Source organism: Loxodonta africana, chromosome 3 (assembly GCF_030014295.1).
Source record: "Loxodonta africana isolate mLoxAfr1 chromosome 3, mLoxAfr1.hap2, whole genome shotgun sequence".
In the NCBI taxonomy this organism is placed as follows: Eukaryota; Metazoa; Chordata; class Mammalia; order Proboscidea; family Elephantidae; genus Loxodonta; species Loxodonta africana.
In genome coordinates this window covers 164,688,780-164,832,415 of record NC_087344.1, presented here as the reverse complement: position 1 = coordinate 164,832,415, position 143,636 = coordinate 164,688,780, and the positions used below count along the sequence as shown (strand labels likewise).

General features: G+C 42.0%; 4 protein-coding genes and 1 pseudogene across 9 annotated transcripts; 2 read left to right on the top strand and 3 right to left on the bottom strand.

The window, feature by feature from the left end:
* Positions 1–6,930: 6,930 nt before the first annotated feature.
* Positions 6,931–21,709, bottom strand: WDR77 (WD repeat domain 77). The gene is made up of 10 exons (XM_003409407.4): positions 21,484–21,709; positions 21,048–21,233; positions 19,909–20,050; positions 19,359–19,408; positions 13,979–14,049; positions 13,763–13,817; positions 13,232–13,303; positions 12,327–12,435; positions 11,524–11,592; positions 6,931–10,674 (listed from the first exon to the last, which is right to left on the bottom strand). The coding sequence occupies exons 1-10, from the start codon at positions 21,596–21,598 to the stop codon at positions 10,515–10,517; spliced, it is 1,029 nt and encodes a 342-aa protein (XP_003409455.2). The 5' UTR covers positions 21,599–21,709; the 3' UTR covers positions 6,931–10,514.
* A 132-nt stretch (positions 21,710–21,841) lies between these two features.
* Positions 21,842–35,464, top strand: ATP5PB (ATP synthase peripheral stalk-membrane subunit b). Of its 2 annotated transcripts, XM_003409576.4 has the most exons (7): positions 21,843–21,972; positions 22,251–22,287; positions 25,117–25,262; positions 27,101–27,264; positions 27,812–27,937; positions 33,915–34,094; positions 35,215–35,464. In XM_003409576.4, exons 1-7 carry the CDS (start codon positions 21,933–21,935, stop codon positions 35,290–35,292), a joined length of 771 nt encoding a protein of 256 aa, XP_003409624.2. In that variant the 5' UTR covers positions 21,843–21,932; the 3' UTR covers positions 35,293–35,464. The 2 variants fall into 2 exon arrangements, with proteins under 2 accessions (XP_023403233.2, XP_003409624.2); XM_023547465.2 differs by lacking the exon at positions 27,812–27,937 and having other exon boundaries at positions 21,842–21,972.
* Positions 35,465–45,757: 10,293 nt separating this feature from the next.
* LOC100672322 (TATA-binding protein-associated factor 2N-like) lies at positions 45,758–53,217 on the bottom strand (annotated as a pseudogene).
* C3H1orf162 (chromosome 3 C1orf162 homolog) lies at positions 51,231–58,025 on the top strand. 2 transcript variants are annotated; one of them, XM_023547466.2, is made up of 7 exons: positions 51,231–51,390; positions 53,757–53,900; positions 54,045–54,092; positions 54,901–54,976; positions 55,629–55,726; positions 56,251–56,300; positions 56,540–58,025. In XM_023547466.2, exons 3-7 carry the CDS (start codon positions 54,056–54,058, stop codon positions 56,678–56,680), a joined length of 402 nt encoding a protein of 133 aa, XP_023403234.2. In that variant the 5' UTR covers positions 51,231–51,390; positions 53,757–53,900; positions 54,045–54,055; the 3' UTR covers positions 56,681–58,025. The 2 variants fall into 2 exon arrangements, with proteins under 2 accessions (XP_023403234.2, XP_010587871.2); XM_010589569.3 differs by having other exon boundaries at positions 51,232–51,390; positions 53,757–54,092.
* Positions 58,026–60,515: 2,490 nt separating this feature from the next.
* Positions 60,516–92,029, bottom strand: ADORA3 (adenosine A3 receptor). 4 transcript variants are annotated; one of them, XM_064282419.1, is made up of 8 exons: positions 89,450–92,029; positions 83,514–83,529; positions 69,977–69,989; positions 69,774–69,854; positions 67,899–68,246; positions 65,991–66,057; positions 65,175–65,275; positions 60,516–62,808 (listed from the first exon to the last, which is right to left on the bottom strand). In XM_064282419.1, exons 1-8 carry the CDS (start codon positions 89,797–89,799, stop codon positions 62,705–62,707), a joined length of 1,080 nt encoding a protein of 359 aa, XP_064138489.1. In that variant the 5' UTR covers positions 89,800–92,029; the 3' UTR covers positions 60,516–62,704. The 4 variants fall into 4 exon arrangements, 3 of the variants coding, with proteins under 3 accessions (XP_064138489.1, XP_023403236.1, XP_010587873.1); XM_023547468.2 differs by lacking the exons at positions 69,977–69,989; positions 83,514–83,529 and adding an exon at positions 64,579–64,640 and having other exon boundaries at positions 69,774–69,879; positions 89,450–89,561; XR_002785624.2 differs by lacking the exons at positions 60,516–62,808; positions 65,175–65,275; positions 65,991–66,057; positions 69,977–69,989; positions 83,514–83,529 and having other exon boundaries at positions 68,140–68,246; positions 69,774–69,879; positions 89,450–91,577.
* Between the last annotated feature and the right edge of the window lie 51,607 nt (positions 92,030–143,636).

The window sequence follows — 143,636 nt, the reverse complement described above, 5'->3', positions numbered from 1 at the left end:
TAACCCAGTCTTTTTTCAGGAGGGTATTGTTCATTTTCCAAGTATTTGATTTCCTTTCCCTAGTTTTTCTGTTATTGATTTCTAGTTTTATTGCCTTGTCGTCTGAGAAGATGCTTTGTAATATTTTGATGTTTTGGACTCTGGAAAGGTTTGTTTTATGACCTAATATGTGGTCTATTCTAGAGAATGTTCCATGTGTGCTAGAAAAAAAAGTATACTTTGCAGCAGTTGGGTGGAGAGTTCTGTATAAGTCAATGAGGTCAAGTTGGTTGATTGTTGTAAGTACGTCTTCCGTGTCTCTATTGAGCTTCTTACTGGGTGTCCTGTCCTCCGAAAGTGGTGTGTTGAAGTCTCCTACTATAATTGTGGAGGTGTCTATCTCACTTTTCAATTCTGTTAAAATTTGATTTATGTATCTTGCAGCCCTGTCATTGGGTGCATAAATATTTAATATGGTTATGTCTTCCTGATCAATTGTCCCTTTTATCATTATATAGTGTCCTTCTTTATCCTTTGTGGTGGATTTAAGTCTAAAGTCTATTTTGTCAGAAATTAATATTGCTACTCCTCTTCTTTTTTGCTTATTATTTGCTTGATATATTTTTTTCCATCCTTTGAGTTTTAGTTTGTTTGTGTCTCTAAGTCTAAGGTGTGTCTCTTGCAGGCAGCATATAGATGGATCATGTTTCTTTATCCAGTCCGTGACTCTCTGTCTCTTTAATGGTGCATTTAGTCCATTTACATTCAGTGTAATTATAGATAAATAAGTTTTTAGTGTTGTCATTTTGATGCCTTTTCATGTGTGTTGTTGGCAATTTCATTTTTCCACATACTTTTTTGTACTGAGACGTTTTTCTTAGTAAATTGTGAAATCCTCATTTTCATAGTGTTTGACTTTATGTTAGTTGAGTCGTTACGTTTTTCTTGAGTTATGGAGTTGTTATACCTTTTTGTGGTTACCTTATTATTTACCCCTATTTTTCTAAGTAAAAATCTAACTTGTATCATTCTATATCACCTTGTATCACTCTCCATCTGGCAGTTCAATGCCTCCTGTATTTAGTCCCTCTTTTTGATTATTGTGACCTTTTACCTATTGACTTCCATGATTCCCTGTTATGTGTATTGTTATTTTTTTTTTAATTAATCTTAATTTGTTTGTTTTTGTGATTTCCCTATTTGAGTTGATAGCAGGACATTCTGTTTTGTGACCTTGTATCGTGCTGGTGTCTGATACTATTGGTTTTCTGACCAAACAATATCCTTTAGTATTTCTTGTAGCTTTGGTTTGGTTTTTGCAAATTCTCTAAACTTGTGTTTGTCTGTAAATATCTTAATTTCACCTTCATATTTCAGAGAGAGTTTTGCTGGATATATGATCCTTGGCTGGCAGTTTTTCTCCTTCAGTGTTCTGTATATGTCGTCCCATTCCCTTCTTGCCTGCATGGTTTCTGCTGAGTAGTCAGAACATATTCTTATTGATTCTCCCTTGAAGGAAACCTTTCTTTTCTCCCTGGCTGCTTTTAAAATTTTCTCTTTATCTTTGGTTTTGGCAAGTTTGATGATAATATGTCTTGGTGTTTTTCTTTTTGGATCAATCTTAAATGGGGTTCGATGAGCATCTTGGATAGATATCCTTTCGTCTTTCATGATGTCAGGGAAGTTTTGTGTCAGGAGTTCTTCAACTATTTTCTCTGTGTTTTCTGTCCCCCCTCCCTGTTCTGGGACTCCAATCACCCGCAGGTTATCCTTCTTGATAGAGTCCCACGTGATTCTTAGGGTTTCTTCATTTTTTAAAATTCTTTTATCTGATTTTTTTTCAGCTATGTTGGTGTTGATTCCCTGGTCCTCCAGATGTCCCAGTCTGCATTCTAATTGCTTGAGTCTGCTCCTCTGACTTCCTATTGCATTGTCTAATTCTGTAATTTTATTGTTAATCTTTTGGATTTCTACATGCTGTCTCTCTATGGATTCTTGCAACTTATTAATTTTTCCACTATGTTCTTGAATAATCTTTTTGAGTTCTTCAACAGTTTTATCCGTGTGTTCCTTGGCTTTTTCTGCAGTTTGCCTTATTTCGTTTGTGATGTCTCGAAGCATTCTGTAAATTAGTTTTTTATATTCTGTATCTGATAATTCCAAGATTGTATCTTCATTTGGGAAAGATTTTGATTCTTTTGTTTGGGGGGTTGGAGAAGCTGTCATGGTCTGCTTCTTTATGTGGTTTGATATGGACTGCTGTCTCCGAGCCATCACTGGGAAACTAGTTTTTCCAGAAAATCCGCTAAAAAAAAAATGCAGTCAGATCCCTATCAGAGTTCTCCCTCTGGCTCAGGCTATTCCGATGTTAATGAAGCCGCCTGGGGAGGGTGGGGGAGGGATCAGAGAGATAGGAGAGTAGCACCTCAGAATATAGCCAGAGTTGCTTGTCTTGCTTGGAATGACTATTATATCTGAGGTTTCCACGGGGCGCGTCGCCTATGTGTGCTGTCTGTGTGGAGATTGCCCCCGGGGGGTCTGGCACCCTGGAGTCACGGTCAGATCCTCCACTGCCAGCCTGGGGCGGTGCACTCCCAACTCCAAAATCAGTCGCTGCCTCCCAGGGACTGCCCGTCCCGCCTATCGCTTCGTCGCGCCGCTCCCGCGAACCGGCTGGGCTCCCCCCCGGCGTCAGCTCAGGCCAGCGGAGCAGCTCCCCGCGCCTGCGCAGCGACCGCGCTTCCCGGCTGGGACGCCACTCTCCCCGCTCCAAGACCCGTCACTGTCTCCCGGGGCCTTCTCCCACGGGCGCCTGCGCGAACCGGCTGGGCCCCCCCCCGGGGTCAGTTCAGGTGGGTGGAGCTGCTCCCCGCGCTCGCGCCCCGCCAAAATCCCGGCGGGACGGCTCCCCGGCTGGGACGCTGCTCTCCCCGCTCCAAGACCAGTCACTGCCTCCCGGGGACTTCTCCCACCGGCTGCGTTGCCACGCCGCCCGCGCGAACCAGCTGGGCCCCCTCCCGGAATGAGTTTGGGGGCCAGGGCTAGGCCCCTTGTTTGTGCCATCTGCCGCCCTGGGCTCTGCCCCAAATCGGGCGCTGAAGGTCACCTGACTGGTACGCTGGTTCCAGGCTCTGAAAACAATCGCTGCCTCTCCGTATTTGTTCGTTCTCCGTCTCTAAATCTGTGTTTGTTGTTCAGGGTTCGTAGATTGTTATGTATGTGATCGATTCACTTGTTTTTCTGAGTCTTTGTTGCAAGAGGGATCCGCGGTAGCGTCCACCTAGTCCGCCATCTTGGCCCCACCCCAGCCGTTGCTTTTTACCTGTTTTATTTTTACATACCCACCCGGATACTTGGAAAATATCCTTCCCTGTTCACACAGAGTTAGAGACATTTACAAATGTCTTTTACTTGGGTCACTGAAGAAATCTCACAGCACTGCAAGCCCTCTTTTACTTCCCAAAACTCATCTAGATGAAGCCAAGATCACTCACAGGAAGTGCTGTTGTTGTAACAACATATATGACCAAATTTTTCATGGTATTCGTGCAGATGAATTGGAAAAGTATAACTTGAGCAAAATCAGTTGCTTGAATGGAAACCCTGGTGGCATAGTGGTTAAGTGCTAGGGCTGCTAACCTAAAGGGATGGCAGTTTGAATCTGCCAGGTGCTCCTTGGAAACTCTATGGGGCAGTTCTACTCTGTCCTATAGGGTTGCTATGAGTCAGAATCAACTCGACTACACTGGGTTTTTTGGTTTTATAGCTGTGTAGCAAATTACCCCAAAGCTTAGTCAGTTAAATAAACAATAAACATTTGTCACAATTTTTGAGGGTCAAGAATTTGGGAGCAGGTTGGCTGGGTAGTTCTGGTTTGGGAGTTCTCATTAGGGTCAGATGTTGGTCAGTTGGAGACCGCAATCATTTGATGACTGAACTGGGTCTGGATGATCTGCTTCCAAAATGTCTCATTCATGTGACTGGCAAGTTGTTTCCTCTCCACATGGCCACGGCACAATTGTTCTTGACCAGTCCTCAGAAAACGGCAGCAGACTTCCCCCAGACAGAGTGATCCAACAAAGCAAGAGGGAAACTGCAAACCTTTTATCACTAAAATCATTTAATTCATTTTCAAGATAGTTCTTCCACATATTTTTTGTTTATTGTAATTTAGGTGAAGGTTTACAGAACAAACTAGCTTCTCATTAAACAATCACTACACATATTTTGTGACATTGGTTACTAACCCCACGACACGTCAACAACACTCTCCCTTCTCAGCCCTGGGTTCCCCATTACCAACTTTCCTGTCCCCTCTCGCCTTCTAGTCCTTGCTCCTGGGCTGGTGTGCCCTTTTAGTCTTGTTTTGTTTTATGGGCCTGTCTAATCTTTGGCTGAAGGACAAACCCCAAGAATGACTTCATTACTGAGCTAAAAGGGTGTCTGGGGGGCATACTCTCCGGGTTTCTTCAGTCTCTTCAGGCCCGTAAATCTGGTCTTTTTTTGCAAGTTAGAATTTTGTTCTACATTTTTCTTCAGCTCTGTCCGGGACCCTCTATTGTGATCACAGGCAGAGCAGTCAGTGGTAGTAGCTGGGTACCATCTAGCTGTGCTGGACTGTCTGGTGAAGGCTGTGGTAGCTGTGGTCCATTAGTCCTTTGGACTAATCTTTCCCTTGTGTCTTTGGTTTTCTTCATTCTTCCTTGCTCCTGATGGGGTGAGACCAGTGGAGTATCTTAGATGGCTGCTCACCAGCTTTTAAGACCCCAGATGCTACTCATCAAAGTAGAATGTAGAACAGTTTCTTTATAAACTATGTTATGCCAATTGAGCTAGATCTTCCCTGAGATCATGGTCCCCATAGACCTCAGCCCAGTAGTTCAGGCCCTCAAGAAATACGGATGTGTCTGTGGAGCTTCCATGACCTTGCCTTGTACAAGTTGTGCTGGCTTCCCCACAGTTACCACTTACGTATCTTCTATTGAGTGTTTTTCCATCCCCACCCTTCCCTCCCTCATAACCATCAAGGATTTGTGTGTAAATCTTTTCGTGGGTTTTTATAGTAGTGGTCTCACACAATATTTGTCCTTTTGTGACTCACTTATTTCACTCAGCATAACGTCCTCCACATTCACTCATGTTGTGATGCTTCACAGATTCATCGTTTGCACAGTATTCCATTGTGTGTATGTACCGTAGTTTATCCATTCATCTGTGGATGGGCACCTAGGTTGTTTCCATCTTTTTGCTATCGTGAACGATGCTGCAATGAACATGCGTGTGCATGTCTACCTGTGTAAAGGTTCTTATTTCTCTAGGATATATTCCTATGAGTGGGATTGCTGGTTCATATGATGTTTCCATTTCTAGCTTTTTAAGGAAGTGCCATATCATTAACAAAATACCGCGAGATGGATGGTTTTAAACAACATAAATTTATTTTCACAGTTCTGGAGGCCAGAAGTCCAAATTCAGGGCATCGGCAGGAATATGTTCTCTCTCTCTCTCTCTCTCTCTGTGTGTGTGCACGTGCACTCTAGGGAAGATTCTTCCTTGTCTCTTTTAGTTTCTAGTAGCCGTTGGCATACCTTGGTTGCTGAAGATGTTGCCTCATCGTCACATCTTCCCCTGCATGTGACTGTTTCTGTCCTTTTTTAGTAAGACAACAGTCATATAAGATTAGAACCTACCATACTCCATTATGTCGTTAACTGATAACATCTACAAGAAAAACCCTATTACCCAAATAAGGTCACATTTACAGGTATAGGCATTAGGACTTCAACATATGGGAGCACAATCCATAAGTCTACCAGACAGAAACCTAGCCCACATCACTGTAGAAGGGATTTACTGCTTCTTTTTTTTAACCCAGTTCCCTGATCTAAGTCAGTTCAGAGACCTAAATCTCTCAATTGTGAGGAGGCCAGGTCCTGCAATGTGGCTATAAGTATACACTGCGAATTTTATCCAAACATTTCCCAGACAATGTGTGGGGTAGGGTGACAACACTGGAAATGCCTAAAATGTGCAAGGGCATTAGACTTCGGCTCTAAATTTACTCTGATGCTCAGAGACTTGAAACACCAATGTGGCCTACTGACCAGATTAGGGGCTTATGAAGACCAAGGGTGTCACCCCAAGAATATGTGTCAACTTGGTTAGGCCATCATTCCCAGTATTGTGTGGTTGTCCTCCATTTTGATTATAATTTTATGTTGAGGATTAAGGTGGGATTGTACCACCACCCTTACTCAGGTCACCTCCCTGATCCAGTGTAAAGGGAGTTCCCCTGGGGTGTGGCCTGCACCACCTTTTCTCTCTCAAGAGATAAAAGAGAAGCAGAGTTGGGAACCTCATACCATCAAGCAAGCAGCACCGGGAGCAGAGCAGATGCTTTGGGCATGCGGGTCCCTGCACCTCAGAAGCTCCTTGACCAGGGGAAGATTGACATGGACCTTCCTCCAAGGCTGACAGAGAAAAAAAGCCTTCCTCTGGAGCCAACGTCCTGAATTTGGCCTTATAACCCACTAGGCTGTGAGAAAATAAATTTCTCTTGGTTAAAGCCATCCACTTGTGGTATTTCTGTTATAGCAGCACTAGATGACTAAGACAAAGGGTAGATGCAGTCTTGACCCAAGTCCATTGAGCAGTAGAATCCAGTGTGGCCATGAACATATCAAACTATAGATCAAATAGATTATTGTTTGGGATAGCAGCTTGGACTTTGGATGTTGACCAGCCCCTTCTCCTTGGGCATGTTACTTAACTGCTCTAAATTTCCCACATTTACAAAATACAAGTACTTGGAAACCCCAGTGGCATACTGGTTAAGCGCTACAACTGCTAAGCAAAAGGTCGGCAGTTCAAATCCACCAGGCGCTCCTTAGAAACTCTATGGGGCAGTTCTACTCTGTCCTATAGAGTCGCTCTGAGTCGGACTTGACAGCAATGTTTTTTGTTTTTTTTTTTAATTTCTAAGTAAATCATGAATTAAATGAGAGAGAAAGCATATAAAGAGCTTGCTGTTGTTAGGTGCCGTCAAGTCAGTTCTGACTCATGGTAACCCTGTAGGTGCTGCCGAGTCAGTTCTCACTCATGGTAACCCTTGTGTACAACAGAACGAAACACTACCCAGTCCTGTGCCATCCGCACAATCATTGCTATGTTTGAGTCCATTGTTGCAGCCACTGTGTCAATCCATCTTGTTGAGGGTCTTCCTCTTTTGCTGATCCTCTGCTTTGCCAAGCATGGTGTCCTTCTTCAGGGACAGGTCCCTCCTGATAACATGTCCAAAGTTAAGTGAGATGGAATCTCACTATCCTCACTTCTAAGGAGCATTCTGGCTGTACTTCTTCCAAGACAGATTTGTTTGTTCTGGCAGTCCGTGGTATATTCAATATTCTTCACTAACACCTTAATTCAAATGCATCAATTCTTCTTTGGTCTTACATAGGCAGCTGAAGAAAATCTGGGGAAATTTTAATTAGCTCAAAATTGAGATTAGAGTTTGATTACCCTTTTTCCGAACAAAATCAATTTCCTGCAGAAGTGATTCCAACATGTGGTCAGTGTAACCCACAAACTGGCAATAAGAAACTCACTGATTGGAAGCAAATTCTCAGCTTCTCCCACAAATGCTGGCCCTGCTGAGGTGCCCTCCCATTTCCCAGAATGCACAGAATCTTTGTATCTTATAGAAAAACTAATGTGAGTATATTTTGGAAATCTGTTATTTGTACAATAACTTAATTATTTTTTCTTAGTTTGTATACAGAAAGTCGTGATGTCAAGTAGCTACATTTCGAGAAATACAAATACAAAAGATACACTACTCATTCTGTACAAATGCAACAAGAAGCTGTCTTTTAAAAATCAGAACCCTTTACTTTCAGGTCTAGATGTGGCAAAACAGTTCTGGAGCCCTCTGAAATGGGACCTGGTTCAAGAAGAAGAAAAAATAATACCAGGGACCCTCTCCCCACCTTTAGCCGTTTCTCACATGCTGTCCAGAGGAAACACAGCTGGAGCCCCAGAGCAGTTCAAGAGCTTGTGTGTGTGTACTATTGTAATGCGATTGTGAACCAGTAGCAATTCGTACCTATTAACAAAGAGCCAAGCCCTCACTGTCCTGGGGGATAGGAGATACCTGGGGAATCAGTGCACTGTCTGATGCACCTGAAACTGTACTTTAGGCCTTCTGTACTTTTTGAGTTTCCAAGCACTAGCCAAGAGATGAGCCTCCTAGGCCCTGGAGGACCAGAGATCAGGAGTGGAATGTAGTGGGTTAGGTTAAAGAACTTCAAAATAAGAACACTAAAAATAGGGAAATGCATTTACTCCAGCGTTTAAGACACTTGAACCAGTGACATTAAATGCAAAATAAATGTTTGTATGGTTTCAAACAAATAAAAATAAAACAAGCCCACGTCCACCTGTCATCAGTAAGTCCATTCCGTGCTAACGCTACTGGTTAACTACTCTCACTTGAGTCAAGGACCTAGTACACACCCCTTATGGATTACACTTCTGACTGAGGTCCCCGCCACAGCGATCTTGTTAACCGGAACACACACACATTCATCCCAAAGTGATGGTCATTCCTACCGTGACTGTGATGTTAGCACATATCCATCTGAATTCAAACTAACATTTTCTAGGGTAAAAGATAATGCAGTTCTTCAAAGTATATGCTTTTCTTCTGTCATCACTTCAACCAACCACCTGGACACATGAACACTTCCTTGTATTCTTATCTCTTACACACAGGTCCTCTCTCCACCACTCTTTAAGTCCACAGGGAAAAGAGCTATGCAAATTTAATTCCTACTCACCCCACCCCCTCCTTACTTTCTCTAATTGACCACAAAACTTAAGGTTTTACCTCTGAGCAAGGCTTTGCAGTTTGTTAAGGTTTGAACCCCTGCTGAGAATTTGCATTTATAACAAGTTCCCAGAGGATGCTAAGGCTCCTGGTTCGGGACCAATTCTGAGAACCACCAGCAGAGCAGTGATTCTCAACATTTATTATACATAAGAATCACTTGGGGATCTTGTTAAAATGTAGATTCTGATTCAGGATATCTGGGGGCAGAAATGCAAATTTCAGCAGGGGTTCAAACAGGAACAAACCAGTTCAAAGCCCTGGATTCTACTTACCCATCCTGTTCCCTTACAAGTAGTTAGTTAAAAACAGTGGAAAACTATTTCCACCCCACCCCTGGTAGATCCTATGACTACAAATTCCCCTGCTTTTACTCCAAGGTAATGGTGAGAACAAAGAGTTTATGCCTGGCAACAGTGTGGCATGGAAGCTTAGATACATTTTCCCCAAATTCCTTCAAATTGCCTGTTTCATAATGTGATTTTAGCTTAAATAAATCTACAAAACTGAAAAATACATAATTGATTGCATTTCATTTCAATGCAATTAGTAATCAATCCATGAATTCTAAATGGTTACTTCAAGTGCAACTAGCCACTTGGGGGTAGTGGTCGGGGGAGAAGAATTTAAAAATGGGCTATAAATTAATACTCTGGTGACCCACATAAATCTAATTGCAGAGAGAACACACATGCTTCAAAAAAGAAAAGGCCAACAAAGCCTAAACTTTTTATTTGATCAACCAGTATTTCTGATTCTCTCCCTGATATCGGATGTCAAAGCCTTCAGAGTCCACAAATTCAGTATTCAAACTTCCTGATCCACATAGAAAGAGGCCCAGAGGTGGGAGTTCTGGACTCATGCTGGTTTTTTTTTGCAGCAAAGAGGGCAGAGATTTCTCTGCAATTGTCAGTTTTCAATCTTATTGAAATGCCCTTAACCTCTCCATCACCCCCACACTTTTTTCTACAGCATCTCACCTATGACAGAAAAACACTTATCGCTCGTATATGCAACTCCATTGATTCCACAGGCACCAGCCATACTTTTTGTTCAGCCAAAAAGTGGATTTCCAGTTCTGTTTGATGGCAAGGAGATGTGCGCAACTGTGACAACAACGTCCTGGCTCGACCTCAGGTGAGCTGGGCTGGTTTTACTGAATGGAAGTATTTCCCATGGTACAGGGGAATTAAACTCTATAAAAATAAATGAGCTCCTGCCTCATGAGTAATATAAGAGCTGCTTCCAAGAATCCAGGGATGCCCACATCCCATATACTACTCAGATGTGGCCAATTCCTCAGGCACAGCTACGTGGGAAGAATAACTCTTCTGTCAACTTTTTTTTGGGGGGGGTATACTTGGGGAAGATGTGGGATGGGTTTATTTTTACCCACTACCCATAAAAATAATTATACATCTACACACACACTCAGACACACAAACATATCCATTTTCAAGAAAGTTCTTCCTTCCTATGACTATAGGACCCCAGAATCCAGCCTCCCCAGACTGAGAGACGATGCCTGTTAACTGCACAGATCTAGTGATCAATACACTGTGTGAGGCTCTATGTTGTCTCACAAGCTGAGGGGGCAGGCACAAAGGGAGTGGATAATCATACAGGATTTGCTTTTGGTCTTAAATCCAACCTACTCGGCAACACTGTTAGGCCCAGGGGCTGGGACAAGTTCTAAGGGCACAGTGTGGTGGATGACTTGATGATCCCAGCCCACCGTAGTCAGGAGGGAGTAATTGAGTAGGGACCAAGTAGCATCTCTCACAAAGTCTCTGTGGGCTCGGCTTCTAAACCTAGAAAAGAAACAGAAGTTTGGACATGGTATAAACAAGAGGAAAAAGCAGATCTGGAGAAGAAAGCAAACCCAACACATCTGGGGTATATTTTTTAGGGTGTTTTATACACATTTCACTGGATGTATGGCCTCATCATCAGGATAACAGTGTAGTTATCCACAGTAGACTACATCAATTTTCCAATCCAGCCCTCTATTTTCAGAGATGAAGAAATGGTGGCTATAGTGAGGTTACTGATATATGGGCCAGGATCAGGAAGCAAATTGTGGTAAAGATGGGAGTATAATTCAGGTCACCTGCCCAGTGCCTTTTACCCTACCCAAACTCATCGCTGTTGAGTCAATTCTGACTCCTAGTGACCCTACAGGACAGAGTAGAGCTACCTCATAGGGTTTCCGAAGCTATAATTCTTTATGGAAACAGACTACTTCATCTTTCTCCCATGCAGTGGCTGGTGGGTTCAAACAGCCCACCTTTCAGTTAACAGCTGAGCACTTAACCACTGTACCATCAAGGCTCCTTTTTACCCTACAGTAGGTTGTATTTCACATATGTGGTTTTTTACGTGAACAGGGTAGACTGACCCCTTCTAGGAGAGAGGTGGAATGCCAGACTCAGACTCACTGCCCACATTCCTCCTCTAACAAGGATATAGCTGGTTGTGCGCCAGCCCCAGGAACAGGGGATGGTTAACAGTCCGTGTTGCTTCCATCACCCAGTCCCCTCACATGCAGATGGAAAATCCTCCCTCCAAGAGAAAGCACTTCACCGGAGGGAAGCAGGACCCAGCCCCCTGCTGTCGGCCCCTCCCTGATTCCTGATCACAGGATTCCACTTCGCACTTACACCTCGGAAAGGCCCGAGTCCAGCACAGCCAGCGAGCAGTCTTCACTGATAGAGGCCAGGAAGGGAACACTAGGAGAGGGAGAAGAGGGTTGTGAAAGCTAAAGCCCATGGATCTAAAGACAAAACCCAGACTGGGCTTCCCCGCTCCTCAGGGCCCACTAGAAACTGATCCAGAGCAGAAGGTGGCCTCATCACCACTCTGGATTAAGGTCTGGTTACCACTGAAGTCCACATTATACGTTGCAAGGAAAGATGGGGAAATGGAGCAAAGTCAAGGCTGAAGATCACCTTTAGCAGTAACCCAGAAACACCTGAGGGAAATAAGGCTTTTCCAACCACACAGTCCTAAAAACCTACAATATTAATCATTTTGGGCATTGAGCAGAAATGAAACCATATCTTAGCCATGTTCAGAGAGAGACTTCACAACCCCAAAATGACTAGGGGTCACAGGTACCTCTGATATTCTAAAACCTCAGCTAGAGTAGCATATGCTTTAAACCAGTTGCCACCAAGTTGGAATCGACTCATTCCAATCGACTCATAGCAACCCCATGTGTATCGGAGTAGAACTGTGCTCCATAGGGTTTTCAATGGCTGATTTTTCTGAAGTAGGTCACCAGGTCTTTCTTCCAAGAGAGTAAACCTGAACCTCCAACCTTTCAGTTAGCAACTGAGTGTGTTAACTATTTGCACCTGTCTGTGTTAAGGGCCTGCCTAATCAGCTGATGCTTAGCCAACATAAGCACCCCCCTTGCTCTTCCATTCATAGCCAGCAGGCCCCTGGTGACAAAGAACAGTACCTGTGTGGGGAGAACACCAGCCCAGTGACACACTGGGTATGCACAGCTGAGCTGAGGGCATAACTTGCGCTCTTGGTGTCCACAAGGGAGACAGTCCCATTCTCATCACCTATAGAGAAGACAGCAAGCACAACACAGTGGTTAAGAGCATGGGGTTTGGAGTCAGCCAAACCTGGATTTGAATCCTGGTTCCTCAAGCCTGGACCAGCTAATCACTCTGAGCTTCTGCTTCCTTTTCCGTAAAGTAGGAATAACTAGCTATTGGGTGGTTGTGAGGATTAAAGGATGAGATAGTTATTATTTTAACCACAAACTACATCACTACCTTCACAGCCTCATCACCATGATAGCACTGCAAGTATCCACAGAAAATACTCATTGCTGTATTCAAGAAGATATAGTGATCTACAGTAAAACCTGGGAAAGTCAGAACCTGTGTAAGGTGGAAACTGTCAGGGAAGGAAAAGTCAAATAGTTTCCACTAACAGAGGGCAATAGAAAAGTGATAAGACTGCACCCTGTCAAAGGCAGAAAACTTGCGAGACCTGGAAAAACAAGGCAGTCCCATTGAGTTCTGGTTCTCACAGGTTTCACTGTATTTGCTTTGTGGCTCACTGACTTCTAGCCATGCACGGAATACAGGAGTCCGTGTGAGCAATCAGGAAAGCAAATCAGCCAGAAAAAAAAAAATCATTATGCCCTTCAAAGCTAAACTAAAACGACTTTCGGATCATCCCTACCTCCTCACCCCTCCATTAACATAACTCATCAAGTGCCCAAGTGTGCTGGTAACTCTAGCAACCAGATCCCTGTGCACTACGGATACACATACATATATATATAGCTCTTTCTCTCTCATCCTCCCCTTTCCCAAAGTCAATACGGACTCTGACGTGCAGTCTTACCAAAGACGAAGGCTTCACTTTGCTGCGGATGCCAAGCCAGTGAGGTAGGAAGGTAGCCAGAGGCATTGCAGCCTGTAAGTGAGAAAAACAAGGGTCTGGGACAAGACTCATGGAGTCCAGAAAAAGAAGTTTCTCCAATGAACTCACGCTAAATCCTGGGAACACCTTTATTTAATTTCCCAAATCTTAGTAGGGCCATCATGGACTCATCCTTGAGCTTCATAGCCTACATTTACCCGTTAGCCTCCTGTTCTTTCTGGATATATGAGTCACAGGCAAGTTTCAAGCACAACCATGAAGACGATAACTCTGGCCCCTCTGCCCACCCATTTAATGAAGAAATCACCCACCCAACCAGGCCTTCCTCTTAGTACCCGTTGCACAAAATGGAGTTAGCAGAGCCTCAGTAAGAAAAGAGATTATGTCACTATGTCACAGTGACTGGGCATCTGACAACTTGGCCTCTGACTCTGGCCAAAGAAAGCTAAAGATTCCTAGCACCATCCTCCTATTACTGGCTCTCAGACTTACCCATCTGTGATGCTGGCTTGGGACAGCGAGTATCCCAGAGTAAAATCCTACTGTCCTAGAAGAATAAACAGGGGAAAAAAGAGGGGGTGGGTTTCACAACCCAAAAAAGCAGATGCTACCCAGGAGGTCTTCACGAGACACTCAAGTACTCTTTGGCCTTCAGAGAGCTTGGGTGTGGTTAAGGAGTGGGAAAGGAAGGGGAAGAAGCTGTCTCACCTCACTACACGACAGAAACATGGAGTCCTTGTGGGGAGAGGCAGCAACACAGGTGACCTGCCCAGAGTGAGCTGTAACGGAGAGAGAAAGAAAAACATAACAGAGAAGAGGCTGGGGACATTATAAAAAGGAGAGTCCAGATACCATTAAGCGGCAGGAGGAAAGGTGTGAGAAATAGGCCTGGCTTCATTGTTCAATTTAACAAATTTCTTAAAATTATTAACACAAAACCTAAAGGTTGATGGTTAAGAGTTGTAACACCTAAAAACACTTGGAGAATAAAGGTGATGAAGAAGCAATTAGGGGCTGAGTAATAGTGAAAAAGCTTATATTTAGCCCTCCTGATAGAGAGGCTAAATAATTCTAGAATAGCATTCTTCACACTGGAGTACACATACCTCTAGGCAGTATACAAAAACATTCCAGGTGGTTCCTGGATGCTAAAAGTTTTAAAGAAATTCCTCCAATGTTCTCTTTCCTTAAATTGGATTGAGAAAGTGTTTGCTATCTGCCAGTTCTTTTTTCCTACCTCTCCTTTCACAATCACCCTTCTCCCACTTGATAGAAGGAACTTAGACCTCTCACCTACCCTATAACTATCTATGGTGCCATACTCAGAGGTATAAAAACCTAAGGGTTCCAAACCAAGGGACTAAAAGGGATTGTCCCCAGGAGCCAAAGAGCAAAACTGAGAATTTCTGGATAAGAAACACGGACAGGGATGGACCTTATTTCACGCACAACACCAACAAAAGTGAGGCTGTCTGACTTAACCTATCTCTGTCTAATAATGAGAATTTAAAACTATGATAGATGGTTGTCAGAAGGACACATCCAACAAGTTTATCTGAATGTAAAAATGAAGTCAGAATTTTCCAACAGAAAGTTAAGTTCAACTTGGCCATCTGGTTTAACAATGAGTACTGGTTTTTGCCAGCTAGGTTACTTAGTAGATATTCTGCATAAATTAAATGGCTTTAATCTGCAAAGCCAAGGTTTTGATACAAATATGCTTAAGACAAGTACACAACAAATAACTGTCAGAAATTACCTCCTTTGAAAACCTTTTAGGTATCAATTTTAACATGTGTGGGGGGTACAATTATTCACAATTCTTTTAATACAAAAAGTTTGGAGGGTTACTGTTATATGTTAATCACTGGCTGGGGAAACCACTTTCTCTCAAGGAATTTAACCAGGCTTTCCAAGGTAGTCTGAAAGGGGCTCTGCTCTGAGGCAGAAGGATGGGATTCAACCACCCTCCACTGTTCTCTTCTAGCCCTAGAATCCATGGAAAGCCAACATGATGAAAAACCAGGAAAGTAATTGATTGCTATTGAAAAAAAGCATGAGGGAATATAAAAAATGAACACATGGTTCTTCTGTCCTCAAGGGATTCAGAATTCAGTGGTGAGAATAGGATATAACATGGCAAAATAGTACAACCACTGTGGAAAATGGTATGGTGCTTCCTTAAAAAGTTAAAAATAGAGATATCATATGATCCAGCAACCCCACTACTAAGTATATATCCTAGAGAAACAAGAGCTGTGATATGAATAGATATATACACACCCATATTCACTGACTTATTATTCACAATAGCAAAAGATGGAAACAACCTAAGTGCCCATCAACAGATGAATGGATAAACAAACTATGGTACATACACACAATGGAGTACTACACAATGTTAAAGAACAATGATGAATCTTTGAAACACCTCAAATAGAAGAACCTGGAAGACATTATGCTGAGTGAAATAAGTTAATCACAGAAGGACGAATATTGTATAAGACCACTATCACAAAAAGTTAAGAAAAAGTTTACACACAGAAACACTCTTTGATGGTTACCAGGGAGCGGAGGGGGAGGGAGGTAAAATTACTAACTAGATAGTAGACACATATTAACTTGGATGAAAAGAAAGGTGATACACAGTAAGGGGGAGGTCAGCACAACATCATCAAGGCAAAGGAAGACACTGGGAGGTACATAAGAGGCAACAAAGGTAAATATCACTACACACACAATCCTGCAATAATAGTAATAACAAATGATGATTTATGAGTGGGCACATAGGTAGATATGTAAGCTGAAAGGGTGTGGGATGGCATATGGGAGTAGATCCAAAAACATATCTAGGTTTGGCAGAGAATATCTCTACATACATATTTGTATGGGCTGCCAATATATCCATGTATATAGTAGAGCACACAGGGGGCACAGTCATGAAAACTTCTTAGCCATAACCAAACACCTTGAGACTGAGTCACTGAGTTGAGGGCTTAGGATCATAGTCTCAGGGGACATCCACGTCAACTGGCATAAATAACACAGTCCATAAAGACAATGTTCCCCATCCTACGTTGTTCAGTAGCAACTGGGGTCTTAAAAACTTACGAGTGGCCATCTAAGATACAACTATTGGTCTCATCCCATCTAGAGCAAAGAGTGAAGAAGATCAAAGACCCAAGGAAACAATCAGTCCAAAGGACTAATAAACATGAACCATAGCCTCCACCAACCCGAGACCAGAAGAACTAGATGACGCCCAGCTACCACTACAGAATGCTGTGATTAGATCACAATAGAAGGTACTAGACAGAGTGGGAGAAAAATGTAGAACAAAATTCAGATTCACAAAAAAGACCAGAATGACTGGTCTGATAGAGACTAGTAGAACGCCTGAGCCTATGGCCCTTAGACATCCTTCAAACCTGAAACTGAACCCACTCTTGGACATCACCTTTCAGCCAAACAACAGACAGGCCTATAAAGTGAACAATAACACCCATGAAAAACCCTCAGAACAATCACCCACACCAGACCAAGAGGGCAGCACTTGCCCAAAAACAAAGCTCAGAAGGCAGGAGAGACAGGAAAGATGGGAGAATGGAAACGGGGAACCCAGGGAGCAAGTAGGTAGAGTGCTGTCACATTGACGGGTATTATGGTTTGAATTGTGTCCCCCCAAAAATGTGTGTCAACTTGGCTACACCATGATTCCCAGTATTGTGTGGCTATCTACTATTTTGTGATCTGATGTGATTATCCTATGTGTTGTGAATACTAACCTCTATGATGTTAACAGGTCAAGATTAGAGATAGTTACGTTAATAAAGCAGGACTCAATCTACAGGATTAGGTCGTATCTTGAGTCAATCTCTTTTGAGATATAAAAGAAAGACGGGAGCAGACAGGAAATGGAATCTCCTACCACCAAGAAAGCAGAGCCAGGAGCAGAACATGTCCTTTGCCTTTGGTGTCCTTGTGCTGAGAAACTCCTAGACCTAGGTAAAGATTGATGACAAGGACCTCCCCCTGGAGCCAACAGAGAAAGTAAGGCTTCCCCTGGAGCTGGCACCCTGAATTCAGACTTCTAGCCCCACCATCCACTTGTGATATTTTAGTGCTAGATAATTAAGACAAGGGGATTACAACTAATGTCATGAAACAAAATGCATGTAAATTGTTGAATGGGAAACCAATTTACTCTGTAAACTTTCACCCAAACCACAAAAAAAAAAGTTTTTAAAAAAACCTGACACAAAGAACTAAAGAAAAAGGTGTTAGAAAACAGGTAGCAATAACCAGGAAAGCACAGGACATGTCTAAGAAGTAAAAGGCAAGTACGGTAGGCTTCAGGTATCAGCATTTTAACATTATTGTTTGACTATTTCCAAGTGGGAGCCCTAGTGGCACAGTGGTTAAGAGCCTGGTGGCTAACCAAAAGATCAGCAGTTCAAATCTACCAGCTGCTCCTTGGAAACCTTATGGGGCAGTTCTACTCTGTCTTGTAGGGTTGCTGTGAGTCAGAATCAACTTGACAGCAATGGGTTTGTTTTGGGTTATTTGCAAGTGACCTGAAAGTCCAAGACATGTATCAGTTTGTGATGTTGCTTTGTTACAAATCTGAATCATGCACTTTGGCAGTGAAAGGCACATAGCCATTGAATAAATCTCAGCGCTCACCAGCATCTAAATCTCTGAGTGAAAGATGTACTATACATTATAAGAACCATTTGGCTGAAAAAATGGCTCCCAAAATAAAGCCAACTGCCAGTGCTGTTAACGAAAGTGAGGACAAAAAGGAATATTAGAAGAAAATGATGACTCTTAACAGAAAGGTGGATCAATAAGCAATATCATGACAAATGCAGAAAAGACTGAAGTTGTCAAGGATCTCCTTTTACATGGACCACAATCAACACCCACGAAAGCAGCAGTCAAGAAATCAAACAACAGATTGCTCTGGGCAAATCTGCTGCAAAAGACCTTTTAAAAGTGTTAAAAAGCAAAGAAGTCACCTTGAAGACGAAGGTACGCCTGACCCAAGCCATGGTGTTTTCAATTGCCTCAAAAAATGAGTAAGGAAGACCAAAGAAAAACTGATGCCTTTGAATTATGGTGTTGGCAAAGAATACTGAATATACCACAGACTGCCGAAAGAACTAACAAATCTGTCTTGGAGGAAGTACAGCCAGAATGCTCCTTAGAAGAAAAGATGGCAAGACTACATCTCCCATACTTTGGACATGTTATCAGGAGGGATCAGTCCCCAGAGAAGGACATCATGTTTGGTAAAGTAGAGGGTCAGCGAAAAAGAGGAAGACCCTCAAAGAGATGGACTGACACAGTGGCTACAACAATGGGCTCGTGCATTAACAATGATTGTAAGAATGGCACAGGACCAGGCAGTGTTTCGTTCTGTTGTACATACAGTCACTATGAGTCAGGACCACCTCAACAGCATCTAACAACAACAACAACAGAAAAGCAGAATTTTTTATGGAAGTGATATTCCAAAGCTTGAGATTTGCAAGTTTCAGGGTTTATCTCTTGAGAATGTCAAGAATTTACTGTGATTAGGTTTAGCTAGCGCAGGGTACTTGAAGGAGAACTGACAGTAAAAGGGCTTGAATACCATGATGAGAAAGTGGGATTTTAATCTACAGGTCACAAAAAAATAATGAAAGACCAAAAGAGCAAAAGATCATAGATGGAGAGATGAGTGCCACTGCCCATGCACAGTAAAGCCTGCAAGTGAATGAAGGCATAAGAGACAGGAAGGTGGCGAACCAAATGAAAAAGAACTTGGTAACCAACTGATAGTGTGGGAATAGGAAGAGCAGAAGAGAATGGGAAGCTTGAGCCTGTGTGGCTAAGAAGGTGGTGAGGCCAGCGACAGAAACAGAGAAATTAAGAAAAGGGCAATGGATAGATATTGGGGCCTGAATTTAGTTTTGGAGGAAAATTATCAAGCAGGAGAATATGGAACTGCTGCCCTTGACATCCAAGCCAAGTTCAGAAAGCCCAAACAGGAGAATCAAAGTAAAATGGTTAAGGCCAGTACTGAAAGGGAAGTACACTCACTCACCTCGGTATGAGTTCAGTACCGTCTGCTGAACAAGGTCCCAAACCTTGATGCTAAGAAGCGAAAGGAAACAGACATTTAATCTTGACTCGGACTATCAACATAAAAACATCTGTTCGAACAAGTACTTTCGCTTACCAAAATGTCCCATTTTTCTGTCTTTATTTGCTGGACTTCTGCTATGGTCTATTACAATGGACAGCAAAATTTCGAAGGACATACATGTCATAATCGATCACCCCGAAGCAAAACCCACTGCTATCAAGTCAATTCCGACTCACAGTAACCCTGAAGGACAGGGCAGAACTGCCTCATACAGTGTTCAAGGCTATAAATCTTTATGGGAGCAGACTGCCACATCTTTCTCCTGTGGAGTCGGCTGGTGGGTTCGAATTGCTGACTTTTTGGTTAGCAGCTGAGCACTTTAACCACTGTACCCCCAGGGAATCTGTCACCAGGCTCTTATAACGACCCCGAAGCAATACTTAACGAGGTTATAAGACAGCAAGGACACACAAAACAGGCCTACAGAGAGGAGTGATGAGGGACCCACCAGAAGTCTTTACTACCGCTGACAGCTTGTGTGCCAGAGCTCAGGACGCTGACTGTAGACACAATGTCATCATGCTCATACTTGCAGAACTTGCTGACAATGAGTGTCTCATTCTCATCCAGCTCCCACAATTCAACAGCACCTGGTTGGGGATGGAGGGTGAGGAAAACATGGACTTGGATTATACCACGAGAGTACTTCACTTCTAGAACTCATGTAGTCTACTGTTACCAAACTGAGTACATTATTCCTATAAAAGCAAAGCCTATATAATTAGAGGGTTTAGTTAACTCCCAAGCTGCCTGGCTTTATGCTGGCATTACTGTTTTCCTAATAACAATTTAGGCAACTGGGTGGAGAAAGCCTCTAGAAAAAGTCAGGGCAAGATGGAAGGGTTCGTAAAATCCATTATTCTGCTTCCAGTGAGAAGATGTTGGAAAATCAGCTTCCAGGAGACAGGGATAAGTCTCCACAATTGTGCAGTACACAGTCTGGTGAGGTTAATCATGTGGATTTCCAACTATATAGACACTAATAAACATTTGCTGACGTATCTGTGTAAATGTCTTCCAGACTTTTAATAAATATTTGTTGAATAACTGAATGTCTTGCATAGTGGCTGGCTAAATACAGAAAATCCCAAAACGTTGTCTTGAATACTCAATGTTCAAATTCAACTGTAAGAGGTTCATTCTTTAATGCCCCACTTTTATCCTTCCATGAGATGCCTGACAACTCCCAAATTCGTCTTTTTTTTTTTTAATGCCAAAACCTTCATTGCTGAGCCTGACATTCAAAACAAATAAAGCAAAATGAAGACATTTAAGACAAAAACATCGAAAGTGACAGCACAGATTGGCTTCGACATCATCCTTAAAATCAGGGAACATTACCCTGTTGAGCAGGGTTTACAAGAAGAAAAATTATGACAATCCATTTCTTAAACATGTTATAGATTGTGGTAGGAAACCCCACCAGGTAATTCAGAAGCTTGTGAAAGATATTTCCCCCCCACAACAAAGTCTGCGTTTGGAGTCAACACCCTCAGGCTCCTCCAAGCACTGAATATAGGATGCCCAGTCCAAGCTGTACCCCGAGCGTCCAGTCCAGCCCGTAGGAATGAGGCGAAAGTGACTCACCCGAATCGGAAGCCACGAGGATACCTTTGTCCCCGACCCAAGTGAGGTCAGCCACTCCAGCCTCCGTCTGGACTCCGGCGGAGCAGAAGCCTTCGTTGGGGGCGGAACAAGGGTCCTTGAAAAGCCAGAGGGAGCCAGCCCAGCAGCGGCCACTCAGGCTGGAGGCCCCGAGCAGGAGTGCCCCATCTGTGGGAGGTACAAGCTGTCAGCGCGCCAGGGATGGAAGGACTCGTCTCCACGGCGACCACGCCGAGCAGCAAGCGCGGGCTGGGTCCGGAGCAAGAACGCGAGGCGGGGTTGGGAACTAAGCTCGGAAATGCGAGAAAGGGATCAGGATGGCAAGCGGGGCGGGGATGGACAGTGAGGGTCAGTCCTGAAGAGGGGGGGTGTCCTGGGCCGGGATGAGAGAGCTCCCAGGCCCGGAATCTCAGCTCACCGGACCGGTACCGCGCAGCCTCCAACTGCCGCTCCATACAGGCGGGCGCATTAGCGGGGAGGTTCCACTCGCGGGCCGCCGAGGGCACCAACGGAGGTGGGGTTTCCTTCCGCATCTCCAAGGTCCCAACTCCAATCTAGACCCAAACCCGACGCCGACCGGAGATTCAGCAGCCCTGCGGTCCCACGTGGTGCACTTCCAGGCCTCCGCCCCTTTCCCGAGGCTACAGCGACTCTACTTCTCGCGAGAATGGCTTCCTCTCTCAAGCTGCCGCCCTCCGGTAACAGGTTCTCGCGAGAAGAAACAGAGTCCAGCCAAAAGTTGAGGGAAAAGAGGGGGCGAGGTTCTCTTCTCGCGATACTTGCAAGCGGCCATCTTGCTACTCTGCTGGCAGACTCTCCCGTTGGGGTCACAGGGACGCTAAGAGTGCAGCAGGTCCCTTTCTTACCATGTTGTCCCGGGTGGTACTTTCTGCCGCCGCCACAGCGGGTGAGGGTTGTAAACGCTGGTCCAGGCCATCAGGGTGATTTGAAAGAGGCGGGTATAGTGGTCACGGGTGAGGGAGGTGGAGGAAAAAGGGGGTGAAGAAAGATTCAGCGAGACTCGGTTCTAAATGAGGAGTGATCAGTGGTGCTCAGGAGGGAATTCGGGATCTGAGGGGACGAGAAGGAGGGTGCAGGGCCGTAATGATCGGACCTCGCGGGGGCGGAGGACGGGGAAGCCTGATCCACCTTGACTTTGCTGATCTGCCCCTTGTGTATCTGCAGCCTCCTCTCTGAAGAACGCAGCCTTCATAGGTCCAGGGTAAGTATGAGAAGTGTAATGCTCCCCTTCGTCCTTGTTTTATCACCTGGTTTCACTTCCCGGTTTCCCTCTCTTGGCCTTAGACCAGAAATTACCCTTCAGGTAACTCTTGGGACGCTTAAAGGCTCATTCAAACATTTTTGTTCTTGTAAGTGCCAGGAACGTTTTATCCTCTCATGGCAAATATCTTAAAGAGGATAAGTGATGTGTTCTAACTAAACCAGAAACCGTGATTTTGGTGTCTTTTAAGCCCCGCCCCCTCCCTTGTGACCTTCAGCTAGACTTAGCTGCTGCTGCCTGAATCAGGGTTACCAGATTACAGACCCAAGAACAAGTTTTATTAAGTAAATAGAACAGTGAAACATGCAGCTTTCAGTCTTTCTCCCTTATTCTTTTTACTGCCAGATTTTAAGATTCACAAAAATCGTCCGTTAAGTAAATATTTAGCTTGCCACCCACATACAAAGGATAGAAAAATAAGGCTAAGTACCGCACACACATTCTAGGAGGGGAGGCAGCTATTAACTAGTGGTTTAGAGTGAGGGCTCAAGGCTTGAAGAGCAGGGTGCACCTAGCTTCCTTTACCACTTACCAGCTGCTGAGCAGCACGTTTACTATCTGCAAAATGGAGATAGTGCATTATGGGCTTGTGAGAATTAAGAAACTTCAGACCTGTGAAACTGTTAAGAACAGTGCCTGGTGCATAATGTTTTTAGTAAATGTTAGCTGATACTGTTAATATTATTTCATAAAACATGTCAATTTTCTCTGGGATTTCTACTTTGACTTCCAAACTTAGTCCTAGAACCACCATCCTGTGGCTTGAAAGAGTGCCTTTAATCTGTCTGCAATTTTGTGTATGACATGAAATGAGGCTTTAATTGATTGCTTCCAATTTCACAGCTTACCAGAGAAAAGACTCCATACAGACATGTAAACAATTGTAGTAACACTGTAATATATTAACTATATATTCAAAATATAAGGAAATCTCCCTGATTTCCCTCTTTCACACTGCATATCTAATCCATTATCAGAGCTCTTCCTGAAGATTATATTTTGACTGTTACCACTTCCAAAGACCATTTCTGTTATAGTAAAAACCACTATCATCTTTCACCTAGACTATTTCAGGAAATCCCAGTGGCATAATGATTAAGTCCTACAATGACTAACCAGAAGGTTGGCAGTTCGAATCTACCAGGCACTCCTTGGAATCTCAATGGGGCAGTTCTGCTCTGTCCTATAGGGTCCGCTGTGAGTCGGAATTGACTTGACAGCAGTGAGTTGTTAGACTATTTCAGTAGTCTCTTAACTAGGCTGCTTTTGACTCTATTCTTCCCCCCCCCCCCCCATTATGGCCAGTTCTCACAGTTAAAAAAATAAAAAAGTTGCCGTCAAGTCGATTCTGACTCATGGTGACCCCGTGTGTGCAGAGTAGAACGCCATTCCATAAGGTTTTCAAGACTGACCTTTCAGAATCAGCTCATTAGTCCTGTCTTTGAGGTGCTTCTGGGTGGGTCCAAACCACTAGCCTTTAAATTAGTAGCTGAGAGCACTTAACTTTGTGAGCCACCCAGGGAATAGCTGGAGGGATTATGTCACTCCCCCACCTAAAACCCTCTAGAGCTCCCCTACCACTTAAAATCCAAACTAGTTAGCATAACCCAGAAGGCCCAACATGAATTGACCTCTATTCTTCCTCTTTGATGTTATCTCCTTCCATTCTCTTTTTTAGTTCATTCTTTAGCTCTACTGACCTTTTTGCTGTTCCTCTGAAAACTGTCAAGGAAACTAAGCTTGATCGCAGATACGAAAAAGACGAGGGGATTTTATTTGATCAGAAGCTTGATAAGAGACACCAGTATGCTGTAACTGCTAAAAATGCAAGCTTAGGCTGCTTTAATACAAAAATAGTTCACGAATCACTGCTGATAATACTACAGTAGCTCAAGCTCAGTACTGGCAATGGCAAGCTCTCAATGTTCGTAGGATGAAGAAATTGGTCAAGCTACATTTATTATGTTCAGTGCTATGTATCCATTCTTGTAAACAAAACCTGAGAGCTCCTTCTCGAGGACAGTCAGAATTATCAGGGAACTGAGATATTTAACACAGATACCCTGAGCGTTATCATCTATGGAAAAGCAAAATTAGAACCTGTGGGTAGAAGTTCCAAGGGTGTACATAACAGCTCAATTTAAAGATGACTATAATTAGAGCTATCCAGTGCTGAAAAAGGCCTGTTTCACATAGTGGTTAGTACCCCAATATAGGAAATATTCAAAAAGGTCAAAGTTCTTGTTTTTAAGGCACTCACAACACAGAAGACATGTAATAGGTAACCGCTTACATAGGACTTTACCATATACCAAGCACTGTCCTAACAACCCTATAAGGTAATATCCTTTATTCCCATTTTATTTACTTTCTACAAGGTTATGAAAGCTTAAGTTACTTGCTCGATGTCAAGTGGCAGGTCTAGGATTTGAACCTAGATAGTCTGCACAGTCTGTGTTTTTGTATACTTCATTGTTAATAACAGACATATGGAGCGCTAGACAGATGAACTCTCAGGCTTATAGAAGGGTTTACAGTATTGGATAGAAGATTACATAAGGCTTTAAATGTCTGTAATTGAGTCATTTGGTCTTGTCACACAGCTAATTATCAGACCCTAATGTTTCTTTTCCTAGCCCCTTTCTTCGTTCCATTATAACAATTACTGGGATATTCCCTGTCTTCATCCGCATTTAGTGTTTCTTCTAATTGTTCAAACATTGTTTTCTTCAAGGAAAGGCTTTAAACTTTTGTAATTGCTACCTACAGGGTGATACAGGCAACAAGGATCTTTCACACAGGGCAGCCAAGTCTTGCCCCGGTACCACCTCTTCCTGAATATGGAGGAAAAGTTCGCTTTGGGCTGATCCCTGAGGAATTCTTCCAGTTGCTTTATCCTAAAACCGGTGTCACAGGTGAGCATTTGTCCAGTCTTTGATAGCATGTTTGGATGGTATGGTCTGTATTCACCTAGGTTTTTAGTAGTCTCTTAACTCTTCCACGTAGTCCACAAAATATCAAGTCAGTGGTTTTTAAAAGGAAATTGTGGAGACGGTTCAATATGACCCTTGATTAGACTGTTCTAACTTGAACTAAATTTGGTTGGGATTTTAACTTAATTTTATAGCATTGTTTCCATTTGTTGAGGAATGGCATGGTCAAATTTAGTGAATGCCTACTATGTGCCAGGCACTGTTTTAGGCAGTGGGAATACAGTCTAAACTAAGTTAAGTGCCTGCCTTCATGGAACATACATTCTACTGTAGGATATAGAAAGTAAAGAAATGAGTAACTGTATAGTATACTGGCAGGTAATAGGAAAAGCTATGGATAAAAATAAAGTCAGATAAGACAGTAGAGACTATTTGTATACTTAAACATGAAAACAGAAATTGTACAATTTTTATCAGTTTTTCCCTCCTAATAGGTGTTTTTTTTCTTTTTTTTTCTTCTGATAACTTACAGTTTTATAATGCTATACGCTTTCATTTATGTTATTTAATCCTGTAACAGCCCTTTGAAGACATTTTTATTACCCAAAAAAACTAGAGAAGAATTTGCAGAGACATATTATCTCTTTGGTGGCTGAGCTGAACTTGAGCCCAGGTCCTCTGACTAAGTTTAGAGTTCTTCCTGCTACACATGTTGCCTTGTTATAGCCAAATATTGATATGACCATGGACCATTGGAAACCAATGGTTTTTTTTTTTTTTTTTTTAACTCTGATATGACCTACAGTAGCATTTCCCTAACTGAAATTGCAAGGAACATTAGTGTTTTCAGATCTCTGTAGGTGGTTAAAAAAAAAGTTACATATGATCGGCCCTTCTTGCAAATTCATGTTTAAAATTTAGATATTTATGGGAACTCTGTACTAACTGCACAATTTTTTCTGTAAACCTAAAATACTGATTTAGTTTTTACATTAAAGGCACTTTAAAAAGAACTGTTGAGACTTAATATGGGAAACTGGGTAAAATATATTTGAACCACTTTTATTCTGTTGATATATACTGACATCTTTGTTACAAGTCTTCTTCAGAAACACAGTAAAATACTGCCCTATAGGGCAGTTCTGTCCCCACCTAACATCTTGTGAGGCACAGAGGAAAATCCTAAAGGAATGTAAATCATGGTTTGTGTCTTTTCAGAACTCATGGCATGGTTAAAGAAAGCCATGTTTGAAACATTCTATTTAGGTGTTAGAAGTTGAGAATTCTGGCACTTTAACTTTTCCTTTTATGTACATACTACTTTGTAGTTTTTTTTTTTGTTTTTTTTTTTTGCTTATTTCCAGCATCAGGTTGTTATTAAATAAAAATAGACCAGGATGGATAAGATTTTATCTTGTACAATGTTCCCATTCAATAAATAGTATATTTTGCTGGGCATATGACTTAAGAAAGTAACCTGTCATCTTTGTGGAGTAGTTCCTGTTTGTTGGGCAGTTGTGCTATGCACTCTACTTATAGTAGTTCTCAATTTCATCAACCCCATTTTACAGATGAGAAACCGAGCTCAGAGATTATTTAATTGCTGTATTCCTAATAAGTTGCCGAGTCACAATGTTCATTTTCCCTGAGTCCAGACCCTTGTTCTTTCAACTCTGCCATACTGTTTAATTTAGTGTTTTGTTTTTGAATCTGATTATTTTAAATTGTTGCTTAACTTTGCCTTAACTAACCAAATGCAGCAACATCTGTTTTGTCCTTTTAGGCATAGCATATTCATTCAAAAAAGAACTTTTTTTTAGGACCCTACGTGCTTGGAACTGGGCTGATCTTGTATTTCCTGTCCAAAGAAATATATGTGATTACCTCAGAGACCGTCTCTGGCGCAGCACTAGCAGTGTTGGTCATCTATGCAGTTAAAAAATATGGTGCCGTTATTGGACAATTTGCCGATAAACTCAGTGAGGTAAGAACCATAAAGTCCTTTTGTCTTTTTTTCCTCCTGATTTTAGACTAGCAGAAACAGCAAGGCCTTCAAGTGTTATTTATGATATGAGTATTAGGGGAAAAGTATTTGACTATTAAAATTGTAAGGGTCGATGTTAGCTACTCATTTGAGGTAATTTTTTTTTAATCTACCAAACTTTCATCAGCCTTTCCATAGTTTTATCTATTCAAGAAGATATCACATAGCTAGAAGGGCTAGGCATCAGGCTGAAGCCCCACTAGAAACCTGGCGGGCAGTTCTTAACGGTCATTATTTGTATTTTTTTACCCAAGTCCTTAATTCCTTTTCGGCCTGGCTTGGTTGGTTTTAAATCCTGGCTTTTTTTTTTTTTTTTTTTTGTCTCCTGGGAGACTTTAAGGATTTGTGCATTTGTCCTTAAACGTGTGTATATTTCTTTGTGGGTGTTTTTATAAATGAGGGATAAAATTTTGAGGAAGTATAAAATGAATATGTTTTTATTACTCGATGCTTTTACTGATCTTTGTTGTAAATATCATAATTGCAGGAAAAAATTGCCAGGCTAGAAGAATTTAAGCAGTCTTGCATCAGATACGCCGAGGATGGGATTGATTTCGAGAAGGAAAAGCAGGCAGTGGTTCAGAAACGCCATTACCTTTTTGATGTGCAGAGGGTAGGTTTCAGAAGTTCCTGAGGAGAATGAATTACTCACTTATACATTTAAAACAGAAATGTAGATTCTCTTTTTAAGGGTTGGTTGAATAGACTGAGCATATGCTATTTAGAAAAGTTAAGATTTGGGTGAGGGCTTGCTATTTAGACATCTAAGAACTGCCAAATGGAAAAGTAATTATTAATCTAAAATTAGAAACAGTAGAAGTTACAGAAGAACACCTTTTAGATCCACACAAAGGAAAATAATAAGTTATAACCAATAACTTGTTGCCATCTAGTCGAATCCAACTCATAGCCGCGACCCTACAGGAGAGAGTAGAACTGCCCCACAGGGTTTCCAAGGAGCAGCTGGTGGATTCAGACTGCTGACGTTTTGGTTAGTAGCTGAGCTCCTAACCACTGTGCTACTAGAGGTCCTAATAAGTTATAGTTGATTTTAAAATGGTATACTCTAAGAAAGGCCATAGGTGAAATACAGCTTGCTATAAACAACAAACTCGGTTTAAGAAAACCTGATATCTTAGATTCCAGATTCACAAAGCAGACAAATTCAGATACTAATAGAGCTTTTCACTATGATCACAGCATAATTAGATTGTAAAATATTGAGTTTCAAAACAAAAGGAATATATTCAATTATCCTGTCATTATTTATTTTGAGACTGCTACTTTATATGCCTGATATTTAAAGTGAGATATCCTTATATTAGAATTATAGGAGCACCTATGAAAAGAGAAATGAGATACTAAGGGAGAGTAGGTATCTGAAATATTAAGAATCTGGGGCAGTATTTCTGTGTGGCCTCTGTACCACTTGCATCAGAATCAGCTTGGGTACAGTTTTTGGACCCATGCAAAGACCTTTGGAATCAGAACCTCTGATGGGGGCTATCCAAGGGCCTATGTTGTTTTAACAGGATGCTTAAAGGTTCTTAAGTGCATGCCTGTTTCAAATTTTCAGAATATTTAAAAATCTCTTTTATTACGTATTCATTTAGGTTACGGCGAGAGAATGATACATACACACACACACGTTCTGGCCTTTCTTTTTTTTTAACCAAATTGGAAGATGTAGCTTTCTCATAAACATCAAATAATAGTTGTTTAACTTTTTATTTATTTAAGAAATATTTTTTTAACGGGTATTTATTGAGCTTCCTCCAGTGTGTCCAACTGATCAATGCAGGGTCCTGGGAACATAGCAGAAACAGTCCCTACTACATTGGGCCTACTTTCTAGATAAGGAGAATGGAAAATAATTGAGCAGATGTATGTATCAGATGGTAATAAATGCTCTGTAGAACAGTAAGGTAGTGTTAAAAGAAAAGAGTTTGCCAAAGGAGGGAATTATTTTTATAGGGCAGTTAGAGTATTTGAGCAGAGACTGGAAAGAAGCGATAGAGCGAGCTATGTGGATTTCTGAGAAAAAGTGTTCCAGGCAGAGAGAACAGTTGTAAGGACTATAAACCTGAAAGCTTACCTGGTATAGTCAAGGAGAACAAGGCCAACATAGCTGACGTAGTCCGAGTGGGGGAAGAATAAAAGGAAGAGAGGTAGCAGGCTTCCCAGGATGCAGATCGTGTGAGGCCGTAGCTGGCTTTTGTAAGGACTTTGGCTCTGACTTGTACTGAGGGGGAAAGCCACGGGAGGCTTTTAAGCAGAGGAGTGAGATGATCTCTAGAAGGAGCATCCCGTTGAGATGAGCTTTCATTTTTGTAGGCGTCGCTTTGAGGCGACCATCTGTTAGCCAAGTAGAAGTGTTAAATAGGCCACCGGATAATAACTCTGGAGTTGATGGGGAGAATTCCAAGTTGGAGCTAGTAATTTTGGACTCATGAGCTTACAAGTGGCATGTAAAAGCCATGAGACTGGAACACCAGGTAAACAGGCAAAAGCTGGGACTATTTAAGTTTATGCTTGCCCTACTAGTGGTTGAGTAATAAAGGGCCTAAGAGTTCCCTATAGGATTTAGCAACATGGAGGTTGGGGCCATTTTAGTGGAGTGATTAGAGTAGGTTGAAGAGAAAATAAGAGGGAGGAAGTTGAAATCAGTATGTTGTTGTTGTTGTTGTTAGGTGCCGTTGAGTCAGTTCCAACTCATAGCGACCCTGTGCACAACAGAATGAAACACTGCCCCGTCCTCCCCATCCTTACAATCATGCTTGAGCTCATTGTTGCAGCCACTGTGTCTATTCACCTCATTGAGGGTCTTCCTCTTTCCCGCTGACCCTGTACTTTGCCAAGCATGATGTCCTTTTCCAGGGACTGATCCCTCCTGACAACACTTCCAAAGTATGTAAGATGCAGTCTCGCCATCCTTGCTTCTAAGGAGCAGTCTGGTTGTACTTCCTCCCAGACAGATTTGTTTGTTCTTTTGGCAGTCCATGTTATATTCAATATTCATTTCCCAGTTCTCACGTGCATATGATGGGATTGAGTGGGTGAGGCGTACCTTACTCTTCAAGGTGACATCTTTGCTTTTCAACACTTTAAAGGGGTCCTTTGCAGCAGATTTACACAATGCAATGCATCTTTTGATTTCTTGACTGCTGCTTCTATGGGTCCAAATAAAATGAAATCCTTGACAACTTCAGTCTTTTCTGTGTTTATCATGATGTTGCTCATTGGTATAGACAGCTCTGTCGAGGAGTTTTATTATAATTGTGAGCAGAGAAAGTAGCCAGTAGATAAGAAGAAGAGAATGTAGGAATCAAGAGATTTTTTTTTAAAAGATGGAAATTACAATGACATGGAACATCTGATAGAAGTTAGTAGAGAGAGAAAAAGATTATATAGCAAAGAGGAAAAAAAACTATTGGAGTGTTGTCCCTGAATAGACCATCAGGCCTGGAATCTAATGCACAGGTGGAGGAGTTGGCTTCAGGAGCATAGATGGTTCAGCCATAGTTACAGAAAGGCAAGATATATGGGTACGAATTCAGGTGGATTGGTTTATGTGGTGTTTCTTATTGCTTACTTTTTCTCAATGATATAGGAAGCAAGGTCATTCAGTGACAGTGAAGGTAGTCAAGAAGATCTTAGAGGTTTGAGGAGCAAGCATGAAATAATCATCTGGAAGAGCCAAAGAGTGAATGAACTAAAATGTATTGAGCAGTACTAAGGACCTACTTGAGGTTAATATCTCAAGCCATCATATTTAATGGGCAGACTTATAAGCATTGTCATTAAAGACAAGAACATAGTAATAGCCCTATCACCATCATTAATTCAATATTATTCTGGAAGTAGTAGCTAATGTAATTACAGAAGAGAAAAAAAAGTATAAACATTAGAAAAGAAAAGGTGAAGTTATCCTTGTTTACAGATTACCTAATTGTATACCCGGAAAATCTAAAACAATCAATGTAAGTCTTAACACAATAAGCAAATTCAATAAGGTGTCAAGGTACAAATATGTAATAAACAAAATCAGTAGATTCTGTGTACAAACAGTAGTATACAAACCGTATACTGTGTTAGTAGTATATAAATGGCAATCAGAAAATACACTAGAAGACGACGTACCATGTAAGAAAAGATGCCTAGGTATAAACTGAACTGGAGATGTACAGTCTCTGTGTTTTGAAAAATGTAAACTGCTCATGAGGTGCAAAGGTCTAAGAACCTTCTTCTTAAATTGGTAAAGTTGGTATTATAAAGATGTCAGTTCTCTGTATTTGTATCTGTAAATGTAACATGTTCATAGAAAAAATACTAATAGGAATTGGGTTGGGGGTCAGGTGGAATTTAGACAAACCCAAAGCCTGATGCCATTGAGTCAGTTCTGACTCACAGCGACCCTATAGGAAAGAGTAGAACTGCCCCATAGGGTTTCCAAGGAGCAGCTGGTGGATTGAAACTTCTGGCCTTTTGGTTAGCAGCCAAGCTCTTAACCACTGTGCCACCAGGGCCCTGACCAATTAAAAGGAACTTAAAATAGTATAATACAGCATATAAATAGAAGTCAAGTTGACAGAGCAAATGAAAGGGTCTAGAGATAGACCTAAATACATTTAAAAACAACAGTTGCTGTCAAGTCAATTATAACTCATGGCGACCTCATGTGTGTCAGAGTAGAACTATGCTCCATAGGATTTTCAGTGGCTGATTTTTCTGAGGCAGATCTCCAGGAGCCTCTGGGCAGACTCGAGCCTCTAACCTTTTGGTTAGCAACCAAGTGTATTAACCATCTGTACTGCAAAAGAATTTTATTTAGATAGATGGAATTTTCATCTTAGAGGGGGAAGGATGGATTATTTAATACATAGTACAGACAAATGAAGCCCTGGTGGTGCAGTGGTTAAGACCTCAGCTGTTACCCAGAAGGTCGGCTGTTCAAATCCACCAGCCACTCCTTGGAAACCCTATGGGGGAGTTCTGCTCTGTCCTATAGGGTTGCTGCAAGTCAGAATTGACTTGATAGCATCGGGGGTTTTATAGAGATAAATGACTAGATCTGTGGATATAAAATTGATTTCCTGACTTTCGCTTCATGTCAGTAAATTTAAGCTGAAGTAAAGAACTTTAAATAAAAAAATGAAACCATAAGAGAAAAACAGAACAATTAAAATTTTTAAATATTTTTAGAATTGGGAAAGCCTTCTAATAAAAACAAAATCCAGAATCTTTAAGAGGAAAGATTGTTAAATTGATCTCATGTAAATTTAAATTTTGTACATGTAAAAAATACCATAAACAGTTAAAAGACAGCCGACAAACTGGGAATAATTCACGCATTCCATGTGGCAAAAAGGGGTAGTTACCTTAATGTAAAAGATTTTACAAATCAGTAGGAGCAACTGGCATCCCAGTGGAAAAATAGGCAAAAAATACAGACAGTTCATAGAGAAAAAAGTAGCTACAGCTTTCTTTTAAATATGTAAATTTGCTCCTTAGATAATCGTGACAAAATTGATGCGATTGTTTTTTTCATGTATCAGATTAGCAAGGGTTTGGAGAAACAGGTATTCATGTTGCTCGTAGCAGAATAAATTGCACAACATCTCTGTGAAACTGAGGAGTGTTTGTTTATCACAACTTAAAATGTAATGCCCTCTTGATCTTTAAGAGCATGGGCTCTGTAGCCTGAGTGCCTGCATATTCAGATCCGGCTTCACAGTTTATTAGCTTGTAACCTTGGGCAATTTCCTTGACTTCTCTGCTTTAGTTCTCTTGTTATAAAATAGGTATGATAATAGTAACTACCCTGTGGTGGTGGTGTAAAATTGAATTGACATAGTACGAGGAGTTTAGAAATAGTAGATACTCAACATATGTTACCTAGTATTTGACTCAGCAGGTATTCACACACAAGTGCAAAGATACATACAATGATGTATCGCAGCATTGTTTGTATTTAAAATAAAGAGGAAGCAACCTAGTCTAGAGCTTGGTTAAATTTTGAAACATGAATACAGTGGAATCCAGTGTAACTTTAAAAGTGTAAGTGGATCTGTCTCTACTAATCAGAAATAAAAGTGATGGATATGTGTACATATGTATATATCTTATTCATTAAATATTTCTGGGAGGAAGGAAAAAATGCAGCAAGATGGTAATAATGTAGCCTGTAAGGGCCTAGGGGAAACTTACTGTTTACTGCATAAATTTTTACATACAGTTTTATCACATGCTGTTACAATTCTTTTTACCAGTACATGTGTTACCTATTCATACACACACATACCCATTGCCATCGAGTTGATTCCGACTCACAGCAACCCTACAGGACGGAGTAGAACTGCCCGATAGAGTTTCCGAGGAGCGCCTGGCGGGTTCGAACCGCAGGCCTCTTGGTTAGCAGCTGTAGCACTTAACCACTACGCCACCAGGGTTTCCTACCTATTCATAGCAAATGAAATAATTTTGTGTAAAATATGAGAGAGTGTGGAACGTTCTAACTGGCAGAATCCTCAGAGCAGAAGGGATCCTTCACGTATGCGAACAATATCTATCCTTTCTTAATTTTACACCAGAATAACATTGCTATGGCCTTTGAGGTTGCTTACCGGGAACGGCTGCACACAGTATACAGGGAGGTAAAGAATCGCCTGGACTATCACATCTCTGTGCAGAATATGATGCGTCGAAAGGAACAAGAGCACATGATAAACTGGTTGGAGAAGAAGGTGGTGCAGAGTATCTCTGCACAGCAGGTACGTGAAGCCTGTAACTTCTGTAGTTGTACTGATACTTCTCTGAAAAGCCTCTAGCAAAGAGGCTTTAGCGTAGAAACAGCAAGTGACCCTGCTGTCTGTTCATTTTCCTGGAACATGGTAAGCTAGCAGATGCCACACAACTACCATGGTGGCTTTCCTCCTTCCTCCAAGTTTGGTTACAAAGGTCCCCTCACGTCATAGGTCAGAAACAGTGGAAAGATCATTGAGAGCATTGGTTGTGGGAGACCTGTGTTCAAGTTCAATATTAGGGTAACATTAGTCAACGTATTTAATTTCTCTGTAAAACACAGAGACTGGACAAAGCTATTTCTAAGCTCATTCTGTTTCCTACTTCCATGATTTTCATTCCATTTCCTCTTCCCTCCCCACGTATATAGAATATTTAAATGTTTTTGATCATTTTTCCACATAATCATACCAAAACCAAACCCATTGTCATCAAGTCGATTCTGACTCACAGCGACCCTATAGGACAGAGTATAACTGCCCCATAGGGTTTTGAAGGGGTAGCTGGTGGATTCGAACTGCTAGCCTTTTGGTTAGCAGCTGAGCTCTTAACCACTGCGCCAGCAGGGCTCCCATAATCATACAGAACTGGAAAAACTGGATCTATTAAAGCTTGGTGTATTGTTTTTATTTACTTTTTAAAAATAAATCCTCTTTTACATAAAAAATAAACGTGCTTATTTGAGAAACTTGGAAAATAAAAGTATAGAGAAGAGGCTAAAATTTCTATTCTTTCTAACATTTCAGTCTTACTAGTGTTGGCTTGCTCTTTTTCAAGTAGCTACGAGCTGTGCAAGCCAACATCAGTGGTAAATGGTGCCAGAAATACCTGCCCTCAAACTATACAGATTTCACTTTTAAAAGTATGAGCCAGAGCATTTTAATTAATCCCCTGAATTGTTTAAAATAGATTGCATCTCTCCTGTATTAAATAAACAACTTTATTTCTAAATCTTCTAGTAGTTTATCATATTAAATCAGGACTTTATCTTGAGATTCGGTCCTGTAGGAAATACCCATTAGAATTATGGTGTCTATACCTTTCATGTTTTGGTAAGGTCTAACCAGCTTTCTCCTTCCTTGGTCATAGGAAAAGGAGACAATTGCCAAGTGCATTGAAGATCTAAAGCTGCTCGCAAAGAAGGCTCAGGCACAGCCAGTTATGTAAATATATCTGTCCCAATTGAGACAGCTAGAAACAGTCGACTAAATGGAAAATAGTCTATGTGACAAAATCGTTCTTTGTATGTTGCTGTCTACTGAAGTTACAGTTTATCTTAACTAAAAATGAAGTTTGAGTTTGATATACTGAGAGAATAAAACACAATCGTTGGCCAGTATGGTGTTCTTCATTATTCTTGCTCTGTATTTTGAGTTGTTCCATGATCACTTTGAATAAGCAAATTTGTTTTTAATGAAGTTTGGTGCCTGACTAAAGGTTATCAGATTATAGTTTAAATTTGTAATTGACTACTATCTGGCAATAAAGTGACAACTGAAACAAGGGTTTTCAGATTGCATAATTTTCTGAAATATTACTTCAGTTATATTTGTTACATGGGTAAAAAAGGCGTCATTGGATGCCTGGTTTAAGTGACCATTCAGTGGTGAGCTATCTGTGGCTGATAGGTTATGAGAATTTTAAGTTTTTTCTTTAAATAATTAAAATATATATCAAATCATATCATTGACTTAAAAATATTTTTAGTAGTATATCTATAGAAAATATGGACCCAATGTGTCATAAAGTCATTCTTAACTACCTAGCAGATAAATCAGAAAATTCCACCCTTCTGTAGGTTTGTCCTCACTTAATTTTTCCATACTTATATAAGGATTTACTTGTCCACAAATGAACAACTTTCACAAATTAAATATTTGAAAATATGTACCATATGGGGCTACTATTTTCATTGTACCAGTCAGGGCTTGATCAGAAAAGCAGAACCACTAAGATACGTATTTGTTTATGAAAGAGTTTCTAAAGGCATTTGTGGAAGCTGATTAAGCAGTCTCTGAAGGGCTGTTGTCTCTTTTTTTGATGGTAGAGCTTGAGGTCCACAGGGCAGACAGTTGAGAAGGGAAGGTGGATGTTAAGTGAGAGAAAGCAGGAATGGGCTAGAAGCCACGAGCACAGACTAAAACCCTATGTCATTTTTATTACCTCTGATAGTGTGGTTGTCTGGCATAAGCTGGGCCAATAATCACATATACCTGGTCCAGAAGTTAGAGAAGCTGAAAAAAGATCGAGGGAAATGTTGAGAGGTTGCAGGCCCTGCTGCTGCATCACATAAACAAGGTGAGCCAACAGGTCAGCAACAACAGGTCTGAACCACAGGTAGCTGCTGGCTTCTCATCTGCCCTTAAAATCTTACACAAGAATCTCTTCTGGCCCACCCTAACCAAAAGCATTCAGGGAAGAGAATTCTGGGAAAAGTAGTTTAGCCTAGCCAGTTTGACACATTATAAACCACCACAGTAACTATCAATAAACGTTGACCTGAATGAATAAAAAATTCCAATCCTAGGAAGTCAATGAAAACATCCGATGAAACTGAATGAGTAGAAAAGTGACAGGTCAGAAAAGAAATGTCTGAACTGGCAATTGAAAGAGTAAGTTAGCTAAGAGCATGAGATCTGAATCCAGGAAGACGGAGCAGTGTTTGTGATCGTAGAGAGGTTTATGTAGGAGATTGTGACTTACTAAAAGGCTTCTCAAGTTAAGGTAGAGTAAATGCCGTGCTTGTAAGTTGGATTTTGTTCTGAGGGCAGAGGGCAGCCACTGAAAGGTTTTAAGCAGAGAATTGATGATTAGATCTTTGTTTTAGAAAAATCACTGCAACAATACAGAGGATGGTTTGCAGAGAGGCAAGGCCAGTTAGGCTGTTCTATTATTCTAGCAAAGAGGCATAACAAAACCTGTTGCCATCCAGTTACTTCCAACTCAGTGACCTTATAGAGGCATTAACCCAGCAATTAAAGACACTGGCAGCGTAGATGGAAGGGAAGAAGTTGAGAAATATGAAAGGCTACATCAGTAGGACTTGTGTGGGGAGAATGGAAGAAGTGAAGGATCAAGTCGAGTCACAGCTTGCTTAAGAGTATGGAGGGGAAGATACTATCCACTATGATTTCAAGTGCAGAGAAAATATATGTTTCAGGATAAAGGGAATTTAATTGGGGTTATGTTGAATTTTAAGTACCTGACTGACATCCCACTGGAGGTGCACAATTAGATGGATTGGGTCTGGAGCTTTGAAGAGGCTTAGGAGACGCTAGTGTTGAGCCAGTCGGTAATTAAAGTTGTTGAAGTAGACATGACAGTCCCGCAGAGTGTACAGAATGAGAGAATAGGGCTAAGTGTAGAGTCATGGAAGAATATGACCTAAAACCTTTCAGTGTTTGAGGAAAGGCAGAGAGAGGATTCAGCAAAAGAGGAATGGCCAATCATTGGAGGAAAACCAGGAGAGAGTTAAAAAAAACACTGCCGTCGAGTCAATTCCGACTCATAGCAACTGTTTTAGTCACCTAGTGCTGCGATAACAGAAATACCACAGGTGGATGGCTTTAACAAAGAGAAATTTATTTTCTCACAGTCTAGTAGGTTACAAGTCCAAATTCAGGTTGTCGGCTCCAGGGGAAGGCTTTCTCTCTGTCGTCTCTGGAGGAAGGTCCTTGTCTTCAATCTTCCCCTGGAGAGGAGCTTCTCAGGCACAGGAACCCTATGTCCAAAGGACACCCAGTGCTCCTGGTGTTGCTTTCTTGGTGGTATGAGGTCCCCAACTCTCTGCTAGCTTCCCTTTCCTTTTATCTTGGAAACCCTGGTGGTGTAGTGGTTGAGTGCTATGCTAACCAAAAGGTCAGCAGTTTGAATCCACCAGATGCTCCTTGGAAACTGTGTGGGACAGTTCTACTATGTCCTGTAGGGTCGCTATGAGTTGGAATCGACTGACAGCAACAGGTTTGGTTTTGGTTGGTTCTTGAGAGAGAATAGGTGGTGTGGACCCCACCCCAGGGAAACTCCCTTTACACTGGATCAGGGAGGTGACCTGAGTAAGGGTGGTGTTACAATCCCACCCTAATCCTTTTAACGTAAAATCACACAATGGAGGACAACCACAGAACATTGGGAATCATGGCCTAGCCAAACTGATATACACGTTTTGGCGGGGGAACACAATTCAATCCATGACAGTGTCCATAGTAGTTTGGAAGTCTTTGATGGCCTTTGTTAGCGTAGTTTGGGTTGAATGGCAGGGACAGAAGATAGATTGCTGTAGGGTAAAGGATTGAAAGGCAAGTGAAGAAATAGACATTAAGTAGACTTGTTTCCAGGTTATTCACCCCAGTAAATGTGGAATGGTAACTAAAGGGAGGCAAAAGTTGGCACAGGCGAGAATTGTAAAATGAGAGAGACTCGGATGTATAATAGCTGTGAAGAAAACGCCGACAGAAGGAAGAAGAGGATGAAAAGATAACAGGGATGATGTAGCAAAATCCCTATGTGGGAGAATGATATTCAGAGAGCAGGTGGAGGAATTAGCCTTCAACAAAGGAAAACTTCCACTGAAACTGGAAAGGTAAGGATGGACCTTGAAACGATGAAGGTTTTCAGTAGGGGAACAGGAATTTCACTTAAAAATTATTTATACAAAGCATACCACGTGTTAAGACACTGCTAGGAACTAGGTGAGAAAGACAAAATGGTATCTGTCCACAGAGCTTACAGTCTAACAATTTAGACACTGAACAATATGTAATCCTGAGGGTGCTGTTGTGTGCCATTGAGTTGATTGCGAGTTATAGCGACCCTATAGGACAGTAGAATTGTCTCATAGGCTTTCCTAGGCTGAAATCTTTATGGGAGCAGATTGCCAGGTCTTTTCTCCAGCAGAGTGGCTGGTGGGTTTGAGCCTCTGACCTTGCGGTTAGCAACTGAGTGCTTAACCATTGTGCCACCAGGGCTCCTAGTAGGGTTCTAGGAGCACATATAATAAGGGAACTTTAATATAGGGGATCATGAAAAGTGTCTAGAACAAATTAAACTGATACCTGAAGGATAGGGCGATCAGCAGGCAGAGGGAGCAGCTCACGTACAGAGCCTTTGGAGGAAAGACAATGGCACCTTGAAAAACAACTCTAGTATGACTAGAAGAAGCCTTGGTGGTGCAACGGGTCAGCGCTTGGCTACTAACCAAAAGGTTGGCAGTTGAAACCCACCCAGTGGCTCTGCGGGAGAAAGACCTGGCAGACAGTCTGCTTACATAAAGACTGCAGCCAAAAAAACCCTGTGAAGAGACAGCTCTGTTCTGTCACATGGAGTCGCTATGAGTCAAAAATAGACTAAGTGGCACTTAACAACAACAGCAACAGTATGACCAGAGCATAGAAAGAGAAGGGGAGAGTGGCAGGAGATAACACTGGAGAAGTAGATGGTCCAGATTATGCAGGTTTATTCTCACTATGTTAAAGAATTTCATATTCTTTAAAAGAATGGGAAGCCAATTAAGATTTTAAGCAGAGCAAAGTATGAATAATGGGTTAGGACGGAGGTTGGCATTTTTTCTCTAAAGGGCTAGATTGTAATAGTTTAGATTTTATAGACCACATATAGTCTCTGTCTCATAAATTCTTCTGTGTTTGTTTTTACAGCTCTTTGATCCCTGAAAGACAGTAAGAATGGATGGGGAGACCAGTTAGAAGTTATTACAGTAGTTTAGGTAGAAGCTGATGGTGACTTGGGCAAGGATGGTGATAATAAGAAAAAGAAGTAGATTTGATAATACATTTTAGAATTTGAATTGACAAATTTGCTTCTTAGGTGAAGGGGGTATTCTATTGAGGGAAGTGTATAAGTCGCCTCCCAGGTATCTGACTTTGTGGTGATGCTGTTAAGTGAGATAGAGAATAGATTGGAGAAGCAGTTTTTAAGGAAGAAGGTACTGAGTTCAGTTTTACTGAATATGAATTGACAGATGTCCACGTGAAGACATGTAGGAAGTTAGGTTAAACCCTGATAAGAAGATATGACTAGAAATACAAATTAAGACATCAGTAGCATATGGATAGTAAGTTCGGTCCTGGGAGTGGAAGAAATAACCTAGGAAAGCAGCACAGCTCAGTACGGTGTCTCAGACAGGAGATGAAGGAGATCAAACAGGCAAGGGACACTGATGAGGAAAGGCCACACCATGCAGAAGAGAGACGGATTGTGGACATTGCTGATTGACCATCACGGATCAGGTGGTAACTCCAATTGCAACTGTTGTTCTACATGCTGCAATTCAAAATATTTGTCTTGCATGCAGCTGTTTTAGCAAATGCTTTTGCTGTACACAAAGCAGCAAAGGCCGTGGTTTCACCTGTCAGGTGCAGCACATCCCCTTCATTACCTCACTTCAGGTCTATATCACCTCTCTCCTTGGAAGCTCTATGGGGCAGTTCTTTTCTGTCCTACAGGGTCGCTATGAGTCACAATTGACTCGACGGCACTGGGTATCACCTTTCTAATTCTCTGTCATAATCCAATTTCCAGAAACCTTGATCATGTGGCCATCACCCAGGGCATCATTCTGGTCCACTACCTTAAAGATATCATAATGACTGGGCCTGATGAGAAGAAAGTAACAAATACTATATAGATGCCTTAGTAAGATCTAGGTATGACTATGAAAATTCAGAGGGCTGGCACTTCAGGGAAGTTTCCAGTAATCTGGAGCATGTGAAAGACAAGTTGCTTCACTTCACACCACCTACCTTAAGAAAGCATCCCAGTATTTAGTGGGCCTCTTAGATTTTGGAGGCAACATATACGCTATATTTGAATATGCCGATCTGACCCATTTACTGAATAACCAACCGATAAGGCTGCCAGCTTTCAGTAAATCCTAGAACAAGAATAAGATCTAAAACTAATTTAGACTACAGTGCAATCTGCTCTAACACCTGAACCTTATTAGCCAGCTGTATTGGGTTGAGTAAACTGGAACCCATGGCTATGGAGTTGATTCTGACTATAGTGGCCCTGTAGGACAGAGTAGAATTCCCCCTAGGGTTTCCAAGGCTGTAATCTTTACAGAAGCCAACTGCCACCTCTTTCTCCCATGAAGCAGCTGGTGGGTTTGAGCCACTGACCTTTCAGTTAGCAGCCACGTGCTTAACCACTGCACCACCAGGGTTTGTTGTTTGTTGCTGCCAAGTGGGTTCCAACTCAGCAACCCTATGTACAATAGAACAAAACCTGCCCAGTCCTGGGCCATCCTCACAATCAGTAAAATATTGCTGACGTTCTCCTTACTGGGTTCAATGGTGTCCCACAAAAATTCATGTCCCCCCAGAACCTGAGAATGCAATCTTATTTGGAAAAAGGATGTTTTCAGATCCTATTTAACCTCAGGGAAACCTGGTGGCGTAGCGATTAAGTGCTACAGCTGCTAACCAAGAGGTCGGCAGTTCAAATCCGCCAGGTGCTCCTTGGAAACTCTATGCGGCAGTTCTACTCTGTCCTATAGGGTTGCTATGAGTCGGAATTGACTCGATGGCAGTGGGTTTGGTTTTATTTGCTTTTATTTAACCTCAAGTTAAGGTGAGGTCATACTGGATTAAGGTGGAACCTAAATCTAACATGACTAATACCCTTATGTTTCTTGTTAGGTGTCATCGAGTCGGTTCTGACTCATAGCAACTCTATGTACCACAGAACGAAACACTGCTGAGTCCTGTGCCATGCTTACTGTCGTTGTTATGCTTGAGCCCATTGTTGCAGCCACTATGTCAATCCATCTCATTGAGGTCTTCCTCTTCTCCACTGACCCTGTACTTTACCAAGCATGATGTCCTCCAGGGACTGATTCCTCCTGACAGCATGTCCAAACTATGTAAGACAGATCTCGCCATCCTTGCCTCTGTGGAACATTCTGGTTGTACTTCTTCTAAGACAGATGTGTTCGTTCTTTTGGCAGGCCATGATATATTCAATATTCTTCACCAACACGACAATTTGAAGGTGTCAACTCTTCTTTGGTCTTCCTTATTCATTGTCAAGCTTTCGCATGAATATGATGCTATTGGAAATACTATGGCTTGGATCAGGATCACCTTAGTCTTAAAGGTGACATTTTTGCTTTTCAACACTTTAAAGAGGTCCTTTGCAGCAGATTTGCCCAAGTCGATGCATCTTTTGATTCCTTGACTGCTGTTTCCATGGGTTTTGATTGTGGATCCAGGTAACATGAAATCCTTGACAAATTTGATCTTTTCTCTTTATCATGATGTAGCTTATGGGTCCAGTTGTGAGGATTTTTGTTTTCTTTATGTTGAGCTGTAATCCATACTGAAGGCTGTGGTCTTTGATCTTCATTAATAAGTGCTTCAAGCCCTCTTCACTTTCAGCAAGCAAGGTTATGTCATCTGCATAATGCAGGTTGTTAATGAGTCTTTCTCCAATCCTGAGACCCCATTCTTCATACGGTCCAGCTTCTCGGATTATTTGCTCAGCATACAGATTGAATAGGTGTGGTGAAAGGATACTACCCTGATGCATACCTTTCCTGACTTTAAACCACTCAGTATCCCCTCGTTCTGTCTGAACAGCTGCCTCTTGATCTATGTACAGGTTCCTCATGAGCACAATTAAGTGTTCTGGATTCCCATTCTTTGCAGTGTTATCCATAGTTTGTTATGATCCACACAGTCAAATGCCTTTGCATAGTCAATGAAGCACAGGTAAACATCCTTCCGGCATTCTTTGCTTTCAGCCGGGATCCATCTGACATCAGCAATGATATCCCTGGTTCCACATCCTCATCTGAATCCAGCTTGAATTTCTGGCAGTTCCCCATTGATATAGTGCTGCAGCCGCTTTTGAATGATCTTCAGCAAAATTTTACTTGCGTGTGATATTAATGATACTGTTTAGTAATTTCCGCATTCATTTGGATCACCTTTCTTGGGAACAGGCATAAACATGGATCTCTTCCAGTCAGTTGGCCAGGTAGCTGTCTTCCAATTTTCTTGGCATAGATGAGTAAGCACTTCCAGCGCTGCATGAGTTTGTTGAAACATCTCAGTTGATATTCCATAAATTCCTGGAGTCTTGTTCTTCACCAATGCCTTCAGCACAGCTTGGACTTCCTCCCTCAGCACCATCAATTCCTACCTCTTGAAATGGTTGAATGTCAACTAATTATTTTTGGTATAACGACTCTGTGTATTCCTTCCATCTTCTTTTGATGCTTCCAGCATCGTTTAATATTTTCCCCATAGAATCCTCCACTATTGCAACTCAAGGCTTAAATTTTTTCTTCACTTCTTTCAGCTTGAGAAACGCTGAGCATGTTCTTCCCTTTTGGTTTTCTATCTCCACCTCTTTGCACATGTCGTTATAATACTTTACTTTGTCTTCTCGAGCCACCCTTTGAAATCTTCAGTTCTTTTACTTCGTCATTTCGTCCTTTTGCTTTAGCTGCTCGATGTTCAAGAGTAAGTTTCAGAGTCTCCTTTGACATCCATCTTGGTCTTTCCTTTCTTTCCTGTCTTTTCAATGACCTCTTGCTTTCTTCATGGATGATGTGCTTGATGTCATTCCACAACTTGTCTGGTCTTCGATCATTAGTGTTCAACGCGTCAGATCTATTCTTTAGATGGTCTCTAAATTCAGGTGGGATATACTCAAGGTTATATTTTGGCTCTCGTGGACTTGCTCTGATTTTCTTCAGTCTCAGCTTGAACGTGCATAGGAGCAATTGATGGTCTGTTCCACAGTCAGCCCCTGGCCTTGTTCTGACTGATGATGTTGAACTTTTCCATCGTCTCTTTTCACAGGTGTAGTCAATTTGATTCCTGTGTATTCCACCTGGCAAGGTTAGTCACCGTTTATTTTGGTAAAAAAAGGTATTTGCCATGAAGAAGTTGTTGGTGTTGCAAAATTCTATCATTTGATCTTCAGCATTATTTCTATCACCAAGGCTGTATTTTCCAACTATCGATCCTTCTTCGTTCCCAACTTTTGCATTCCAATCACCAGTAATTATCAATGCATCCTAATTGCAAGTTCTATCAAATTCAGACTGCAGAAGCTGATAAAAATCTTCAATTTCTTCATTTTTGGCCTTAGTGGTTCGTGCATAAATTTGCATGGTAGTTATATTAACTGGTCTTCCTTGTAGGCATATGAATATTATCCTATCACCGACAGCGTTGTACTTCAGGATAGATCTTGAAATGTTTTCTTTTTGACGATGAATGCAACACCATTCCTCTTCAAGTTGTCATTCCCGGCATAGTAAGACTATATGATTGTCCAGTTCAAAATGGCCAATACCAGTCCATTTCAGCTCACTAATGCCTAGGATATAGATGTTTGTGTGTTCCATTTTGTTTTTGATGGTTTCCAATTTTCCTAGGTTCATACTTCATACATTCCACCTTCCGATTATTAATGGATGTTTGCAGCTGTTTCTTCTCATTTTGAGTCATGCCACATCAGCAAATGAAGGTCCTGAAAGCTTTACCCCATCCACGTCATTAAGGTCGACTCTACTTTGAGGAGGCAGCTCTTCCGCAGTCGTCTTTTGAGTGCCTTCCAAACTGGGGGGCTCATCTTCCAGCACTATATCAGACAATGTTCTGCTGCTACTCATAAGGTTTTCACTGGCTAATGCTTTTCAGAAGTAGACTGCCGGGTCCTTCTTCCTAGTCTGTCTTAGTCTGGAAGTTCAGCTGAAACCTGTCCTCCATGGGTGACTCTGCTGGTATCTGAATGCCAGTGGTATAGCACCCAGCATCACAGCAACATGCAAGCCCCCACAGTATGACAAACTGGCAGACATGTGGGGGAATTCCGTTATAAGAAGAGGGAAATTTGGACACAGAGACACAGACATTGGGAAGAAGACCATGTGAAGGTGTTGCACAAGCCAAGCAATGCCAAGGATTGCTGGTAACCCCCAGAAACTAGGAAAGGGATATTGGACAGTTTCTTTCTCAGAACCTCCAGAAGGTACCAGGACTATTAACACCTTGCTTCTGAATTTCTAACCTTCAAAACTGTGAGAGAATAAAATTCTCTTGTTTTAAGCCACCCAGTTGGTGGTGATTTGTTAGGGACATAAATAACCAGCAAATCTAATGGTGCTCAAAGTGTCTGGGACTGATAGAGATGACATAAGGAGCCTCTAGCAAACCTTGATAGGAGAATCACAGCACAGAGCCCCAAGGATTTTAGAGCAATGCCATGACCTCTTCCGCAGATTCTCCTCTCAAAAAATAGCTCCTGGCTTCTTACTAACACCTGACCATTGAACTCAAAGTGACCATGCAATCTGAGCTACCCATCATGAATTGGGTGGGGTCTGATCTACAAAGCCATAAAGTGGGCGTACAGCAGCATCCGCTGTCAAGTGGAAGTGATATTATTTGTGAATGGGTTTAAGCAGTTTCTGACGGCAAATGTAAGTTGTATACATAAATGATTCAAATTCCTCTGGAGCCTATTTCTGCTGCATTGACACCACCCCCTCGGTCCATACCTGCGGCCACACAGAAGCGGCTTATAACTAGTTGGCTAAGGAACAAAACATTGAGATCTGATTTGCAGTTGATTCCACATGATATGTTGCTCCTACCTGGTGGTGGACTGTATTTCCGCTTAGCTAAGGACTTGCCCTCAAAATCAGTGAGGAAGTGAAATCTCTCAGTAATCTGACCTTGAGGCAAAAATCCTAAGAAAGCTAGTACCAAATTGAACCCAGCACAGATAAAAATGTATAATATATTATGACTAAGTGGAGATTATTCCAGGAAGGCAAGATTGATTTAACATTTGAGACCAATCAGTGTAATTCACTATATAAACAGAATAAAGAAGAAAAATCATACGATTGTCTCAGTAGATGTATTCATTTTAAAACTTACATGATAAAGCTCTTAGCAAACTAGGAAGTTTCTTAATTTAATAAAAATACAGCTGACATTATACTTAATGGTGAAATCTTGAAATACTGAAGTCAAATAAAGTTCATATAGGGTGCCCCATCATCTAGTCTCTTCCTTCCTCTCTACCTTCGTGAATTCCCCACTCCCACCTACTTAGTGCTGTTGTTGTGTACCAGTGCTATAGGACAGAGTAGAACGGCCCCATAGGGTTTCTTAAACTGTAATCTTTACAGAAACGGATCACCAGATCTTCTCTCCCTAGGAGCATAGGGGTGGGTTTGAGCTGCCAGCCTTTCGGTTAAGCAGCTGAGCTCTTAACCATTGTGCCACCAGGGCTCCTTCCCTTTTTGCTAAACCAACCCCTTGCTGTGGAATCAATAGCACAGAGTAAAACTGCCACATAGGGTTTCCAAGGAGCGGCTGGTGGATTCAAACTGCTGACCTTTTGATTAGCAGCCGAGCTCTTAACCATTGTGCCACCAGGGCTTCTCCCTTTGTGCTAGCCATGGTGAAATACTTGCAGTTCCTGCAATGTGCGAAGAATGACAAAGCATGCCTTTACTCATGCAGTCCCTCTGCCTTAAATACTCTTCCTCCTTCTGTCTGCCTAGAAAACTTGATTCATCTTTTAACACTCAACCCAGACATCATCTCCACTATGACACTTTTCTTGACACTCACTCTCACTCCTTATTGTGTAAACTGACCCCTTTTTCTTTTACGCCCCGTTCCATTCTATACAGGTGCCTGACATAGTGCTACAGCATTTCATTATACTATGTGTGTGCTTGGCCAGGCTGGAACATAGTTTTATAGATGAATGAAGATGCCTCTCTACAAGACTGCAAATCCCTAAAGTCAAGGACTGTGTCTTACTCACCATTGTCTGCCCGAAACTTAGCTGAGTGTTTAGGACATAGTAGTTGCTCAATAAATATCTGATTGACTAATTAATCCTGTCTCTGAGTCTCGAACTGCCTCTGTTTTCTTCTCTGGCTTTTCTTCCTCCTTCTCACCTTTGATGAAGACTTTATCAGGTTCTTTGACTCCCACTCTCATTGTCCCCCCACCCCGACACACACACAAAACAAGCAGCCTTTATTGCAGTATAACAAAACACTTTCCAATTCAGCAACATTTTACAATGCACTCAGCTTCAAGGGTTGGGAAGGAGAGCTTTAAAAGGGGAAATTTCAGTGGACATTTCTAAAAGCAAAAAACTGTCCCAGCCCTCCCACCCAAATAAACATCCAAATATCACTTAATTTTATTGCCCAAGAAGAGGCTGCAAGGAAAACAGCAGGCAAAACTCTGGCAATTTCAGTACAGATCATGCCAGAGACAAAGGAGCATTCAAAGCAGTCGTCAGTATGGCGGGTTGTGCTGATTATTTCTGTAGTTGTTTCTTCCTCCCATTTTGTGTCCATAGCCACCTAGGTCCCCTCCATAGCCCCACCACTTCTGTTTCTTCTATAGCCCCCACCAAGGTCTCCACCACAGCCACCACCAAGGTCTTCCCCATAAGCACCCCCAACACCCACTTCGGTCTCCATCGTAGCCTCCTCAGTCTCCGCCACAACTACCTCCTTGATCTCCGCCACAGCCGCTTCCTTTGTCCACACCATAGCCACCCCCACTTCTGTCTCCACCACAGCCACCCCACTTCTATCTCCTACGTAGCCACCGCTGACACTTCTTTCTCCACCATATCTGGCCCCACTTCTGTCTCCACTGTAGCTGTCTCGGTCTCTACCTCTGCCCCCACGGCCTCTGTAGCCCCTCTCTCCATCATAGCCTCTCCCCCGGCAATCTCCTCCTGAGGGAGGAGGCTCCTCTGGTCTGGGTTCATGGCACTCATGCAGGAATCCCTTTGAGCAAAGTTCTTATTTCTACATGATGGATTAGGGCAAACCCAGTCCCCATTTTGGGAGCCTCTACCTCTCCCCTGAAAGCCTCCACAACCTCTGTACTCTCCACGCCTTGCCATTCACCTCCACTTCCACCTCCTCTCATGAATTCAGGTCTTCTGGTGGCAAAGGACACTTTAGTGATGTTGCAGGGAATTCTTTTCCATCAAACCAGTCAATGGCTGCCTTAGCTGAAGGCAGGCCACCAAACGACACTGTCACCTCCCCTTTTGGCTTCCCCATGTCCTTGTCTATGTAAAGACTTATCACTGGTTTTCCAGTCTTCTTATTTGTCTTGATAACTTCTATTTGCTTAAAGAATCCCCCCACTCGATCAGTAAACACACCCTCCCCAAGTCTTTGCGCAAAGATTGTGTTGTTATCTGAATTATGAGATTCTGAATCAGCATCTGTTCTGGCTACGTAATCCCTGTGACCACCGAAATTTTTGAAGCTGCCACAGTAACCACCACTTGATCCTGTCATAGGAACCCTCCCATCCTTCTCATATCCCCCACGGCCCCACGGCCTCTACCTTCTCCCTGTGACCCACCATATCCTCCATTATCTTCTCTATACCTACTCATATCAAGACAGTCGTGTGTGGTGGCTGTAATTTTCCCTTTGGGAATGATAGGACTGCTGGTTTTGATTATAGGACTCATGCTGTGGGTCATAATCTGGCTGCTCATCATACGAGCCTTGACGTTGATCACAGCCTGACTGCTAGTCCTATGAATCTTGTTGACCATAGCCCGATTGGCCACATGAAGACGCTTTTCCACCTTGGCCTCCTGGTGATTCCGTGTTTAGCTGTTCCCGGTTATTATAAGATTGCTGGCCGTAAGAACTCTGCTTTTGATTCTTATAATCAACGTAGGACTACGAATAACCTGACTGGCTTTGTCCATAACTGGAGTAGCTGCCATAGTTCTGTCTATATGAGGAATCAGTCATTTGCCCATAGCCAGAATAGCTTTGTGGTGCTTGTCCATAGCCTTGGTTGCTTTGATTTCCATAGGAAGAATAACTTTGCTGCTCACCCCCAGACTGACTGTAACTTCCAGAATCCGACATGACTAATGGCTGTGGCTAACAGCCCCCAAAGCCCACCAAGAAAAAGGAATAAGAGAGCCAGGCAGTGCAGCTTCTGGAGCTGTACTGAGGGAGGGTTTTTGACTTTTCATTCTCCCTCGTTTTTGCTATGAATTCCGGTGATACAAGCAATTTGTGCTCGTCTGCTAACCTAAAGGTTGACGGTTTGAACCCACCTAGTGGCTCCTCAGGAGAAAGGCCTGGTGATCTGCTTCCATAAGGATTACAGCCAAAAAACAAAACAAAACAAAACACCCTATGGAGCATTTCAACTTTGTAACACATGGGGTCGTCATGAGTGAGAACTGACTTGATGGTAACAGGTTTGGTTTTGGCTTGGTTTTTGTTACCACTCTCCTGAATATCTCTCACATCCATTCACATATCTCTCCCCCACCTCTCTACTGCTACCACACTAGTCCAGGTTACAACTGGATCTGTACAGTAATCACTTTACCATTCTATACATATTTATTCTGACTGCCTTCCAATCTTATCCCCCCCATCCCAGTTTTAGTGATGGTTTCAGAATGCAAATCTGATCATGTCCCCCCTGATATATTCATAGAGAGAGAGAGACCAATTGCCATCCAGTCGACCCCACCTCATAGTGACCCTGACTCATGGCAACCCCATGTGTGTCAGAGTAGAACTGTGCTCCAATGGTTTTCGATAGCTGATTTTTTTGGAAGTAGACCGTCAGGCCTTTCTTCCAAGGCACCTGGGTTGACTCGAACCTCCAACCTTTTGGTTATCAGCTGAGTGTGTTAACCATTTACACCACCCAGGGACTTATTCTCCCATTGTTTACCCTCAGACAGAGCACTCTGTTTCTTTCAAGATCTTTTACACAATTCATAATAAAGCTATTGTTTACTCTTTATTATTTCTCTCCTCAATTAGGCAGTTGGCTCCATGGGACAAGAAATGTTTCTGCCTTGCTCTCTGAAATAGCCACATTGCCAAGCACACTGTCTGGTCCATAGCATTTATTTAATGAATATATCTACTAGTATTATTTTATGAATAAATGTTTATTTATAAATAAATGATTCACTTTGCACTTGAAGGGAACTTAACACTTTTAACACAGAAGTCTGCACAGCTAGCACTTATGTCTTGCACTGTTTGCTTTTCATTTTCCTTTATCAGTCTCATCTTCCTGGTTAGAATAGATGAGATTGTAAGACTCTTGATGACAATGACCATGTCATACTGCTGTGACATCCACAATGTCTGGCAGGGCGGTTAAAGTAAATAAACAAATGCTTAGATATCGGGACTGGACTACTGGACATAAAGGCTGAGAACCATAGTCTCAGGGGGGTGTCTAGGTCAATTGGCAAAACACAATTCATAAGATAATGTTCTATATCCTACCCTGGTGAGTAGTGTCTGGGGTCTTAAAAGCCTGCAAGCGTCCATCTAAGAAGCAACTATTGGCCTCTTCCCACCTGGAACAAAGGAGAATGAAGAAAACTGAAGACACAATGAAGCAATTAGTCCAAAGGACTAATGGCCTGCATGAACCACAGCCTCCTCTAACCTGAGACCAGGACTAGATGGTTCCCAGCTACCGCTACTGACTACTTGGACCAGGATCACAATGGAATGGGTAAAAATGTAGAATAAAATTCAAAAAAAAAAAAACTGAACTTACTGGTCTGAGAGAGGCTGGTGGAATCCCTGAGACCACGGCCCTAAAATAACCTTATAACTTGAAACTAAAAACACTCCCAGAATCCACCTTTTAGCCAAATAATAGTTGGGACTATAAAATAAACAATAACATCCGTGAAGAGCGTAATCCTTAGAACAGTCGACCGTATGAGACCAAAAGTGCAGCATTTGCCCAAAACCAAAGATGAGAAGACAGGGAGAGACAGGGAAACCAGACTAACAGAAACAGGGAGCCCAGGAAGGAAATGGGGAGAGTGCTGACACATTGCAGGGATTGCAACCAAAGTCATGAAACAATTTGTGTATGAATCATTGGTTGGGAAGTTAATATGCTATGTAAACTTTCACCTAAAGCACAATAAAAAAAATTTTTTTTTTTAAGAAACTTGGTTTCTCCCCTTGTGCCCGGCAATCACGTGTCAAAAGATACGAATGAAACTCTCTGGTTATGAGATTTAAAAAAAAAGAATGACGTTGGTCTCAAAGAGGAAGTCTACCTCTGACCTATCAGTCTTTGCAACACATAGGTTGATGGCTGCAGTAGCAGTAATCTTTCTTTCGTCATTTCTGAAAAATAGGAGTAGTAACGGAGCAAGTGAACAGTTCTGTTTTAGAAAATTGCGTCTTGTGACTGGACTTTTTCTTCAAAGGTAAATGTATTTATTATATGCTTTTAATCCAGATGAAATAGTCATTCCCCAAAAGAAAATGCCATCCAATTGTTGTGGTTTTGTGTTTTTTTCTTTTAACTTTATTTGGTGGGTAAGCGTTGTGTTTGAGTGGCTGCATTAGTTGGTAGATTTTATGGCAATCCGAAATTCTCTAGTGCTGGGCAGATCATGAAAAAGCGTATACAGCACTGTTGCTGTTTTAATTTATGCCTCTGTCAAACGTTTTGGATTGTTGTTTTCCAAAGGAAATATGTTTTCTGCTTTTCTTGGCCTGGTTTTGTAAGTAGCTATTTCCTTCTGGCGTTGTGTGATGGTTTTGTCACTCTGGGTGGGGTGGCCTAACTTATTTTAAAGTAAAATTGCTTTGGGAAGGTTGTAGATTCAGAGCCACTCACATGAAGGCAGGATTCTATAGAAGCCTACGGCCCTCCCCTCTCCCATCTTCCCGATGGTAGGGTCTAGGGTAAGTTAGTACTCAGTACAAACATATTTCGTCATGCTAAAGATACTATATCAATACTTTATGGTGCTCTGCAAAGAGAACTTTCAACGGAGAAATCAGAAAAGAAGCAAAAAAGGTGCTTGAAAAATCCTTGCCACTGTCAGTTCTGTTGTGGTCTGCACACTTCCTATTATCATGGCTCTAACTGCTCACGAAACTTACCTGTTGGCATCTCGTTCTCTGCTTAGATTCTGCGATCTGAAAGTGTTTTGTCAAGTGTAAGGTACTTGATAATGTTACTATCGCTGCTGCTGTAACTGGTACGTGACAAAGAGATGTCCTTCACCCAACCTACCCCATGTCCATGGGCTTGGAAATTGATTAACTTTTGAGAGCTGAACAATTAAAGCACATAAACAATTGATGACATCGGTTGTCTACATAAATTACCTTAAAACAGCAGAAATCGCAGACCTTGAAATTTTTTATTATGGGCTTGCCTGAATATGAAGTAAATAATCAGGGATGCAAACAAAATTCTATGCAGAAAAATATTCCCTTCATTTTTATTTATTTAACTTAAAGTTGGGAACAACTGATTTCAACAAGCAGGAAACTGGTTAAGCAAGTTATAGTACATAGATGTAACAGAAAGGTCTATCACCATTAACCATGTTTATAAGAAGTTTTTAGTGGCATGGAGAAAGGCTTATAAAAAGTTTAATTAAAAAAAAAAAAGCGGAGGCTATAACCTCAAGGAGGTTTAAAAAAAGAAAATGAATGAAAATACAACTAAAAGGAAATAAACCAAAATGTTAACAATGGATAGTGGGAGTTTGGATGATTGTACTTTCCTGCTTTTTTATACTTTTAGTACCAAGACAAAATTAAAAGGAGAAAATACAAAAGGCTTAGCAAAATAAATAAAACCATAGCCTAAACAAGGATACTGGCGTACTTGAAAAGACAATATGTGAACAGAAAAAAAGCATCCTATGGAGCTTAGAGGAAGTTTGTCAAAGTTTGCTCTGCGCTGCCAGGAAGAGTGAAGTGTGAGACACTCTGTATTAAAGTCATCCATTCAGTCCCTAGGTGGCAGTGGCGTCACTAGGGTTGGTGTCACCCAGTGCAGTAACTCACTTGTAGCTAAAACGCCAGAGAATTTGACCAAATCAGCAACTGTATAAGCATTAAAAAAAAAATAAGCCAGAGAATTTGACCAAATCAGCAACTGTATAAGCATTAAAAAAAAAATAAACCCACTGCCGGCGAGTCGATTCATAGCGACCCAGCAGCAACAAAAACAACAGTTCCAGCTTGTTACCAGTGCAGACGAAATCATGCGATTCAAGGCGTCATTTTAATTGGTGATAATGACACCTCTGATGAGATCCAATTAGAAGGTTCAAAAAGTAAATTACCATAGAGTTTTAGACTTGTAGGTATATTAATACGTGTATGCTGGGCTTACCCCCCGCCAAAAAAAAATTTGTTCTTATAAGTAACTACAGAGATATTTTTATAAAAAATAAAAAATTTCTGCTCAAACACTGTACCCTCTAGTGACGCCACTGCTAGGTGCTACAAATGGTTTGCGCTCAACTGCTAACCTAAAGATTGGCGGTTCAAACCCACCCAGGATACTGTGGAAGAAAAGTCCTGGTATTCTTCTGTTAAGATTACAGCCAAGAAAGCCCTATGGAGCAGTTCTACTCTGTAACACATGGGGTCTCCATAAGTTGGAATTAACTCAATGGCAACTATCAATAAAATCATCCATTCATCTTTTCCCATACTTAAATAAATGCCTACCAAGAAAAATTGTGGTTATTATTTGGCTTTCTTATAGATGTTTTCATAGCTAGAATACACTGGTTGCAATATGTTTCTTATGTCATTCCAGTTTATACACCAATCTCCTGTGAGTTTAGTTGGTGAGAATCAGTTCTGGAGAGATTGATCAATTTGTGGTGGCCGACCAGTTCACATTTTCGGACCTGCGAAGCCGAGGACCATCTGCTGAGCTGCAGTAACGACGCCATGTAAAGTCTGTGACCATTGGCTTCATTAGAAGAACATTGTCGACTTGGCTCTCCTTGTTACCCTTTCTATATTAATATCACAGCCTCAGATTTGGCCTCGCATGCCTCTCTTTTCTGAGTTTTCTAAGAGATAGCTTTTTTATTCTCAGGGGAAGACAGTATGGGAGGAGGTTCCTCCAAATCTGAACACAGCCATGGTGAGTTCATGAGAGGAACCATTACCTGCCTCACGGCTGACTTGCAATGAACTAGAATAACTGGAAATGGTGTGGAAGGGTTGTAATGGGGCAGCATTGACTAGTGCATTTCTGACGCCGGAGAATCAGATTTTACTATGATGCAGAATCTAATGCCAGGAGGAGTGAAAAGAGGAGCCAGAGAGAACCATGTGGACCTCCAAGCTTGAGTGAAGGACTCCTTCAGTGCTTGACTGTATGCCAGATGAATAGTTTAGGAGAATTGAATTCATTCTCCTTGCTGCTGTCCTGGTTGAGGTGTTGGCATTTGGAAAACTCACTATGGCTGCCTTTGGCCAGGCAGTTTAATAGCTGCCCTGCTGACAAACAAGCAAACAGAAAAAGGTAGCAATTTCCATGGTCAAAATGACTTTGGGAACCGCTAGTCCTGGAGTTCACTTTGGTTCTCCATACCCAAGCTCATGATTCTCTGCTTAGGTCAGAGGGGGCATCTCTCAATGGGTTCCCATAAAAATCTTTGAGGAGGGAGAGACATGAAGTGTTTAAGTTTACCAAAGGGACATGTGGCTGCCAAATACTAGGCTCTTACTGCTTTCATTTGTGTAGGTGATTTCTTAAGTCCTAGTTCAAATTTTTATTTTAAAGGAGCCAGGAATTAAGAAATAATATTCTCCCTTCTTTAGAGTGGCAGCCCTGTCCTAAATCTTCGCTGATTGCTTGGGTAGGATGAGGCATCCGTGGACACTTAAACTGGAAGGATTCCATGAGAAGTGGCAGACACACTAATGCCTTTCGTGTTCTCTTGCAGGCCAAAAAGACACCCTCCCCACAGAGGAGGAGGCCACAGAGGTTATTTCTGCACCCTGCCCTACTGCCAGCCCCAAGTAAATAAGCATTCTCCCACCCATTTCATCTTCTACCACATGGCATTGATTCTGGGCTGAGAGCTTTGGCTTGGGAACCTGGGGTGGAGGTCTATGGAGAATAGACTAGAAACAAACAACTAAATATGGTTTTTGACCTTAGGGTTATGGTTCTCTGAGCTTCAGGAGGTCCCTGGGTTGCACAGGTGGTTTGTGCTCAACTACCCGCCTAAAGGCCAGCAGTTGCTACCCACCCAGAGGCTCTGCAGAAGAAAGGCCTGGTGATCTTCTTCAGTAAAGATTACAGCCAAGAAAACCCTGTGGAGCAGTTCTACTCTGTAACACACAGGGTTGCCATGAGTTGGAATTGACTCAAAAGCAGCGGGTTTGGTTAGAGCTTTAGGAGACCCATGAGTTGCATAAATGTACTGTGTGTGTGGACCTATGAATATTTTGGGGAGAAGAGAGTTCACAGCTTTCATTGCATTCTCAAAACGATGCAGAACTTGAAAATAAAAAGTTGAAAACCAGTGGGTGGGCGTGAAAGTCAGCCAGTAAGTGTAAAAGCCGTTCCAGGGGTTTGCCCATAGGTGGGAGAAGTTATACTCTGGCCTTTAGGAAAGGCCTTCAAAAAGCTCAGCAGCTCATCTGCTCCCTTTCTTTCCCAAAACAGCAAAGAGATTTATTTGATTTTGGCCTTTTTTGCTGGGGTTCTACTAACACTGATGCTAATGGCCTTTATCTTCCTCATCATAAAGAGCTACAGAAAACGTAAGTGGTCTCCAAGAGATGGGACAGAACTTCTTTCTCTGCCATTAAAAATAGAGTTAACTAAGAGTGAATAGGAGCCCCTAGGTGGTGGGTGGTTCAAACAGTTAATGTGCTTGGCTGTTAACCAGAAGGTGGAAAGTTTGAGTTCACCCAGGAGGTGCCTCAGAAGAAAGGCTTGGTGATTTACTTCTGAAAAATCAGCCATTGAAAATCCTATGGAGCACAGTTCTACTCTGACACACGTGGGGTGGCCATGAGCCAGAATTAACTCAACATGACAGCCCCTGGTTTTGGTTATGAGTGAATCAGAGGCAGGAATGGGGAGTGGGCAGAATAAAACCTGCTTAGCCCACCTTCTCTGCAGACCCAGACCTCAAATTCCTTCACCTCACCCTCCACCTTTCCCACCTCCAACACCTCCGCCCTGCCTCTATGCTTTGCACCCAAGATTGAGGGGAGAGGCTTCTCATCCCTCCAGACCCCACTGATGGGACTTGTCCCTCTCTTTCCTCGCCCTATGGCAGGTCGCTCCAGTCCCCGGGGTCTGGATCCTCACTCAGATCCTCCAACTAAGGTAAGGTGACCATGCTGTTTCCAGGATACTGGAGGCCTGCTGCCACTAGAATTTTCCCTGATACTCTTCATTATTGATTACACTGGCAGCATGCTTTCTGGACCCTGGGCAAGTGACTCTTTGGGTTTCCTCTGACCCTCTAGACCAGCGCTTTCCAAACCTCAATTTGTTTCTAAAGAGAGTCTCAAGACCTTGCTCCAAACTCAACTCACTCATTCCTCCCTTTTCTTCCTCTGCAGCTGTCAGCCATCCCAGAGGAGTCACTTACCTATGCCAGCATGTCTTTCAAAACTTCAGAAGCAAAGAGCAATCACTTGACTGAAAACTGTTGTACAGATGTGGACCCCGTTGTCTATGCTCCAATTAAAGTGGCAAACTAGCCCTGCCTTTCCAGTGAGGCAGGCATCCAGTTCCTCTCATTTCAGTGCCATCACTGTATGTTGCTTTCCCTTATTAAAAATTTTAGACCACAACCTGAGTGGAACTGCAGTCAAAGTTGTTTGGGTATGATCTGGTGATATTACTCAGCAATTTGGAAGACCAGTGTTCAGTCTTTTTCTAGGCCAGAGAAAAGATTACTGACTTTCCCACTTGGACCTACAGCCTGTTGAATCTTTTGAGGGCCGAGACTACCTCCCTCATATCCTTCCAAGTGTATAGCACAGAGCTCAGTGTACAGAGTATTCACTAGGCATTATGATCAACTTTGAGGAGCCAGCAAAGTGAGCTGTCTATCAAGGATCTCAAATAACAAGTTCAAGGATCTCAATGAACCTTCTGCAATGTTGGCTCCTTCTTCTTCATTCGTTTGTCTGTCTCCATGACCTTCTCCAGAGGTCATAAAAGACTGATAGACAGGTGATGGTACCCTGGAACAAGCTCAGCATTGATTGGGATACAGGTTTCAAACTCAGGCACTAACCAGATGCATTAATGTGGGCAAGTTTGTTAACCTTTTTAAGCCTCATTACTTTCATCTTGAAAACAGGGCTAATAACACCTTTCTCTTAGAATTAGTGTGGGGGTTAAATGAGATATCATATGCATAAGCACTGTATACATCCCAGAGCTCTATATAAACATGAGGTTCCTATTCCTGGGTGGTATGAATGGTTAACATGCTTGACTACTAACCAAAAGTTTAGAGGGTTGAATCCACCACCCACAGGTGTCTCAGAGAAAAAGTCTGGCTATCTAGCTCCAAAAAAATCAGCCACTGAAGCCCTATGTAGTACAGCTCTACTCATTGAGGAATACAATCCTAATGACACACACGTGGTCAGCCATAAGTGTTGACGCAACAGCAACTGGTTGGTGTTGTGTAAAACCAAAACCAAACCAAACCCAGTGCCATCAAGTCAATTATGACTCATAGCAACCCTATAGGACAGAGTAGAACTGCCCCATACAGTTTCCAAGGAGCACCTGGCAGATTCGAACTGCCGACCCTTTGGTTAGCAGCCATAGCACTTAACCACTACGTCACCAGGGTTTCTGTATTTGTAGATTTCTACCTCCTTGCTATAGCATAAGTTATATGCATAACAACATTATGTGGGAACTAAAGATTAATTTAAACATTAATCCCCAAAAATCCCAATAGACAATCCCAATGAGATTATTTTTAACTAGATAAGCTTACTCTGAAATTCTTATGTAAACAATAAGAAAGAAAATCCAGGAAAACTCTTTAAAAAAAAAAAAAAGTCATGTGGGATGGCTAGCCTTGACAGCTAACTAAAAGTACTGTTTTATTAACTATGATTAATTAAAACTATATGATAATAGCAGATGAATAAGTAAATCAATGGAATAGAATTTTTAAAAAATAGACCAAAATGCATAAGGAAATTTAGAGTATTTTGAAGATGGCATATCATGTTACTTGGGAGAAAATGGTATTGTGAAAAACAGGTAGATAAAAATAAAATAAAATCCATGCAAATCACTTTTGATATCAAAGTAAAAAAAACACCAAGCACTTTTTTAAAAATACGAGACTTTAAAAACTAATCTCAGAGTGGATCAGGCTTTTGAATGTTTGACACAAAGCCCAGACTTTGGAAAAGATGAACTTGACTTATAAAATACCATTTAAAAAGTCAAAAGACAAATTATAAGCTTGGAGAACATTCGCAAGACATCTCTTGGAAAAAGGGCTAACTTTCTTAATATGTAAAGAGCTCCCATAAAAAAAAAAAAATCAACAACCAATGGGAAAAAAAAAATCAACAACCAGTATGAAAAAAGGACATATTATAAGGTTGGGCAATCATAGAAAAGAAAATCTAAATGGTTCTTAAACATATGAAAAACCCAAACAAACCCATTGCCGCCAAGTCAATTCCAACTCATAGCAAACCTACAGGACAGAGTAGAACTGCCCCATAGGGTTTCCAAGAAGTGGCTGGTGGTTTCAAACCGCCAACCTTTTGGTTAGTAGCCAAATGTTTAACCACTGTGCCACCAGGGCTCCAAACATATAAAAAGACACCCAAATTCAAGAGAAATGCTAATTCAAACTACAATTAGGTAATATTTTTTCATCAATATCAATAAGATGAGCAAAATTCAAAACATTTGCTGTGTGGGCCAGATTGTGGGGAACCAAGACACACATATACTTCTGGTGAGAGAGTAAATTGATACAACTACTATGGAAAGCAATTTGGCAATCACTAACAACATTTTTAAAGTCTAAGAATTTATCCTACTTATTTTTTTTTAAGATATGGGAAATCAACTATGTAATTTTAATTGCAGCATTAATCAAGTTGGCTAGCACTTACTTCAGCTTATTATAATCTAGACATTATTCTAAGTGCTTGGCAAGTATTGCTGCATTAAATCCTCACAAAACACTATGAGGTTACAATTATTATTATTCACATTTTATAGACATGGAAATGGAGGCACAGACAGGTTCAATAACTTGTCCCAATTTGCATCGCTAGTAAACAGAGGCACTGGGGCTCAAACCCAAGTAGGCTGGCTCCAGAGTTTGCCCTTATCCATTAGGCTCAGTTCTCTGTAATGGTGAAAGACTGAAAAAACCCTCAATGCTCATGAAAGGGCACTGGTGAAAGGAGTACAAGGCAGCTGTTACAGAGAATGAGGCCGTTCTCTCTGCTCTAATAAGGAAAGATCTCCAAGATACATTGTTAAACGAAAAGTGCAAGTGCAAGCTGACAAACAGAATTTTGAATTCACTCCAATCATGTAGGGTATCCACATATTGTGTATATTTATTATCTCTCTGGGAGAAAACACGAGTAAACTAGTCATAGCGATTGACCTGGGGAGAGGAATTTGGTAACTGAGGGACAGGGATGGGAAAGAGGCATGCTTTCCCTTAAAAAATCTTTTGGTATCTTTTGAAGTTGTTCATTTTACCATGGTGAGGGTCTTCAAGGGGGCTTTTCTTCCCCATCTGAATTCCGAATCAACAAAGAAACAAGACAAAGGGCTCAGCAGCAGATAGGGACCAAAATATCTTTATTACTAATATGGTCGATACTGAAGAATATGGTTTATAGAGTAGCTGCAGAGAAGTTGAACTTCAGAATATTGAACCCTGCAACTGACAGAGCTGGACCAGAAAAGCCCCAGTACACCCACAACCAATCCAGTAGTTCAGCCTGCACCCAGGAGTTGAAGAAGAGATCATGTGCTCTTTGAAAGCTGCTCGCAACCAACAGAGAAAAAAAGGAAGAGGAAGGGGCGGGGTACGTATGTCCAGTTCCTACTTCCAGGCTCACATATCCAACAGGTGACTCCACCTCCCACAGGGAGCCATGGAGGAGCGCAAACCTAATGGAGCTCTGTCCACAGGGAAGGAAGTGGGGGAGAAGCAGCCTCCACAAATCTCTTGCAAAAGTATATTCAATAATATTTTACAAAATTAAAACAAGGAAGCTGAAGTCCAAGGAGATGAAATAATTTACCCAATGTTACCTAGCTTGCAAGTGGCCGATCTAAAATTTAAAATGAGTCCTCTGACTTCAAATTCTTTGCATCTTGGTGCCATGCCAAGATGCCACATAGCACTCCCTGAGGTTTATTGTAACCTAGGCACTGTTCTAAGTGTTCGGCATGTATTATGGCAGTAAATCCTCACAAAACACTATGAGTTACAATTATTATTATTCTCATTTTATAGATAAGTAGCAATAAGTAAGAGCCTTGGTGGCACAGTGGTTAAGTGCTTGGCTGCTAACTGAGAGGTCTGTGGCTTGAACCCACCAGCTGCTCCACGGGAGAAAGATGTGACAATCTGCTTCCATAAAGATTACAGCCTTAGAAACCCTATGGGGCAGTTCCTCTCTGTCCTATAGGGTTGCTATGAGTTGGAATCGATTCAACAGCACACAACATATAGTGGGAGCGAGGCCAGGGAGGTAAAGTCAGGCAACATGATCAAGAGAGAGTGTTCATTCTGGAGAGAGAGCAACTACTCCTGGCAGCTGGCTTTTGAGGGAGAAGACTGTGGACTCAGGGTTTGATAAAGGAGTAGGCCTCTGTGGGTGCAAAATGGTCTAGGAGAAAGAACCACTTAGGGAAATGATCTGTCCTGTACAGCAGCCAGACCCACGGGGACAGTAGAGACCAAGACATAGTCTTCTCTCATTAGCTGACTATAGAAAGCACACAGGAAGTTCTCCCCACGTTCCCAGCCACTGGGCTGACCTCAAACAATTCTGCCAACCCTGAAGCAAGGAGCCACACCAGCTCATTTTAGAGCCAGTGCCTTATAACACAGCTGGAGGAGCAGGGTTAAGCATTGTCCTACATTCATCCACTTGTAAATGGAATATCAAATTAATTGCTCTTCCCTCTGTGTTCTTGAAGCTTTTCATTTTTGACAGTACAGCCCTAGACCATGTCTGGCTTTTTGTTTCCTTATCATGAGAACTAGTATGCAACCAGCCTTGCTGGAGGACAACTTGAGTCATTAAATAACCGACCACAGATTCAAAAGATCTTTGCAGGTTAAGGGGAGAAAATAGGCTTTTGGATCATGGAATCAGAATAAACCTGTAGGAGTCTCAAGAGAAACAGTTGTCCGTATAGGGTGAGTGGAAATCTTCTAAGACATCTATAGACGTCTTCATCTGTCATGTAAGACTGATGGCTGCCATCTTGCCTTGTGTAGTAGAATGTCTTAACAGAGCCTAAATTGGGTTTCTATTTGCAGAACTGGTTGGCTAGTGACTCCTTTAATGTGTGTTCATCACTTGACCACAGGGGATGGGTTGGGGTTTTGTGGCTAAGGGGAATGAGAGCAGTTTTAATCTTCGATCTGCAATGCTGGGAGGGGGGCAGTATAAAAACATGAAGGCTAGGAGGAATGGAATGGTATCCAGACCCATATCCCTTCCCATCAGGCTGCTGAGTAGCACTGAGTTCCCAACCTATGGAGAGAGGATTAGGGTGGAAGCTGACGGAACTGTTTTCACAAAACGCTTTGTGAGACTCTGGAGATAAGTGTGCAGCACACATGTGGAATTGTGTCCACAGCCAATCTCCCTGTCCCAGCCCTGGTTCAGACCACAGGGCCCCTTGAGTGTTCTGAGGGCTGAGGCTGGCCAGTACCCCATTAGAAGAGACCATGGCACCGAGACTAACAAGGTTCTCATGATGGCAGCAGAGGCAGTAGTGGAGAACCCCCTAAGACTCCCAGAAATAGCAGGAGAAACACTGTATGGGAAGAGAGGGTGCATACACGTAGGTGGAGGCCAAGAGCTATGGTCATTAATAGCATTAATGATGATGGAACCTCACTTGCACCCAAAGGCTGCATATGTCTCTATCTTGATTTCCGTTTCCAGATTTGCGTGAATATCTTACTTAAGTTATCATTCCTTGGTTTCTCATTGATGAAAATCAGCCTCTGTTCAGTCTGGTGGCATTTTCCCATAAAGGATATGACTAATGGTCCATAGCCTTTTCACCCAAACAGCCTGAGAATGACTGTTTTAATCTAAATTTCTTTGGGTAGGACAGCATTTGACACCAATTCAGAACTGAGTTGAAATATTATGCTTTTAAAGAAACTTTTTCCAGAAATACTTTTCCCATGATATGCCGAGAGAAGTTAGTCATACCTTGAAGTTCATTCAGCACTGGCCAGGACTTTATTGGCTAACAAATGAAATACAAGGGCTCTCTTGTCCCCCAACCCCGATTCTACACCTCCTCCTCACTTCTGGCCAATCAAATGCATGAGAACTAAGATCTTGAGATGTTACCTGACTGTAGCCATTACGGCTGTTCTGGCAACACAGTTCACCTTACCTAACTGCAAATGATTGCCAGCAAGCTTGCAGAGAACCTTCAGAACACCTGTGAGATCAGAATCAGTCCCAGAGATCTGGACCAGTTGCCATGGTGATCCTATCGTAGCATCACTTTATGAACAAAATAAAAGAAATCTTCAGGCACATCTGTTCAGGAAGAGCCATTTCCTTGGGAGTCAGGAGACTTGAGAGGAGCTTCAAAGGGTTGCCTACTTTGTTGAGGAATAGAAAAGGACAATTGAGTTGAGATCTATCACCTACCTCTGCCTAGTGTTTCTGCAGCAAAAGTTGCATACTCAGTCACCAGGGCTTCATGGGAACTAAACACCAAAGTTTATTTTTTAGGGCTGAAATCAGATGTCATTACTGATCAGTCAACAGGAAAATTTGGAACACTGGGCTTGCATTGGAGCCCTGGTGGCACAGCGGTTAAGAGCTTAGCTGCTAACCAAAAGGTCGACAGTTCAAATCCACCAGCCCTATGGAGTTCCAATCCTTGGATGCTCTATGGGGCAGCTCTACTCTGTTGTATAGGGTCACTATGAGTCAGAATTGACTCACCAGCAATGGGTTTGGTTTGGGTCAGGGCTTGCATTCACCTCTCACCAAGCTTTTGCAATATAAACACAGTTGTACTCTTTCAGAACCCAAGAATGCCAGAGCTAGAAGGGACCAAATTCTTGAATCAGGCTGCCATGTTTCAATTGTCTGAGTGCGAGGAAGCAGGCCATGGCTAAAACAGGTTGTGCAACTCCTTGTTAAGAAGGCATACGGTTGGGTTCCATTGCCTCAACTTTCATAGCATCATGCATCTCTCCTTCAGAGTGCTTATTCTAGTTGACAATTTTACATTCGTGTGTGTATGTATGTGATCGCTTGTCTTTCTCCCGCATCACATTAGGAGCTCCCTGGAGCCAGAGACTGTTTCTTTTGCTCACCTTTATATCCCCAGCATCTAGCACGGCCCTTGTTTGCTGATTGAATAAATGAATGAATGAATGAATGAAAATTTCTGTGGAGCGTGGGAATGGGGACCTCAATTTATAGAGAAGAAAACAGGCCCCAAGAAGTAAAAAGATGTCCAAGGTCACGCCTTAAAGAAGTGATGATGGTTTTTGCAAAAACCTGGACTGTAATTGTGTCCCACAGGGAGTGGTTTTGGACAAAACTGAGAAAGGGGTTGCTGTGTCCACATCCTCCACAGTTTCAAAGGATCTAAAGGGTGAAAGGCAAGGAATGCTGCGGGAGTCAATACTTGGATTTCTTAGGGCTCCTGTTCTGGCCAGCGGGGCCAAAATATCACTTGGAAATACCAGACCTCACAGTCTAGGCTTTAGATTTGAAATTCTTCTGGCTACAAGCTTTTACACTTCACTAACAGGTGTAGTTTGTTTTGCTCTTTCTCTGAAATATTGTTTTCCTACATTTCCACCTCCAGAGGAGATTGGAGTCTGTTTTGTAGTTATGCCTACAGTCTCTTCATTGCCCCAAGGTATTTTTGTGGCTTCTAAGTATATTTTTAAAAGGAAAAAAACAAGAAGAAAGAAAAAGAAAATCTACAGCCCCTTTAGAAACCCTGGTGCCCTAGTGGTTAAGTGCTACGGCTGCCAACCAAAATGGTCGCCAGCTTGAATCCACCAGGCGCTCCTTGGAAACCCTATGGGGTAGTTCTACTCTGTCTTATAGGTCACTATGAGTTGGAATCGACTCAACGGGAACGGATTCAGGTTTTTTGTTTTTTAACAGTGGTCTGTGTCTGAGCTTCTTGCTCTGTGCCTACTTCAGAAGTTATCAGAGTCACCATATGGTGGCCTAGAAGACCTGCTGGACAGAGGAACCAGCCTGTGTTTCTAATGCTGTCCCAAACGGAAAAGGAGACAAATTTACACAGCTCCTTTGAACCAAGCACCTATTCGCTGTTTAGGAACAGGGTAGCTGTGGGCCGCAGGGTTCAGGACAAAATTGCCCAGGAGGAAACTTACCAACGGTGTAGGAATCACAGAAGAAGCTTGGCTGTTTTTCGAGCTTCTAGTTAGGCCTTTACCTGTAATCACCCAAGGGCAAAAGGAGACACAAAGCTAAAGGGACTCTCCCTTGGCTCAGGACTAGGGCTGAGGTCCTTGGGCTTGTCCTCTTCCACTTCTGACTGGTCTCAGGAGACCTTTCTATGTCTGTTTGTCTAGGAATCCCAGAGGCTTCTTTGACAGGGACCTTAGCTCCTAGTCCTTTCAGATGTATGAAGTTTCTTTCAGTCAAACAGTAAGGCTACCTCTCAAATTTTGTGTGTTGAGGAGGCCTGTAGCCCTCCAGGTATTGGCTGTGGCTGTCTCAGGGCCTCCTTCCTCCCTGATCTACACACACCTCCACTGAAGAAGACTACAGTGCCCTTCTGTCGTCACTCAGGATGCCTTTGTCACCATAAAACAGATGTTCCTCAGCCCATGGACTGGCTGCTTTGGTCTGCATGTGACCAGGCCCTGGGGTGGGGGTGGGGGGGCGGCGGCACACTCACTTGTTTGAAAGCTGCTCCTTGTCCCCTTTAGCTTTCTCTAATTCCTGACCCCAAACTGCTACTTACCTCTTCTATTCCTTTGACTTCTTCTCCTTGTGGTCAAATGACTGACTATAGAGAGGATCCCCAAGGCCGTGATCAGTGTGCAGATGATGAGAATGGACACCCTGGAAGGAATCACAGACAGAGTTCATGTCTCTTGGAAGAAGCCGCCTTTTGGTCCTCTACTTGGGGTCCCCTGTTCTGAATCAGTTCTCCCCACCCAGTTACAGTAGCTCCTGGCAACCATATTCCTGTTGAGCAACCCTGGGCCCTGGACCATGCTTGATTGGACCTGGGATGAGCCCCTGATCCAGCTGGGCCAACGAGCTCCTTCTTTAGGAACTAATTTGGGCCCAGGAGTAGGAGAACCCAGTCTCAGAGTGGTGAGTCTCACGGAGGAGATATAAGTTACCAATGGATATCTTCTCCCACGGTTTTTTATAAAAAAGGCAGCCTGGAGAGAAAAGGAAACAAATACACATAATAGTAGCAAATCAGAGATGGAGATAACGTCCTGATGACGCTCCTGACGATTTCTGAGGGTGGCCACATCCCTGCCCATGCATTTCACCAGACACTGCTTTCTCCTTAAGAAGAGCTGCTCTCCCTTTTTATTAAAGTAGTTAGAGGGCATTTTTGATGCTAACACCCAAGAGCCCTAAACCATACTTGTTTAAGGAAAACCAAATAACCACATTGAGGATATATAGTTTAGTGGAGAAACAATATGTAGCTGAAAAGCAGCAGATGTAAATCTGCTGTCGTGTCATGTTGTCATTGCTTCCCACCCCTACCCCCACCACCACCCTTGTCCATTTGTCTCCTAAGGTTACAGCTCACCTGGAGCGATCTGCCTTCTGGACAACTTTCAAAGCCCTGCAGCTTCTGTTCTTGTTGCCTGGAAGGTCTGCATCAGAAAGGATTTGTTGAGAGTCAAGCAAGGCCCACACCCAGGCCCTTTCCTTTGCCTTCCAGCTGCATCTCTGCCTGTCACTCTCTCGATCCCCAATGAGCGGGTGCCCTGATTGACTTCTGGGCAGAGCAGAGGCACCAAGTCTAGTTGTACAATTGTGCCTTGCTAAGGGCACAAGTAACCAGTTGCCCTAGAGTTGGTTCTGACTCCTGGCGACTCCATGTGTGTCAGAGTAGAGCTGTGCTCCACAAGGGTTTTCAATGGCTGATTTTTCAAAAGTAGATCACCAGGCCTTTCTTCTGAGGTGCCTCTGGGGGGACTTGAACCTCCATCCTTTCAGTTAGCAGCCGAGCGTATTAACTGCACTATCCAGGGACTCCTAGAGGGGACAAGTAGCGATGGCAATCCATCCCACACTCTGCTTACCAAACCATACACCCTGGCACTGGACTCCATGCACCTGGAGGAAAAAGCACCTTTCCCAGATATGCACAAAGGCACTGTATGGACTAGAAGTGGTCTGTGGTCAGAGTACCAGGCTGGGAACCGTGGGAGGGGACATGAGAGGCACTCAAGGGCCAATCCCTATCCTTAAGGAACAATTGGTAAGTGATGTACTTGCCACATCATCCTGACAGCCACCCAAACCCAAAGGAAGAAGTTCCACAGGGCCACCCACGCTACTCCTCTGATAAGACCTAGGGGGAGTCTCTGCTTCATTTAGGCTAAGGAGGGCATTTAGGTGGGACTTCTCTTATCAGGGAGCTAAAACTCAGGACAAGCTACCCAGTTAAGTAAACGCAGAACCACATCAAAGTAGAAACACTGTTTGAAGGTGTGGAGGATGTTGCCCATCCAGTAGGGATGATTGCTGAATGAATGAGTTACCAGTTTGTCCAGTGTGAGCAAGGCTCTCTCTCTGACACAGAAAAAGTTTTCCTACTGCTTCTCTTAAGTTCTTCTGGTTTGTGTTCCTAGGTCTGCCCTTTTGGCATTGTCCTCTGGACTGTGATAGAAAGACATCCCTTCTAGAAATGGGAACAATGAGAATATACGGAAGAAAAAGAGGGAAAGGCTAGTGCCTTCCAGAGGCTCTCTGCCTAAGAGGCAGAGATTTTCTGGTGTAAAAAGAGGTTTTTCTGCACTCAAAAGAAACTTTGTGAGCATCTGGGGCCCTGGCCAAGAATTGCAACTGTCTGGCTTGGACAGACTTCCCTCTATAGGCTCCAGTTCTACCCACACCCTCCCTGGGCCTCCTAGTGTAAACTTCGCTCCTTAAAAGTGAAAGAGGGCATGGACCAGTTAAACAATGATATTCCTCACTGTAAATTATTCAATTATTTAAATGAAGAATTTTTGAGGGTGTTACTTCAGGTTCCGGGGTCACCTTTGGCAGCATCGGTCACCTCTCAAGAAACTAATCTTTAAGATTCTAAATCTTCACAGCCGACCCTAAACCGTGGAGCACAGAGATTTAAGAGCAAACTCAAGGCTTTCGCTGACTGTCAGCTCATTTTCTGCATCAACATAAAAATCGTTCACCTGTTTGATCCCATGAGCATCTTCCAAGTTCCAGCAACCAGACCATTGCGAGGGGAGGAAAGTTCCAGGAGCTCCCCAGGACCCAGATACTTTTCTCTTCCCCAAACTCCAGGTTAACCCCCAGCACCATCAACAACCATCCTGCCATGAAAGTAGGGGGAGATCTAGATTTCCCCCAAAGAACCTTGAGAGGGTCTGAGTTGGTGTTCACTGGCTTCAGTGAGTATTTACCCCACCAACAAACACCCTCTACTGTGGGTTGCCCTCAGCTAGACTCCTGAAAGCCTCCTTACCTTTCTTAGATGAAGAATCACTGGTGAGGACTCCTCTGTGGTCAGTCACAACCAACTCTGTAAAATCCATGTCATCCCTGGCAAAGTCCCGCTGGATGCCACACCAGTACCAGCCTGTGTCCTCCTTGGTCAGGCAGAACATTGTGACAATGAGCTGGTTTCCCGTGTCCCTCAGGGCCACGCGGCCGGTGCTGTTGGGTGTCAAGGCAATGATGTTGCAGTAGTCCCGGAAATAGCCTCGACACCAGTATTTGGGGTAGTCCTTATAGTGGGCATCGTAGTTGCAGATGGCAGAAGCTGTGTCCAGCACAAAGCTTTCCTTGACCTTTTCATCCATGACCATGGCGTCTGTCAAAATACATACACATGCACACGTGCACACACACATGCACACACGCCATTATTCTTTGAAGCACATTTTAGCTCCTGCCCTCCTGGAGGGTAATTAATAAAAACACTGGGAACAGATTTTTGTCTGTTTTGGGTTCGTCTCTTTTCCTAAACTAAAAAACAAAACAGTTTGCTGTTGCGTCCCACTCATGGCAACCCCCGTGTGTCAGAGTATAATCGTGCTCCATTGGGTTTTCAACGGCTGATTTTTCAGAAGTAGATCACCAGGCCTTTCTTCTGAGGCATCTCTGGATGGACTCGAATCTCCAGCCTTTCGGTTAGCAGCCAAGCATGTTAACCATTTGCGCTAGAATTTTTTTTTTTTTTTTAAGAGTGAGTAAAATATGGGTCCCTCCACTTCAAGAATTTAGAAGACCTCTCACCATGGCTTGGCAGGGAGGTTTGAAGAGCCTGAGGCTTACTTTTAAGCGCCCTATACCACCATGGCACCTCAAAAAGAAAGTGAGAAGGTTTGGAGGTTATTTCCTTCTCCTGGCTCCACAGGGTTGAAAGCAAAGGGAGTTAGGGTCTGCCTTTAACAGCTAAAAACATCATATTTCCTCCATACCAGACCAGTGTGGGGTACTTCTACACGGCAGGATGTTGCATAATAAGGAAGTCATGCAAACCATGGCCAGCTTGATCGTGGCTGGGGAAATGTCTGACTCAGGAGACGAGATGGAGGCAGCAGAGCCCATCCACCTCTCAGTCTTCCAGATGTGTCCTGGGGACCCTTCAAATGCTGCCTTAGCAGTGGCTGGGACCATGCTACTAAGCAGGCTCACAACTTTGATGTCATTTTATTCTCCTAACAATCCCCCAAGGAAGATGATGTCATCCTCAGTTTACAGGCAGAGGCACTGATGCAGAAGGGCGCAGAAACTCTCAAAAGTCACCGAGCTGGAGGCGGCAGAGCCAGCGCTGAGCTCACCCTTCTGAGTCTCATCTTTGGGTCCAGGCATGGACAGAAAGGGGGAAGTCCCGTACTCACATATCTGTACAAACGTTTTGGAGGGAAAAGGGGAAGGGGAAGGGGAACTTAGGTAAACTAAAAGAGAGACTATGAAGCCCTTAATTTAACTAGAAGTTTCAAATTCCTCACAAACCCTCTTACCAGAACTAAGACCAGGAACTAACATCGACAAGGTCTATTTTCACCTCCTTTTATTTTCCCTTTGGTGGTTAGAGCTAATAAGCAGGAATTCAAAGTAAGAGAGGAGAAGGAAATTCAAGGGCTCTAGGAAGACCATGGAGTCCCCGGGTGGTGCAACTACTAGCCAAAAAGTTGGTGGTTCAAAAGAAGTGCCTTGGAAGACGGGCCTGGAGATCTGTTTCCAAAAAGTCACAGCCTTGAAAACCCTGTGGAGCACAGCTCTACTCTGCACACATGGGGTCATTATGAGTCAGAGTCCACTCGACAGCAACCAATAACAGGAAGGAAGACCAGAGATTGGAGAGCTAGAGATGATCCTACCCAACTCTTACCTGAAAAGAGAACCAAGGAGAGTAGAATGAAGAGCACCATGACCAGAAGGAAGCAAACCTTCAATAGGAATGTTGAAAGTACTCAGGAATCTCAGGAACCCTGTATCTGTTTAAGGGAAATAGATATGTTTGAGCTTAAGAAGGTTTTATCCTGTTTGGAGAGACCAGTGGAACAACCACATTCAGTTATCCAGGTTGTGCACTGCATAAGGGCACCTAATCTGGGGTTCCACTTGTGGACATAAACTTATTTATATAATAATACAGGGCAACTGAGAAAATACTGGACTTGATCATGCCCAAAATAGCAGTGGAGATCTCCCTCCTATATAAACGCATGCCAGGCAAAAAAAAAAAAAAAATTTTTTTTTTTTTTCAGGCACAAGGTCTTGTACAGACTCAGAAGGGCACATGTACACACACACCATCACTCGTGTACATTTGTGTGTGCACTTCTATGCTCTGTCCCACCAGTGGCCCAGGTATTACCAGAGGCCTCTCCTCTTGTCTATCTACCACTTGTGCAGGCCCAGTTCCTATGTAGCTGAGAGGACACTCCGTAAGGAGGTTCCTAACTAGCCCAACTCCTACGTGGTCACTGAAGCCTCACCTGGGGAGTGGGGATCAGGGGGTGGAGTGTGCACACTGTCAGTGGCATATGTGTCTGGCATCTGGAGCATGTGAGTGGGCAAGTATGGGCATCAGCAGCCAGGACTATGGTCTCCAGGCTTCTTGAAAGCTTTCCGGGACAGAGTGAGGCCAAGTCAGGGAGATGTGTTCAAGCAGCAGCAGCTTCTCCTGACACTTAATGGGACCCACATGCTCTGACCACTGATTTTAAGTTTGGATTATGGAATTACCCCTCACACTCCAGAGCTAGTACTTTCCACCAGCAGCCAGAAGTGAATGATTGTCCAGCTTGTACAATAATGTCCTCACTTGAGTAAGGCGTGTCTTCCTCTAATTCACACAAAGTCAGCATGTGGGCCAGCAGCCAGCCTGATGGCAAGCCTACCTTGTGGTCGGCATTTTAACAATATTACCTCATTTAACTCTCATCGAAAACCTGTAAGAGTTCAACAAATAAATTGCAAGGAAGAAAAAAAAAAAAGAAAGAAGGAGAAGAGGAAACTACAGATTTGGGGACTTAAGAGAGAGACTGACAAATTGCAATATATGGAACTGATTTGGATCCTAAATCAAAAAACAACTAGAAAAAATTGGACACTTATGATTTATTAAAAACATTTGAAAATTATTGTTCTTTTTTTCAGATTGATAATGGTATTGTGATAAAAAAAAAAAAATAGCCAGCCTCAAAGATGGATCCTTGTGTTCACACACTTGCGTAGTCCTTTCTCAAACTGAATCAGGGCTGGCCTGTGTGGCCAATAAAACATGACAGAAGTAATGGTGTTTGACTTCTGAGACTAGGTCATAAAAGATCTTCCATTTTCACTTTTCGTCTCTTGCATAGCTCCCTCTTGGGGAAGTCAGTCCCCATGCTGTGAGGACTCCCAAGTAGACCGGTGGAGAGGCCCATTGTGGAAAAGAACCGACTTGCCAGCATCAACTTGCCAGACATACTAGAGAGCCATCTTCAAATGACTGCAGATCCAGCTACCTCAGAAAAGACCCAAAGCAAGTACCATCCAGCAAAGATGCTCCTAAATTCCTGACCCAGAGGAGCCACAAGAGATAATAAATGCTTATTGTTTTAAGCCTCTAAGTTTTGGGGCAATTTGTTTCACAACAATAGATAATTAGTATAGATGTATGGTTATAGTTTTTTTTTTTTTTTCAATTTTTATTGTGCTTTAAGTGAAAGTTTACAAACCAAGTCAGTCTCAATCAAAACTTATATACACCTTGCTATATACTTCAAATTGCTCTCCTCCTAATGAGACAGCACACCTCTTCTCTCCACTCTGTATTTTCGTGTCCATTTGGCCAGCTTCTGACCCCCTCTTCTCTCTCATCTTCCCTCCAAACAGGAGATGCCAACATAGTCTCATGTGTCCACCTGATCCAAGAAGCTCATTTCTTCACCAGTATCATTTCCATCCCATAGTCCAGTCCAATCCCTGTCTGAAGAGTCAGGTTTGGGAATGGTTCCTGTCCTGGGCTGACAGAAGGTCTGGGGACCATGACCTCCAGGTTCCTTCTAGTCTCAGTCAGAATATTAAGTCTGGTCTTTTTACAAGAATTTGGGGTCTAAGTCCCACTGCTCTCCTGCTCCCTCAGGGGCTCTCTGTTGTGTTCTCTGTCAGGACAGTCATTGGTTGTAGCTGGGCACCATCTAGTTCTTCTGGTCTCAGGCTGATGTAGTTTCTGGTTTATGTGGTCCTTTCTGTCTCTTGGGCTTTTTTTCTTGTGTCTTTGATGTTCTTCATTCTCTTTGCTCCCAGTAGGTTGAGGCCGATTGATGCATCTTAGATGACCACTTGCTAGCCTTTATGACCCCAGAAGCCACTCTCCACAGTGGGAGGCAGATGTTTTCTTAATAGATTTTATTATGCCAAATGACTTAGATATCCCCTGAAACCATGGTCCCCAAACCCCTGCCCCTGCTACGCTGGACTTCGAAACGTTCAGTTTCTTCAGGAAACTTCTTTGCTTTTGATTTAGTCCAGTTATGCTGACCTCTCCTGTATTGTGTGTTGTCTTTCCCTTCACCTAAGATAATTCTTATCTACTATCTAATTAGTGAAAACTCCTCTCTCTCCCTCCCTCTCCCCTCTCGTAATCATCAAAGAATATTTTCTTCTCTGTTTAAACTATTTCTCAAGTTCTTATAATAGTGGTCTTATACAATATTTGTCTTTTTGCAACTGACTAATCTCACTTAGCATAATGCTTTCCAGATTCCTCCATGTTATGAAATGTTTCACGGTTTCATCGTTGTTCTTTGTTGATGCGTGCTATTCCATTGTGTGAATATACCATAATTTATTTATCCATTCATGTATTGATGGGAACCTTGGTTGCTTCCATCTTTTTGCTATAGTAAACAGTACTGCAATGAACATGGGTGTGCATGTATCTGTTCATGTAAAGACTCTTATTTCTCTAGGATATATTCCATGGAGTGGGATTGCTGAATCATAAGGTAGTTCTATTTCTAGCTTTTTTTTTTTAAAAAGTAAGCACCAAATTGATTTCCAAAGTGGTTGTACCATTTTACATTCCCACCAGCAGCGTATAAGTGTTCCAGTCTCTCCACACCTCTCCAACATTTATTTTGTGTTTTTTTGATTAATGCCAGCCTTGTTGGAGTGAGAAGAAATCTCATTGTAGTTTTGATTCGCATTTCTCTAATGTCTGATGATTGTGAGCATTTCCTCATGTATCTGTTAGCTACCTGAATGTCTTCTTTAGTGAAGTGTCTGTTCATATCTTTTGCCCATTTTTTCAACTGGGTTATTTGCCTTTTTGTAGTTGAATTTTTGCAGTATCATGTAGATTTCAGAGATCAGGTGCTGAACAGAAATGTCATAGCTAAAAACTTTTTCCCAGTCTGTAGGTAATCTTTTTACTCTTTTGATGAAGTCTTTGGATGAGCATAGGTTGTTGTTTGATTTTTAGGAGCTCCCTGTTATCTAGTTTCTCTTCTGCATTGTTAGTATTCTTCTGTATACTGTTTATGCCATGTGTTCAGGCTCCTAGCTTTGTCCCTATTTTTAATTCCATGATCTTTATTGTTTTAAATTTTATATTTAGGTCTTTGATCCATTTTGAGTTCATTTTTGTGCATGGTGTGAGGTATGGGTCTTGTTACATTTTTTTGCAAATGGATATCCAGTTATGCAAACACCATTTTTTTTATTAACTTTTATTGAGCTTCAAGTGAACGTTTACAAATCAAGTCAGACTGTCACATATAAGTTTATATACACCTTACTCCATACTCCCACTTGCTCTCCCCTTAATGAGTCAGCCCTTCCAGTCTCTCCTTTCGTGACAATTTTGCTAGCTTCCAACTCTCTCTATTCTCCCACCTCCCCTCCAGACAGGAGATGCCAACACAGTCTCAAGTGACCACTTGATATAATTAGCTCACTCTTCATCAGCATCTCTCACCTACCCACTGTCCAGTCCCTTTCATGTCTGATGAGTTGTCTTCAGGGATGGTTCCTGTCCTGTGCCAACAGAAGGTCTGGGGACCATGACCACCGGGATTCCTCTAGTCTCAGTCAGACCATTAAGTATGGTCTTTTTATGCGAATTTGGGGTCTGCATCCCACTGATCTCCTGCTCCCTCAGGGGTTCTCTGTTGTGCTCCCTGTCAGGGCAGTCATTGGTTGTGGCCGGGCACCAACTAGTTCTTCTGGTCTCAGGATGATGTAGGTCTCTGGTTCATGTGGCCCTTTCTGTCTCTTGGGCTCTTAGTTGTCGTGTGGCCTTGGTGCAAACACCATTTTTTAAAAAGATTGTCTTTTCCCCACTTAACTGTTATGGGACCTTTATCAAATATCAACTGTTCATATGTGGATGGATTTATGTCTGGATTCTCAATCCTCTTCCACTGGTCTATGTATCTGTTGTCGCACCAGTACCAGGCTGTTTGGACTACTGTGGAGGTATAATAGGTTCTAAAATCAAGTAGAGTGAGGCCTCCCACTTTGTTCTTCTTTTTCAGCAATGCTTTACTTATCTGGGGCCCCTTTCACTACCATATGAAGTTGGTGTTTTGTTTCTCCATCTCAATAAAAAATGCTGTTGGAATTTGGATCAAAATTGCATGATATCTACAGATGGCTTTTGGTAGAATAGACATTTTTGCAATGTTAAGTCTTCCTATCCATGAGCAAGGTATGTTTTTCCACTTGTGTATGTCTCTTTTGGTTTCTTGCAGTAGTGTCTTATTTTCTTTGTGTAAGTCTTTTACATCTCTGGTAAGGTTTATTCCTAAGTATTTTATCTTCTTGGGGGCTACTGAAAATGGTATTGATTTGGTGATTTCTTCTTCGATATTCGTTTTGTTGGTATACAGGAATCCAGCTAATTTTTGTATGTTTATCTTGTATCCTGATACTCTGCTGAACTCTTCTATTACTTTTAGTAGTTTTCTTGAGGGTTCTTTAGGGTTTCCTGTGTATAAGATAATGTCATCTGCAAATAGAGATACTTTTACTTCTTCCTTACCAATCTGGACGCTCTTTGTTCCTTTGTCTAGCCTAATTGCTCTGGCTAGGACCTCCAACACAATGTTGAATAAGAATGGTGATAAAGGGCATCCTTGTCTGGTTCCTGATCTCAAGGGGAATGCTTTCAGACTCTCTCCGTTTAGGATGATGTTGGCTATTGGCTTTGTCTAAATGTCCTTTAGTATGTTGACAAATTTTCCTTCTATTCCTATTTTGCTGAGAGTTTTTATCATGAATGGGTGTTGAACTTTGTCAAATGCCTTTTCTGTATCGATTGATAAAATCATGTGGTTCTTGTCTTTTGTTTTATTTATATGATGGATTGCATTAATTGTTTTTCTAATGTTGAACCATCCCTGCATACCTGTTATGAATCCCACTTGGTCACAGTGAATTATTTTTTTGATATGTTGTTGAATTCTATTGGCTAGAATTTTATTGAGGATTTTTGCACCTAAGTTCATGAGGGATATAGGTCTGTAATTTTCTTTTTTTTGTGGTGTCTTTACCTGGTTTTGGTATCAGGGATATGCTGGCTTCATAGAATGAGCTTAGGAGTATTCCGTCCTTTTCTATGCTCTGAAATACCTTTAGCACTAGTGGCATTAACTCTTCTCTGAAAGTTTGGTAGAACTCTACAGTGAAGCCGTCCAGGCCAGGGCTTTTTGTTGTTGTTGTTGTTGGGAGTTTTTTGATTACCTTTTCAATGTCTTCTTTTGTTATGCGTTTATTTAGTTGTTCTACCTCAGTTTGTGTTAGTTTAAGTAGGTAGTGTGTTTCTAGGAATTCATCCATTTCTTCTACATTTTCAAATTTGTTAGATAAAATTTTTCATAGTAAGCTGATACGATTCTTTTAATTTCAGTTGGGCCTATTGTAATATTGCCCATCTCACTTCTTATTTGGGTTATTTGCTTCCTCTCCTGTTTCTCTTTTGTCAGTTTGGCCAGCAGTTTATCAATTTTGTTAATTTTTTCAAAGAACCAGCTTTTGGTCTTGTTAACTCTTTCAATTGTTTTTCTGTTATTCTATTTCATTTAATTCTGCTCTAATTTTTCTTATTTGTTTTCTTCTGGTGCCTGAGGGTTTCTTTTGTTGCTCTCTTCCTATTAGTTTGAGTTGTAGGGATAATTCTTTGATTTTGGCCCTTTCTTCTTTTTGTATGTGTGCATTTATTGATATAAATTGACCTCTGAGCGCTGCTTTCTCTGTGTCCCAAAGGTTCTGATAGGAAGTGTTTTCATTCTCATTGGATTCTATGAATTTCTTTATACCATCCTTAATGTCTTCAATAACCTAGTCGTTTTTGAGCAGGGTATTGTGTTTTATTGTTCAGTTTCCAAGTGTTTGATTTCTGTTCCCTGGTTGTTCTGTTATTCATTGCTACTTTTATGGCCTTATGGTCAGAGAAGATGCTTTGTAATATTTCAATGTTTTGGATTATGCTAAGGCTTGCTTTATGACCTAATATGTGGCCTATTCTAGAGAATGTTCCATGTGCACTAGAAAAGAAAGTATACTTGGTTGCTGTTGGGTGGAGTGTTCTGTATATATCTATGAGGTCAGGTTGGTTGATTGTGGCATCTGAATCTTCCATGTCTTTACTGAGCTTCCTTCTGGATGTCCTATCCTTCACCAAAAGTGGTGTGTTGAAGTCTCCTACTATAACCGTGGAGCTGTCTATCTCACTTTTCAATGTCGTTAGAGTTTGTTTTATGTATCTTGCAGCCCTGTCACTGGGTGCATAAATATTTGATATGGTTATATCCTCTCAGTATATTGTACCTTTAATCATTACATAGCGTCCTTCCTTGTCCATTGCGGTGGATTTAACTTTAAAGTCTATTTTGTCAGAAATTAATATTACCACTTGTGCTCTGTTTTGTTTGTTGTTTGCTTGATGTATTTTTTTCTACCCTTTGAGTTTTAGTTTGTTTATGTCTCCAAGTCTAAGGTGTGTCTGTTGTAGGCAGCATAAGGATGGACTGTGTTTTTTAATTCATTCTCCCACTCTCTGTCTCTTTATTGGTGCATTTAGTGCATTTACATTCAGTGTAATTACAGGTAGGTATGAGTTTAGTGCTGTCATTTTTATGTCCTTTTTTGTGTGTTGTTGACAGTTTCTTTTTCCCACTTAATTTTTTGTGCTGAGTAGTTTATATATTGTCTTTTCCTCTTATTCATTGTTGTTGGTTTTGTTTCTGCTGAGTCTGTATTTTTTCTTGTGTTTTATTTTGATAAGTAGGATAGTCTCCTTTGTGGTTACCTTATTATTTACACCTATTATTCTGAGTTTAAACCTAACTTTTATTTATATTGCCTTGTCTTCCTCTCCATATGAAAGATCTATGACTACATTTCTCAGTTTTTTTTATTGTTTTAATGTTATCTTTATTGTTTTAATGTTGTCTTCTTTTGCATAATAACATCGCTGTTTCCCTGTTTTGAGTATTTTTTTATCTTGATTTAATTTTTGTGATTTCCCTGTCTTGGTTGACATCTGATTGCTCTGTCTAGTGTTCTAGTCTTGGATGATACCTGATGTTGTTGGTCTTCTAGTCAAAGAACTCCCTTTAGTATTTCTTGTAGTTTTGGTTTGGTTTTTACAAATTCCCTAAACTTCCTTTATCTGGAAATGTCCTAATTTCACCTTTATATTTGAGAGACAGTTTTGCTAGATACATGAGTCTCGGCTGGCAGTTTTTTTCCTTCAATGCTTTATATACCCACTAAAACCCACTGCCGTTGAGTCAATTCGGACTCATAGAGAACCTATAGGACAGAATAGAACTGCCCAATAGTGTTTCCAAGGAGCGCCTGGCAGATTCAAACTGCTGACCTCTTGGTTAGCAGCCGTCGCACTTAACCACTACACCTCCAGGGTTTCCAATGGTTTATATATGTCATCCCATTACCTTCTTGCCTACCGAGTTGTTGTTGTTGTTGGGTGCCATCAAGCTGGTTCTGACTCGTAGCGACCCCATGCACAACAGAACAAAACACTGCCCAGTCCTGCGCCATCCTTACAATCGTTACGTTTGAGCTCATTGTTGCAGCCACTGTGTCAATCCACCTTGTTGAGGGCCTTCTTCTTTTCCACTGACCCTGTACTCTGCCAAGCATGATGTCCTTCTCCAGAGGCTGATCCCTCCTGACAACATGTCCAAAGTATGTAAGACGCAGTCTCACCATCCTTGCCTCTAAGGAGCGTTCTGGCTGCACTTCTTCCAAGACAGATTTGGCAGTCCATGGTATTCAATATTCTTCACCAACACCACAATTCAAAGGCGTCAATTGTTCTTCAGTCTTCCTTATTCATTGTCCAGCTTTCACATGCATATGATGTGATTGAAAATACCGTGGCTTGGGTCAGGCGCACCTTAATCTTCAGGGTGACATCTTTGCTCTTCAACACTTTGAAGAGGTCCATTGCAGCAGATTTGCCCAATGCAATGTGTCTTTTGATTTCTTGACTGCTGCTTCCATGGCTGTTCATTGTGGATCCAAGTAAAATGAAATCCTTGACAAGTTCAATCTTTTCTCCGTCTATCATGATGTTGCTCATTGGTTCAGTTGTGAGGAATTTTGTTTTCTTTATGTTGAGGTGCAATCCATACTGGTCTTTGATCTTCATTAGTAAGTGGTTCAAGTCCTCCTCACTTTCGGCAGGCAAAGTCATCTGCATAACACAGGCTGTTAATGAGTCTTCCTCCATTCCTGATGCCCCACTCTTCTTCATATAGTCCAGCTTCTCATATTATTTGTTCAGCATACAGATTAAATTGGTATGGGAAAAGAATACAACCCTGACACACACCTTTCCTGACTTTAAACCAATCAGTATCCTCTTGTTCTGTCCAAACAACTGCCTTTTGATCTGTGTAAAGGTTCCTCATGGGCACAATTAAGTGTTCTGGTATTCCCATTCTTCGCAGTGTTATCCATAGTTTGTTATGATCCACACAGTCAAATGCCTTTGCATAGTCAATAAAACAAAGGTAAACATCTTTCTGGTATTCTCTGCTTTCAGCCAGGAACCATCTGACATCAGCAATGATATCCCTGGTTCCACTTCCTCTTCTGAAACCAGCCTGAATTTCTGGCAGTTCCCTGTCGATACACTGCTGCAGCCATTTTTGAATGATCTTCAGCAAAATTTTGCTTGCATGTGATATTAATGATATTGTTCTAAAATTTCCACATTCTGTTGGATCACCTTTCTTGGGAATAGGCATAAATATGCATCTCTTCCAGTCAGTTGGCCAGGAAGCTGTCTTCCATGTTTCTTGGCATAGACGACTGAACACCTCCAGCGCTGCATCTGTTTGTTGAAACATCTCAATTGATATTCCATCAATTCCTGGAGCCTTGTTTTTCACCAATGCCTTCAGAGCAGCTTGGACTTCTTCCTTCAGTACCGTCAGTTCCTGATCATATGCTACCTCTTGAAATGGTTGAATATCGACTAATTCTTTTTGGTATAATGACTCTGTGTATTCCTTCCATCTTCTTTTGATGCTTCCTGCATCATTTAATATTTTCCCCATGGGATCCTTCACTATTGCAACTAAAGGCTTGAATTTTTTCTTCAGTTCTTTCAGCTTGGGAAACGCTGAGCGTGTTCTTCCCTTTTGGTTTTCTATCTCCAGCTCTTTGCACATGTCATTGTAATACTTTACTTTGTCTTCTCAAGAGGCCCTTTGAAATCTTCTGTTCAGTTCTTTTACTTCATCAGTTCTTCCTTTGGCTTTAGCTGCTCGATGCTCGAGAGCAAGTTTCAGAGTCTCCTCTGACATCCATGCCTGCCGAGTAGCCCAAGTTTATTCTTATTGACTCTCCTATGTAGGTGACTTTTTGTTTATCCCTAGCTGCTCTTAAAATTCTCTCTTTTATCTTTGGTTTTGGCAAGTTTGATTATGTTTTGGTGACTCTCTTTTAAGATCTACCTTATGTGGAATTCAATGAGCATCTTGGATAGATATCTTCTCATATTTCATGATATCAGGGAAGTTTTCTGCCAACAAATCTTCAAAAATTCTCTGTATTTTCTGTTATCCCTCCCTGTTCTGTTACTCCAATCTCTTGTAGGTTATTTCTCTTGATAGAGTCCCACATGATTCTTGGGTTTTCTTCATTTTTTTAAATTGTTTTGTTGGATTTTTCTTCATATATATTGGCACCAAATGCCTTACCTTCAAGCTCACCAATTCTGCCTTCCACTTGCTCAATTTTGCTCCTCTGAGTTTCTACTGAGTTGTCTAATTTTGTAATTTTATTGTTAATCTTCTGAATTTCTGATTGCTATCTCTCAATGGATTCTTGTAGCTTATTAAATTTTTCATTATGTTCTTCAAGAACCTTTTTAATTTCTTCACCTATTGTATCTTTGTGTTCCTTGGCTTGTTCTGCACATTCCCTGACCTCCTTCCTAATCTTGTTCCTGATGTCTTGAAGTGTTCTGTATATTAATCTTTTGAATTTTGCATCTGGTAGTTCCAAGAAGGCACCTTCATCCAAAAGATCCACTGATTCTTTGTTATGAGTGATTGTTGAGGCAATCATGGTCTGTTTCTTTATGTGACTTGATATTGACTGTTGTCGCTGAGCCATATATAAGTTATTGTATTAGTTCATTTTATATTTGCTTACTGTATCCTAGCTTCTTGCTTTGTTTTGTTTTGACATGCCCAAATGTGTTGCTTGAGTGGACTAGCTTGATTGTTTTCACCTTTGAAGCTCTGACATCCTGTCACCAGATGGCTAGAACTGTTATCAAATATATCAGTCTAGAAGTCCATTCACTTTTCTTGTATGAATTCAGCTCACCGGTCCAGGTAGCTGATCATTGAGTGCGTGGTACAGGCTCTGTCCTATGGTCTTAGAAGAGCAGGGGTGATTGGTGTAGGTACTGGTATCTGATTGCAGCAGGGGTTCACGCTCTGAACGAGGCAGGGGGCTGAGAACTGTCCCCTGAGTGTCTGTGAGAAAAGCGCATCCCTGTTGCCTAGAGTGTACGGGGGGGTGGGTTCTGCAGATTGACCCTGGGCACCCAATGCTTTTGGTTGTAAGGACTGGGAGGTACCAGTTATCCTTGGACCCCTGTCACGGGTGGTTGGGTGACCTGAGCAGAGCCACCAGTCCTTTTGCCCCGATGTGGGTAGGTGAGGACCCTGTTTAATAGCAAAGCAGTGTCAAATATCAAACATCTACCTCTCCACCACACAGCTGAAATTGTTGCAGTCTGCCAGTCTGGGCCTAGTCTCCTGAATGAAATAGGCCCACACAGGTCCATGCAGGGGGGAAGGGTGTTCAAAATCCATAGACCATTTATGCCTGGACTGGGGCTGCTTCTGTCCTGAGCTCCTGTGGTTAGTGGAGCTGGCAAATTGTCTTTTCCCCCAGTTGTGAATTTATTCTTACTCCAATGTCAGGAGAATGGCTCCGAGCACTCAGCAGGACCTATTTCAGGCTCAGGGAAATCAACAGCCACTGATGCCAACTTGGGGGCAGGGGACGTGGTAAAATATACTTAGCTTTAGCTGAGAGCACCATTCTTCTCTGGTTCCAGAGATGTGAGTAGGCTGTGAGGCTGGCTACTTCTCCCTGAGGAAACTGAGGCTGAATGCTACTACCAGCCTGCCGCAGCCACTCCTGGGAATGGTGCCTGAGGGATCTTGGCGGTTCAAGTCCGGTAACTCCTCTCTGGTCTGAACCGTCTCTTCCTCCCTCTGCCACTCAGTCCATTTTCTAACTTTGCCTTTGACGTTCAGGGCTCCTAGCTTGTCATAAATATAATCCTTTCACTTGTTTTTTCAAGTCTTTGTTGTAGCTACAGCTGCTAACCAAAAGGTCGGCAGTTCAAATCCAGCACGCACTCCTTGGAAACTCTATGGGGAAGTTCTACTCTGTCCTATAGGGTTGCTATGAGTTGGAGTCGACTCGATGGCAATGAGTTTGGTTTTGGTTTGGTTGTAACAGGGATCACAGGAAGCATCTGGCTATTCCACCATCTAGGCCCCGCCTCCTCTGTTTATAATTTTTTAAAGCACTCAGCTCTGAGAATGAAGTACGCAAAACAAACAGAATTGCTTGGAGATGGCACCCATGAAACCAAAGAAAATACCAGCAGAAAGAGAAATGGATTGTGCACAGATAGATGTCAGTAGATAAGCCCAAGACATGAAAAAGTAGCATTCTAAAGCAAATGAAAGGCCCAGAGGTACAGAGAATAAACGGTTGTGTCTATTGACACTCTTGAGTATTACTTGGTATGATTGGTTCTATTACTCCCTCCTAAGGGTACAATTAATTTTCACTCTATTTATATACATAAATAAGAAGACAAATGGGTAATAATAATAAACCAAATGTAATTTTAAAACATTTTTAGAAATGTGTACTGAAATGTTTACAGGTGAAATAATTTGATACCCAGAATTTAAAAATAATCAGTGTAGGACAAGTGGGTGGCAGTATAAATGAAACGAGGTTGGCCAGAAGTTGACAATTATTAAAGAAGAATGGAAGATATACGAAGGTTCATTATTCTAGTCTCTCTACTTTTGTATGTTTGAAATTTTCCACAATAAAAAGTAAAAAAAAGAACCAACTTTGACACAGGTATTACTAGTCTTTTATAAATGAGGACGATTGAAGTAACTTGCCCAACTTCACACAGCTAGCAAAGCTACTTTATCACATTATCCTGCTTCCTCAGCAGTAATAACCAAAACCAAACCCATTGCCATCAAGTCGATTCCAACTCACAGCGACCCTATAGGACAGAGTAGAACTGCCCCATAGGGTCTCCAAGGAGCAGCTGGTGGATTCCAACTGCTGACCTTTTGGTTAGCATGGAGCTCTTAACCAGTCCGCTACACAAGCTCCTCAATAGTAATAACCCCATTGCCATTGAGTCGATTCTGAATCATAGCAACCATGTAGGACAGAGTAGAACTGCCACATAGGGTTTTCAAGGAGCAACTGGTGGATTCGAACTGCGGACCTTTTGGTTAGCACCTGAACTCTTAACCACTGTGCCACCAGAGCTCCTCAGTAGTAATATCACTGTAAAATTATAGAGTGCTTTAAAGTTTTTTTTTTTTCTTTTTTTTTTTACAAAGACTTCACATACACCACTCTCATTTGAGTAATTGGGACAAGATGCTGCTCAAGCCCTATTCTCATCACACCCAGCTGTAGTCTGTAAGGACAGTGTTCCTCTAGAAAATGAGCGTTTAGTTGACTTGATGAAAAAAAATAAAAAAAAGAGTATATATACCCAGCCACTCAACATCTATTTTGTTCCAGTTAATTTTGTGGAGGTGAAGGAAGCAAACCTGAGTTTTGTCTGGGTGGTCTCTTGCCTTATTCCTTTGCAATAAAAACCAGACAGTTACCCTTTACTGTTGAGCTGAAAGGGTGTTAGTCAGGAGAGAGGCTCATGGGGGAGATTCCTGTGACACTAATCTCTAAACCTGAAACCAGGGCGGACCTCATCACTTCTAGCCAAGCTCCTCACCAGTGATTCTTGGTTCATCTTTTTTGATTCCAACCCAAAAGACATTTTTCACTTTTTGGGTTTCTTCTGGACTGGTGGAATACGTGACCTCCCAGCTGACAGAAAAGAAAGAAATATCTTCTGGCCAATCATCAGTGGATTTGCTAAACAGTAGCAATAAAGAAGGAAAAAAGAGAGAGAGAAAGGAAGGGGCGAAAAAAGGTTTTTCTGAAACTCAGATGCTATCGCTTGTCTAATGGCACCAATAACATGTGTTCTCTCGGGACAGACTGCTGTTTTGTTCTGAAGGAAGTGGTCACTTTAAATCAAGCTTTCAGAAAGGGCAGGCTCTAAGTGTAGCTAAGGCAACCTCGTTAGAGGTTGTTAGTAAATGAAAAAGCCTTGTGGGAAGGTTATCCTGAGACTGAGAGCTGAAGGGCACTTCCCCTCAACTCTCCAACTGGCCAAAGTTTGCTCCTGGGGTAGAGCAGTGTGCCAGGGTCTCCCGAAGCCCACAAATAAACCTGGTGTGTCCTCCTGAAGGGACATTTTAACTTAAAAAAAATTGCTGGGAAAACTTCTTAAATCAAGCAAGGAAATACCATTAAGGACAAAAAAAAAAAAAATTAATTGGCTTGTATTTAAAAATACATTAATAAATTCTTAAAAAAGATTTATTTTATTTACTAAAAATATAATAACAAATAAATTTTTAAAATTTTATTACTGAGAAACTATATTAAGTTTTTAAAATGCCACTACACCAAGAGGAATGTTGAAAATAATAACAGTAAATCCTCTCAAACATTGAGGGAAAAACTGTCAGGACTAGGGGAACTTCCCACTTCCAGGTACCAGGAGGGATGGTGGAGTTTTGGTGAGGCACCCACTTTGGCATTAGTAAGAAAGTAGATACAAAGTTTTTAAACTTCCCAGGCAATGTTGGTTCTTCCTGGGCTGCCAGAAGGAGGAAGAAGACCCTTTGCTGAAATAAAATTTTAACAAGCTAAATATGGCTATCGGGCTCTGGCCTAAGTTATCAGAGTTAGGATAAACTTTCAGGAACGGCTAAGAATTAATGAAAAACGCTTTCAGATACACTTGCCTCTTCGACATTGTTTAATTGAAATCTCCGTTTTGTTGCTCTTGCCAAGTTCATATTTTGTCCTGGGAGTAAAAATCCACAGCTGCAGATTTGGGTAGACCAAACCAGAGACGCCACCTTGAATCTCTAAAACCATACTCGATGCTCAAACGACGTGACTGGCACTCTATCCGTGTCTGGTGTCCTAATTACTTAGATAATATAGCTAAGGCAAAAACAAAAAACCCAGCAGCCTTCAAATGTGCAAACTCTAGTTTTTTTTATCTGCTAATTGTACATAAGGTGAGCTTGATAGTTTGGACCTTGGAGAAGTTACAAGTCCTTCTTCATGTCTGAGGACAGATGGCGAGAAGTGAGGGTTCTCACATAAGGTGAGGCTGTGTTTAACACTTGGTTCTACTACTTATTAATTATGGATTATGAACAAGTTACTTGACTTCTCTGTGTCTCAGTTTTTTCTCCTGAAAAATGGAGATGAGAATAATAATGGCACCTACCTCCCAGATGGTGGAGACAAAAAGAGATAATGCATGCAAAGTTCTGAGTGCAACGGAAGTTTTCAGTAAATAATAGGGATGCATCGTCTCTTTTTGCCCAACCCCCAACTCCTCCTATTAAAATGAATTGCAAGGACAAATGACTAGGACTCAGCTCCAGAGACAGGGTCATTCTTTCTCTAACAATAGCTGAATGGCTCATAAAGTTGACAAATGCTCTGATCGGCCCAGGAATAAGGGGCAGGATGTTCTGGGGAAAGGGACAAGAAGCCCAGAATTCACACAGATGAACACCCAAACTGACTCTAAGTAGTGAGCAGGCTGAGTGCCAGGAGCAGCCAGCTGGGTCTCCAAGCCCCGAGTGATCCTGACTCCCAGCAAACAGCTACATGCAAAAGTTAGCTGTAATTTTATTCACTCAAATACATTCACAGGTGATTTAGCAGTTTAAGTCCTCTTTACACTGAGCTCCCAACATCTGCTGGACATCTGCTGAGAGCAGGGTTCCCAGATGCTGCAATGGAGTGGAACTGAGCCACCATCACATAATGTCCAGCCAATAGATAAGTCAAGGAGGCATCCTTCATGTTCCGTAATCTCTCCTTCTGTACAGGAAGGAGGAACACAGGAAGCAGTAGCAACAATAGTACATTGTCTTCAAGTCAGGCCTCTAGAAAATTGCATTAAAGGAAGAGGGTAGGGGAGGTACAGTTAGAGGCAGCCAGCCAAATGCTCTCCATCTCAGTGGAAGGAATCAAGGAATATAAAATCTCCTGGCCCTGATGAATAGGACCGCAAGTGTTTGTTGAATCTGAAGGTCAATCTGAATATGAAGGTCATCTTCCTTGGATAAACTACTCAGAAGTCTGCTCACTGCCTTGGTCCAAGGAATCAGGGGACCGGCAAATCACACAGGTTTTGAAGATCAAGAGGTAGGTCTCCTTGAACTTCTTTATTTTACAAGCATAGACGATAGGGTTCATCATAGAGTTAGCATGGGACAGTAGAATGCCCAAGTATATCACAGCTTGTGATACCTCACCTCCAAAATAGGTAATGCAGTTGACAATGGATAAAGGCAGCCAGGACAAAGCAAACAAGAAGAGGACCAGAAACAGGGACTTAGCTGTCTTGAATTCCCGTCCATAAAATGCACCTGTCTCTTTGGAGCTAGAAAACTTCTGATTAAGTTTGTTCCGGATGACATAGAAAATGTCAAGGTAGATGGCACACATAATAACCAGGGGGATCAAAATCCAGGTGAAGAAGCTGAAGTAGACCATGTAGTCCATCCTCATAACGGAACGGAATTGGCATGGAAAACAGGTGGCATTTCTGTTGTACCCTGGGGTCAGTTTCATGTTCCAGCCAAACATGGGTATCAGTCCCACCAGAAGTGACACCAGCCAGCAAAGGCCCAGGGCCAACCATATTCTTCTTTGAGTGATGACCTTCCTGTATCTGTTTGATGGGAAAAGAGCCAATGAGTTCATTGGAGGAATTGCTAAAGGGTTGGGGGGGATAAAACTAGTAAAAGAGCGAGACTGAGAGATAAGCATGCACTTTTTTAATTACCCAATCTCTGTTAAGAGAGAAGCGCATGGATATTCTAGGGTGACTACAGCTAAACTCTGCTCAATACGAAGACAAGATGAACAAACAATGATTAGAAAAAAATCCAGCCAATTTCTCTGGAAATTTTCTGAAGAAGTTCTATCTAGAATGGATTGGGAATATGTTACCTTGAATCAAGGTGCTTGCACACCCCATTCTTGGCTCCATTTCCAGCCCAAGAATTCTTCAATTCCTGAGAGGTAAGATTTATCTAAGTCTCCTGGATCGTCTATAAGAATGGTCTTCTCAAAGCATGGCTGCCTGCTGTGCAATACATTTTTCTGTTTGGCTGTTGTGCTGATGCTCATTAAGTATGAGATACTTCTCCCACACTTTTCTTCTACCTGTGCCTGCTCCTGCTCCAAGTGGCATACACACTTGGTGTATGAGTTAAATGAGTCAGTGGATGTACAAAAGTTGTGTTGGAGTGGGTCAAAGACCTTGAAAGGCTCACCCAGTGAAAGTCACCATTTCTTCTTAAATCGTCCCTCCTGACAGGATTCTATACAGACTCCCAGAACGAAACTAATATTTTTGAGCTCTTACTATGTACTCTGTAGACTTTATTTCAATTAAATCCCACAACAAACTAGAGATTTTTTTTAATTGTACTTTAGATGAAGGTTTACAGAACAAACTAGTTTCTCATTAAACAGTTAGCACACATATTGTTTTATGACATTGGTTAACAACCCCATGACCTGTCAACACTGTCCCTTCTCAAACTTGGGTTCCCTATTATCAGCTTTCCTGTCCCCTCCTGCCTTCTAGTCCTTGCCCCTGGGCTGGAGTGCCCCTTTTGTCTCATTTTGTTTTATGGACCGGTCTAATCTTTTGCTTAAGGGTAAGCCTCGGGAGTGACTTCATTACTGAGCTAAAGGATCGTCCAGGGGCCATACTCTCGGGGTTTCTCCAGTCTCTGTCAGGCCAGTAAGTCTGGTGTTTTTTGCGAGTTAGAATTTTGTTCTACATTTTTCTCCAGCTCTGTCTGGGACCCTCTATTGTGATCATTGTTAGGGCAGTTAGTGGTATCAGGTGGGCACCATCTGGTTGTACTGGACTCAGTCTGGTGGAAGCTGCGGTAGACGTGGTCCATTAGTCCTTTGGACTAATCTTTCCCTTGTATATTTAATTTCTTTCATTCTTCCTTCCTAACTGGATATATTTTTTTTAATTAATTTTTATTGTGCTTTAAGTGAAAGTTTACAAATCAGGTCAGTCTCTCATACAAAAATTTACATACACCTTGCTATACACTCCTAATTGCTCTCACTCTGATGAGATAGCACAGTACTCGCCTCCACTCTCTCTCCTTGTGTCCATTTGGGTAGCTTCTGGCTCCCTCTGCCCTCTTATCTCCCCTCCAGACAGGAGATGCCAACATAGTCTCATGTGACCACTTGATCCAAGAAGCTTGTTCTTCACTAGTATCATTTTCCATCCCCTGTTCCAGTCCAACCCCTGTCTGAAGAGTTGGCTTTGGGAATGGTTCCTGCCCTGGGGTAACAGAAAGTTAACTGGAGATATTTTTATGATAATCTTCATTTTATTAATGGTAATGATGAAAATAACAGTAGTTATAGCTGCCATTTATTGAGCATAGACTGTGTCTGAGGCATTTTTCTAAATGTTAACTCATTTAATTCCATGAGGAAGGTGCAATTATCATCTCCATTTTGGAGGTGAAAAAAAATGAAACACACACAGACAAGTTAAGTAACTTACACAAGCTAGAAGTGGTGGAGCTAAAATTGAAATCAGGTAAGTCAGGGTTCAAAGCGTCTTAGCAACTGTGATGAGAAAACTAAGGCAGAGAAAATTAAATAACTTGCCCATCGGATCCCAAGATTCTGAGATTTGAACTCAGAATTGTTTGTATCTAAAGCTTGTTTGTAACTCCCTTATCGTGCTGTTTCCCTAAGACTGACAGGTTCAGGACACCCGGGGAAATGGATTTCTCCACTTGGCAGTCTGTTCTCTTCGTTTGGTCACACAAAAGGTTGGTACTACTTTCACAATAGAGAGCTTTTGGGGAAACACCTGTCACACCTCAGAAGAAGAAGGAGAGAAGAAAAGGGAGAAGGAGGAGAAGAAGAAATACATACACATTATATATATATATATATATATATATATATATATATATATATATATATATATATATATATATTTTCCACTTCTGACACAGTTGGGAAACTCTGATGGTGGAGTGGTTAAGTGCTATGGCTGCTAACCAAAGGTGTTGGCAGTTCGAATCTGCCAGGCTCTCCTTGGAAACTCTATGGGGCAGTTCTACTCTGTCCTGTAGGGTCGATATGAGTCGGAACCAACTCGATGGCACTGGGTTTGGTTTGGTTTAAGGAGCCCTTTCTCAAGATGGGGGTGGGCACAGAATAGGAAGTTGAAATAATAGCCTACGCTTGTGAAACAGAAGAACCATCAGCTTATCTCTTCTTATCTGCCTGCTTCTTATCTAGCAGGTTTCTATCATTTTTAAAAACTCAAGAGCATTTTACTAATTAAAGATGCATCAAACTTTCATTATCTTTAGCTGCCTTCAGGAATCCAGCAGGCACCCATTAATCAATGGAGATGGATTATAGCATCCCTCTCTTGTTAGCTTCTGAGCCCAGGCTTACATTCATAAACTCTTTACAGACCAGATAGTGGGGGGAAAAATATTGCTCCTTTTCAAACTCAGGGGCCAATTTGGTTTATTTTTCACTCAAAAAGTATGAGATATGAAATGTGTAGCCGCATTTCTCAGGAACCTTTATCACTGCTCCCACTCCATCCCTTTTCAAACATGTTACCTGATAGTGAGCTTCACCCGTAGGTATCGATCCACAGCAATGGCCAGCAAGGACATGATGGAGGCGTGGGTGAAGATTAGCAGCAGGCAGGTCATGAAAAGGCAGCTATAGAAGTGGATTGTGATGTTCAGGCTGATGACAATGGCCAAAGGCATTACCAGCACCCCAACAGCAATGTCGGCCAGGGCTAAGGAAACAATGAAATAGAAGGTGGTGGTCTGTAGGCTTGGGTTCAGCTTGACCGCCCAGATGACGAGCACGTTGCCTACTATGGCACAGAGCCCAATGAGAATTTCCACGGTGATGTAGGTTATGCTGGGCAATGTCACGGCCGTGCTGTTGACAGGCATCTTGTTTTCCCAGAGGAGCCTCCCAGGTGATAGGCGTGCCAGCAGAATCCGTGTGGTCCAGTGTGCCTATCTCTTGCCAGACATCTTCCTAGAAGTCAAGTGTAGCAATTGTCTAAAACTCACAGCTCACCCATTCCTTGTCTTCTCTAGTGGGGTGCTTTTTTGGAGATCCACCTCTCCTTAGATAGTGCCCATCACAGGGTAATCACTTCCATCCACACATCCCTGGGAATGTGGAAGCCTGGAGGACAGTTCTGTGCAGGTCGAATCTGAAAGTACCACTGTTCTTAGTTCCCCAGAAAGACACACTAAAGGCCTCTGCCTTCTGCTGCCTCTGAGGGCTTCTCGAGCTCCATCAAGATAAGCAATCCTCTTCAGGGGTGTTTTAGGAAGTGAGATGGGCCAAGAGGAAGTTCAGAGCCAGGAAAGCTCAACAAGAAGATGGAGAGAGCAGAGGAGGGGGTGGTGTGAGTGGCGTGGGAGACAAGGTTTATCACGAGATCACTCATTCAGGAACCAGATGAAAGTGCTGCACTGGGTAGGAGAAGAGCTAGAAGTACTGACTACAGAATATTCTGAATTTGCACCAGCTTAGCAGAAAGACTCTGTGAGAGGAAGAACAAGAAAGGGACTTGGGTTGGGTTGCAGACCCCTAACCTTAACCAGAAGTTAGTCCTTCTTGTTAGTCTTTCTTAGCACACCAGAAAGCACTGAAAATTTGGCAGCACGAGCAGGCTTTTTGCTGAGGACAGCTGAAACCCAGCCAGTGGGCCGAAGATGCCCTGCCAAAGGGACAAGCTAGGAGTCCTTGCTCAGAACAGCAAAAACTTCCCACAAGCATCACGTCTGCTGACCTTCTAACTCCCCTTCCCAGTCCATTCACCCAACAAAGTCTCACATGCCCTCACACTTGTTGCTGTTAAGTAGCTGTTGAGTCGGCTCTGACTCACGGTTATCTTTTGTATTACAGTCCTGCACCATCTTCCTGATCATTGCTATGTCTGAACCCGTTGTTTCAGCCTCTCTGTCAGTCTTTCTCATTGACCCTCTACCAACCATGATCCCTTTTTCTAGCTATTGACCTTTTCTAATGACATATTCAAAGAGAGCAAGCCAGAGTCTTGCCATCCTTGCTTCTAAGACACATCCTGGTTGTATTTCTTCTAAGAAAGACTGGTTCGTTTGTTCTTTTGGCCCTCACACTAAACCAAAAAGCCGTTGCTGTCGAGTTGATTCTGACTCATAGCGACCCTTATAGGAGAGTGTAGAACTGCCCCATAGAATTTCCAAGAAGTGGCTGATAGATTTGACCTGCTGATCTTTTTTTTTTTTAATTGTGCTTTAAGTGAAAGTTTACAATTCAAGTCAGTTTCTCATACAAAAACTTATACACGCGTTGTTATGTGACTCTAGTTGCTCTCCCTACAATGTGACAGCACACTCCTCTCCACCCTGTATTCCCCATGTCCTTTCAACCAGCTACTGTCCCCCTCTGCCTTCTCATCTCACCTCCAGACAGAAGATCCCACATAGTCTCATGAGTCTATTTGAGCTAAGAACCACACTCCTCACGAGTATCATTTTATGTCTTATAGTCCAGTCTAATCTTTGTTGGAAGAGTTTGCTTTGGGAATGGTTTTAGGTTTGGGCTAACAGAGAGTCCAGGGGCCATGACCTCTGGCCTCAGTCAGACCATTAAGATCATTAAGTCTGGTCTGCATCCCACTTTTCTCTTGTTCCATCAGGGATTCTCCGTTGTGTTCCCTGTCGGGGTAGTCATTGGTGGTAGCCAGGCACCATCTAGTTCTTCTGGTCTCAGGCTGATATAATCTCTGGCTTATGTGGCCCTTTCTGTCTCTCGGGTTCATATTTTCCTTGTGTGTTTGGTGTTCTGCATTCTCCTTTGCTCCAGGTGGGTTGAAACCAATCGATGCATCTTAGATGGTCGCTTGCTAGTTTTTAAGACCTCAGATGCCACTCGCCAAAATGGGATACAGAATGTTTTCTTAATACACTTTGTTATGTCAATTGACCTGATGTTCTCTGAAACCATGGTCCAGGGACTCCTGCCTCTGCTACTCTGTCCCTCAAAGTGTTGGGCTGTATTCAGGAAACTTCTTAGCTTTTGGTTTAGTCCAGTTGTGCTGACTTCCCCTGTATTGTATGTTGACCTTACCTTCACCTAAACTAATTTTTGTCTACTATCTAAATTTTTTTAATCTAATTAGTGAATACCCTCCCTCCCCACCCTCATAACCATCAAAGAATGTTTTCTTCTGTGTTTAAACCTTTTCATGCATTCTTATAACAGTGGTATCATACAATATATTTGTCCTTTGCAACTGAGTAATTTCACTCAGCATAATGCCTTCCAGATTCCTCCATGTTACGAGATGTTTCACAGATTTCATCACTGTTCTTTATCTTTGTGTAGTATTCCATTATGTGACTATACAGTTATATGATTATCCATTCATCTGTTGATGGACAACTTTGTTGTTTCCATCTTTTTGCTATTGTAAACAGTGCTGAAATGAACATGGGTGTGCATATATCTATGTGTGTGAGGGCTCTTATTTCTCTAGGATATATTCCAAGGAATGGGATTGGTGGATCATGTGGTAGTTCTATTTCTAGCTTTTTAAGGAAGCACCAAATTGATTTCCAAAGGGGTTGTACCATTTTACATTCCCGCCAGCAGTGTATAAGTGTTCCAATCTCTCCATAACCTCTCCAACATTTATTATTTTGTGGTTTTTGGATTAATGCTAGCCTTGTTGGGGTGAGGTGGTATTTCTTTGCAGTTTTGATTTGCATTTCGACTCAACGGCACTGGGTTTGGTTTTGGGTTTTGAATGGCTAATGATTGTGAGCATTTTTTCCCAGTTTGTAGGCTGTCTTTTTACTGTTTTGGTGAAGTCTTTGGATGAGCCTATGTGTCTGATTTTTAGGAGCTCCCAGTTATCTAGTGTCTCTGCTGGTGTTTGTGCATTTAGTAATGTTTCATATACTGTTTATACCATGTATTAGGGCTCCTAGCATTTTCACCATTTTTTCTTCCATGATCTTAATAATTTTATATTTAGGTCTTTGATCCATTTTGAGTTCGTTTTTGTGCATGGTGTGAGGTATGGGTCTTTTTTCATTTTTTTTGCAGGTGGATATCCAGTTATGCCAGCACCATTTGTTAAAGAGACTGTCTTTTCCCCAGTTGACAGACTTTGGGCCTTTGTCAAATATCAGCGGCTCATAAGTGGGCGAATTTATGTCTGGATTCTCAACTCTGTTCCATTGGTCTATGTATCTGTTGTACGAGTACTAGGCTGTTTGAACTACTGTGGTGGTATAATAGCTTCTAAAATCAGGTAGTGAGAGGCCTCCCACTTTGTTCTTCTTTTTCAGTAATGCTTTACTTATCTGGGGCCTCTTTTCCTTCCATATGAAGTTGGTGATTTGTTTCCCCATCTCATTAAAAAATGCCATTGGAATTTGGTTCGGGATTGCATTGTATCTGTAGATCACTTTGGGTAGACTATACATTTTCTCAATGCTGAGTCTTCCTATCCATGAACAAGGTATGTTTTCCCACTTATGTAGGTCTCTTTTGGTTTCTTGGAGTAGTGTTTTGTAGTTTTCTTTGTATAAGTCTTTTACATCTCTGGTTAGATTTGTTCCAAGTATTTTATCTTCTCGAAGGCTATTGTAAATTGTATTAATTTGGTGATTTCCTCTTCAATGTTCTCTTTGTTGGTGTAGAGGAATCCAACTGATTTTTGTATGTTTATCTTGTATTCTGATTCTCTGCTGAACTCTTGTATTAGTTCCAGTAGTTTTCTTGTGGATTCTTTAGGGTTTTCTGTGTATAAGATCATATCCTCTGCAAATAGAGATACTTTCACTTCTTTTTTACCAATTTGAATGCCCTTTATTTCTTTTTCTAGCCTAATTGCTCTAGCTAGGACCTCCAGCACAATGTTGAATAAGAGTGGTGATAAAGGGCATCCTGGTCTCGTTCCCTTTCTCAAGGGGAATGCTTTCAGACTCTCTCCATTTAGGATGATGTTGACTGTTGGCTTTGTATAAATGCCCTTTATTATGTTGAGGAACTTTCCTTCTGTTCTAATTCTATTTTGCAGAGAGATTTTATTACAAATGGGTGTTGGGTTTTGTCAAATGCCTTTTCTGTATCAGTTGATAAGATCATGTGGTTCTTGTCTTTTATTTATGGGATGGATTACATTGATTGTTTTCTAATGTTGAACCATCCCTCCATATCTTGGTCATGGTGAATTTTTTTTTTTTTTGATATGTTGTTGAATTCTACTGGCTAGAATTTTGTTGAGGATTTTTGCTTCTGTGTTCATAAGGGTTATTGGTCTGTCATTTTCTTTTTTTGTGGTGTCTTTATCTGGTTTTGATATCAGGGATATGCTGGCTTCATAGAATGAGTTTGGGAGTATTCTATCTTTTTCCATGCTCTGAAATACCTTTAGTAGTAGTGGTGTTAACTCTTCTCCAAAAGTTTGATTGAATTGTCCAGGGAAGCCATCAGGGCCAGGGCTTTTTTTGTTGGGGTTTTTCAATTACCTTTTCAATCTCTTCTTTTGTTATAGGTTTATTTAGTTGTTCTATCACTGTTTGTGTTAGTTCAGGTAGGTAATGTGTTTCTAGAAATTTGTCCATTTCCTCTAAGTTTTCAAATTTGTTGGAGCACAATTTTTCATAGTATTCTGTTAAGATTCTTTTAATTTCAGTAGAGTCTGTTGTGATAGCGCCCATCTCATTTCTTATTTGGGTTACTTGTTTCCTCTCCTGTTTTTCTTTGGTAAGTTTGGCCAGTGGTTTATAAATTTTGTTGATCTTTTCAAAGAACCAGCTTTTGGTCTTGTTAACTTTTTCAATTGTTGTTCTGTTCTCTATTTCATTTAATTCTGCTCTGATTTTTATTATTTGATTTCTTCTGGTAGCTGAGGGCTTTTTTTGTTGCTCTCTTTCTATTTGTTTGAGTTGTAGGGATAATTCTTTAATTTTGGCCTTTTCTTCTTTTTGTATGTGTGCATTTATTGCTATAAATTGACCTCTGAACACTGCTTTTGCTGTGTCCCAAAGGTTGTAGTAGGATGTTTTCATCCTCACTTGATTCTATGATTTTCTTTATTCTGTCCTTAATTTATTCTATAATCCAGTAGTTTTTGAACAAGGAGTTGTTCAGTTTCCATGTGTTTGATTTTTTTTCCCTTGCTTTTTCTGTTATTGATTTCTACTTCTATGGCTTCAAGGTCAGAAAAGACACTTTGTAATATTTTGATGTTTTGGATTCTGTTAAGGCTTGCTTTATGACCTAATATGTTGCCTATTCTGGAGAATGTTCCATGTACATTAGAAAAGAAAGTATACTTGGCTGCCGTTGGGTGGAGTTGAACTGCTGACCTTTTGGTTAGTAGCCTTAGCTCTTAACCACTGTGCCGCCAGGGCTCCAGCCAGCATATGTCAAATCTATTAGAGGAGCAACAGGACAACAGGATGACCAGTCATGCAGAAAGGGGGAAAAGATAACAGATGCACATAATCACATGGCATACTCCCTTCACCTACAGGAACCACAGCCTCTGCCGAGGAATCTGATCCCTGCCCTGAGGAACATCACTCCCTGGTCAGCACCTTCTGGGCACCAGGCACTTGAATACAATCGTTATTTGGGGGCCATCTAGTTCAAGTACTTCTCGGCATTTTCCCAAAGGTTCATTTTAACCGGACATGTTACAGAGACCACAAGAAGGAATAGTTGGAACCTAAGCCCACACTGTACATTAAAATGTTTATAATATTTTCCTTAAGCATTGATATCTGTATAGTCAAAAATAAAATTGAAGGATAACAACAGTATTGTTCTGGTATTTACTAACAACCACTTCTCTGTAGGGCACTAGAAAGATGCCTTGGCATGAGTCCTGTCTGGGTCCTCTTCTTTAGTTGTTCTACTTCTACATCATCCATTGACCCCCCCTGCTGTATCTCAAGTTGGTCCAAGTCTGATCAAACCCTGATGGACTTGTCACTTCTCCCTTAGGAATCATCCCAACTATAAGGGGGGAGTCCGCTCTCACTGGGTATCCATTGCTCTTGTGTTCTTCAGGCATGTTAGCTGCAGCCTCCATCCATACACTGCTGAAACTTCAAAGGGTTTACACCCTTCAGTGTTGATTCTCACAAATGTTTCTACTGCAACTGCTTTCTTTATCTCTGCTTTGGAGGAGGGAGTTACAGAGTCTGATTTCCAGGAGGCTGCATGCTACCGAAAAAAAAAAAAAATCCATTCGACTTAAAGCAGTGTTTATAATCTTGGTGACTCGATGGAGAAAATTCACACTTTCCCCCTGCCTACACCTTTTCCAGACACCCAGTAGCACCAAGTAACCTCATGTGAGAGAAAGACCCTCCTGTATGAAGACAACCAACATTGTATGGATGTTGTAGTGATTGTAAAGCTTAGGTGTGGTTTTCTGGAGGGTTTGGCAGCTCCAGTAGCACCATTGCAGCCTAACCTGTGGTGGCCAAAGGGTACAGAGTGGCCTGGTGGCAGACCAGGAGCACAGACATTTGCTGTTTGTGTGAGGGAGCTGGTCAGGCCACTGAGAAACTCCTATACTTGGAAGGAAAAAGATGGTGACCCAAGGGTGGCTAGGGGCTGGGAGCTGAAGCTAGGAAAAGGGGGCAGAGGCCAGGAAAAGTGCCTGAGAAGTGTTTTCAGCACACGGGAAAGATACTGACTTGCTTAGAGAGCGATTTGACACCTGTATTTGGGAACCCGACTGGTTTGTGTTTTCAAAGTCTTGTCCCTTTGGTTCTCCTCTAGTATGAAGGGTTCTGTTTTGGAAGCAGCCCCTCTGAGCTGAGTTAGGGAAAACAAGGAAAGGGGTTTGTGGCTGAGTGCAATTCAGAGAGCAGCGGGGTGGAGATAACCAAAAACCAAACCCAATGCCATCGAGTCAATTCCCACTCACAGTGATCCTATAGGACAGAGTAAAATTGACCCCATAGAGTTTCCAAGGAGCAGTTGGTGAATTCCAACTGCCGATCTTTTGGTCAGCAGCCATAGCTCTTGGATATAGGGATAGGATAATCCATGAGGGAATGTTCCCACTTGAAAGGGTGTACACTTGGGGCCACTTTATTTCCAGAACCTCCTCTGTCCATGCTTTGGGGGCTTCTTTTCTCTGAATAGAGGAAGCCCTTCCCTGCATTTCTGAGTAGGCAGCATCCCTAGCTGCTCCAAAAAAAAGCCCAAAACAAACAAAAAAATCAATGCCGTCCAGTCAATTCCAACTCATAGCAACCCTACAGGACAGAGTAGAACCGCCCTACAGAGTTTCCAGGGAGCACCTGGTGAATTAAAGCTGCCAACCTTTTGATTAGCAGTCATAATTCTTATGACTTTGCACTGCTCAAGAGGGGCATTGATCAGGAGGGGCAATCTGAGAAGTAAAAGGGAAAGCTTCGCAAGCACTTGACATTTTGGAATACGACTTGGTCATTTTCACTGTAAATGGAAACCAAAAGGTAATCTTGGAAAGAGGACACAGAGGCCAGGGTGAAGGAGACCTCGCTAACCCACACCCCCACCTGCGTGGCCCTCAGCCACTCTCGGTTCTGCTGCCTCATCGCCCCTCGTGGAATGACCATCTCGGCCTAGTGCGAGTCTCCCATCTCTTCGAGGGCTGGAATGGTCGTGCTCAAATGCAAACCTGAGCATGCTGCTCCACTGCTCAAAAACCTCTAAAGTTCCTGTGTTGGCCTCAGTTGTCCAGACTCCTTGGAATGGTTCACCAGACTCTCGGCAATGGGGTCTCCCAGGCCCTGCAGTCTCCTGGCTTCTGCACGCAAACCGTAAGCTCCAACCTTGTTGAGCAACTCCTGGCTCCCCAAAGGGTCATGCGCTTTCGCTTCCTCTCCCATTTGTGCAAGCTGCTGCTTCCCCAGCTTGGAAGGCCTTTCTCCTTCTTGTCCACTTTGTCTCACTTTTCCTCCCACAATGCTGTTCCTCTAACAGGACCTTGCAGATTACCCACACAGCTTCCCTTCCTAGACACCACCATACTGTTTTTATAGAACCCCTCCCCTAAGCTCCTGGAGGGTAGGAATCATGCCTTTTTACTTCTGCATTCCTAACCCCTCTGGCAATGCCTGACAGGTAGTAGGTGTTCAACACATTTTTGATAAATGAATGAGTAGGAAACTGCCTCAGTGAACTAAATGGCATAAATATGGCCCTGAATATACAACAATAGCAATAAACCAGCTGGGATCTACTAAGCACTTTCCATTACACCAGCTCCTATGGTTAACCGTTTTACATACATGATCTCATTCAGCACCCTCTCATGCTATCTGGTGATATAGAGCTATCATCACTGGCAAAAAGCTGAGGCTCAGAAGGGTTAAGTAACCTGTCAAAGTTTGCACAGCTAGGAAGTGGCAGAGTTGGCTTTCAAACCCAAGCTCCTGGCTTCAGAGTCCAGGTTCTGAGCCACCAGCCTACATGGTGAGTGGATGAGTATGTGATCATGGGACACTTTCCCAAGTACAAGGAACCCCTGGGACTGATGATACCATGTTATCAGTAGCAGTTTCTGACCTCAGATCTGGATAAGAAAGTTGCAGCAAAGGCTATGGGAACAGAACACAGGTATAAGGTAGGCTCAGCGGCTGCTCTGAGATTGGAAGACATGAGGGAAGCAGAGAGACGACTACAAGAACAGGCCACTGGTCAGACCAGCGCTCCCAGAGGGGCTCTAGGACAGAAAGAACCATACATCAGACCACAGTGCAGAAATTTTTTTAAATAATAAAATAAATTATAAGGAGAATGTGGCTCAGGGAATTTTCCCATCTAAAAGAAGGGTCTACTAAAAGAAACTGAACTTCAGGGAGGGAAGGAAGGACCTGGGAGAAAGCATCGGCCTGAATAGCAGGAAAAACAACTGGAGTCCTGGGAAAAGACCTCACCTGTCCCAGACCCTTGCTTAACGCCTACTTGGGTCTGATGCAACTGGGCCCAGCTCAACCACAAGGCTGCAACCTTGCCCTTTGGGCAGATTGTTTTTAGAGGACTTCTTTCTAGGATGCAGTTCAACATCCTGAGAGACTAGCCAGAGAGACAGTTCGCTTGCATCTTTGCAGCTTCTCAGGAAACCCTAGGAGACTCCCAGCAACTAGCATAGTAAAAGCAAGATGCAGTTAGCTGGAGCCCAGTAAAAGAGAGCTTTGAACGCACCTGCAGCTCCGAGGGAGAAAAGACCTCACAATCTGCTCCTGTAAAGATACAGTCTAGAAAACCCTCTAGAGCAGATCTTTCCTGTCCCACAGGGTCACTATGAGTCAAAATTGACTCGAGGGCACCTAACAACAACAGGAGGAGCTGGTGAGTTCTGCCCACGGCTATCTCTCTCACCGACTTGACTGCTGCCCGCAGAGTTGCACAAAATCAGTTTGCTCACTTCCTCTTGGCCCCATCTCCACTTCCCCAAAGCCTTATGTTTTTACAGAGCGTTATGCCTGCAAACCCATAGTCCAGCTGATAGTCACCCCACTCACTCTTATGCCTCGTTACCCCAGCCTCACCCCTCTCTGCTTCTCTGTCAGGTGGGAGCGAAGAGGGCCAGGGATGGCAGGGGCTGTGGTCTCTGCCTTCACCCCAAGGCTAGGCCCTTCGGCTGTGCTTACACTAGGAGCTGATCGGGAGCCACCGTTCCTAGGGGGCTTCTTTCTAGAACCCAGCGACTTGAGCCACTCCAGCTGTGGCCAAGAAGCCAGTGACTTCCAAGGCTTCCAGTCTTGGTGTGTGGTGATCGTGCTCTTGGAGAGGAGCATCACTCAGAGCCAGTGCAGGCTGTGGAGAGGCCTGGAAAGCGAGGTCACGGTTCCTTAGTTCTGACTAACAGGACATCCCGTCCAGCAGACAGGGAACTGCTAAGGGTGTCACCCACCCACCCCACCCACTCTGAGTGTGTCAGAAGGCTCCAGGCCATGTGGAGCATCTAGAGAAGGACTCAGCTGACTCTAAATTTGTTCCAGGTTCTAGGCACCAAAAAGGGAGGAAGTCTTTAAACTGCTGGAGCCTGAGATTGGGAGAAGCTTCACAGAGTAAAACGCCTGAAAGGTTCATTCCTCTGTCCCAGCACTGGCCACCAGATGGCAGCACGTTTCCGCTGCCACTCAGGACCCAGTTCGCTCCTGAGAAACTGAACCATACCTTCATGATACACCCCTGGAGCATGGCTTAGCCAGTGTTATGAGTTGAATTGCGTCCCTCAAAAAAGATATGTCGAAGTCTAAATCCGGGTACCTATGAATGTGGCCTTGTTTGGAAATAGAGTCTCTGAAATGTTATCAATTAAGTTAGTATGGGGGCACATAGCTTGGGCCCTAATCCAACATGACAGGTGTCATTATATAAACAAGAGCCGAGAAGACACGGTGACAGAGAGACAAAGAGGGGAAATGGCCATGTGACAAAAGAGGCAGAGGCTCAAGTGATTTATCTGAGAGCCAAGAACACCAAAGATTGCAGAGAATCTTTGAGGTGGGGGTAGACCTTCCCCTCAAAACCAAACCCGCGGCCGTCGAGTCAGTTCTGACACATAGTGACCCTATAGGGCAGAGAAGAACTGCCCCATAGGGTTTACCAAGGAGCAGCTGGTGAATTCGAACCGCTGACTATTTGGTTAGCAGTCGTAGCTCACCATAGCTCCTAACCATGGTGCCACCAGGGCTCCAGATCTTCCCCTAGAGCCCTTCTAACACCTCGATTTCAGATTTCCAGCCTCTAAAACTGTGAGACAATCATTTCTGTTGTTTTACATCACACAGTTTGTGGCACTTTGTTACAGCAGCCCAAGAAAGTTAATACAGCCAGTGACTTCAAGTGGCACAGAAAATAAAAGAAGTAAGAATTAAAGGCAAGGGCGAAAAGGATAGATAGCCAACTGCCTAGTCAATCTCATAGAATATTCCTGAGCAATACCAAATTCAATCCTCTTGACTCAAGAAGGTTGAGTAGAGGCAACTTCTTCTTTCAAATCTTAGAGTGTTCCAATAAAAACAATATTGTCTTTTGCCTTACAATGTGTGAAGCTCCTCACACACTTCACCTCATTAAATTAATACAACCACTCCACAAGGCAGACATTATTAAGTTCATTCACAAAGAAGGAAACTGAGGTAAAGAGGTTGAGTGAGATGGTACAGCCCGTAAGATCAGTGCCAGGATGTGAACCCCGTCCCTGATCTCCCCACTTAAGGTGAGGACACAGAAGACCAGGGTAGGGGTTTGCCAGTATGAAGGTCTCACTGGGATGTCTGCTTACTACCAAATATAAGTCACTGAGCCTTTCCTTGGCACCTGCCAGGCTCCTGATCTATCCCCTCCCTTCTGTGGGCACAAGGGCCCCCTGGTGAATTTTCCTGGCTTTTGCTGGGGAGCTTCATGTTTTGGGGGGCCCATGATTTCTCTAAACCCCTTTGAATTTCTTCACAACCCAGCCTCTTCTTTATCATAGGCCCAGGCTTCTAATCACTTGTGCTGGGTGTCCTCCACCACTGTCAGGCATTGCTGTTTCTTTCCAGTCCCCACAATCAGCCTGACCCACTGATGTCAGCCTCACCCACAGAGCAACCTCCAGTCCTAATGCTTACAACAGGACCATATCCTGGCCCCCTTCTTTTTAACCTTCTACCCAACAAATGGGATAAAACTCTCTAATGAATTGGATGCAAAACTCCCGCTACATAGCACAAGATAAGTAGAGCACCCCCCTTCGTTTTGATGGCATGTGTGTCTTCCTGTCCTTCTCCACAAGGAGTGTCTTTCCCTCCTTCTCCAAAAGGAGCTTTCATAATTATTACAACAGCTGCCATCAGTAGAATGCCAATTAACATGCGCCAGACACTCTGCCACATACATCATTTACAATTCTTACAGCAACCTTTCAAGTAAATCTTATTAGAACCATTTCACAGGTGTGGAAACATATGCTTGATGAGAATTGAGTGACTTACTGTGAGCATCACAGCTAATAAATGGCAGAGCTGGGGCCCAAACCCAAGTCTATCTTGGCTTCAAGGCCCTGCAAAGACCCAAATTGTCTGTCATTTGGGGCAGAAATTCTTTGGTATCTCTCATGGATTGAATTGGGTGCCCCCCCCGCCCCAAAATATGTGTCAAGTTGGTTAGGCCATGATTCCCAGTATTGTGTGGTTGTCCTCCATTTTGTGATTGTAATTTTAAGTTGAGAGGATTAAGGTGGGAATGTAACACCACCCTTACTCAGGTCACCTCCCTGATCCAAGGTAATGGGAGTTTCCCTGGGGTGTGGCCTGTACCACCTTTTATCTCTCAAGAGATAAAAGGAAAGGGAAGCAAGCAGAGAGTGGGGGACTTCATACTGCCAAGAAAGCAGCACCAGGAGCAGAGGGCATCCTTTGGACACAGAGTCCCTGTACCTGAGAAGCTCCTTGACCAGGGGAAGCTTGAGGACAAGGACCTTCCTCCAGAGCCGACAGAGAGAAAGCCTTCCCCTGGAGCTGACACCCTGCATTTGGACTTGTAGCCTACTACACTGTGAGAAAATAAATTTCTCTTTGTTAAAGCCATCCACTTGTGGTATTTCTGTTATGGCAGCACTAGATAACTAAGACAGTATCTTAATGGGTAAGGCTTGTATTGTAGGGCAGTGCGTTTTGTGTCAGTTGTCTGCTCTCCAACTCCTTTCAAAACTCAGCTAAGAACATCATGGCGGGTGGTACAAACCTGCCTGCCATCCCTTCCTCCACTTTCTCTACCTGCTACTCCAGAATCTAACTGGCGAGCAGACAAAAACTTTGTGAAACTGTATTACTTTAGTTCCCCACTAGATAATAAGGTTATCTGGGACAATAAGGTTGTCCCAGATAACCTTGTTCCCTCAGCTTTTTATTAAAGGATAGTATCGAAAACTGTCCTGTGAAGCATGTTTCAGTCTTTCACCACAGTTGAAGACACTATGTGCTGCTGCTGTGTCCCTTAAATAAAATCCATGGGATAAATTGCCCTGAAGAGTTCAGTGCTCCAAAGAGGCCACTTTTCTTAATAAAACTGGTCTGCTTTGTTGAACTGGTTAGTGGGAGCTCTGTAATGCATTTTGCGTGGGCAGCCGGGGGCTCAGAGCTGGTGTTCCATCCCAGTAATCACATTTTGCTTCAGTGTTGCAGGACATCTGTATGCCCTGTATCATCGCTTGGCTCTTGGTGTTCTAGTCATTTTATCATGCCCTGTTCTTTTGTTATGAGTAGCTTCACATCCTTTTTGAAAGTAGGCAAGGTATAAATAACACATCCACAGAACAACATCGTTGTTGTTATTGTATGTTGCGATCCAGTCTATTCCGACTCATGGCGACCCTGTGTGTGCAGAATAGAACCGTGCTCCATAGGGTTTTCAAGGCTCTGATCTTTTGGAAGCAGGGCACCAGGTCCGTCTTCCGAGGTGCCTCCGGGTGGGTTTGAACCGCTAATTTTTCAGCTAGTTGTCAAGTGCTTAAACACTTGCACCACCCAAGGACTCCTAGAACAGTGTTAGAAGGGGCATTAGCATTCATCTTGAAGGTGTGTCTGCAGCTTGACAATTCCAGTCTGTTCAGCAGAGAGTCCTGTCAATCCTCTTATGATTTGGGAATGAGGATTTTTCCCCCACAGCTGGCCCACAATCATATTTTGGAGTATCAGTTTGGGCAAAAGGAAAAAAAAGAAAGAAATGGTGAGATCAACAATGCCCCTGAGGTTATACAGGAATTGTGAGAGGAAAGCTTTCAGTACAACTCGTGGGGCAGCAATACCCAGCAATACCTAGTAAACACTCCCTTAGGAGTGGTGCTGTCTAGAGCATAATGTTATGATTCCCCTAGCTAGAATTTATTTTTATTTATGTACACCCCACCTCCTTCTGCAGGGGACTGAAGTTACTCTCACCTGAGTTGATAGCTTCCTCCTCTGCACTCCCATCGGCTTACACATACTTCTACTTGAGCGTTTATTGCACTATTTTGTAGTTATTTATTGATATGGCTGCTTCCCTTACTAGCTAGTATTAAACTCCCTGAGTGAAGAAATTATGTATGCCTTATGCATCTTTGTATCTCCTCTCCCACTCCCCTCCCCTTCAAAGCACCGAGAGCCTAAAATAGTAACCGGCACCTAAGAGACTGGCAATCAATTCTAATCGAATGTACAGTGCATTGTTCCCGGGTCTGTCTTCTCCTCACCTTGCAATAATGCTGACCACACCTCTTGAAATCCAATGAGGAATCAGGAGGGATAGAGAAAGACCTCTTCCCTAACAAAAATAGGGTTTTGGACCCTCTGACTTCAGTCCCAAACCATTGTGGATAGAAAGCAGCACATGACCAGTTTGGGTCTAGTTAACAGAATCCTGAGAAAGACTGTCTAATATTTACAGATTAGTTTGGGGTGTCAGCTTTTTTACATACAACAAACCAGCTGCTGTAGAGTTGACTCTGACTCGAGGTGGCCCATGTGTGTCAAATTAGAGCTGTTCTCCATAGGGTTTTCAGTGGCTGCTATTTCAGAAGTAGAGCACGAGGCCTTTCTTCCAACATACCTCTGGGTGGACTTGAACCTCCAACCTTTTGGCTAGTAGCTGAGCTCATTAACCATTTGCACCACCCAGGGACACCTAACATACAACAACACATTGCATTTACTCATCTCTATGATATGTCTAAGACAGTGTTCCCCTACAGACGCATGCATACCCACTCACCATCATCTCCCTTTATGTCCTATGTGACACTCATCAAATCAGTACTTGTCTACCATATGTTTTCACAAATAGCACACCCACACATGTAACTGAAATACCGTGCCAAGAAAAATAACGCACGAGAGGGTTGCGTGGTTGGAAAAAGTGTATAGCATGTGTTATTTGCATAAAATGCATTATTCATATACTTGGTTTTTGTCTATCTTGTTCACTACTCCATCTCCTCGGTGGACAGCATAGTCTGACACATGATGAAACTAAGGTTCCACAAAGTTAAATGACTTGCCCCAGGTCACCATGTTCTGGATGGGGTTTTTAGGACACAAAGGATTAGGAGTGGGATGGAGCATCGAAGGAAACCGGTTCCCAGAGTGGCTAATTCAAGGTCAAAACCAAAACAAGAAGCCAGGTTTCTTCATGATCGAGCCCCTTCACTGACTTGTCACCATGGTCTGTCTCTCTGAATCACAAGCCAACCAGCCTGAGTCCTTCAACAAAGGACCCGCATTCGAACTTCCCCTCCTTCATCACTGCACCTGTTCCTGGACCAGTCTGTCCTGTCAATTCATGCCCATGGGAATAGTAGCAGTGCTAACAAGTTACATCATCCCACTTTGGCAGTACCTTTCTAGACCTGGAGCACCCAAGATGTGCCTAATGGGTGTTGAGCTACAGTGAGAAGCTCAGCAGCCACTGCCGAGTCCTTCAGAGTAAGCACACATTGAGCACACAGATGCCTGCTCATCCAGGCATCAGGTCATTTCACTCCATTCTTACCCTACAGGGCCCCAGTGGAGACAGTGGTATTGGGCTCTGGCCGTGTGCCTCGAAACATGCCCAGGCTTTCTTGTTTTGAGCTCTGTTTCTCAATGGATGACCTTGGACAAAGTGCTTCCTCTTTTTGTGTCTTCATTTCCTCATTTATAAATGAGAAAGAGACTTTTCTGAGGACTGAGTAAAGTAACACAGGTACAGTAGTTGGCAGAGAACGTGGCACAAGACACTGCTTCCCCACCAGTCTGCATCAGCACTCCGGGCAACTACCAGGAGGGTGAGCTCCTAGGGGGTGGGCCCACGTTTCACCTGCCGGGCAGTCCAGTGCCCTGCCCAGTGCTCCTCTTATGAGGAGTTTGATGAAGGTTGAATTCAAGGACACTCAGATCATTCCATATCTCTACCCCTCCCTAAACTGAGATTCAGACTTGAGAATCGTAGGGTGCACTGCCCAGACCCAATACTTGTTCTATGCTAATTCTCTCAGTCTCTCCCTGGAAGGGCTCTTACCAATTGCCTTTAAGTGGATTCCAACACATGGCCACTGTAGGTATGTCAGAGTAGAACTGTGCCCCAGAGGGTTTTCAGTGGATGTTTTTTCATGAATAGATCACCAGGCCTTTCTTCCAAGACACTTCTGGGTGGACTCAAACCGACAAACTTTTGGTTAGTAGCCAAGTACCTTTGCACCACTCAAGGGGGACTCCTGGAGGGGCTCTACCTCTGCCCAAATCACCCAAAGGTGTTCCTGGGTTCTGAATCAGGAAGCACCCAAAGGAGGCTGTGGGGAGGCAGCTACTCTTTCCTCTCCCTTCTCTGTACTTGTCAGGAAGTGCCTTTCTCCCCAGAAGCTGGTTAGCATGGGAGGTGGTATCAAGGAAGCAGAAGCAGGCCTGTCAGATGGGCTTGTAACAGCCCCATCCTGACTCCTCTGTGAGCCGGCGGGGAAAGGCAGTCTAGGATCTGACAGTGCTCTGTTTCCAGAAACTTGGCGTGCCAGGCCACCAGTCCCCAAGAGTAGCTCAAGCCCCCTTGGTTGCCTTTGCTTTCGGAGTGCTGGGGTGAAGTTTTCGGAGGGCCGTGTCTCAAGAGCCAGTTTATTCAAATCAGTAATCATAGTTTCCATTTGTCTTGAGTCAGTCATTTTGGAGGGACTGACAGATCGCCCAGCAACATTAGCTACTATAAAGAGGCCACCTTCCATGCATGGCGTGTGGGCTGCTGAAGAACAGCAAGAAGGGGGATATTAGGGCCAGCTCCAGGCAAAACAGCTGCTCGCAAACATGGGCCCGCAGTGTAATTTGCATTACATTTATTTGTGTTTGCTCTCCACTCTAAGCACCAAACATTATCTAATCTTTCATTAACCCTGGAACTTTTCCTAAAGATCTGGAATCTTTCCTGATTTCCAAGGGGCAAAGAAATAGAATTTGTTCCAGCTTAAGGGTTTAGCCCCAGGCTGCGGCCATGCAGCCAGGCTCTCCAACAACTCCCAGGCTGCTGCGATAGCATCTCTTTCTGTCCTTGCCCCTTCCAAGGAGATGAGTCAAGGGGCCTGTCCTGGCCATTCCCAGAGGAAAGCTAGACACTGCCTCAGTGACCATGACCTCAGCCGGGCTACAAAACTGTAGGTCACCGCAGACGGTCCGGCCTAAGAGCCTTCCCTTTCCCCACCCCCCACCCCCGCCAGTGCCCATGACTGGGGCTTTTTGTGTTATCCTGGAGTTGGCACCCTCTCTCTTTCCTGCCAATAATGCTGGCTGTTGTTTCTGAGCAAATGGAACAAATGACCAACGTGAACTCCATGCAATCTACAAACTGGAAACATCTGCAGGGAGGCACAGGCTCCACTGGCTGGGGTGGGGCTGCAGGGAGGTGGGGGGGGGGGCTTCAGGGAGGAAAGTCTGAGAACCTCAGGGAGGAGGGCAAAGGGTAAAGCCTCCACAGAAAACCCACCGACTGGCAGACCAAAAAAAAACCAAAGCCACTGTCATCAATTCCAACTCATAGTGACCCTATAGGACAGAGTAGAACTGCCCGATAGAGTTTCCCAGCAGCGCCTGGCAGGTTTGAACTACCGACCTCTTGGTTAGCAGCCGTAGCACTTAACCACTACGCCACCAGGGTTTCCAACTGGCAGACAGGCCCAGTGAAAAATCCGAAGACGGCTGCAGGCCTTGCCACTGCTACCCGCCTTCTACTTGCTGAAGATGAACTCTTTGCTGTGGTTTGGCCAAGCCAGTAATACCCTTTTACAAATATTATCTTAGACATTTAGTTCTATGTTAAAGCTGAAGTGGATCTTAGCGGGGAAAAATGGGCCCAACTCCTCATTTTGTATATGAGGACAAAGGCCCAGAGAAGGAGTAGACATAGCGAGTTAGAAGCAAAATCTGAACTAGGACCCTGCACCCCACCACACCCCCCACTCTCAAGTGCATGTGCACGTGCGTGTACACACACAAGCATGCACGATATACCACCCCACCTCCCTTAAAGTCGTGTAATGAGGAAGGACAAAAATAAACAAATTATGTATATATATTCATTGATTGATTGCCTGGAGTCCCTGGATGGTACAAATGGCTAAATGCTCCATTAGTACCCAAAAGGATTGCAGTTCAAATCCACCCAGAAGCACGTCAGAAGAAAGACCTGGAGATCTATTTCTGAATGATCAGCCACTGAAAATGCTATGGAGCAGTTCTACTCTGAAACACACGGCGCTGCCATGAGTCAGAATACACAGGATGACGACCGGTTTGGTTTCGTTTTATTGTTTGCCTACTGTGTGTCAGGAGCCATGCCAGGGACTTTCACATACAGTAATACAAACAATAATAGCAACTAACACTCTTGTGGGCTTGCTGGGGTCGGCCACAATGCTAAGTACTCTCTCACAGGTGCTCTTTTGATCACTGACAAAGCCTTATGATAGGGTCTATCATTTTCATCACATCTGCTTTTTACAGGTAAGGGAACTGACATTCAGAGAGGTTAAATGACTTGCCCAAGACTGCACTGCTCCTAAGGGTAGAACCAGCTTTGATCTCAGGCCGTCACACACCCCATCATTGTCCCACTCTGCCCTGGAGCAGCTCATTTAATCCCGAAGCAACCTTGAAGGATGGGGGGTTTGCCTGTTTGAACAGATGTAGACCAGAGGTTGAAAGTCTAGAATCCTGAATTCAACAGGAAGACAGTCCCAGCATCAAGTCTTCCTCTAAGAAAGAATCTGTAGTGTAAAAACCTAGTTCTTGACTCCGACTCTAACCTGGAAAGGATTTTCTGAGGACTGGTTACTAGCCTGTGGGACTGGCTCCTTCTGATTTCATAGAAGCCCCAGGACCAAGGCGCCCACCTGACAAGAACTGAGCCTGGGTTTCCCTGGGCCTTTGAGAGGAAACCCCAGTTTCCTAAACTATCGCATGCCCCCCTCAGCCCCACTTGTTCTGATGAGGGAATCACACGCCAAGAGGCATTTTGGCCTGGCTGCTGTACTGGAGAGAAACCTAAGAGATTGGGCGAGGACAGAGGGTGTGTGTTTCCTGATGGAAGCTGGAGACCCTGTCAATCTTCTTCCAGCAGATGACAAGGAAGGAGGTACCGGAAAGGAACTGTCCCTTGCACTAAAGGCCATGCCCTCTCCTCACAAACAGTGGCTGGGTCCTGCGCCTGAGCCACTCTTGCTGTGAGTCCGAGAGCTCAGAAGCAGCAGAGAGCTTAGGGGACACCTTTGCATGGAGATTTTTCTCCCCAGGGTGTGCCCATTCTTTAACTGAAAAGGAAACTCCCGCATCCCCCCGGAAGAGGCGTTGTCTCATCTCGCCTGCTCTAGTGTGGCCCGTGGAGTGGGTGGAAATCTCGATGTGATTCATCCGCGACACAATTTGAGGATGCTGGCGGCACACCCGGCCGGACATACTCCTGCGGAACTCCGTAAGCCCAGGGACCCCGAGGGTGCTCCCCTCAGACCACACATGTGAGCCAGTCTGGTCAGCACAGCCGGGCGCAGGAAGGGAAGCTCCTCGGTCAGCCGGCTGTTTGCTGTGGAAGCATTCACACCAATGTGCACTGCCCCTCAGAGTCTTGGGTCTGCAGTGGGCCGCTCCACTCAGCCGATGGCGTCCACCTAATTCATGCTGGGTGACCCATCTGGCGGCCTCCCCCTTCTCAGTAAGTCCCTTCCTACTATTGGGCCTGCCCCCGGGGGTCTTCTATACACAAATCCTCTCATGGTATCAAGTTGGGTTTGGACTCTGCCTGCTATGACCCTGGCACCCTCTGCAGCCATCACTGCCCCCGCACAGCCAGCCCTTGCCTCCCAAGGCCTTGCACGCAGCGCCCTGGGTTGGAGTTGGCTGAAGCAGGAAGCTGCTCTCAGGGTATCTGAGAGGGGAGCCAGGAGGTAGGTGAAGAGGAAGTGACAAAGATCAGCTTAAAAATAAACCCCCTCCACGTGAACAGTGAGGAGGAGCTGGTGGAGGAGCCAAGCTCCAATGGCATCGGGCTGCAGCAACCTCAGAAAGGCCGCAAAGCAAATCTGGCCAGGCCAAGCTCAGAGAGCACCCTTATCAGCCTCAGCGATCACTACCAAAACCCCTGTCTTCTCCACAGAGGCTTCCGGCCTGGCCAGCATCTGTTTCCTCTCCTATATTTACACAGTCAGGTTAGCAAACTTGGGAGAGCATTTCTGCCCAGGGAAGAACAGAGCCTGCCTCCCACAGAGCACACAGGGGGCATGAGGAGAACGCCGGGGCCTACAGCCTGTTCTTTGCTCCTCCTCAGCTTCTGCTGGGTGTGAGAGGCCCAGGCCGGGTCCCTTCCTTCTCAGGGTTCCTGAGAGGACCTCAAAACCCGTAAAATTCTGTGGAGTGAGCAACAAAGCTGAAGCCGCAGGAGACCCTAGCTCTAGGGTCTGTGGGTGGGCAGGCAGCTCAGGAGGTCTCCCCAGATGGTTTTCTGGGTGCAAACAGCATGTGACGTTTTCCGCATGGGATGGGATGAAGGGAACCCTCAGGAAAGCCAGAGATCCGTAAAACAAACCTATTTCACAGCCCTAGCTCTGAGGATCGATGTGTGTGACCTCTTAACATAGCAAGTCTTGGAATACATTCAGGCTTCTCAGATATTTTTAGGCACTATTCCTAACCTTATCTCAACAGAGCTCTTAGTTTAGAGGAAAGCTGCAGCATCTACCAGGGACCTTTCCTGGCTCTGCTGGCTTCTCAGTCCCAGGCTATGGTTGTCACATCCAACTTCACGTACACACACACACGTATTCTCACATACTCACGTTCTCACATACATGCACACACACTCATACACATACATGTATACATACATTCATACACATATATGCATACTTTCACATACGCACACTCACACATGTACACATAAACACACGCTGATTCATACATACACATACACATTCATACCCACACGTACGTACACATACACATACACATTCATACTCATTCATACACACATAAACTTACAAACACACATATACATGCATTCACACATACATATACACACATATGTACACACTCTACACACATATGTACACACTCTACACACATATATACACACTCACACACATATGCACAGAGCACCAGCTCCATGAAACTTTAAGTGAGAAAAAGGATTATCTCAGAAAATATTTCCTCATGGCTGAAAGTACCAACACTAAGTCCACATCACTTTTTCAAGCTGCCAGGCCTCAGCCATTACCAAGAAAGGTGTTCTCCATGAGTGGCTTTATGCTGCTATGGAGCGCAAGGTGTGACTTTCTTGGACTCAGCAGTTGTCACCGAAAAGAAGCAAAGACTGCTCCTGCCACTTGCCTCCTGCTCCCCTTTCCTTGGTTCCACGTGCCCCGGCCAAGGTGCTAGAGACAGAAACTTGGCTTTAAAATATTCTTCCTTTCCTTGAAAATACAAAACTCCAAGGCTGGTAAGCAACAGAGTCAGAATCTGAACCAAGGTTTGCCTAACATGAAGTCCAAACTATTTGTCACTAAATAAATCAGTAAATAAAGAAGGTATGAACGCAATACTATGTTCTCCTATCTGTCCGAAAGCACTAGCGATACTCTAGACTCTGATGTCCCTCCCCCAAGACTGATCACATTCTAAACTTACAACCTCTGGCTGCTACTTATCTGAGCAGAATCTAGATCTAAGATTTTTGGAGCTAAACTAACTGTGACCTAGGCCATTCTGCCAAGCCTGGCAATTTAAGCTCTGGCTCGCAATCTTGCTTAGAGTCCCCTGAGTATGCCACGAGGCTTGGTTTGGACACCCACACCACTGGTTCTCCGGGAGCCACTGGGAAGTCTGAGGTCTTGGGAAGTAATGGCAGCTCTTCAGTTGCTTGTCTTCAGCTACTGTCTAGAAAGAAGCCAAGGCCAGAATCACACCTCTGCCTGAGTTCCATCTCCCTTTGGTTCCGAATTCATTTGTGACGATTTTTACGGGCATAAGATGGGCTAAGCTTGCAAATTACACCACTTCCTGTGACATGGAGAGATGTGCAACTGAAGAGACACCTCCACCCACATAAGCATGAAGTGGCATACAGGAACACTAATTCATAGCAGAGTTGAAAATTACCCCAAGTCTAGGTTTCTTTCATTATTTTTGCTTCTCTCCTTTAGCTTCATGCCTTTTTTCTCTTCTGTGCTGGGCCAGGAATCTTGTTGTTCAGAGACACACTTACTTACCACTGTTAATATACTGTACATTAGCAAACACTAACAACTTCCCATATGGTTTTCTCCTGTGCACAGGCAAAAGCAACTTCTAAAAGTAAGTCCTTCAGCGAACTAAATAAGTTATCACCGAGAGTGGGTTCGCTGCCAGAACCAGCTTGCTTTCCTTTAATGGAGGAAATGAGAACGAATAGCGGCTGCTACCCATGTGATTAAAGTCCAAAAGCTTTGGCAACCTTAGCAACTGTGCAGTCAAGTGGCTGCCACCTCAGCATCTCCCAAAAGTCCCCATTGTGCTCCTCCTGACTGGAGTCATCAGAGAAGAATTTTCATTCTGACATCATAAAGTCAGTTATCTCCCAAACAAGTCAGTAGGAAGATGGTGGCAGAAGGGTGACAATAAGTCTTAGACAGACTGGAAGGACCCCCGAGGTCATGGTTCCCAAACCTTCTGTTAGCCCAAGACTGGAATCATTCCCAAAGCCAACTGTTCAGACAGAGATGGGACTGGACTATAAGATAGAAAATGATACTGGCGAGGAGTGAACTTCTTGGCTCAAGTGGACACGTGAGACTATGTGGGCAGCTCCTGTTTGGAGGTGAGATGAGGAGGCAGAGGGGGACAGAGGCTGGCTGAATGGACACGGGAATACACGGTGGAGAGGAGGAGTGTGCTGTCTCATTGCAGGAGAGCAGCTAGGAGTACATACCAAGGTGTATGTAAATTTTTGTATGAGAGACTGACTTGATTTGTAAACTGTCACTTAAAGCACAATAAAAATAAATAAATAAATAATAAAAGTCTCAGACAGTCTCCAATGCAAGAATTTGAAAGATTAGGATTTTTACTTTAAGACTACATAATTTCTCAACCACATTAACAGAACGGAAGAGGAAATTTAGTGGTGGATACACAGAAATTTCTACCCAGCTGTTTGTCAATGTATCTAAGAGACTGTTTTAGGTTCAACATACTCATTTTTCAAATATAACTTAAAACAGTGCTTTTTTAAACTACCAGTGTTAACCTATTAGTAAATTGTGAAATCAATTTAGGGGATTGTGACCAGAGTATATTTTTAGTTAAATGCAATAGACTGCAGAGAAGTGGAAACAGGGGCAGAATATTCAATAGGCAAGGTAAGCATGGTGCTCACTTGTGCTTACTTACTGATCTGTAGTAAATAATTTCACATTTTTTCACCACGTCAAAGATTTTGCTTCTAGGTATGTCTGGCATCTGTCTCTCTCCCAACCCCACAGCACCCTCCTACAGAACCAGAACCTCTTTTCAAATTTACAAACCTGACAGGGATGAATTACCCAATAAGCAAGGTAAGCACAGGCTTACTTGTGCTTCCTTACTAATTTGTAGTGAACAGTTTTTCATGGATTTCACCACATAAAACCTGTGAAATTGTTCACTACAGATTAGTAAGGAAGCACAAGTAACCCTGTGCTTACCTTGCTTATTGGGTAATTCACCCCTGAATGGAAATAACCAATTACATCGTACATAATGAGGGTATTTCTGTTTCAGTGATATATTTGAGTGTATGGTGGGTAGCGATCTAAAATGTATTCCTTTATATATATGTATATATATATATGGAAAAACAAACACACATATATATACCTTTATTGATGTATAATTAGCATATGATAAACTGCACATATTTAAAGTGCACAATTTGACATAATTTGGCATACATATGTATATAGCAATGAACCCATCGCCACAATCAAAATAATAAACATAAGTCTTCTTATGTTCCTTTGTAATCCTTTCCTTCCAGCCCTCCCCCCTCTAACTCCTGATCTTTCTGTCACTATAGTTTGCATTTCCTAGAAACTTACATAAATTTGATTATGAATTCACTTGTTGATGGATTGTTTCCAGTTGGGGCTATTATAAATAAGGTCGCGTGAACGTTCATGTACAAGTCTTCATATGGACATATGTTTTCATATCTCTTGGGTAAAAATACCTGATTATGGAATGGCTGTATCATGTGGGTAGATGTATGCTTAACTTTTTAAAAAACTGCCAAACTATATTGCACAATGGTTACACCATTCCTACCCACAGATCCTCACCAATGTCTTCTGTTTAATTCCTGATATTGATAATTTTGTCTTCTCTGTTTTTCTTGATCAGTCAGAATAAAGATTTGTCAATTTTATTGATCTTTTCAAAGAACCAACTTTTGTTTTATTGATTTTTTTACATTATTTTTGTGTTTTCTATTTCACTGATTTCTGCTATTATCCTTATTATTTTCTTTCTTCTGCTTGCTTTGGGTTTAATTTACTCTTCTTTTTCTAGTTTCTTAAGGTGGAAGCTGAGATCGTTGATTTGAGGACTACCTTCTTTTCTAACCAGGGCCCTGGTGGCACAGTGGTTAAGAGCTAGGCCCCTAACCAAAAGGTCAGCAGTTTGAATCCACCAGCCGCTCCTTGGAATCACTGTGGGGCAGCTCTACTCTGTCCTGTAGGGTAGGTATGAGTTGGAATCAACTGGATGGCAATGGGTTTGGTTTTTGTTTTTGGTTTGCTTTTATAATACGTGTTTAGTGCTACAAATTTCCCTCCAAGTACTGCTTTAGCTGTGTCACACAAATTTTGATATGTTTTACTTTTATTTATTTAAAAATACTTTCTAATTTCCCTTTGTATTTCTTCTTTAACTTATGGTTATTTAGAAATGTGTTATTTTATTCTCAAATATTTGGGGATTCTTGATATCTTTTTGTTGCTGATTTTTAAATTTTAATTGTGTTATGGTCAGTTCGTATGATTTAAATCCTTTTAAATTAGTGAGACTTGTTTTATGGGCTAGAATATAGTCTATCTTGGTAGATGTTCTATGTGTACTTGTAAAGAGTATGTGTTGTGCTGTTGTTTCATGGAATATTCTATACATGTCAATTAGGTTCAATCGATTGATGGTATTATTTATTTTATCCGTATCCTTGCTGACTTTCTGTCTAGTTGTTCTAATAATTATTGAGAGGAGGTATTAAACTTCCACCTATAATTGAGAGAAGGTATTAAACATCCAACTATAATTGCATGAAACAAAAATTATCAGTTTTTGTTTCATGCATTTTGAAACTCTCTTATTAGATACATAAATGTTTAGGATTATTATGTCCTCTTGATGAATTGAGCCTTTTGTCATTATGAAAAAACCCTCTTTATCCCTGGTAATATTTTTTGCTCTGAAATCTGCTTTGATGTTAATATAATCTGTACAGTTTTCTTTTGATTAATGTTACCATGGTGTATTATTTTCCATCCACTGACTTTTGTCCTATCTGTGTCTTCGTATCTAAATTGGATTTCTTTGAAGGAAGTGTATAGTTTAGTCTTCTTTTTTTAGCTAATTTGACAATTCCTGCCTTTAATTAGCATTTAATGTAATTACTGATATGTTTGGTTTAATTCTACCATCTTGCTATTTGTCTTCTATTTGTTCCATTGGTTCTTGTTTCCTTTTTTCCACTCTCTCTCTTTTTCTGCCACCTTTTGGATTAATTGCATATTTTAATGATTCTCTATTATCTCCTTTATTGGCTCATTGGCTGTAACCTTTTATTATTTTGTAACAAAATTTTTATAGCATACAGTCTAACCTCAAATAATATTATAGCATTTAACACATAGTATAAGACCCTTAAAAGTATATATCTATTTCCCCATTCCTGGCCTTTGTGTTATTGCCATACATTTTACTTACACATATGCTATAAACCTTTCAATACATTGTTAATATTTTTTGCTTTAAACTATCAACATTTTTAAGGTGTATTTCTTTAATAAGAAGAAAATCTTTGTTTACCTATATATTTACCATTTCCAACACTCTTTGTTCCTTTGTATGGGTACAGACTTCCATCTGTTATCATTTGCCTACTCCCTACAGAACTTCCTTTAGCATTTCTTGTTCAGTTCAGCTAATGATGAATTCTTTCAGCTTTTATATGCCTGGAAAATTTGCTTTTGAAATATCTGAAAAAATCATTCTCGAAAGATATTTTTGATTAATTTTGACTTTTTTTTTTTCCTTTCAGTACTTTAAAGATGTTGCTCCGTGGTCTTCTGCATTGCATTGTTTCTGACAAGATGTCTTTAACTTTGTTCTATTCTGCATAATGTGTCTTTTTTTCTCTGGCAGCTTTTAAGATTTTCTCTTTATTTTTGGTTTTGAGAAATTTGATCATGATGTTTCTTGGTGTGATTCTTTCATTTTTGGCTTGGGATTCACTGAGTTTCTTAAATCTGTAGATTTATAGTACTTATCAAAATTGGAAAATCTTCAACCATTATTTCTTCCAACATTTTTGTTGTCCGTTCCTCTTTGTCCTCTCTTTCAGGAACTCCAATTATATGCATATTGGGCACTTAAAGTTGTACCACAGCTTACTGATGCTCTTTTCATTTTTTTAAATTCTTTTTTCTCTTTGTGTTTCATTTACTCTGGTTCTATTGCTATGCCTTTAAGTTTACTAATCTTTTATTCTGTGATATCTAATCCTCTATTGGGAGCCCTGGTGGTGCAGTGGTTAAGTGCTTGGCTGCTAACTGAAAGGTCAGCGGTTTGAACTCGCCAGCTGCTCTGCAGGAGAAAGATATGGCAATCTGCTCCCATAAGGATTTACAGCCTTGGAAACCCTGTGGGGCAGCTCTTCTCTGTCCTATAGGGTTGCTATGAGTTGGAATCGACTGGATGGCAATGGGTTTTGGTAATCCTCTGTTAATCTCATCCAGTGTATTTTTCATCTAAGATATCGTCATTTTTCATCTCTAGAATTCTATTTTGGTCTTTTTATATATTCCATATCTCTACCTAACATGACCATTCTTTACTTTCTTAAGCATATGAACTATAGTTATAATAACTATTTTAAACCCTATCTACTAATTCTATCATGTGTCATTTCTGGGTCTGTTTCTTCTGATTTTACTTCTTATTATCAGCCATATTTTCCTGGCTTTTTACATGCCAGTTAATTTTTTTATTGTATTCCAGATTTGTGAATTCTGGATTTTTTTTATTCCTGTAAATTTTCCTGAGCTTTGTTCTGGAGCACAGTTATTTGGAAGCAGTTTTATCCTTCCTCGGCTTGTATTAGTTAGGTGGGACCAGAACAGTCTTTACTATAGGGATAACTTTCCCCCACAAGTGCAGCAATATCTTTCAGGCACTGTATCCAATACCGCATTATTTATGAAACTTTCCAGATGAACTACTCTGGCCCTGTGTAAGCCCTCAGGATTGTTACTTTGCTCCTTTGGAGCGGCTCTTTCCCCAGCCTCAGGTAATTTTCTCACATGCATGTGCTGATCAGTACTCATTGAAGACTTGAGGAAGACCCTCATCTGATATCCAAAACTTTCTCTCTACGTGCAGCTGTCTCCTGTCCAGTACTTTGTTCTGCGAACTTTAGCCATGTTGGCCTCCCTGAACTCCCACCTTCATCTCCTCAACCACCAGGCTGTACCTGGGTTTCTCCTCCCTGAATTGCAACCTGGAAATTTTCTTCCAGAAGTAACCTTCAGTAATTGTAAAGTTCACTTACTTTGTTTGCCCTCTCTCAGGGATGACTATCCTGCACTGCCTGATAGCCAGTGTCTGAACACTGTCACTTCATATATCTTGTCCAGCCTACTAGTTATTTCACACAGTAAGATAAAGCTGGCTACTTTTACTCCATTTTGGCCAGAAGAAAAAGTTTAAAATGTATTTCCTGTGTGGGTTGTAGTTGAAAAGGTGATTAAAAAAAAAAAAAAAACACTGTCTTTAAAGACACATTGCCATGAGTAACAACAATTTCATCCATTGCAGAGTGTGGTCATGAAAAGTTTCAGCCAGCTTTAGAAAATCGCCTCATTTACAGAATCCTCCTGATTTGTCTTTTTGAGGGACTCAGTGACATGTAGATTGAGAGCCTGAGTTCAGGTGACATAAATGATCATTAAGATCATCTACAAGAGACAATGGGAAATTGAGCCCAACCCTAACAAACTGCCCAGATCCCTTTCGCCATGAGGAGATACCATCAACAGAGAAGCAATTCTCACATGCCAATCAGCCCTAACTGATATTGGTTCTTCCTTGGAGCCCTGAGCCAAAATCACTGGAACAGTAGTGCCTTACTTCCCCTGCAGGCAGTGATCAGCTCAAGAGAGCCAGCCATTGGCTTCAGAATGGGAGAAAGGCGTGGATCTGCTTGGCTTATTCTGGAAGCCTCTGAACACAGGCAGAGCAATCCTTTCTTGGTGCTAGATCTGTATCCTCAGCATAAGTGAGGGACTTTGGGAATACAGTAACCCTCTTCTAGGACCTCATGGTATGATTTAGTAGCTGAATAATTGTAGCTTCCAGAGACACTATGTGGAAAGGCCATGCATACCTGGTGAGGTGGAGGAGAATCCGAGCCATTAGACAAGGACCAGCTCTGTGTTTAGGTATAGTTCTGGCAACCTATTTTCTAGGGTGTTACTTGATTGAGAAATACTTCCTATTTGCATTTGAAAGGGCAGCCCAGCATAATAGATAAATTTACCAGCATTGGCGCTGAACAGATCTGGGTTAAAATTCCACCTCCGCCACAAATGAGTGGCCTTGGATGAGATTCTTTACCTCTCGGATTCTCAGTTTCATCCATTTATGAAATGGGGATAATATTTCCTATTGCAGCATTTTGTTGTGAAAGTGTTCAGTATGGTTCCCGGCATATAATATTCACTTAGTGATGTAACTCTATAATGACTATTGTGTAACTCTCTCGGGGAAAAAACAGTGACCACAGGAAGGAGATCTGAAGGCGGCAACTCTTTATACTTGTCAAAGTAAAAACATGCCATGCTCAAAAATTAAGTCCACTCAAGCCTAAGAAAATTTCATTTGTGCAATTCCTCGGGATTGCTGGATCATAGAACCACCATATAACCCAGCAATTCCAGTGTTAGGCATATATGCAGAAGAAGTGAAAGCAGGAACATAAACAGAAACTTGTTGAAGCATTTTTCACAACAGCCAAAAGGTGGAAACAAGAGAAATGTCCATTAACAGATGAATGGATAAACAAAATGTGGTATATATACATATGATGGAATATTACTCAGCCATAAAGAGAAATGAAGTCCTGATGCATGCCACAACAAGGTTGAACCTTGAACACCTTATGCTGAGTGAAAGAGTCACAAAAAGACAAATTCTGTATGATCTCATTTATATGAAGTAAGCAAATATGTAGAAACCAAAGATGATTAATGTTTACCAGGGATGGGGGTGGAGGGGAAAAGGAAGAGACTTTTGCTTAGGGGACACGGAGTTTATGTTAATGGTGATAGAATCATTTGGAAAAGGATAGCGAGAATGCTTACACAACTTGAAGAACCAATGTCACTGATTTATACACGTGGAAATTGTTGAACTGGCATATGCTTTGTTGTATATGTTTTTACCACAATAAAAAAAAAAATGAAAAAAATTTTCATTTGTGCGCCAAAGATATTAAACTTGTCATTAGAATCCCAAGCGAAGATGGCTGTTCTTAGACCTGGCTGACAGTGCTTTAGAGGCCACCATTTTCCAGAGACTTGGTTTCCCTTATAATAGTGCCCCCCGTGAGATCCAGTGAAGGTCACTAGGCACGCCCCTCAGGGCTGAGAGCTGCCAGATCACTGTGGGTACTAGGAAGTCCCTGATATGAAAGGCATAGCATGCTCCTTCCTCCAGAGACCTCAGCTCTAGCTCAAAGGTGAAGGTAGACGAACTGAGAGCAGACCTAGCAAAGGAAATATTGGGATCTATTGGAATGGGGCCACCTCACCGTGGCCTGTCACCAGGCCAGCAAGGTGTTCCAGCAGCTGAAACCTGATTCCTAGGGTGGTAGTGATACACTAGTGTTGTAGTGGGTGGCCCTGTTTATCCATACTATTCTGTAGAGGGGAGGATCAATTTGTATTTGCATTTTCCGGAGGAAAGGAGCCCACTCCTGCTTTAGAACAATAGCCTTCTCTCCAAACCAGGATACCTGATCTCAGGTGGAGCCCAGTGTGGTTTGATTGGAATTCTATTTGAACCCTTCTTTTTCAATCGCCCCCCAAAAGGGCAATTGCTAGTTAACTTAAAAAGAGTATAAAATACTTCATTTCAGTACATGGGGCACAGATACTTTTCCCTCCATTAAGACTTCATATTTAAGTATGGATAATTTAAAGAGCCCCAGTGGCACAAACAGTTAAGCACTCAGCTGCTAACTGAAAGACTGGTGTTTCGAACCCACCCAGTGGCTCTGGGGAGAACCCAGCACTTGTTTTCTGTAAAAGTTACAGCCTAGAAAAGCCTATGGGGCAGTTCTACTCTGTCGCATGGGATCGTTATGAGTCAAAATCAATTTGACAGCAAAATGAATAATTTATTTTATAAGGAGTAGCACAAAGCTGTTCCTCGTAAGGTAAAGGTAAAGATGTCTCAAATATCCAACTTTTCCAAATTGCTACACCACTCCATCATCTCTAACATCAACTACTTTTCCTCCCTAAGTACTCTCCTTCTTGTCATTGGGTTCTATGATTCACTGCAAAGTCTCACGTAACTCATGTACTGTATCAAGGAAATGGCTCACGTGGTTGTGGAGGCTGGTAAGTCCCAAATTTGTGAGTCAGGCATAGGCTTCTCCTGACTCACATGGCTACAGGGGCTGATGAACCCAAACTGGCTGGCCAGATGACAGAGTGCTGGCTTACAAGGCTATAGAAGTTGGTGAATCAGGTAGGCTGCTGACCCATGGGGCTGCAGAAGCTGGCAAATCCCAGAATTGGTGGGTCATATGGCAGGCCACTGGCTCAAGACCCAAGAACTGGAGATCAGACAATGACGGGCCAGATGCAGGATCCAGATGCAGTCAGAGGTCCAGATGCCCTGTCAGAGCACCCACATATATACATTAGATGTAGTCCGCACCCCAGGGAAGAGTGTGACTGGAGTAAGGGTGAGACTTGAGTCATACTCTCCTGCAAGCCTGTGACTCAACATACACCCCACATTAATCCTGCCTCAATATCATATAGAGGTTAGGATTTATAACACATAAAATGGAGGATAATTACATCAGATCACAAAATGGAGGACAGCTACCCATTGCTGGGAATCATGGCCTAGCCAAGCCAATACAAAACACCAACCACCGCACCTCATTAGGGTTCCATACACCTTATTTGCAAGGTCCCACCCAATCATTGTGTTGGAGTCACAAAGACTATGGCTAAAAGGGCCGCATTAAGTATTTCACTGCACCACAATGGCATCTGACAACAGCACAGGCCATTTAAAGATGACCGTGTTAAATATCCAAACTCCTCATGACACTTTGATTCACAAATTTCAACTCCTTTCCCTTCTTTGCTTCTGTCCTGTTTTTCCCTCTTTTCATTAAGTCACGCCCTACTGTTTCCACTGATAAACCAACCAGTTCTTATTCTCTCCTCCTGAGAACAGAACCTGTTTAATATCTTCCCCTGACTAGGCTACCAAGAGATTCAATAGTCGTCTGCACCCCTTAAAGGATTTTTTTTTTTTAATTCTAAACAAATAAAATAGTTTAAAAATAAAGCCAAAAAGTACAAAAGTATGTGTTATAAAAATAAAGTTTCCCAATTTGGCCTTCGTCCCACCCGTCATTTCCACACCTCTTAGCTAACCACTGTTAACAGTTTCATGTGTGTTTGTCTGGGATTGTTTTATGCTTATATGGCATATATTAGTATAGAGTACTGGTTAATAATCTAGACTCTGGAGCCAGGATGCTTGGGTTTAAATCCTCACTTTGCCACTTAATTTGAATGACTTTGAGCCAGTTACTTAACCTCTCTATGCTTTGATTTCTTAATATAAAATTGAGATAATATTAGTATCCCCTTCTTTTTTTTTTATAGGGTTGTTTTGAGGATTAATAAGTTAATAAATATAAGGCACTGAGAATAATGCCTGGTACATAAAGAGCACTGTATAGATATTATTGTTACTATGTGTGCATTTTTATCTTTATTAGACAAATGGGATCATACCATGCATACAGCTCTGCAAGCTTATTTCACCTAATATACATATCATGAGTATCTTTCTCAATATTTATATTACTTCATTCTTTGTAGTGACAATATGACATTAGATGGTATGGTTGTAAGAGGTGGAGTTGTTTTTAAATCCAGGGTACCAAAAACGGTAGGGTACATGACGATATATCCCAGAATACGTCCCAAGATGAGAATAGTGGGGTCCTGGGTTGTGGGCATGTGTGGGGGACAATGTATCAGAATTGGTGTTTAATTTTGTCAACAACGAACTCCAAAAGGACAGGGCTGATTTCCCTCTATGATCTGAGAGCTGATGATTGCTCTCACTCTTAGAGATTTGGTCTTTACAGTTGTTATTCTTATTGCTCAATTCTTACAAGTGATCCTCTCGTATATGGTTCCAGCAGGCTCTTGGAAAGAAAGTCATCTCCTTTCTGCCCCTTCCCATGATTTGGAATGGGAAAGGCTGATCCCTCAGGGAAGGACTATGTATAATCTGGCAGGAAAGGTACCTCGGAGAGCACATGAATGATGTGACTACAAAATCAAGGGGCCAACTCGTGCACGTGTGTTCCTGTGTGTCTACACACTCAGTTTCGTTCTTCTCTTCCCTCATCTCCACCTCTCTCTACCCTCCCCTTACTGTCTACTCGTCTTATGTCTGGGAACCACTATAAAGCCAATGAATAATTAAGAGCCGTAATCATAGCTAAAAACAACATTGCTGTCAGGAAACCAAGAAAGTTAGGGGAACCTCCCGCTCACAGAAAATTAGTATAGTGTCTGGCTATAAGCATCAGATTTGGGGGCCTGATTCAGCCACCTAACAACTTAATGACTTAACCTTTTTGTGCCTCAGTTTCTTCATCTTTAAAGTGATGATGACAATACCACTTCATAGAGTCCATCTTGAGGATTAAACGAACTAAATTCATAAAGTACCTTTAACAGTGAATAAATGTCAACTGAATAAATGTCAACCATATTATTATTAAGGCACCCACCCGCCCTCAACTCTAAACTCTGGTTTTCTTTTGTGCCAGCCTCCTTAAGCTTCTCTCTGTTTAAAGAGAAACCACAGAATGACTATCACACAGAGGCTTAGCAGAAACAAAATATTTTATCACTTTGGAAATTTTCCCAAACAGAGGGTCAGAGCCATTTCAGGGACCATCTGATGAGACAGTAGCAGTAGGCACAGAGAGCCCTCTGGACTTCAGAAATCAGATTGGCATTTACTCAACACATTCCTCTACAGAGTAGTTTACAAAATTAAACTAACACAGAAAAAGGACCCAGCAGTCCAGGAACTTACCCACCTACAACTGGCCATCACAGACAGGACAAATGTTTAAAGTGACGGTAAAGTGTTTAATGCTCCTCGTTTTACTGAAGGTCCTTATTCACAGATTGCTGTGCAACTCATCGAGGCCATGGGCTAATGAGAGCTGATAACTACTGCTCAGGATGGCCTTCATATTTCCTGGGGTTTGCAATAACGACTGATTAGTATTTTACAAATACATGTGTCTTGTGGGGTGTGTCTCCACAAGAGGAGAACCAAAAGAGAATCAAAAAGACACTGGCCATTGAGCTCTAGAAATCCAGCTGCCTTCTCTCGGCTTTTGGACACACAGCAGCTTCATTGTGTGCAGAGAAAAAAATGGAAAAATGAAGTTTCCCTGCAGCATATTTGAACTTGGACCTCCTGTGCACAGGCAGCTCCCAGCCCAGGCACCCCCCGTCTCTCCTCTCCTTTCCTCTCCATCTTTGCAAGAGAATTTAGCTCCATTTAAGTCCAGGAGACCTGGTAAAAACAGCTCTCCCAACACCACTTCCATTTATGGCTATGGGATCCTCCAAACCAGTGAGAAATCGCCCTTCAGCTCAGAAGCCCTTGAGCTTCCCTCTGTACCTCATACACTTGTTTCTGCTACTCGCGTAGGAGGGAAAGGATGGGCCTGAAGATTTGGGGTTCACATTCTAAGTTGTTTTTTAGGCAGAATGAACACCAATATCAGCAAAAGAGCAGTCACCTATCATTAACACTAGAAGAATGTCAGCTACCCAGAGCACTCTTATTTTTCAGATGAGGAAACTGAAGCCAAAGAGACTAAAAGTCCAACTAGCACTTTGAGAGGCGTCCTCAGGATAAGTCATCTTAAGACACCAAGGACACTGAAAACCATTCCCTGGTTTCCCCCATTTACTTGCTCTATGGACTTCTTATTAACATTTACAGACAAATTGCTATACATGAAGTTCTGTACTCAGGAGAAAGAAGCAAAACTCTAACCCGTAGGGGTTTATAGAAGCTGGTTAATTTCTTCTCTGAATCCACTTCATCTTTCATACTCCCCATCCCTGTCAATAAAATACCAAACCACTTTTCTTCATCACTTAGGCTCAAGTCTTAAGAGTCACGATCACAATTTATGTTTAATTCATTTTCAGTACAACACCAAGTTCTGTTAATTATCCACTTAAATATTCAATCATGCTCTCAACGGGCATTTTTCATCTACCAGGTACCAAGAACTGTCTCTTTCTGCTGCGGTATCTTCCCTTCCTCTCCATTCTCTCTTGTCATTACCACGGTCCCTAGCTTTATCACCTGTCGGCTGACTGGTGGCCTCAAGAGCTACCTGGCTGCCTCTAGGCAACATCTCTGCTCTGCAACATGCCAGGTCTGACTCATTTTCCTCAACAGCTCACCTCCTGCTCCTCAGCCTACAGTCGATTGCTTCTGCCAATTCAAACCCAAATTCCTCCCCTTGGTTTTCATATTCTCCAGCAACCACCCTATCTACCCAACCTTGTTTTCCAACTACTCCCACCTAACTTCTCTTTTCTCTAACTGGTGAAATTTCCTTCAAGGCCTAGAGCCAAGTGTTCCCTACTCTCTGAAAATTTCCTCTTCCCCAAAGTCAGAACAATTGCTCCCTCTTAGGTCTTTCTGGGCACAAGAGCTCTAGTATGAGACAGCTCAAATTGCAGGATGGCTGTTTGTTTACAAGCTGTCTCCTCAGCTGGATTCTGAGTTCTCTGAGGGAAGGGACCATCCCTTTTATGTCTGTATTCCAAACGTCTAGCTGAGTATAGGTGCTCAATAAATGTCTCACAATGAATTAATTAATAGTTCCTAGCAAAACACTGAGTACTCCACAGGAGCTCAGGGAAGACTCGCTAAATACCTGACAGCGATCTGACATCAGAACTCATCATCCAGTCATGAAGACAGGTGTGCAAACAGCAATTAAAAACCATTCGTCGTCGAGTCAACTTCTACTCATAGCAACCCCATGTGCGTCAGAGTAGAACTGTGCTTTGTGGGGTCAGTGGCTGGCTTTTCAGAAGTAGACCATCAGACCTCTCTTCCAAGGACCTTCTATGTGGGCTGAAACTGCCAACCTTTCAGTTAGCAACCACACACACTAACCGTTCGCACTACCCAGGGAAACCAAATAGCAATTAAAAAAACAAAAAAATACCAAACTCATTGTCATCGAGTCAATGCCAACTCACGGACACCAAAAATATATCCATAAGTTTTTTTTTTTTTTTAAATGAAGGGATACTTTCCTTTTTGACACATTATTTTAATGAATTAGAAGAAAGGTAGCCTGAACTCACTCTAAATGGGAAGGAATAAAAATACTATGTTTCCATAATACCTAACAATCTTAGTTTACCAGGCCTAAGGGAGAAGTGTCCAATCCAGAATTAATAAATTGTAAGGAAAATTAAAACAGCATAATTAGCAACATGAGACATATGGGGGCCATGATAACGGAAATGAAAATAGATATAATCTTTTTTGTTGGATAACTTTAACCACCATTCATTTATTCAGGGAGACTTTTTTCCATGTGCCCCTACTACCAGAATAGCCCTTTTGCTTTCCGTAAATATCTGAGCATTTAAGATTTCAGATTACTTACTTGCTTCTTGGTAGCTCATATAGCACTTTCACGTTTTTAAGAATGGTTGCATCGGAAATTTGAGCATATCGAGATGATGTTATAAACTATGCCAGCCATTAAAAATGCACTTCTGGCAATATGCAGAAAACTACATCAGTTTCACTAAAATTGGTTGATATGTTTTTTTTTTTCACTGTATTTCTGGAATTAGATCTCACTCCAAACATTTATCAAGTACATGTTACAGACAAGATACTGTGCAGAAGCCAAGTTTTACCTAGGACTCCCTCTCAAGTTTACCATATACAGAAGGAGAATTTGAGTCAGAAAGCTCATCATTCACTCCCTTCATGTGTCTACAGAAATGACGAGGCCTCTCCATGACCAGGCTCACTGTTCAGATACGCTTTTCATCTGTGTGTGACTCATGGCTCTGAGGAGAGCAGGAGGAGGAGGTGCCTGGCCAGGATGTCTCTCTTTTGTTGTGGCTGCTGAATCAGTGTCTTCTCCGTGTCTGGCCCTGTGCGGTGACCACCTACCACTACTCATTTTGTCCTAAATGCGTTTGTTTATCTTTGATGCTACAGGAACCAAGTCACCTCTAAAGCTCAGCCACATTCTTTGGGTTTAGAACCATATTGTTTACAAAACATTTGCAAAAACATCTACACTTTTTGAAATGTATTTGGAGAAGCATTCTCAAGAACCCAATTTGCATAAAACATGTTTCCATCTAAATTCACTGGAGAACATAAAGGTTCCCAGGGCCTCTGGCTTTGCTCCAGGAGAGGACAAGTAATTGGGTTTTTGCCCAGTGACCTTTGGAATGACTTGACCTTTATATCCTTTTTTTGAATGGATGCCCTGAGTAGTGACCTGGCAACAGGGGAATTTTTCCAATCTACTCTATATAAGTCACTTGTTAATTATATTCCTCTTCCAGGGCCATGTATTCCACACCCCAATGCGCCTGATCCCCAGGACCAATACTAAAGGATCTCTAGCACTTGAGCTTCACTTTTGCCAATGGCAATGATAAATCACCCTTAGCAGCAAGCCCTTGTCTTGGAAACACACAAATTTCTTTCAGTTCTGTTAGATTTATTTCAACTGATGTTGTCTCTGTGCCAGAAACTCTGTGCCATAAATAAGATCTAGTCAATGATCTTGAAGAGTTTACAGACAATCACTACATAATATGATCTCTTAAGCAAGCAGCATAGACTGGGAGTCATTGGAACTCAGAAGAGGGAATCTTAACCCAGCCTGGGGATTCAAGAAAAGCCTCTTGGAGAAGACTACACATTAGCTAATTTCTAAAAGAAGAACTGGAGTGCTTGGGTAATGCAAATGGTTAACATACTTGGCCGCTAACCAAAAGCTTAGAGGTTTGAGTCTATCCAGAGACATCTCAGAAGAAAGTCCTGGCAATCTACTTCCAAAAAATAAGCCATTGAAAACCCTCTGGAGCCCAGTTCTACTCTGACACACAGGAGGTCACCATGAGTTGGAATCTCCTGGATGCAAATGGTGTTTAAAGAAAGAATTAGGAAGAGCTAATCCCCCCAAACTGGGAAGGATATTCTTGGCAGAGGTAACACCCTAAGTGAAGACACAGCAGTATAAACAGCATCAGCTACCAGAAGAACTAAATGGTGCCTGGCTAACACCAATGATCACTCTGACAGGGAACAAAAACAGAGTCCTGGACAGAAGAGAATAATGTAGAACAGAACTCAAATTCACATAAAAAGACCAGACTTAATGGTCTAACAGAGACTGGAGGAACCCTGAAACTATGGCCCCTGGACACACCGTTAACCCAGAACTGAAACCATTCCTGAAGCCCGCTCTTCAGACAAAGATTAGACAGGACTATAAAACAAAAATAATACACATGAGGAATGTGCTTCTTCGTTCAATCAGATATAGGAGACCAAATGGGCAGCTCCTGTCCAAAAGCAGGATGAGAAGGCAGGACGGGACAGGAACTGGTCAGATGGACACAGGGAACCTGGGGTGGAAAGGGGGAGAGTGCTGTCACATTGTGGAATTGCAACTAATGTCACAAAACAATATGTGTATAAATTTTTGAATGAGAAACTAACTTGCCCTCTAAACTTTCACCTAAATCACAATAAAAATAAAGAAATAACAGGCTGTGAAAAGAAGTACAAATAGTTAGGCATTAATTAAGAAGTTAGAAAAAAATACAAGGCGGAGGGTAGGGCAGGGGTAAGTCTATAGAAGGAAGGACATGGATAACCTTAGATGACCTGCCAAAGAGCCTGGATTTTATTCAGTACACAATGGGCACCTACTGAAAAGTTTTGCTTTGTTTACATGGGGGGTTGTTTGGTAGATAGTATTCTATTAACTTTGCCTTTTAATTTTTTATTACCTACAAAATGAATTAATATTCATTTTATTATGATTTTTTTAATTGGAATCTATAGAAAAGCAAGAAGGTTATGTATAACCCTATGTATTAACCGCCTACTCCCAATCTTCACTACCGATCATAGCATCCTGGAGTAGTAAATGAGGAAATGCATGATGTGGTTCAATGTGTTTGCAGTAGTTTACTCCACCTATGGAAAAGTGGATGCATTTAAAGAGGACAAAGTAAGAGACAGGGAGACTGGTTACATAGCGATAGCAGTGATTCAGGCAAAAGATGATGACAGCCTGAACTAGGGAAGCACTAGTTCACTGAAAGAAGAGCAGACATATTAGAAATATGTTTAAGACCTACACTGAGGAAGATTTGGTGAGTGACTGATGACAAGGATAGGAAGGAAGAAATCCAGGTACCTAAGCTTTGGAACTTTGTGAATGGTATACCTTTACTTGAGACCAGATATACAGAGAAACAGAAAATTAAACGTAATTGAGAATATGATTGTGGTCATTTGTATTTTGTTAAATTGGTTAGAACTACAATTTCCCAGATTTCCTTTCTCTGTATGTTTTGGTTAGGGTGGGCCATGGAGGCATTTTGCTTGAGATGCAGAAAGTAAAAGTGAAGCAGTAGCCATACTGTTTTGACGCTCAAAAGGTTTGCGTGGGAACACCAGGAGTAGCTCATGCGTTGCAACTTCCCTGCTAGCTCACTTCTTGATGGGGGGCACAGTCAGTTCTGCAGCCACTCCACCTCCTTCTGGATCTTCCTCCAGCTTCTCTGACTTGTGGGTCAGGTGTGTATTTAGCTCCATGACAAAGTGTGCCAACTTCTCCTATAGACACCCCCACCATCGAATTTGGAGCTGGTGAGAGACAGATATCTTTGTGGGTTCCAGCTGGTGGTTGTGGGCTCCAGCTCATTCTTGCTCATCCCCAATTTGCATCTGTCTTCTCTTTCTAATCACCCACCCTGAAAACTTGACGTTCAGACACAAGACAGCAGCCTTACAGAGATTGTTTAACCAGATCTCACAATTGTGTCCAGATCTCACAATTGTGTCCAGATCTCACAATTGTGTCCAGTCAAATCTCCAGGGGTTTTACTTCTCTGATTGAAACCCTGGTGGTGTAGTGGTTAAGTGCTACGGCTGCTAACCAAATGATTGGCAGTTCGAATCCGCCAGGCACTCCTTGGAAACTCTATGAGGCAGTTCTACTCTGTCCTATAGGGTCACTATGAGTCGGAATTGACTCAACGGCACTGGGCTTTTTGGGATTGAACTTTGACTTATGGAGAATTTGGTACTGACATGGTTCCAGGGAACAGAACCCTAAGAATGAGTTCTCTGAATAGATTTTGGGTTATCTGAAATTGGTTCTCTCATCATTAGATTTAAAGATATTAATGACCCTCTTTCCAATAGTAAAGGGGACACTGGTATATATGGCATGCTGTGGAAAAAAAATTACACAAACTGTTACTTGGTGACAGCTTTAATCAAATGCTAATAGTACAGGGGCCAGGAAATGTTTTGAGTGAAGGGATAGATAGTAACTATTTTAGGTTTTAGTAGCCATGTGGTCTCCGTCACAATTACTCAACTCCAGACACAGTCATTAACACAGCCATAGACAATAAGTATATCCATGCATGTGGCTGTTTTCCAATAAAACTTTATTTACAAAAAACAGGTGGCAAACCACATTTGGCCTTAAAGGCACAATTTGCTGACCTCTGCTATAGAAGGTAAAGATATGAATGACAGCATTTGCTGCCATAGAATATTTCAGTGAAAATAAGAAATATACCAGAGTTGATTGGTTGCTTCTAAGTGTGCTAAAGAATGTGGGTAAAGAAAATGATGAGTTCACAGCTTTGAATTCCTAGCTCAATGTCCATATAAGGGACCCAAAAGCTTCTATGAGTGCCCCAAAAGAATCATGACTGATACAGTGATGAGAGAACTGATATCAGTAGATGATTTGCGAGCAAGCTGGAAAAGGAGGAATAAATTTTTAGGGAAGGCACTTTGTGACATGCCATGTTTGATGTGCTATGAAATACCCAAATGGGGATGTCTAGCAGCCAATAGAAGACACAGTGTGAAGCCCTGGGAGAGGCATTGACTTGGAAGTCACTCACATGTATACCATGATTACAATCATAAGAAGAAATAAAATACCCAGGAAAAGTACAAAGAGGCAAGAGCTGTGGGCTAAGGCAGATGCTGAGGAACCCAACATTCAGTGGACGGGCAGGGGAAAAGGGGCCCACAAAAGAGCCTGAGAAGTCTAACACCATGGCACCACAGAGAGTAGCACCACAGAGGCCAAGGAGGTAGCCTCTCCAGAAGCTGTGAATGTGCAATAAAGCTGGATATGGCTATGGTTGAGAAATTCAATCAATTAAAATTGAAAAAGGTAAAGAAAGATCCACTATCTTCAAAAGAAACAACTGGAGAGAAGAAGCAAGATAGTGAATCTTACAAGGTCCATAAACGCTCAGCTGCTAATCAAAAGGTTGGCTATTCGAACCCACCCAGCAGCTTTGTGGGAGAAAGACCTGTCAATCTGCTCCTATAAAGATTATAGCCTAGAAAACCACATGGAGCAAGCAGCTCTACTCTGTTACATGGGGTCGCTAAAAGTCAAAAATTGACTTGACAGCACCTAATAAGAGCAGCATGTCACCAGAAGTCATGGTTTATTCCACAAGCATTCCCTTCTTGAAATACCAATAGCTCTTTCAACTGTTTAGTTTGGTGGACATGCAAAGAGGTTTAAAAAAGGAGAAGTGATTGTGGGGCTCTTTCCACATGGGTTGAAGGACTGTGGGGGGTGAGAGGTGAGTATATAGCAAGAAGCTGCTTAATGGCTTCCATTTTCTTGATTAAGCACCAGACACAGTCCCTGAGAGAAGTTGAGGGCTGTGTGGGGTGTTGGAAGTTTTGGAGCAGCCAGCTGAAGGGGTAAGATTTTTATTTAAAGTAATATAGACTTTGTGTAGCACAGCCACATGAATGCCCTTTCTCCCAGGATTAATAATATGATGGAAACATTTCTTTTATGCCCACACTTATGATACTGGACATGTTTGTCTACTTCCAGACCATTTCCTAGATTCAAAATCTGTCACGTATTTTTTTTTTCCACAACCATAGATAATGAATGAGGAAAAAACTTTTTTTTTCTGTTTATAGCAGCTCTGAGAGCCTTCTTTTAAATTCCTAAGTCTCTAAGGACATTCTCTCATACAGAAGAGCTAACTACACCTGCAAAGATACAATGGTATTGACCCCCACAGTAGCTCACCAAGGGATCACTTGGAGATTCCTATTTCTTTTCCTATCAGACTTCCTGGGAGCTGGTCTAGGAGGACAACCAGCCCTGCTGAAATGCTGTTAGCCAGGCGAGTGATGGCGTAGCTGTGTATGTCCACCCTCTCACAGACTCAGTTTCCTCCTGGTAAAAGAAAACCAACAAACTGTAATTGGAAACGTGTGAGAACATTAAAATCTAAAGTCTGTTTGTAGATGCCTCCACTGGGTTAGAGTATCAAGAACATTTCTAAATAAATTATTTCTGCTAAACACACAAACACATGCGCACACACACACACACAGCAGGGATTAAACTTCTTTGGAAACCTGAACTGTGGAATCATAGTTTTTGTGGGTATCTGTACTGATGAACCAAGAAAGCTCAAAGTAAAGTGATTCTATGTGAACTCAGACGTATATATTTTAAACTTAAGATCAGAGAAGAAGTTGATTTTGAAAGAAACACTAAAGAATTTCCTTTCCCAGGAATTTCACTACCAGAACGGAAAACAGGCATTTGGGGTTTTGATAGGGGTTGCATTGAATCCATAGATTAATTTGGGAGATATTGCCATCTTAACAATATTAAGTCTTCCAAACTATGAATACAGGATGTCTCCATTTATTTAAGAATGTTATTTCTTCCAACAAAGTTTTCAGTGTAAAAGTCTTTCATCTCCCTGGTTGAATTTACTCCTAGCTATTTTATTCTTTTAGATTCCACTTTTAACTGGAATTTTTTCTTTTCTTTTTTTTAATTTCCCTTTCAGATTGTTACTTGCTTGTTATGGAAACACAACGGATTTTTCTGTGTTGATCTTGTACCCTTCAACTTTGCTGAATTCATTTATTAGCTCTAGTAGATTTTCGTTGATTTGGGGGGATTTTCTATTTTTCTATATATAGTACCATATCGGAAACCCTGGTGGCATAGTGGTTAAGTGCTACGGCTGCTAACGTAAAGGTCGGTAGTTCAAATCTGCCAGGCGCTCCGGAAACTCTATGGGGCAGTTCTACTCTGTCCTGTAGGGTCGCTATGAGTCAGAATCAACTCGACGGCAACAGGTTTGGTTTTTAGTACCATGTCATCAGCAGATACAGATAGTTTTACTTCTTATTTTCCAGTTTGGATTCCTTTTATTTCTTTTTCTTGCCTAATTGCTCTGGCTCAGGCTTCCAGTACAGTGTTGAACGGCAAGAGTGGAAGAGCAGATCCTTGTCTTGGTTCGGCAAGGATGCAAATGCCCTTTATCATGTTGAGCAATTTCTCTTCTATTTCTAGTTTGCTGAGTACTTTTATCATGAAGGGGTGTTAGATTTTGTCATGTGCCATTTCTGGGTCCACTAAGATAATCCAGTAGTTTTTTTTCTTCATTCTATTAATATGGTGTATTACACTTATTTTCTTATATCAAACCACCCTTGCATTCCTGGGATAAATTCCACTTGGTCGTGGTGTATAGCCCTTCCAGTGTGCTGCTGCAATTATTTTGTTGAGAATTTTTGCATCATGCTTATAAGAGATATTAGTCTGTAGTATTCTTTTCCTGTGATGTCTTTGTCTGGCTTTGAAGTCAGGGTAATACTGACCTCATGGAATGAGTGAGGAAGTGTTCCCTTTTCTTCCATTTTTTGGGGAAGAGTTTGAGGAGGGTTGATATTAACTCTCTGAACATTTGGTAGAATTCACCAGTGAAGCGGTCTGGTCCTGGACTTTTCATTGTTGCAAGAGTTTTAGATTACTTACTCAATTTCTTAAATTATTATATGTCTATTCAGATTTTCTATTTCTTCTTGAGATAGTTTTGGTAGTTTGTGTAGTTCTAGAAATTTGTCTATTTCACCTAGGTTATGTAATTCATTGGCGTACCATCGTTTGTAGTATTCTCTTATAATCGTTCTTATGTTTGTAAGCTTGCTAGTGATGTACCCCCTTTTATTTCTGATTTTAGTAATTTGGGCTTTTTTCTTTTTTTCTTGCTCAGTCCAGGTAAAGGTTTGTCAATTTTGTTGATTTTTTTCAGAGAACTAACTTCTGGTTTCATTGATTTTCTCTATTGTTTTTCTTGTCTCTATTTCATTTCCATTAGCTCTCATCTTTATTGTTTCCTTTCTTTTCGCTCTGGGTTTAGTTTGCTTTTCTTTTTCTAGTTACTATTGAGTTCATATCTTTCTTCTTTTTTAATATATGCATTTACAGCTATAAAATTTCCTCTAATCACTGCTTTTGTTGTATCCCATAAGTTTTGGTATATTGTTTTCATTTTCATTCATCTTAAAGTATTTTCTAATTTCCCTTGTGATTTCTTCTTTGACCCAGTGGTGTTGATTCCCACATATTTGTGAATTTTCCAGGTTTCCTTTTGTTACTGATTTCTACTTTCATTTCATTGTGTTTGGAGGACATAATATGTATGATTTAAATCTTTTTAAATTTATCAAGGTTTATTTCATGCCCTAGCATATAATCTAACCTGGAAAATGTTCCATGTACACTTCAAAAGAATGTGTATTCTGCTGTTGTTGGGTGGAATGTTCTATAAATGTCTGTTAAGTCCAGTTTGTTTATAGTGTTGCTCAAGTCTTCTACTTCCTTGCTGATCTCCTCTCTGTTTGTTCTATCTATTATCTAGAGCAGGGTATTGAAGTCTCCAATTATTATTGCAGAACTATATATTTCTCCCTTCAATTCTGGCAGTTTCGGTTCATATATTTTGGGGCTCTGTTGTTATGTATACATGTTTATAATTGTTATGTCTTCTTGAAATATTTACTTTTATCATTATAAAATGTTTTTTCTTTGTCTTTCATAACAATTTTTGTCTTAAAGTTTATTTTGTCCAGGATAGTCACTCCAGATTTCTACAAGTGACTGCTTGCATGGAATATCTTTTTACTTTTCAACTTATTTGTGTCTTTGAATCTGAAGTAAATCTCTTCTTAAATAGTATATACTTGGGTCATATTTTTTAAATCCATTTTGACAATCTCTCCATTTGAGAATTTAATCAATTTACATTTAATGTAATTATTAAAAAGGAAGGATTTACTTCTACCATATTGCTGTTTGTTATCTATATGTCATATCTTTTTTGTTCTTCGATTCCTTTATTACTACTTTGTTTTGTGTTAAATAGACATTTTCTAGGATATACTTTTAATTCCCTTATCATTTCTTTTACTATGTGTTTTTTTGTTGATGTTGTTATTTTCTTAGAGATTGCCCTGGATATTACAATTAACATCTTAATATACAAGAATCTAGTTCAGATTGTTGTTGTTGTTAGGTGCCGTCTAATCAGTTCTGACTCATAGTGACCCTATGTACAACAGAACAAAACACTGCCCAGTCCTGCACCATCCTCATATTAGTTCTAATTAATACCAACTTAATTTCAGTAGTATAAAAAAACTTTGTTCCTATATACTTTCAATACCCCCTCCCTTTTGCTGTTATTTTCACTAATTGAATCTCTACAAATTGTGTACCCATCAACATAGATTTATAATTATTGCTTTGCACAGTTGTGTTTTAAATCACAAAGACAAAAAGAGGCGGTACCAAAAAATACATTATTATTGCCTTTAGCATTTTTTTAAAGATTTTATTGTGTTTTAGGTGGAAGTTTACAGTGCAAATTAGTTTTTCATTAAAAAATTTATACACAAATTGTTTTGCAACATTGTTTGCGATCCCCACAATTTGTCAGCACTCTCCACCTTTTCTTTTCCACCCTGGGTTCTCTGTGTCCAATTGTCTAGTTTTCCTGTCCCTTCCTGCTTTCTCACCATTGCCAAGGTGTAGCCCATTTTTCTCATATACTTGATTGAACTAAGAAGCATGTTCCTCATGTGTGTTAATGTTTTATAGACCTGTCTAATCTTTGGCTGAAGATGAAACTTAGGAGTGACTTCAGTTCTGTGTTAGCACGGTATCTGGGAGCCATAGTCTCAGGGGTTCCTCTAGTCTCTGTCAGACCAGTAAGTCTCGTCTTTTTTTTTATGAATTTTAATTTTGTTCTACATTTTTCTCCCTCTCTGTCCAGGACCCTCCATTGTGACCCCTACCAGACTAGTTGTTGGTGGCAGCCAGGCACCACCTAGTTGTGGGCTCAGGCTGGTGGAGGCTCTGGTTCATGTGGTCCATTAGTCCTTTAGACTAATATTTTCCTTGTGTCTGGTTTTCTTCATTCTCCTTTGCTCCAAATGTGATGGGAACAATAGATGTATCTTAGATGTTCACTCACAAGCTTTTAGCACCATAGACACTGCTCACCAAAGTAGGATGTAGAATTTTTTTTTTTTTTTATGAACTATGTTGTGCCAATTGACCTAGATATCCCCCAAGAACATGGTCCCCAGTCCTCAGCCCAAGTAGCTTGGATCCTCAAGGTGTTTGGATGTGTCTAGGAAGTTTCTATGACTTTGTGTTGGTCAAGTTGTGCTGACTTCTCCTATATTTTGTAGTGTCTTTCCCTTCACCAAAGTTAACACTTGTCTATTATCTAGTCAGTAATTTCCCCTCCTTGCCCCTCCCACCCCTTGTAACCAACAAAGATTGTTTTTTTCTGTGTATAAATCTTTTCTTGGGTTTTTATAACAGTGGTCTTATACAATATTTGTCCTTTTATGATTGACTCATTTCACTCAGCATAATGCCCTCCAGATTCATCCATATTGTAAGATGTTTTGCTGATTCATCGTTGTTCTTTATCATTGCATAATATTCTATTGTATGTATGTACTATAGTTTGTTTATCCATTCATCTGTTAATGGGCACTTAGATTGTTCCCATCTTTTTGCTGTTGTGATTAATGCTGCAATGAACATGAGTGTGCGTATGTCTATTTGTGTGACTGCTGTTATTTCTCTAGGATAAGTTCATAGAAGTAGAATTGCTGGATCATATAGTATTTCTATTTCTGGCTTTTTAAAGAGGTGGTATATTGTTTTCCATGGTGGTTGCAACATTTTACATTCCCACCAACAATGCATAAGAGTTCCAATCTTCCTGCAACCTCTCCAACATTTGTTATTTTCTGTTTTTTTGATTACTGCCAGTAATGTCAGGGTGAGATGGTATCTCATTTTAGTTTTGATTTGTATTTCTCTAATGGCTGATGATTGTGAGGATTTCATCATGCGTCTATTAGCCACCTGAATGTCTTCTTTGGTAAAGTGTCTGTTCATATCCTTTGCCCATTTTTTAATTGGAATATTTGTCTTTTTGCTGTTGAGGTGTGTTGAAGTATTCTATAGATTTTAGAGATTAGACTCTCGTCAGATATGCCATAGCCAGATTTTTTTCCCAGTCTGTAGGTTCTCTTTTTACTCTTTTGGTGAAGTCTTTTGATGAGCGTAAGTGTTTAATTTTTAGGAGCTCCCAGTTATCTAGTTTATCTTCTGGTGTTTGTGCATTGTTAATTATGGTTTATATTGTATAAACAAATCTGTCTTAGAAGAAGTACAACCAGAATGCTGCTTAGAAGCAAAGATGGCGAGACCGTCTTACATACTTTGGACATGTTCTTAGGAGGGATCAGTCCCTGGAGAAGGACATCATGCTTGGCAGAGTACAGGGTCAGCGAAAAAGAGGAAGACCCTCAACGAGGTGGATTGACACAGTGGCTGCAACGATGAGCTCAAGCATAACAACGATTGTAAGGATGGCTCAGGACTGGGCAGTGTTTCATTCTGTTGTGCATAGGGTTGCTATGAGTCGGAACCGACTCGACAGCACCTAACAACAGCAACAACATTGTATTTATGCCATTATTAGGGCCCCTAGCATTGTCCCTATTTTTTCTTCCATGATCTTGATCATTTTAATTTTATATTTAGGTCTTTGATTCATTTTGAATTAGTTTTTGTGTATGGTGTGAGGTATGGGTCCTGTTTCATTTTTTTACAGATAGACATCCAGTTTTGTCAGCACCACTTGTTAAAAAGACTCTTTTTCCCATTTAATGGACTTCGGGCCTTTTCAAAGATCAGCTCCCTGTAAGTGAATGGATTTACACCTAGGTTTTCAATTCTGTTCCATTGGTCTATGTGTCTGTCATTGTATCAATACCAGGCTGTTTTGACCACTGTGGGTGTATAGTAGTTTCTGAGATCTGGTAGTGTGAGGCCTCCTACTTTGTTTTTTTTTCTTCAATAACACTTTGCTTATCCAGGGCCTCTTCCCTTTCCATATAACATTAGTCGTTAGTTTTTCCAGCTTGTTAAATAATGCTATTGGTATTTGGATTGGGATTGCATTATATCTGTAGATCTCTTTGGGTAGGATTGACATTTTCCCAATGTTGAGTCTTCCTATCCATGGGCATATATGTTTTTCCACTTATGTAGATCTCTTCTGGTTTTTTTGCAATAGTGTTTTGCAGTTGTCTTTGTACAGGTCTTTTACGTCTCTGGTTAGATTTATCTGTAAGTATTTTATCTTTTTAGGGCTATCGTAAATGGTATGGTTTTCCTGATTTCCTTTTCCAAGTTCTCTTTTTTGATGTATAGGAATCCAATTGATTTTTGTATGTTGATCTTGTATCCCGCTACTCTGCTGAATCTTTCTATTAGTTCCAGCAGCTTTCCTGTGGAATGTTCGGGTTCTCTGTGTATAGGATCATATCATCTGCAAATAGGGATAATTTTACTTCTTCCTTTCCAGTTTAGATGCCCTTTGTTTCTTTTTCTTGCCTTATTGCTCTAGTTAGGTCTTCCAGTACAATGTTAAATAGGGGTGGTGATACAGGGTATCCTTGTCATGTTTCCATTCTCAAGAGAAATGCTTCCAGCCTTTCTCATTGAGAATGACGTTCTCTGTTGGTTTTGTATAAATGGCCTTTAGTATGTTGAGGAATTTCTCTTCTATTCCTATTTTATTGAGAGTGTTTATCAGGAATGGGTGTTGGACTTTATCAGATGCCTTTTCTGCATCGATTGAGATGATCATGTGATTCTTTTCTTCTATTTATATGGTGGATCACTAGCACTTCTTATAGGGAGGATTTGCTAGCAATAAAGCCTCTCAGTTTTTGTTTATCTGGGAATATCTTAATTTGGCCTTCACTTCCAAATAATATTTTTGCCAAATATAGGATTTTTGGTTGACAATTTTTTCTTTTTTTCCAATCAGCACTTTCAATATGTCTTCCCACTGCTTTCTGGCCTTCATGGTTTCTGATGTGAAGTCAGCTGTTAATATTATTGAGGATCCCCTCCCTATATGTGCAGAGTTGCTGCTTTCTTATTGCTTTCAGGAGTCTTTTTGTCTTTGTCTTTTGACAGTTTTATTATGATATGTCTCAACATAGATATCATTGAGCTACCCTGCTTGGAGCTTGTTGAGCTTCTAGGCTGTGTGTTTTAATATTTTTCATAAAATTTATAAGTTTACATTATTTCTTTAAATATTCTTTCCACTTCTTTCTCACTCTCTTTTCTCCCTCTGTGACTCTCATTCTGCATCTGTTGGTTCACTTAATAGTGTCTCACAGGTCTCTTAGGCCATTTTTTTCTTTGTCCCTCAGATTGGATAATCTCAACTGACCTATCTTCAAGTAGCTGGTTTTTTCTTTTGCTTGCTCAACTATGATGTTGAGTTCCTCTAGTAAATTTTTTATTTGAATTATTATACCTTTAAACTCCAGAATTTATATTTATGTATAAATCCTCATATACACACACATACATACGCAGCTAAAACAATGTTAAGAATAAATTTGCCCCTTTAATTGCTTATAATATAAAAGACTAAAGATGTAAGATAAATAGAAATTTCACCTCAGAAAGATAGAAAAGAAGAGCCAATGATGTAGAATAGCAAAAGTAATTTTTAAAAAGAACAGCAAAGCTGGAAGATTTACACCACCTGATTTTAAGACATTCTGAAGCTATGATAATCAATAATGTGGTATTGGTGAAAGGATAAACATATATATCAATGGAACTAAATAAAACTATACATATGCAGTCAATTGATTTTGACAAAGATGTTAAAAATATATTGATAATATTCTATTCCTTGGGGAAGACCCTCAACGAGGTGGATTGACACTGTGGCTGCAACAATGGGCTCAAGCATAACAACAATTGTAAGGATGGTGCAGGACTAGACAGTGTTTTGTTCTCTTGTGCGTAGGGTCACTATGAGTCAAAACCAACTCAATGGCACCTAATAACAACAACAACATGCTTATTTTATGTCTTTTTAAGGACTAAGGTGCACCTGACCCAAGCCATGGTGTTTTCAGTCACCTCAAATGCATGTGGACAAAGATGGACAATGAATAAGGAAGATCAAAGAATTGATGTCTTTGAATTATGGTGTTAGTGGAGAATATTGAATATACCATGGACTGCCAGAAGAATGAACAAGTCTGTCTTGGAAGAAGTACAGCCAGAATGCTTGTTACAAGCAAGGATGATGAGGCTTCATCTCATATACTTTGAACATGTTATCAGGAGGGACCAGTCCCTCTAGAAGGACATCATGCTTGGTAAGGGAGAAGGTCGGTGAAAAAGAGGAAGACTCTCAATGAGATGGACTGACAAAGTGGCTGCAATAATGGGTTCAAAACATTACAACGATTGTGAGGATGGCGCAGGACCGGGCAGTGTTTCGTTCTGCTGTACATAGTGTTGCTATGAGTCGGAATCTAGTGAATGGCACCTAACAAAAACATGCTTTACATATATGTTACTTTATAAAAATCAAGAGAAAAAAATGAACTTTGGAGTATATCTAGTCTTATCCCATTTATTTTTCGTAGGAGATTACTGGGACTACAATTAAATTTTTATTCAAGAAAGGAACTGATATTGATCATGTTTACCTACATAAGAAATAGGACATTATTATCTCTCCAAAGCATAGTTTGCACTTAAGCTTAATCTTTCTCTGCAGGTTGAAGTAAATAATTTGTATTCAAGAAATTTTAGACACCATACAACAGTGTCTATTTCTTGGAGCATGCAGTCTTCCCAGAGATTCCAAAAATTACTATAGATTACTTAGGTGATGACCCACCATAAAATCAACCCTTCCTGGAACAAAGGGCGAGGGTGTGAATAATTAACAGCATGTAGGGCAGATTCCTCTGGAACAATGAAGGACTATTCCTTACCTCCTGTTATTGCTACAAAGACAGGAAATTTCAGCACTAAGGAATAGTTAAATGGTATTTACCCAAGTCAGGGAATTACCATTTATTAATGGTATTCTATGTGCCAGGAGTTTTACAAACATTACCTCAATGAATCCTCATACTGACCTTGTAAAGAGTTATTATCTCTATTTTATGGGTGAAGAAATTGTGGCTCAGAGAGATATGCCCAGTATCATGTAGTTATACTGAGGTCTTTTGAAGCCAATTCAGAAAGAATAAATCTAGGAAACTTGTAAATAAAATTTGTTCCATGTCCTGGCCTATCTATTCTCTGTACTTAAATGCAGAAATAAGAATAATATCTGTAGTCAAGATTTGAGCTCCAGTCCCTACTCTCCCAATAACCAGCTGTGACCTTAGATAAACCATTCATTCTCACTTTGCCTCCCTTTCCTTATCTACAGAAGGGAGATAATAATATCTGTCCTAGGTGGCGTAGTGGTTAAGTGCTACGGCTGCTAACCAAAGGGTCAGCAGTTCGAATCCACCAGGCGCTCCTTGGAAGCTCTACAGGACAGTTCTGCTCTGTCCTATAGGGTTGCTACGAGTCGGAATTTACTCGACAGCACTGGGTTTGTTTTTTTTTTTTTTTTTTAGCTATCATGTGATATAAATAAATGGGACCCCATGATATAAAAGATATTCAAACAATTTGAAAAACTAAAAGCATTATATAAATATAAAATAATTATTAATATTTAAAGCATCCCTATGCCTTTTGCTACCACTGTTTTCCTAGTCTTGGTGAAATTCAGTGGCAGCTTGATTTAAAATTTTCTCTCCTTTACTTTGGTAAAGGCCATGAAATGGGTGTAGCTACAAGATGGTTTCAAAACTTAATGTTGAAAAGACTGAGTCTTGGGTCACCTTAAGCTGTTGAATCAAAGAAAAAGCATAATTGCTAAATCTACTCTGATGTATGCCTTGTATTTCTGCAACTCTGAACAGTGCGATTTTTGCAGTGCTGCAATATACTTGTCAATTGTCCTCTCTTCAAGATCAAAGATTCTTGGCACATCAAACACTGAATTCCAAATAGTCAATTTAAGCACTAGGACAGATTACAATTTAATGGGAAGACTGACAAAATTGCCTAGCATTTTCTCGATGCAAGTCAACACATAAGAATCGTAAAAGAGGACCCCCTCCACATTCTAACCCCAGCTCACTTCACACTCTCCTTAGAGCTAAGCTAAGGGACTTTATGAAGGCGGAGGTAGCTGGTGCTGGTTTCATTTACTGTTTACATCTTCCTGGGGTAGTGCAGGTCCTGATACTCAGTAGGCTCTTAACAAATGCTTGTTGAGTAAACAAATAAATGAATGTGCAAAACACTCTTTGGAGGCATGGATACAACTTGGGATCAGGATCAACAGGCTCAAGATGGGGATCAGAAACCATGTAGGCAAAGTCTCCCTTCTTCAGTGTAGGACAGCTGTCTTAGCATCTCTTTACCATACAGGCTTCCTCTCAGGCCCCTGAAGACAAGACCCCTCTTGATCTCCCCAGGACAGGCTCCTCTCAGCCCCCTCAGGACAGGTTCCTCTCAGTCCCTTCAGGGTTGGCTCCTCTAAGCCACCTCAAGACAGGCTCCTCTCAACCCCCTCAGCACAGGTTCCTCTTAGCCCCTTCAGGATAGGCTCCCCTCAGCCACCTCAGGACAGGTTCCTCTTAGCCACCTCAGGACAGGTTCCTCTTAGCCACCTCAGGACAGGCTCCTCTCAACACCCTCAGGACAAGCTCCTCTTGGCCTTGCCTTCTGTCACTGCCAGCTCTGCTGCTAGGCCACTTCTAGGCTTGTTGCTACTGGCTCTGCCACTGGGCCTTTTCTGGATCTCTTGCTGTCTTCAGTATTATAGCTCTTGGCCCCTGTTGCAGCTCTTTTAGGAGGTTCCTTGCCTTCTCTTGCTTTGCTTCTTCTTTCTTCTCTCTTCTTTTTTCTTCCTGCTTCTTTCTGCTACTTCTCTTCCTGTTTCTGTCTGAAAAACCTCTGTGGAGTTGGCTACTTATATACACAACTCCTTATCAATTTCAAGGCATGGCACCTCCCAATGAGGGCCACAAACTGACCAATCCCCTCTCAGTAGGCCACAGACACTTCATTTGCATAGTGGGCTATAGTCACCTCATTTGCATAGTATATTGTTCAACCCCTGCAAGGCGCATACCAATTACAGGCCAGGCTGCAGTGCAGGGCCAGACAAAAAGTATCAAAACCAAGTTTTTTACAGCTTACCCAGTGTTTTAGTTATCTAGTGCTGCTATAACAGAAATACCCCAAGTAGATGGTTTTAACAAACAGAAATTTATTTTCTTACAGCTTAGGGGGCTAGAAGTCTGAATTCAGGGTGTGCTGGCTCTAGGGGAAAGCTTTCTTTCTCTGTCAGCTCTGGGGAAAGGTCCTTTTCTCTTCAGCTTCTGTTGCCTGGCTCCTGGGAGATCTCCGCTGGCTTGGTAACAATCTTCCTCCATTCCTGCTCTACTCATTTGTTTAATCTCTTTTATGTCTCAAAAAGATTGACTCAAGATACACCCTACACTAATCCTGCCTCTTTAACATAACAAAGACAACCAATTTCCAAATGGGATTATAACCACAGACATACCCACCCACTGCTGTGGAGTCAATCCCG

Coding starts and splice junctions, on each gene's coding strand:
- WDR77 (XM_003409407.4), bottom strand. CDS start 21,598: ATGCGGAAGGAAACCCCACCTCCGTTGGTGCCCTCGGCGGCCCGCGAG. Junction 12,436..13,231: donor AAGTGAAGCCTTCGTCTTTG/GTAAGACTGCAC, acceptor TCTTCTCTATAG/GTGATGAGAATGGGACTGTC. Junction 10,675..11,523: donor GACTCGGGCCTTTCCGAGGT/GTAAGTGCGAAG, acceptor TTTCTTTTCTAG/GTTTAGAAGCCGAGCCCACA.
- ATP5PB (XM_003409576.4), top strand. CDS start 21,933: ATGTTGTCCCGGGTGGTACTTTCTGCCGCCGCCACAGCGG. Junction 21,973..22,250: donor TTCTGCCGCCGCCACAGCGG/GTGAGGGTTGTA, acceptor GTGTATCTGCAG/CCTCCTCTCTGAAGAACGCA. Junction 34,095..35,214: donor AGAGTATCTCTGCACAGCAG/GTACGTGAAGCC, acceptor CCTTGGTCATAG/GAAAAGGAGACAATTGCCAA.
- C3H1orf162 (XM_023547466.2), top strand. CDS start 54,056: ATGGGAGGAGGTTCCTCCAAATCTGAACACAGCCATG. Junction 54,093..54,900: donor CAAATCTGAACACAGCCATG/GTGAGTTCATGA, acceptor GTTCTCTTGCAG/GCCAAAAAGACACCCTCCCC. Junction 56,301..56,539: donor ACTCAGATCCTCCAACTAAG/GTAAGGTGACCA, acceptor CTTCCTCTGCAG/CTGTCAGCCATCCCAGAGGA.
- ADORA3 (XM_064282419.1), bottom strand. CDS start 89,799: ATGCCTGTCAACAGCACGGCCGTGACATTGCCCAGCATAACCTACATC. Junction 68,247..69,773: donor CTCCTTGGTTCTCTTTTCAG/GTAAGAGTTGGG, acceptor GTATTTTGACAG/ACGCCATGGTCATGGATGAA. Junction 62,809..65,174: donor AAGTCAAAGGAATAGAAGAG/GTAAGTAGCAGT, acceptor TCCTCAACAAAG/TAGGCAACCCTTTGAAGCTC.